The 142,693-nt window shown below is 41.7% G+C and overlaps 5 protein-coding genes across 12 annotated transcripts; 3 read left to right on the forward strand and 2 right to left on the reverse strand.

The window, feature by feature from the left end:
- Nucleotides 1-1,397: 1,397 nt before the first annotated feature.
- GGT5 (gamma-glutamyltransferase 5) lies at nt 1,398-23,310 on the reverse strand. Of its 2 annotated transcripts, XM_009820523.2 has the most exons (12): nt 23,036-23,310; nt 13,087-13,217; nt 11,337-11,426; nt 10,006-10,195; nt 9,266-9,423; nt 8,703-8,852; nt 8,161-8,294; nt 7,351-7,553; nt 6,819-6,910; nt 5,889-5,998; nt 4,879-4,986; nt 1,398-4,647 (listed from the first exon to the last, which is right to left on the reverse strand). In XM_009820523.2, exons 1-12 carry the CDS (start codon nt 23,194-23,196, stop codon nt 4,501-4,503), a joined length of 1,674 nt encoding a protein of 557 aa, XP_009818825.1. In that variant the 5' UTR covers nt 23,197-23,310; the 3' UTR covers nt 1,398-4,500. The 2 variants fall into 2 exon arrangements, with proteins under 2 accessions (XP_009818825.1, XP_059683710.1); XM_059827727.1 differs by lacking the exon at nt 13,087-13,217 and having other exon boundaries at nt 23,036-23,114.
- Nucleotides 23,311-48,198: 24,888 nt separating this feature from the next.
- SMPD4 (sphingomyelin phosphodiesterase 4) lies at nt 48,199-66,101 on the forward strand. Of its 3 annotated transcripts, XM_059827551.1 has the most exons (19): nt 48,199-48,246; nt 48,568-48,654; nt 49,165-49,307; nt 49,457-49,532; nt 50,388-50,496; nt 51,109-51,161; nt 51,743-51,894; nt 53,235-53,367; nt 53,878-53,949; nt 57,494-57,583; nt 60,124-60,269; nt 60,721-60,811; nt 61,843-61,943; nt 62,243-62,406; nt 63,124-63,329; nt 63,874-64,107; nt 64,824-64,955; nt 65,122-65,250; nt 65,707-66,101. In XM_059827551.1, exons 1-19 carry the CDS (start codon nt 48,208-48,210, stop codon nt 66,031-66,033), a joined length of 2,484 nt encoding a protein of 827 aa, XP_059683534.1. In that variant the 5' UTR covers nt 48,199-48,207; the 3' UTR covers nt 66,034-66,101. The 3 variants fall into 3 exon arrangements, with proteins under 3 accessions (XP_059683534.1, XP_059683532.1, XP_059683533.1); XM_059827549.1 differs by lacking the exon at nt 57,494-57,583 and having other exon boundaries at nt 48,208-48,246; XM_059827550.1 differs by lacking the exons at nt 49,165-49,307; nt 49,457-49,532; nt 57,494-57,583 and having other exon boundaries at nt 48,208-48,246.
- A 5,036-nt stretch (nt 66,102-71,137) lies between these two features.
- On the reverse strand, nt 71,138-101,952 carry MED15 (mediator complex subunit 15). 4 transcript variants are annotated; one of them, XM_059827467.1, is made up of 19 exons: nt 101,885-101,952; nt 95,129-95,216; nt 93,864-93,915; nt 93,371-93,400; nt 91,916-92,131; nt 91,208-91,335; nt 91,073-91,168; nt 89,889-90,266; nt 88,620-88,709; nt 83,581-83,688; nt 77,415-77,518; nt 76,965-77,092; nt 75,622-75,756; nt 75,166-75,229; nt 74,931-74,997; nt 74,315-74,475; nt 73,945-74,111; nt 72,952-73,050; nt 71,138-72,791 (listed from the first exon to the last, which is right to left on the reverse strand). In XM_059827467.1, the coding sequence occupies exons 1-19, from the start codon at nt 101,950-101,952 to the stop codon at nt 72,655-72,657; spliced, it is 2,316 nt and encodes a 771-aa protein (XP_059683450.1). In that variant the 3' UTR covers nt 71,138-72,654. The 4 variants fall into 4 exon arrangements, with proteins under 4 accessions (XP_059683450.1, XP_059683447.1, XP_059683448.1 ...); XM_059827464.1 differs by having other exon boundaries at nt 77,415-77,557; nt 83,569-83,688; nt 88,620-88,702; nt 89,879-90,266; XM_059827465.1 differs by lacking the exon at nt 83,581-83,688 and having other exon boundaries at nt 77,415-77,557; nt 88,620-88,702; nt 89,879-90,266.
- Nucleotides 101,953-102,432: 480 nt separating this feature from the next.
- Nucleotides 102,433-121,362, forward strand: KLHL22 (kelch like family member 22). The gene is made up of 7 exons (XM_059827670.1): nt 102,433-102,468; nt 113,131-113,383; nt 114,298-114,463; nt 115,445-116,163; nt 117,306-117,498; nt 118,919-119,152; nt 120,218-121,362. The coding sequence occupies exons 2-7, from the start codon at nt 113,157-113,159 to the stop codon at nt 120,593-120,595; spliced, it is 1,917 nt and encodes a 638-aa protein (XP_059683653.1). The 5' UTR covers nt 102,433-102,468; nt 113,131-113,156; the 3' UTR covers nt 120,596-121,362.
- Nucleotides 121,363-127,644: 6,282 nt separating this feature from the next.
- CRKL (CRK like proto-oncogene, adaptor protein) lies at nt 127,645-141,638 on the forward strand. 2 transcript variants are annotated; one of them, XM_009818979.2, is made up of 3 exons: nt 127,645-128,079; nt 131,620-132,082; nt 141,237-141,638. In XM_009818979.2, the coding sequence occupies exons 1-3, from the start codon at nt 127,766-127,768 to the stop codon at nt 141,369-141,371; spliced, it is 912 nt and encodes a 303-aa protein (XP_009817281.2). In that variant the 5' UTR covers nt 127,645-127,765; the 3' UTR covers nt 141,372-141,638. The 2 variants fall into 2 exon arrangements, with proteins under 2 accessions (XP_009817281.2, XP_059683515.1); XM_059827532.1 differs by having other exon boundaries at nt 131,629-132,082.
- Nucleotides 141,639-142,693: the final 1,055 nt, after the last annotated feature.

Genomic DNA, 142,693 nt, shown 5'->3' on the forward strand with positions numbered 1-142,693 from the left:
CCTGGTGCAACTTGAGGTCATTTTCTCTCGTTCTGTAGCTAGTTACGTGGGAGAAGAGACTAACACCCACGTCTCTGCAACCCCCTTTCAGGTAGTTGTAGAGAGTGATGAGGCCTCCCCTCAGCCTGAACAACCCCAGTTCCCTCAGCCGCTCCTCATCAGACTTGTGCTCCAGACCCCTCACCAGCTTTGTTGCCCTTCTCTGGACACGCTCCAGCACCTCCATGTCCTTCTTGTAGTTGAAACCTTACAGTCGCTATAGTTAGTCTGAACTACAATAGAAAAAGCCTGTGCTCTGAAACCGAAAGGTAACTGTTTCTGGGAAATGACTGTTGGACAAACATGCTTCCTGGAACAAGTTTGAGTAACTGCTGCTGGGCTGCTTCTAACAGTTTGTGGTATAGCAGTCTTATGTTCCTAGATTTCTTCTAGCTAGTCAGAAAACTCCCCTATTATTTGTAACCTATGTAACAAAACTTCCCTTCTGGAAAGCTCAGATTTTGCCATGGCTAAAAGTACTTCTGTTAAAAACTATTCTTATAAATGCATTTGAATTCTTCACTCTCTGCAGAAATGGGTGGGTTGGTTGGTTTGTTTGTTTGTTTTAGCAGTGTCACTACAAAGAACTGATTTGTTAAAACTAAACTGCGCTAAGGCTTGCACTTACATACTACATTTTTAAAAAAACCCTATGAATACTTTTGCATGCTGTAATTATCTATGTCTCATTTTGACATACCTGCACATAGGATATGCGCTTCTGCCACCTGCTTTGATACCACAGTCCACTACTCACAGTACATTGAGGCTGTCTGTGCATCAATAGACAAACGCCAGCCAATGGTTCATACTGTAACCCCCCCGATTGTACACTGCAGGCCGTTCAGCTTGTCTGAATGTTTCAGCTGCAAGAAAATACTTCTTCCCCCTCGTGTCCCACCCCTTTGAATGCAACCACCTCCCCCCTCTGCTTCTGCGCAGAGACACGATGTCTTAGTGTGAGCTGCCTCACACAATGCAGTGTATGGAGAACAAGACGTTGCCATGACCGATTCCAGCCGATTTGACAGGGAGCTGTACTTTTAAAAGGCAATCCAGATCATGAACTCAGGGGTTCACCTCTTTCCCCTGTTCTTCAGGGTAATGTTACCACAATTTTCTTTTGGCAACCATCCAGCCTCTGGAAGGGCTACAGGGAAGTGCCAAAACCAAGCTGTAAGAGGCAAGTGGCACACACAGTCTTCTGCACAGTTCTTTGGTTTCTCCAGCGGCATATTGTCTCCAGAATGAAGACCTGTTACTGCTGGAAAAGCCTGCGTGGAAGTCCTGTCTCAAATGACTGCTTGTGTGTTAGGCTAGGCAACAGTTTTAGAGAGGAAATTCACAGACATGTTTAAAAACACTTTATTAAAAATATAATTTAAAGACTTCATTAGAAAATAGAGTAGCCTCTGTACAGGGATGCTTTAAAAGTCCGTGTAAGTTGACTAGGTACAAAAAAATAATGCTCTCCTGTTGGCGTGAGCATGAATGGGGAGAGACCAAACTGGGAGGCTCTTGACCCAAGCAAATTTCAGCAGCGGTGAGGAAGTGGCAGGGCAAGAGCAGAGGTGCTAAGGGGGTACAATCCCCCAGCTTCACCAGATGTTTTGCTAGCAAGGACTACAGGACTCGAAGTCTCTGCCGAAGTGAGAGATCATCGGCGCTCTCATTCCTTTTTGTCTTGCAAATCAAAGCTGTGATGGGTTTTAAAACTGCTTAATTGGCTCAGTTTCAATGTTAGTAGCAAAGCAGTTAAATTGCAGTGAGTACTGGACTACAGATAATATTCCCATGTCTTCTCGGTGGGAAGTAGCTGTGATACTACTGCACTGGAAAGGTGATAATAGGCTGGATTACTGAGGTGTGTTTTACCCTAAGATATGTCAGAAGTGAAGGTAATTGGAGGCTTAATAACTTGGTGAGTCTGTCTTTCTGCTAGCAAAACATGATGGAGCGTGGCCCGGGGCACTGCTGAAGGCTGCCCTGAAGCCTAATAGGGAAGCAAGAGCTGCTCCCCTGTCTCCAGCCAGTGCCATTCTTGGTTGCTTTTTGTGGAATCTCAGCTCAGTCAGGCTAGCTAGAAATAACTACAGATCTTGCTAAAGCCAGCATCCAGTCTAGTTAGTCTGTCTGGTCCTGAAATGTGAGCTGCAGATGGTGTCTGGTGCCCGTAAGCGCTTCCCCAGTGACAACTCTGCAGTTGGGGTGTTATTTCTGACACTAGAACCAATGCACCCAGGAACTGGTAGCTGAGGTAAGGGAGTTAATGTTAATGAAAGTAGAAAACTTCAGCAATTTATGTAGATTGAATATGACTACCAAAAAAACCCAATGTAACCCCTTCCAAATGGACATAAATACTGTGCCCCCTCCCCCCAAACTTTAGGCCTACTCCCTTTCTCCATTCACATTCAGCAGTACTGTAACGCTGCCTACACGGTGCTGTGCCACTTCTGTGGCTTGAGTAAGCAGCTCTGATGAGAAACTGGTAGTCGTTCCTGAACTAGGGGATTTAACATAAATTCCGCTTGGAGGAGGAAGGGGGGGGAGCAGGGCACGGAGCTGGCTCTATACATAAGTAACTTGTCTTCCAGATGCATGATTAAGTGCTTGCGGTTATGATCTGGTAACTTTGGAATACTTTTTTCATTAAGCTCTGATACAGCTGTGGTCCTTAGTGTACAATTTCTGAAGGAAAACACATGTCTGGCTCTAGTCAGCTTCCTCAGACCATCATTAAAATGCAAGTGAAGGCTGAGATTACAACAAGTCGATGGCTTTATTGGACAGATTAGTGGGTAAGAACGTAGACTTAAAACCTATCTGGCCTTGTTTGAAAGGGTGTGTGTGGATGGCCTTGTTTTCATTTGTTTTTTTAATAGCTTGTGCTCAAATACTTGTTATGGTGTTTACAGAGGGATTTTATTTGTTTGTGTACTAGGAATACTATGGGCTGTGTGCGAGGTAAAAACTAATGTGCAAAGGGGAGGACCCTGCTAGTGCCTTGCTCTGGTTTGGCTTCACTTTCAGAAACACACGCAATACTGTCTGTGCCCATAGGCTCATAAGCTTTCAGAAAATGGAGTTGTTGAGGATCATGGGAACTTGCCCCTTTGTATTTGAGAAGAGCTTTGGGGGTTTTGAGGTTGGTTTTTTTTTTTCTTAACTGTTTGATTCTCTTGGCCATTTTGAGCAGGGCAAGGTTATGGTAACTGCAAAAGACCATTTGCATCCAGGTGCATGAGTTCAGGTCTCTCCTCCAGAAGTTTTCTCTCTGTGATAGTTCTTAAGTAGTCCTACAGTTTCCTCCTTGTGATCTTAAGGGAACACTAGAGACCAGTTGTGGTAAATAGGGAGTTGGAGCATGTCCTTAGGCTATGGGAGAAAAGTATTCTGCTAATGTCTGATAGAGCTGCATCACTTCTCAGCAGTCCTGTTGTTCGCCTGGCCAGGCTGAGCTCATGGCTACAAGTGAAGTCTTCTGATGATGTATTCTTTGCATTTGGAAGAAAGTTATAAAGCTTCCAAAAACAACAGCTCTTCCACTGCAATCCCCACCTGCCTTCCCAAACGACTTACCTTCTGCAGGCATTGAGGAGGGAGAATTGGCACAGATTGGGACTCCTGCTGCCACAGGGAAAGGTGCCCCCAGGGAGCTAAGCTGAAGCATGTCCATCCCAGGAGCAGGGAATTCACATCGCCCCATGGGAGGCTTATTCTCAAAGTCACCAGTTTGCAGGGTTGAAGGAAGCTTTGGCGCAGTTACTCTGAGCTTGTGGGGTCCTTTGCATCCCCAAGGCAGAGAGTACCAGGGCAGCAGACTTGTGCTATGATGCGCTGATTTCATCTGCCACCTTTGGGAAAAGTAGGGCTTTTTTGGTTGGGAAAACCAGGAGGGGGAGTGTGGAGTTTTGCTCTCTTCCCTTTCCAAATCCACCCTTTAGGCCTGGATGCTTAGGATTTTAAAATCCTGACCCTATAGACACTTATTGTAGACCTCATAACCCAAATAGTTACTTATTTCACATTGCTGAGCCCCAGTAATAATAAGCGTATTGTGGCAACAGCCTGACAGAAACCAATTCTACTCTTAACTGAGACTCTCCAGCAGGAATGGAAGATACAGCTGGGTCATTTCACAGTATTCCCAGTAGTTTTGGACCAATTTTCCTTTCCCACTTTGTATTGTCTTGTTCTGAATAGCTGATGTGCTCAAGAAATGTTTTCCCATCTATCACATAAGTAATGGAGGGTGTAGCTCTACACAAGGCTGGCTGACCTGTCCTTGTATTGCCTGAAGGTTACTTGCAGTCTATTGGAATCAGGTGTAATCACAAGTTTTGCCCGTACTCTAGCAGGCATCCTGATGGGAACAGGCAATATTGGCATGTCCAAGCCAAAGCACGTTCTGAACTTAGTTATCTCCTGTAGTTTTGTGAGTTGTGATGGCATTTCATGCTAATAACCAGCTGACTTCCCTAGCTTCCTTTTATCAGAGTAAGCAGCGATGCATCTTCCTTCCTTGGAAATCCCCTGCACAACATTCAATGCAAATTGAACTTTCTTTTCTTTATGTCCTCTTCCCAGCAGGCCGCTCCTGACCTCCTATAGGGGGGAGAGAAGAGGAAATGGAGTGAATGGGGCAGAGGCCTGAGGTCTTGGCATTGCCAGTTGTGAAAATGTAGGATGTGTATGTGGGGTCAGGTTGAGAAAGTGAGATTTAAGCAAGAAGGAGGTTAGCTAGAAGCAAAATACAGGTTATTCCAGGAGAGCTACAGAAGCAATCTCCTTCTCACCAAAAGGAGAAGACAAAAAGATCCAAGCGAGGCCACTCACCTCACTGAAATGTTCCTCAAACAGGATACTGTCACCTTCAGTATGCATGATGGGAGCTGAAATGGCATGTTCCAAGTCATAGCCAAACCACAGCTTGTTTATAATTGCCTGCAATGAAACAAATCCCACACTGACTGACTGGAGATACTGAATAAGAACCTGGGTGGGTCACATGCTGCCATCCTCTGCACTGGTGTTAAGCTAGACCAGCTTACCGTACATCTTGCCTGCAGGATGGTGCAAACCTGGATGGTAAGAGAGGCTGCACTGAGTCAGACTAGAAGTCCTAGTAGCCTAGTCTCCTCTCCTCATGGTGACCAATACCAGATGCTCAGGGCAAGTATAAGAACAGGGTGAGCACATAATGATACTTCCCAGAATGCTTTCCCTGAGCCAAAGTGTTGTCCTTGAGTTCAGTAGCTACTGCTGGATCTTATACCTTTCTATTGACAGTTGTTCTTTCTGTTTTCAGGTCAGGTCCTAGCATGGACTCCTTCCCATGCTTCTCTCCAGTTGAAGAAAGATGAAGAAAAAGAAGTCCTCTTTTTCCTCTTGTGGCCTTATCTGTTTTTATTTCTTGATTGCTGAACAAGATATTTGTTACGACTTCATGCTTCAGCAAGCTCTTTTTCGTTAAGATTTGTTACTCTGTGTATATGTGTGGTGGTGGTTTTCTGGTTTTCTTATTCTTTCCATCATGTAACTTATCAGTTTATTTTTGGGGCCCCAAGGTTTTGGGCAATACCTCTCTTCCTAATAACTTCCTTAACTTGCTATTTGATTATTCTATCTTCTTCCCTTTCAGAAAAGAATTGAGAGAGGCAGCTGGCACTTGCCACAGAAATGCTAGAGGTAAGAAGGTGAGGATAGACTGAGTCTGCAGCAGGCCCTCTTCACTGCTGCCTCCACATAGCAGTACTAGCAGCAGCAATGTCATTCCTTTTGTTCAGGACAGTGTGTGCTCCCCTCGCTCAACGGAAGGCGTTACTGTGCGGTACCTGTTCACTCACCATAGCAGTAGCACTGATAATCCAGGCCCCGCCCGCTCCTCCGATCACCAACATGTCTCCTGTCTTGGAGATGAGAATGGAAGGCACCATTCCTGAAGGAGGCTTCTCTCCTAGAGCAGAGGCAGAGAGTATTATTCCTCCCATGTGGCTGTTAAGGGGGTTGGAGGGGCACACAAGTTTATCTACCTCACCCTTCTTGCATTCCCCATGGAAAACCAAGCTGCTGCTGATTCCTCAAGAAGCTCAAGTCTTCCAGAAAACTAGCTTCTTTGTGCTGAGACCCCGTCTCGCAAGAAACTGGACCTTTATGGCACAGGCTAAATAGGAAGCATCTCTTGGTGCAGGGCATCCTACAAGCGTTCAGGACTTGCTGCAGCTCATTCAACCCAGCCGAGGAACCATTAGCAGCAATCCTGCCATCGCAGTACGGATGTCCTCTCTCATGTTGCCCAAGGGAGATCGCATCAGGGATAGCTTATTTCACAAAGCAATGTCTCTGCATCAACACTGCTGTGTTACAGAACTCAGTGTAAGCCTATAGCTTTACTGATTTGATTGTGCATGCAAGTATGTACTTTTTCACAGATGAGCCTAAAAAGTCAGCAAGCTTGTCTTAGCAGTAGTTTCTTCACTTCTCCCTTCCCCATTCCTGATCAATCAATGATCAGCTTCAGCTTTTTTTTTTTTTTGAATTTTCTGATTTCCCTGGCCAGAAACCAAAACTCCCATGTTTCCATGCAAGGGCATATGTGAGTAGACATGACACACTACAGAGCTTTATCCTCTCTTAGTCTGAAACAAACTTGCTCTCATCCAGACCTAGGACAGGAAAGAGTACCTGCAGTTTACATATAGTCCCTGCCCAGTTGTACATGGCCTGCATATCCATCTTCTGGCCTTGTGTCTTATTTTGAGGGTGAGAATGCTCACCTGGTTTAATGCTTCTATTTGCTATGCAGAAATCAGCGAGTTCGTTATTTAAGATGATCCCGGTTTGGTTAGAATACACAAAGGAGCCAAACCTGCAGGGGGAAAAGAAGTAGCCTTTCAGTGACCAGTGCTCTCCTGTTGTGGATGACATTAACTGAACATGGCACCCTGTGGGTTACCTCTGTCTTCTCCCAGCCTGCAACTGCCCCAGCCAGGGTGTCCAAAAGGTGTTTGTGCTGCTGTGCTGGAGCCAGAGATAAGTTCCCTGTTAGTAGTGGGAGTGGGGATTTGCCCAACTTGCGGGAACTCAGCAGAGCTCAGCAAGTTGTTACATCTTCGTGAATTGTGATGTTCCTGTGGGCTGATGCTCAAAAACCTTTGCTGTCACATGAAAAAGGCATTCACAAGTAAAAGACTGCCTAAAACTGCGAAGCCCAAGGGTTTTGCATTTCTCATAAACAGCCCTTGCATATACCCTGTGAACCTGATACATGGCCTGTGTGACTCAATTACCAACCCCTTGGCTACTCACGGGTAGTTGATGGTGCTGGTGGCGGACACGGCACTGCCATCTGCAGCGAGCACAGAGATGTGGCTTGTGCCCTTACTTTTGTATTTGTGGTTGTAGATGGACTCCAGCAAGTTGTAATGGTTGAGTGGATGGTTACCATGGTCATCTATTCGGCTTCTGGCAAGCTCAGCAATCTTGTCAGACAGCATGATCCCCACAGTCACCTGCAATCACAACAAGAACACTAAGCTTGTGTCACTAAAGCACAGGCATGTCTGTCTTTGGGCACAAGGAAGGCTGGGGGGATTCACCCCAATAGTCAGAGGTTGGGAGCCTGCACTCGCAGCATTAAAACCCAGCCTGAATCCCCAGGCCACTCTCATCACAGAAGATGAAACAAGCTCAGTACTGAGGCGCATTGGCATGAGCACGTGCACATCCTTTATCAGGCAAGTGACTGCCAGCCTGCAGTTGAACAGAAACTGCAGACAAAGTAAATGGCCTAATCCTGCCTTTGTCTTGGCCAACTGAGCAGCATTGCTCTTGACTAAGTTCTAAGTATTTTCTTTCCTTCCGTGGCTGCAAAGCAGGAGGGTGTCAGAGCATCGCTTGGTACTGTAGCATTGTGCTGTCAGGCAGGATAGTCTGAGCAATAGGTAGCCTGCTCGAGGGCTTAGCACATAGGCTAAAATGAGTTGGTGACAATGCAGGTTTCTTCAAAAAAAAGCAGGAAATGGACTTCCCTGCTCCCTCTCTGTCAAGCAGCAGTGTAGAAGAAGCTGCCAGTACTGTCGATGTCTGTGGCTGCCCTTATGCACCATGCCAGCTCACCTGAGCATCGGAGAAGGCTGGGTCACTCATATGGGGTTTTAGCATATTGCCAAACTTCAGGGCCTCTGCAATGCGATGGTAGGTGTCCACCTTCTCCTTGGGTGTTGCCAGTGACGCTTCATGGAGTTTATACTCTACAGAGCAGGATGAAATAATTTTGTTAATAGACCCAAGGCAATGTTTTTTCAAGAATTTAAAAAAAAAGTTGACCCTTCTTTTCCCATCTCAGTTCTTATCAAGTTTCCCTCATGCTTTAGCAGGATGTGGGCACAGAAACAATCAAGTACTAATTTCCTCTGGGACTTCAATTCCTCTTGAAGCCTTGGGAAAATCGTGTATCCTTTAGCCTTTGCAGCAGCTATGGTGATGCTGACACAGTGTAAGAATGAGCCAGATCATCGTCCTGCTGCATAGCGTGGTCACACTGCTGCTTTGGGGCCCATTTTGGCTCGCCAACTCCATTTCTCCCCATTACTTTTCTACTGCTCTAGGGCAACATTCTTTGCAAACTTCTTGCTGCCCCTTTTCCCTTAGGAATTTACCTTCCAATATCTTGAGGATGAACATGAGCACAGCACCTCCCATGGGCGGTCCAGGAGAAAACACTGTGGTATGATTGTTCAGGGTAATGTTCAGAGCTGAGGACACCTCTGCTTTGTATGCCTGAAGGTCCTCCAGTGAGATATTGGACCCTTCAACAGAAAACCAGATGGGTAGCTGGCATTAGCACATTAACATCTATTAGGTGGTTAAGTATAATACTATATTAGTATACAGGCCATCCCTGTATACTCCAAATTTCTTCCACCAAGCACAGCAATGTGCCCTCATCTACCACCAAACCCCAGGACATCACAAAGCCTGAAGGAGTTGGAGAGGCCAGTGCTTGAGCGCTATGGGTGAATGCCAGAGCAGTCGGTGGCTCTCAGCCCTGCTTCTGGGCCTGAGTTATAAGAACGGGGGAAAGGTGGCCCCTTCCCGTGCCAGGTACCACCCCAAGTGGCAAGCAAATGGCATGTATTGGCTTTCCCCTGGTATCGACACACTGTTGGACAATTGCTAGGAAAAGGCCTGTCTATTAGTATTAACTATAGCTGTTACCTACCAGCCTTCCTAATGTCCTCCACCAGGGCCTTTCCGATGTGTCCCTCATAAAATGCTGCAGCTCCATTTTCCGCTACAGCTCTCAGTGTTTGCTGCAGCGCTGGCCACCTGAAGGTCTCTCCACGCTTCAGAAACCTTTGACCGTCACATATCAGTGGGCTGTTAAAGAAGAACATCCATCAGTTTACAGCATGTGCTGTGTTCCCAGGGCCAGTCTCGTTTTCCTTCCCAAAGCTGATTTGGTTTATGCATGTTGTATACTTTCCAAGCCAGTGCTACACTGCAGTCTATATGGAGAAAAGTTCTTCTCAGCCGATTGCTACCCATAGCACCAGGCACTCTTTCCCTAGACAAAGTTTCCTCCACGGGACCTAACGCTGTGACCCTGGCTCAGGTCAGTGGGGCTTCTCCAAATGAGTGTTTGCTGTAGGGCCCTGCTCTCAGAAGATGATTTCCACACAGATGGAGGCAGGCCACGTACAGCCAGCTCCTCCTCATGAGCAGATGTGCTTCGCAGACAGTTTTTCTGTGCCAAGTCACTCAAGATTACAAAAAAAAAAAAGTTGTTGACAGAAAAGTTTTTTAAAAAACCACTTCTGTTATTCCTTCCCTCTCCATAGCAAGTATTGCCTGAGCAGAAGCTGCAGCAGCAGCCTGCACTCCATGTCAGCATGTCAGAGGAAGGGTCTGAAGCTGAGGGAACAGTGGTCCTCACACTGCAATTTAATTCATGGCTCTTACCACAGGCTTTTTCCTGGACTGGAGAAGGCTGAGTGATGGATGATTTTGTCCATAACTGAGGAAATGACAAGTGGCTCTGAAAGGAGCTTGATGGTTGGTTCAAACAGGGCTTTCCATGGTAAGCGGCCATATCGCTTATGGGCTTCTTCATACCCACGAAGTTCTCCTGGTACAGCAATCCAGCGGGAACCTGAAGAGCAGAACAGCAGTGTCACACCCAGTAAGTCATTGGCCTGGGGGTTTTACCTCTCTGAAAGTACCCAAACAGAAGTGTGGATTTGTACAGGCAGGACTAAGGCTTCTAAAAGCAGGCTTGTGCGTTTGTTTCCTTTTTCTGTTCATATATTTCTTCCACCACCTAATAGAAGGGGTGTAGAGAAGCTGGAACCTGACTCAGAGGTGCACAGTGAAAGCACAAGAGGCAACAGGCACATGTTGCAGCAAGGGAGGTGGCAGCTGGACATAAGAGAAAAAGCAGTCATGCGGAGCCTGGTCAAACACTAGAACAAGTGAAGCTGTGAAACTCTTCATCCTTGGAGAAGTTAAAAAATGTGACAGAACAAGGCCCTGAGCAGCCTGAGCATCACTCTGACATCACTCTGCTTTGAGCAGGAGTTGGAGCAGAGACCTCTAACTGTCCCTTCCAATCATAGTTGTTCCTGATTCCTTTTCAGGCTCTTCTTCCAAGGATAAGAACATCTCCTCCAGGAACTAGGACATGCCCCAAAAGAAAATGTGCTAGGGAAGGAAAATGAATGCAGCAAGAAGTGTGGCGAGATCCAAGATATGCTGCTAAAGCAAGAGTGCCTGTTGCCAAACCAGTAACAGCAAATGGACGTGGAGCCTCCTTGGATGGGAGCGAGGTGGTAGTTGAGCTAAGCTGGAGCCCAGCAACTCAACCCCTGATGCTGCCACGTTGCTTCCCCAGTGTAAGGACATGGGCAAGTGCATGACATTGATTTCTTTCATTTCCAGAAAGTCTGAGCAGCTATTGACCTTATTGTTCTCTGTAAGAACAGCTGGGAAATGAATGCTTTGGGAAATGTGGTCTTGAAATGCAGACTTCCTATGAAGAGAAATTAGGCAGTGATTTCTCCTCATGCTCTGCTCCCCACCCCCTCGCTGGTCAGGTTGCCAGTGTTACTATGAAAGAGGAATTTTATGGGCCTAGTATTTTTTCTTACTTTTGCAAAAATCAATCCAGGAAGAGTGCAAGCAATTAAACAGAACTTCAGATAAAGTCAGCAAGGTCCTCAGTTCCCCCACCCTGAGCTTTGTGTGCTGCACGCCAGGAGGGCACACAGCCTTCATGGCCCCATCTATGTCCTTACCAATGCGGAAAACATCAGTACAGCCAGACAACAAATTGTGCGGAAACGCTCGTGGGACTGTCTCGCGGGCATTGATCACCTCGACTGTTCCTGGAAAGGAGAAGGGGGAAATGCATAACATTGTCTTCCTGAAGCAGGTGAACATCACACTTCAGCCAGCTGTGAGCACCACACAGGCTGCTAGCCCAGAGCCCACGGCACCATGCTGAACTGCCCTGAAGCCTTTTGCCAGATGTGTCAAGCACATGTGCAGGATCAGGCTGCAGTTAGCACACAGTCATTTGCTCCCACCCTTTTATTTAAGAGCAAACCGAGCAGTGTCTACCTAGAGGCAACAAAGGTACAGAGACAAGGCCAGGGCCTGTCTCCAGTCAGTTAAGGTCCCCCCCAGGGCTCCTGGGCCTGGGACGTGGGCTGGGACATGCTGCTTCACATCTGATTTGCAGGTTCCTGCACTTCCTCTACAGGTGGGACATGTCAGAGACATAACACGAGCCGCCTGCTCCTTCGTGGGCCATTTTCCAAGTGATGGTGAGGCATGTCCATCATGTTTGTAAGCAGGACAATGATACTGAAAGACCCTCTATGTATCAGAAAGCTTGAAAGGGAAAAAAAAAAATCCCACAACAAAAAACCAAAAACCACTTGTATACATTCGTATTTCAAGTCTAGCCTATTATTTCACCTCCTTCTCTGGCTATCTTTTCCTGTCACAGTCCACAAAGCCAGCTGTGTTGCAGGAGCCCATAGTGCAACCTAGTGTACCAAGCACCTGAGCCGTGCACGGCCATGCGTGGCTCTGTGCAGCAGGATAATTCAGGTAGCAAAAGAGGGTTGTTGATAGGAGACAAAGTTACATGGCTCTGCCAAAAGAGAAAAAAGAAAAATATAGGTGTTTTGCCAAATTATGCTATTGCATAAAATACACCCAAGCATTTCCAGACTTGTGACTCTGTGAGACTACTTGGCAGGGTTTTTAAAACTACAATATTGTTATTGTGTTCATTGTTGATTTTACTATTTAGATCTGTAAGCTCAAGGGGCTTTTGGGAGCCAAGGCAATTAAAAAAAAAACTTTAAAACATAAAAGCAAGAACACAACACTAGGGGTTAAGCCAAACACAGAAGGGCTTCCCAGGAGGCCTTGAGCATCGCTAGATTTAGCTTTCTGAAGGGAAGATGTATCTACTGGGACAGGAAGTCTCACGCCCACTTTGGGGAGTCCTACCCACGCCAGTGAGGGCAGCGTGAGATGCAGCCCCATGTCGGCAGGCACTGCCTGAGCTGCTGGTGCAGGATGAGCCCCTGAAGTCCCAGCCCAAGGGCTCAGCTGAGCCAGTGACAGCCACATGTTGCTGCACTCACTGCCAGCACACGCACCTCACCCCGCTCCCATCTGCCTCCATGGCAGCCCAGCGGCAGCTCAGCGAGCACCACTCACACCTTGCTGCACTGTCAGCTATGTGACTTAGAAATATAATTTGGGATTGCTTTGGAGGGGGAAGGAAAGGCAAAGTCAGTTCATTTTCAATCCAAAGCTCCTTCCCCCAACAAGTTCTTGCTGTGAAAAGATGCGCTCCCTGTAACAGATGCTTTGGGTTAAGAACAAAAACATGGTTTGTGATCAGAGGATGCAGCATTATATTCAAAAAACTGCTCTGGGAGAACATGAAGGATTCTGACTTCTCCATGGCAGCTGGGTGTCTGCAGGGAGACAGGGCACCATGGGGAAGCCAGGGCTGGCCCATACCTGTGCTGGCATTATAGATGGTAAATATGACCCCACCGCCCAGGCCCGAACTCTGAGGGTTCATCACTGAGGTGCAGATCAAGCCAGCAATGGCAGCATCTACAGCTGTGCCTCCACTTTTCAGGATGTCCCTGTAGTGGAAATGAAGGAAAAAAGGCAATGTTAAAATCCAGGGATCACGGAATGGAGGAGTTACATGAAAATGTCTCCCTGGCGCACTTGCAAGGCAGCCCCAGCTTGACGAGAGCAGCTAGCAGTTGGAGAAAGCTATTGGCAGCAGTGTGGGGTGTGAGAGCGCAGAAAGGTGCCTTCCTTTGTGAGAGTGAGAAAGAAAAATTAGTGTGAAAGAAGGGAGAATCTTCAGGATGAAAGAGCAGCCAGCGGCCAGACCTGTGTGAGGCTGCTCTTCCTCTGGGACAGAAAGAACTGCAGCCACTCACAAATGCTGTTGACAAAACTGGACAGTGAGGAGCTCCCAGACATGGAAGAGGATGCTCTCGGTGGAGGAGAGAGCCTTCCACATGCTAGGAACCAAGCAACTGATTTCTAGCTCCCCACCTACCATTCCCAATAAAAAGGCATATGTTGGTCAACAGGACAGGGGCACTGAAGCAGGCACGATGGGTCCATGTGAAGCAAACTTCTAAGACTTAATATGTCAATTAGCACAAAATTCAGGTCTTGCTTCATTGATCCTACAATGTGCCTTCCTGGGCTTATGTGATATTAGTGCAAAAATCCCACCCCCTCCCTGTATCCCCAAAGGCAAAACGAACAAACAAACAGGAAAAAACGCATCAACTCTTTTTACCTGGGCATAGCCACACCAAAGAACACACAGGCATTAAGGCAGCCTCATGCCGTTGACAGCAATGAGTTTCTGCTAGAGAAACGTGTCTCAACAAATGTTTCCTTCAAGCACAGCTGTAAAAAAAACCAACCTTCCCTGGAAATGCGGTGGGGTGGGGTTTCCTTGCACAGCCTGCCAGTAGCCAGCACTGGTATTTGCTAGGAAGGTTTCTGACTGACTGGGTATTGCTTAGATAAGGAAAGCCAGAGGGGAAAGTGGAATAGTTCATGACTTGGAGTACAATTGCTCCCAGAGGCTGCAACAGGAACACAGAGCACGTACAGGGACCACTGTTTATTTTACATCCATTGATGTGGCTGGGACCTGCTGGGGCTGGGAACAGGATGCAGCCAGCAGGCACTCTGATTGTGGCTTTCCTTTGTTTCTGTAAGTACCTTTGGAACCACTGCCTGTAAAGAATGGCATGTGGACAAGTGGGGAGAAAAGAAATCTTGGGGAACCACCAGGCTTTCTGTTTGGGGTCTGCACGGCTTGTAGCCTCCTAGCAGCAAGCTGCTCCCCGGCTGTAGCTCTGAAAATGGAGACTGAGACTCCTTCAGCAGGGTAAGACTCTCACCACACAAATGTCCCTAGGTGGTGTTTTTCTGAAACTGAAGCTTTTGAATTGCTAACAATAGAAGGGAAGGACATGGGGGCTTCATGAGAAACTGAGTTACCCCTGCAGAAGGCCCAGGAAGCATGTTAGAAAGCTGGAGAAGCACCACTACACTGGGCTAGGACAGTGCTCCTCAGAGCCCCTGAATTATGGGCTATGAGGCAGCACATGTACAAAGCCTGGTGCCAGGGAAAACCATGGTTCTGAGATAATTTGCAGTGAAAAACAGCTTTAAAAAGAAACTTTGAGATTGTATGATATTCATTTCAATGCAATGCATTAAGAAATCAGACACATTTCTGTCATTTTCCCAAAACCTGAAAAGCATGAGATCCTCACGCAACTTCCCAGCCACAATCACAGTTGTGTAAGTGGTTGCACATCTTGCACTACTTCTTGTCCAGGGACCCTCCCGCCACTCTCCTTCTGAAGCCAGTGCCGTACACCCCTCACGATGTCCCCAGAAACACTTGTGCCTGGAGGAGCACTCCCTGATGAAGATGCTCATGCTTTCTTGTGTCATATGGTGATGGTCCCCTACCTGCTCCAAAAGGTGAGCTGTTCCCCCTCACCGCTGATCTGCACCAAGCCAGCATGCTGCGCACTGGAACGGCATTAACTTAGCATGCTCTAAAGGGAGACCACAGTAAATCAATTTATTACATTAGTATTTGTACACCTAGATGGCCTGTTTCTGGATGATGCTAAGATCTTTTGGTGTTCCCAAGTACTTGTTTATAAAAGCAACGTTGTGGGCTAAATACCCTTTAACTACTGCAAATGTAGCACCATATGCACAAAGCATACAAACCTGGGAGTTTCTTAGCATGACCTTATCCACGCTCCCTCCCTCCAACACTACCAGTTAGCCATAGAGCCAGGATAACACAAACCATGTAAACTCCAGTTTGTAGCTGTGCCCTTGGCTCCCACTGAGGTCAGGGAGGACAAATGAGGTCTCAGTCTCAGCAGAAAAGGTGTATCTGCCTGCTAAAGAGAGCAGCAAACTTCTCCAGGGAGCTGAGACCTGGACTGTTACTGCTATTGGCAAAAGGGACACAGATTTCCTGAGAGCATCAAGGAACAAGTGGGAGGAAGACATTCACTGGCCAGTGGAGAGGACTTCAGCAGTGCTGCCAGGATGGACATATCCTGCCTGACATGGCTGAGGCAAATCAAGTGCTTATTTATGGGCACTGATTACTCCAGCCTGCCAGTCCACCCAATAGTTTTCAGATGGGTCATGCCCAAGACACTGACATTGTGCATGCCTCAGGAAGGCAGGAAAACCAGAGATAGTCTTTATTGTTCCTGTTCTGTGCCTAGCACAGTGACACCCTGATTCTTGGCTGCCAATCCTTGCTGTTAACACAATATAGAGCAAAAATAACACCAGGAGCCAACACAGGGACACCATTTCACAGAAAAGCAAAGCATGTTTTACTTTGTCCTTGGTCACTACCCTCGTTAATCACATTTTGCAATATAAAAAAGATGACAAGAAAAACAGAATTTCCAGATAATCCAAAAGTGCTTTCCATTCCTGTCTACTGTGTCTATATTGGTGGCAACTGTCACTGTCACCTCTGGTGGCAAATACCACATCTAACAACACGTAGTCAAACCTGTTTCTTGCTCAAGGGAAGGAGGGCTTTCCAGTTGCCTGCTGCCTCTCAGGGGGACAGGGGTTAGGGGGAAAGGGAGCTGAGATTTCACCCCAAGAGTAGGCATTATCTTGGCTCTTCCCAGCCTGGCAGGAAGCACTCCCAGCTCCAAGTCTCACAAACACATCTTGGAGGGCTCGCACAGCACACTGATGTTCTTTCCCTGGCTCTGTGGGGGTGCATGTGCCTGCCAAGTTTTTCACTTGAACCGCAGCACAAGGGGAGTCCCATGACACTGGATAGGCACGGTGGTAGCTAAGGAGAAGCAAGCCTTACAGTCAGGCTTTTAGCTCAAGCTCAGAAACAACTGAACTTAGCAAGGGTAAAACCAAATCCTGATCAGGGTTATTAATGAGATTTCTTTTGAGCTGCTTTGCTTTTTTACCCCCGAGACCTGATACGTGTCCCCCATCATCAGTGCAGGGTCCAGGGCTCACAGCCATTCTGTGCTACCTGCAGACTGGCCCCCAGTCTTAACGGCTTTCCCTCCAGCCTCTCTGGAGACTGCAACACAACAAAAAACACTCTCTGAGCTAGCTCTTGGTGTACCACTCTCAGCTCCCCATGCCTGGCTCACCCGCTTTCAGCCAGAGCCCTGCCACTTCCTTGGAAGTTATGCCTGGGGAAATTAGGGTCATTACATCTTTCTCGTCTAGCTAGACTGGCAAAGTACACCCTGTTCCATTAGGTTGCTCCCTTTATAATTATAATGCAAAATCCTGGAGAGACACCTGACCCCTCAATCAAAGTGTGGTACCTTACCAGGTCTCTCTAGAGATATTGTAGTGCTACAGCTGACAAGATCTGATAACAACATGTTTTGTTCTATATCCTTCCTGCCACTTAGTTTCAGCTTTAGGGTTTGGCCACTAATGGAGTTTCCTTAAAGTCAGGAGGAGAAGAGGATGTTAACAACCAAGTCCGGCTCCAACAGCAGCAAAACAGGGATTCACCCTCCCAGGAAGGGTGAATGATGGCACTTTGCTCACACAATCCTCACAGCAAAGGTGGGATGTTCTGGGCTGCAGACCAAGTCTGCTGTTCTGCCCTGGGCTAGAAGGAGCCCTGAGGCCATTTTAAATACACTGGAAATGCTAAGGTATTAAATTATATTGATTTTTTTTTTTTCTGCTAAAGAAAGCTGGTGGCTGGGAGGAGACACCCATTATATAGGAGCTGCCTGCTTAAGATTTATGAAGAGCAAAAGCAACAGCTGTTTCTGTAAAAAAAGAGTCAGTTGCCAAATTTAAGACTGTTAAAATCCAAGAAGGGAAGGCAAATCCTTTGGGATATAAACATTCTTCAGAAATGCTGCTGGACCATCACTGAAAAGGATTTTTGCAGCAGATTCTCTGCCTAGAACTGAGCTTCCCAGGACTGCAGACATTTTCTGACCATGAAATTCTCACCCTCCCCACCACCCTGTCCCCGACACGGGTGATCGTTTCAGAAAAAGCCAGTTCCCAGGGTTTATGCTAGGCTACACTGGAGAAATGGGATCAGAGATGGCTGCTGGGCCAGGTCAGGTCAGCTCACATTGCTGCAGCGAATCCCATCACTGGGAATGAGCACTCTTCCTAAATCTCTCCCTGGCCTTATGCTGGCTCTTGCTTCTGCCATTTGGGAAACAAATGGATGCAGAGCAGTGGATGGCAGAGCTCAAACAGCACATTGGTAGGGAATATAAAGCTTTTTGCATGGCTGATGGAAAAAGCCTCTTCCATTGCCAGGAGGGAACAAGTGGCTCAGAGCTGGAGGTGAAGGTGGGTTTGGGTACCACTCACTGCCAGGGCAATCACCTCCTGTCTCCTCATGGCTTCCTGACATGAGGACAAATTACTGAGGTGGACCTTGGTACCAAATCCACATCCTTGGGTTAAAAACTGCTCTGACTCTCCTTTTAGCCACCCATCCCTCTTCATCAAAGTGTTGCACTTCATTCAGGGACAAGTTTTCTCCCAGCACAGGGCCCCTGTCTGGACCTGACAGCTGCACAATATTGCTTTCCATCCCCGATCTCCAGCAGTAAAACCATTTGGAGCAAAAGACCCGACCTCATTCACCACTGAGAATTGGGCACTGATGGCTAAGAGCAAGTCTAGCACAGGACCTGCCAACAAGGATGATGACATGCTGGAGGCTTGCTGAGATTGGTCACTTTCTGCAGGGAGCCAAAGTCTTGCATAAAGATTTCAGAAGGTCCAACCTTACACAGCCCCAGAATATACAAACACCGTCTCCAGAGTTGGAAAACCCAAGCCTGAAGATAACAGCTGAGCACAACTGAAGAGCAGCAAACAGGGGCTGTGAGTCTGTCCCCCATCTCCTGCTTGTACTAATGAGTTACAGAGCTACACAGTTCCTTCACTGACCCTTCCTTCACAGCTGAAATATCAGTGAGGGAAGCAAAAGGGCCCTGAGGTGTTTTCCCCAACCCCCTTGTTAAATGCCAAGATTGCTTTTCAGGCAAGAGGTTCGGTTCAGTTATTCTCAATAAGTTCAACTAAAAGTTCTATCAGGAGCACACAAAGACTCTGTCTTAAACAGCAGCATCTTAAACCAACACAGTATCATGTAATGCCCCAGGAATTTCATTACTGCTAGTGACAACTCACAGAGCATGTGGTTTCTTTTTTTTTTTAAAGGAAACAAGATTTTTTAATTAAAGAATAAAATTTATAAGTAGGTCAGAGATTAGGTGGTGCTTTTAGCTTCCAAGACTTTAGGCGCAGGACCAGTGCGAGTTGTTTCATGCCCATCCTGCACTGGAGGTTCTCTGAGCATCCCCCGCATGGGTTCCCGGGAGCCGGGGGAGTGGATTTGCAGGATGAAAGGGATGGCTGCGGGGGCCAGGCCAGGGTCCCAGCAGAGAGAGGGTCTGCAGGGTTAGTGGGGGAGAGCAGGGACAAACAGGCACTGTTGAATGTCTCTGTGGCGTGCCTTTAGGGACTGGTTGCAATGATTCCTGCTCTTACCAGTGGGGCAGGCAGGCAAGCTGACAGGTTCAATTACAACATGTGGTTTTCATTTGACTGTAGCTTTGCCATACCCAAGCCACCAAGCCTAATTTTTTTTTCCCCGTGGTGCTGTGGAGGTCACTCTTTTCCTTTTTGTCTGTTTCCACTAGAAGCATTCCGCAATTACCAAAAAATTAGAGTGAGGAAATTTGTTGTTTTTGCCTTATTTTACTCATTTTAAACTCCTCTAGAAAATTTCTTAGGACGCTCTGCAGTGTGCAAGCACAAAGCCAGAGCTGTAGTCTGCCTCCAGTTCAAAAAATTCACTCTAATTTGGCCAAGTTGTTTGCTTTGGGGAAAAAAAAAAAACACAATACTGATCATTAAAATTTTTGATCATACTGATTATATGACACTTGTTTATTTTTATATATATAAAAATACATATGTGTGTGGTCATCAGTGAACTAACCAGTTTTGGTAGATTAATTCTCCTGTGATTTCTATGCAGTGATAGCAGAAATGAGCCTGTTCCAACCCTGAGCTGCAGAGGCTAAGCACAGCTTCATCGAAAAAACTGCATCTGGTAACAGCCATGGCTTTGGGGCATGGAAAAAACAAGGAAATTATTATCGTTAGTACTCAGTGCTCCCCAGGCTGGACCACAAGCAAGAAGAGTGGCCACGTCCTGCCTCAAACACAGAGGAGATGGTAGAGGAGTGAGGTGGCTGAGCTGTGAAGGCAGGATCAGAGCAGAAGAAAGCCCATAAGGTTGACCAATTTGGGAGCAGGGGGATGGTGGTGGTGTGTTGGTAGGATGAGAAGACCAGAAGTAGTGACTGCACAGGCTCAAACTCCAGCTCAGGGAGATTGGTACATGTGGGAAGGAACAGTCACAGAGCTGGGGGTGAGGCAGCGATTAGGCAGAAGAGAGAAAGCAGCAGCATGGGTAGCAAAGGGCCCAGCAGGGACTCGGGAGGAGCAGCACAGCCCCCAGCTCTTGTGCTATTGGGAATCTCGCCATTCATGATTGCTCACCTAACTCCTCAACTCTACAATAGTCCAAGTCCAAATAGCCGGTGTAAAAATATGCAAATGTTTGCGTAAGTGCAGAAAAAGAGGGAAGCTCTAAATACAGTACTTAGTAAGAAAAAGAAAAAACGAAGATTAATTATTTCTTCTTGTTTCCTCTCTCCTAAGTCTATTGATTTTGGGAGTTTAATTATTTTTGAACAGCAGAAGTCAACAGCATTGCTATAATCTCAGCCAGTTGACTGGCTGGGCAGTGTCTGGGAAGGAGTTAGGGTTGTACATCAAGGGATGCTTGGCTTTGCCCAACTCTCTCTTTGTTGTTGAAGTTAAGTAGCAAATGAAGTGTCAGCTCATCAGGCTCTACTGGCTTCGACTACTCTGAGAAATAGGGTTTTATTGCTACTGCTGTGACAAAATTTCTATGTGATGCTAAAATTTTGTTCAGCAAAGATTAGGCAGGAGGCTGCTGTGTGCTCCTCAGCTCCTGGTGCTCCCATCAAGACCTCTGGGTCAGGCTCGAGGAAGCCCTCACCCTGCACAGTCACACAGGAGGTCAGCGCAAGATGTACCCCGAGCAGCGCAGGTTGCTCTGAAAGGCAGAGACCCTGGTCAAAGTGACTCTGATGCGGCGTCCACACAGTATAATTGCCAAGCTAGACTTCCTTATTTATACCGGTGAGATAACATCATTTTCTCACTTCCCAGACTGCTATGAGAATTAATTTAGTGGTGACTATCATGTGCTAACAGCCAAGAGCTAAAATGTGACATACAGGTATAACAGCACAAAAATGTCTGGGAGAAAATGAACAAGATCACAGGCAGTACAGAGCATGCAGTAAGCTTCCCCCAAAGAAAAAGTGTTCCTTCCTTGCAAGCTACCACTGTGGGCCAATGGGGACAAAGAGAGAAATAGAACAATGACAGAGAAAAGGGCAAACATTATACAAAGCTTCTGATCACAAGCTCTGTTGCAGATGAACATTTTTATAAACAGTTTTATTATCTATTGCAAGAACATGAGCAGATAGCTCAAGCTGGGAGAACAACAGAGGAGTTTGGTTCATTCAAAGTATAAGGACAGCACGGAATGAGCACAAAGGTTTCCAAGAATGGCTGGAGGCAAAGGATACCAGGAAAAGCAGCAGACAGCATGCAGCAATAGGGGAGTAGAGCTAACCACCAGGCAGAGAGTGAATGGTGTAGAGCCAAGGTGAAGGAGGAGAATAGTCTTGGCTGGGGAGATCCAGGGGGCTTGGCAGGGCTGGAGGAGAGAGCTGATACATTTGGAACAGCAGGACCTGATGTGCAGATGCCCCAGGCTGGGGAAAAGGGGGAAAAATGTGTGATGGGAAGTTGGAGCAAGGGTAGAATTTTGTGGGGATCATTGGCAAACTATTTGTAGGAAATCTAAGGTGGTCTGTCAGACTGGAGGGACATCACAGACCTTGTCAGCCAGTGCACTGGAGTCACAGCTACAGCAGTGGTTGAGGCTATGGAAGCAGGTGGAGCTTTTGCCAAGAGATGGGAAGGAAACAGATGACAGCCCAGCAGCAGTAGCCAGCTAGCCAAAGCTTCTCAGTTGTCAACCTGATCACAGATTTCTGTGGCTCTCTCTTCAGTGCCTTCCAGCTGATTCTACATGACTTCAAGTTAAAAATTACAATAGCCACAAAACAAGTGCTGTGGTTTTCCCAGCAGATTGTTTGGGTAATCCAATAATGTATTTTCCTCTATTTCCATTAATACTGATTTAAAAGATAGTTTTTCTACCCTCTGAAGAACTAACCTGTGGCTTAGTGTAAATAAAAAAACCCATCTCATTCCTTGACATATGTGCAGCCACAGTACATTTTCTCCAACTACTCACAAATGCTCTGTCAGCACATCATTGCAAGAACCACATGTGCGACACAGCAAGCATAGTGTAATGGCACCATGTCTTATCTCACTCCTCCAGCACACAGGTAGAGCACATTGCTCCAGCATCCATTGCTGGAGCATCCAGCATCCCATGTAGCTTGTGAAGGTCCATCCTTCTACTTCCATGTATACAAGCATTTAAGAATTAAAGTAACAGTAGTAGTAAAATAATAACATGAGTCAAAATGTTTGAGAGAGAAATTGTTACCCAAACTGAAGTGTTACAACCTGGGCAGCTAGAGAATTTTTTAAACCTACAGCTTTCCTTCCAAGTGATGTAAGTATGTCTTTTGTACTTACACTGTCTTGACTGAATTTCAATTAAATCTGCTCTTTGCTTTACAATACAGAGTGTCTTTCTTGATAGCAGACGTACCTGCTGCAGGCTTCAGTCCAGAAACACACACCCTAAAGGCTGGGATGCCCAGTCCCCATTACCCTCTCAGCCTGCCTGCCTTCCTTGCCTCTGCTGAAGCCCAGCTGCAGCTCTCTGCTAGCTCCTCTCACTTCTTCTTTAATTTATTCCTAAGTCACTTATCTGACAGACTTACCACCATAAAGTAAGCAGTTAATGTTCCTACTTCCCCACTTAAAAACGACCTTGCATTTCTATACTATAAATATTTGTACCTTCCAAAAGGCCAAGGATTTGCAGAGCTGCAAATTTTTGTGACATTGGATAATGAAAATAAGCATCAATCGCAGAGGCAGGGCTCCATCTGCTCTCCGAGCTGCTCCACTGCCAATGGAGGGCACCCAGAGAGCAGCATTGCTGCTCAGCCCCAGAAGTGGGGACGGGGCAGAAACCCAGCTCACTCCCATAGTTAGTACATGTACCTGTCTGTCAGTCGGCGTCCACGACATACATGACATATAACCTGAAAAACCGAGAGGTCCATACACATACCGGCCGATGACAGAGCAGGTCTCCGTGTCAGCAGCCACGGCACCATGCAGGTAGCGCTGAGGACCGCACTTGGGTTGAGTCAGGATGATCACGAGTGCAACAACCACCGCCAGCACTCCTAGGGTCAGCAGCACCAGACAACAGATCTTCCCCGTAGACATGTCTATTCCTATGCTGCCGGAGGCAGCCGGGAGGCTTTTACTCCTTTTGTGAAGGCGCCTGCTTTGCTCAGGGTGGAAGTAGAGGATCCCAGCAGTTTTGGGAGGGAGGTCTCACTGAACCGGGCTCTGCTCCCTGCGACTGAGAATTACATTCTTTTTAAGATTAAAAGCTGCTAAAAAAGAAACGATGTACTCTTTCTTTCCTGCTCTCTTACGTGTGAGAGGCTTTTCACTCTCTTTTATAAAGTAAACTTTTTCTGGCATATCCACCATATGCCTTTTTTTTTTTTTTTTTCCCTAAAGTCTCTGATGAAAACATTTAACGCATTCACTGCTGGAGCACTTCAAAATGAAACCTCTACACTGCTTATTGGCTTCACACAGCCTCCCTGGCTTCACATTCTTACCACATAGTGCAAATTACCAAACAAAGGCAGCCTACATGATGAATCACTGGGAAAATTACAACATCAATCCCACATTGCAAACTTGGGGTATTTTCTTTCCATAAGACTCAAAGAAGTAAAAAGCTAAATACAAACTACAAAGCTGGAACCTTCATATTTACTCTTACTTTACCTTATAGCTTATTATAATCTTGCTTATTTACTTTTTTCATCATTAAATCTTGCCAATGTCCACACCACACATCTTCTGTAAAAGAGCATAACAGAATACCTTGAATAAAACAGCACACCTCTGCACTTTTGCAAAACATTAGAGCTAAAAGCTCTGGGGTCCAGCCTGTACCAGTCAGCAACCACACCACCCAGGAAGACGGCTGCTAAATACGACCAGACCTAATTCCTAACACAGCAGCGATCAGCAGCATGAATTACTACACAGTGCAACTGGCCCCAGCTAGCTCTTTAAGAGCCTCTTAATTATACAGTTCTCCTTGCACTTAAAAAGTTAAAGATAGGGCTCCACATCTGCCTGTTGTCTTTCTAAAAGATGTTATCTGTGATCCTTTTCCAGCTAGATTTGGGAGAAGGGGAATTCACCTGCGCAGATTTACACCTGTATTTTAGTACAGAGTTTGAACTTGTACCCACTAAACTTTATCTCATAGCTAAGTAATACTATTTCATGTATCATAACTCAAAAAATGGATTTGATAGACCAGACTGTCTTTTTTGTAGTTGTATCTTCCCGTAAGGTTATCTTGGGGAAGTGAGAATAGTCCAAGAAAAATGTATGATTTTGTCCAAGATAAAACCATGGTCCCTGGGGAATAATTTCTTGGTCTCCACATCTCTCCCTGACTTGGAGAATATACTTGGCATGTGTAACAAGCCTCCACAGCTCTAACGTGATTCTTCATTTCACTCCATTGCAAAACATTGCTGATCTTGTAAAATGTCTCAATCCCTACCTGACTTCCAAGTTTCATTTTTGACAAATTATTCTATAACAATTAGACAATCATCATTCTGGTGTCTTTGGGAAAGCTCTTCCCTGTAAATTCATAGCAGGGCTAGAAACCCTGACAACTCAGTACCAATAGACTCAAGGCTCAAGTGGATTTTGCCCATTTGCTTTCATCAAATGCCATGGAGAATTCAACTGCAGTCTCCAAATTTCCATCAAATTTGGTTTTCAACACAGCACATCAAACATCTGGAAAATTACCCTTGTGCTGCCAAGAAGACCTGGAAAAGGCAAGAAAGGTAAGAGAGAGTGTAATCTCCCAGACCATGTCTGGGAAGGCCAAGACATGGTTATGATCTATTCCAACTAACAGATGCCTCCTACAGGCAAACCCATTTGTCTTTTAGATACATAAATGAAGTCTAAGCCTCCTTCTCTCCTTCAATGTGTAAACTTTACAACCTGGTTGGTTAACACTCAACTTTGACCATATTATGCTACAAAGTCAGCATTGACCCTCCCATGTGAGAGGTTGCTTAGCTGTTCACATGCTGGGGCTCAGGACTGTGACCTCTATTTGTCTGTTTATTTGTTTCTCAAAACTTTCACATTTACCATCGTTGTCTGAGAGTGCAGTTTGCCTTGGCATAAATCCCCACACATAGTACTTCCCTGCAAGGACTCTCAGGTCTTCCGCTGCCAGCATGAATGGCTTTGCATGCTGCATGAAAAGGAGCTCAGGTATTTAAAGACACTTAAAGGCCAAGATATACTCAAGGAGATTTTAATTAGAATTGTAATTATTAACAGAATCACCATTTGTTAACTAATAAACAGGCACAGTTTCTTTAAATTGTCCTTTATATTGTTGGGGTCCTGTTACATCTTTTTTCCTAAATCTTCAACCAAGACACCAAATTCGAAAATTATTTAACATCTGAAGTACAGGCATTGAGAAGGTTGACGTAAACACCACAGCTCCGTTATGGAGGGTAAGAAATCATCAAGGGATAGAAATCGTCAAATTTTAAGAGCAGAGCCTAAATACTAAGTGAAGGAGTTGGGAAGAAATTGCCCTTGTAGGTAGGTTGTTGCAGAGGTTTGAAGGGTCTTGGCCATTGGGCTGAGCTGCGAGACTACACGGGGCAGTTAGTTTAATCCCATGATCTAGTGACCAAAGGGACCAGGGCGGGCTCTGTAGGCACCAAGAGTTTCTCCTTCAGCCTTGCTGGGGACAGCATGCACGTTTGCTTGTTTTGGCAACAGTGTACTGCACTATGCCAATGTAATTTTACCTCAAGCTCCAACATGTTCTTGACACACTGAGCTACCATCTGTAGAGCCTGCTTCTCTGACAGTGAAGCTGTTTTCAGATGGTAACTGGTATCAGACATGTTTGAGGAAAAGAAAGCTGGTTGCTGGTTGAAAGCCAGCCCTCATAACCAGCCTCGGGATCCTGGAGGTGAAGAGACAATCCCAAAGAGCACCAGCATCTACATGCACTGTATGCATGCTTTTAGTTCAGCAGAATAAAGTTGGAGATGCAAATCAAGAAGCCATCTTCTGAGAAGATGGAGAGCTCTATGCTGAAGCAGGATTCATGACAGTCCAGGGCCAGACTAAAGAAATCAAGGTTGCTGCCTTGTCTGCAGCAAAACAGTAGGTTTGTGGCATGAACAGCATGTCAAGCATTGGGTTTTCTCCATGCCTCCTTTTCTTAAGTGCTGCTTTCCATTGACCGAGGGGAAGAAAATAACATCATTGGACAGAAAGCCAGACATTTCTACTCAGCAAAGAAAAGTTGACTAAGATATTGACTCTCAATTTATCACTCTTCATCTCATCTTTTAAAAATATAAACTAAAAAACCCTAAATACACACCAAACTCATAAGGCATTCTCATGCTAGTGAGAATCCAGAACAGCCTCCTTTGCCTTTGTCTTTACACTGTCCAAATTACATTGCAACATACTCAAGATGATGCCTCTTTCTGCTGGTGTTTTCTTGCAGAGCACTGTCTACAGTCACCAAGCTCTTATTGTAATAAATAAGAAGTGCATTTTGCATTTCCCAACTCTAAATTAAGTTTAAACTGTAGGACAAGAGTCTAGGAAAGTTTCCAAGAGCAGGCAACCAAAAGCAAAACTGGATGCATTTCATGCACCATTTGTCTCCTCCTCCAGTCTTGTTTGTTTATAACCCAGGAATATCACTTGTCTCCGTACGATAATCAAATTAAAAAAATATAGGCAACATGCTGGGAATTTATTGTTCAAATCTTCTAAGAGACATGGCTGTGAGTTCCACAGATGTTGGTGCTCATGATCCATTTGTCTCAGTACAAGTTTTCAGAAACTGAGAAACACTAACCTTTGCACATTGTTTTCCTTTGCAGACAAACAAGTTTTCTTTATTGAGGGCCATGGGTTTGCTCCCACAAAAATCAAGTTTGTATAGTTTTCAGACATCTGGAAAAACAGATACTCAGAAGCCGGAAATTCTGGTATTGAAGAGCTTCTCATTTATGTCTCTCTTTCCTCTGTTATTTCTCAGAATTTATGATGACACAGCAGAATCTCAGGGACTCCTTTTTCTTTGTTGCATTTTCCTAGGTTAAAGGCAGAGCTGCTGCCTCCTTCTTCCTTTCCTGCTGGTTACAAAGTAATGCCTGAAAGAAATGCTCTGTCGAACCCAAACCTAAACATTCCCTATTCTACAGTTCAATCAACATATTGACAGTCAATTATTTGCACGGCTCTACTTAGTGGGACACATGGCACAGACCACTGCCCAAGGGAAACTCTTCTCCATTAACTTTATTCGATGAATATATCCAGGCACAGTTTACTGCACAGCATCAGCATTTCATTCTTTCTATATCAGTGCAGCTGTGCTCAAGACTAGATTAACAGTGAAACCTTCTGATTCAGTCTTTAACTCAAGTGCTCTTCTGAAACAAATCCAGCAGTTTTCTTAAATACAAAACCTCATTAGTACAATTACTATAGCAGCTGAAAGTATTGACACTAGAAAACAAAAGAAAGCCTTGTGTGCATCCAAAGACACCGACAGTAAACTCTGTCTGAACTCTGTATTGACTAAATTAGGTCAAAATATTATGGTAGTGACCCCGAAGGATATCTGTGGAGGGTTTTAACTCACATGAAAGTACTAAACTCACTGAAAGTACTAAATATAACGTATTTATAGTTAAATGCACATGTACCTATATGTAACAACCTATATAGCTGCCATCATATGCTTTATGAGATCTCAGTGAGCCACAATCAATGGAATAATGATTCACTGCCATGCTCAGTTCGAGAGCTGCCCTGCGTGGAGTTTGCTCACCGGGTCCTGTGCAGCCTGGAGGTCCCTTGGTCTGCACAGAGCACAGCACAAGGCAGCACGAGCCACTCTGAATGTACAAGGGAAGCAGATCAGCTGAGGAAGCTGATGCGTGACTTTGCCAGGGATCTTTACAGAGTGACGAAAGCAACATGCCTAAATCCTGAACTCTTTAATGCCAAAAGCCCTAGAAGGACGTTCAGAAAAAGGTGTACTGGTTGAAATACAGTTGGTAAGTCAAAAAGGAAAACTATGAGGACAAAAATGCACTCTCAGCAAATCTCTGGCTAAGAATAAATTAAGGGGAGGGGCTGACAGGACAAGCAGCAGAGCATCATCCACAGGGACCTTGATGAACCTGAACAGAAACCTCATGAAGTTTGGTAAAGGGCAGGGCAACAGTCTGCACCCGGGCAGAATAACACCATGCTCAGCACAGGCTCTCCTGTGAAGGGCCTGGGCTTGCAGCAGAAGCCAGGCTGACCACACGCCAGAACACGCTCACACTGCAAACCTGGCCAGCAAATACTGGACTCCTTCAGGAGCACGGTCAGCAGATCAAGAGCAGTTATTCTCCTCTTTTTCAGGGAGCATCTGAAATACTGTGATCTGCCATGAAAGCTGCCCTGGGAGCTCAGGGGGAGTTGAACAAAAGGAGCCTGTTAAAAGTCAAATTCTTGCTGAGAGGAGGTGCAACAAGCACAGAGGGGAAATACAGAGGGACCTCCCTGCCTGGGCAGTGGTGAATCCTTAGGTCAGCTTGAGCTGTCCTCTTTAACCTCAGGCTAAGGCTTTGGAAACTCCTCTGGTTTCAATACACCCATGCCAGGGGAGGGTGAAAGACCTGCGCTTGGATCTGGGCTGGGCTGTTCTTTGGGGCGGAGAGGGATACATGTAAATTACTATTTAAGTGCTAGGAAAACCCACAAGCTTGCCTGTGTGTCCTCTCCCAAGACCTCTACCTGCTTCTCCAGCCCCTGTCACCCTGGTTCCTAACTCCACCTCCACAAAGCAGGGACTCTCCCCCATGAAACATCCCCCCATCTCCCACCCCCTGCCATCCCCACACACTCCGGGTCCCTGGCCTATGCTCCTGCCTGACACAGTCAGACTATATATGCTAACACCATGCAGGAGATAAAGGGCAAACACTCCACAAGCTGCATATACTAAGCCCCAAGCAACTGTGGTGCTATGTCTGCATTAGGGTGTTTGTGCAGCTCGTACAACTTTTTCTTTTTTTTTTCCTTTTTTTTTTCAAGTTCTGGTATATAGAAACAATAGGGACTTTTGTCCTAAGAGGCCATCTGAAAACAACTTCATCCTCTTAGAAAGAGAAGCAAGGAGGGGAAATACTTTTTAAAAATCCCCTAAATGAGACTGAAAAGAAAATGAGACCAGGTTTTTCTGGGATTCCCAGGTAAATGATGGAGCTGTACTGCTGTGCACAGCGAGCCTTTCCAAAGTGCTTAATCACATTGAAATCTTTGTGTCAGGAATCAAGACCAAGACTAGCATGTGGATTTCATCTCCTCTCCAAAATGAGCAGGAATGCTCAATCAGAGAACAAACGGAGCCAAACAGATCCCACTTTCCCCTGGAGACAGCAGGCCCCTTCTCTGCCTATCCCTGCAGCTCTTTCTGAGGAATAAGAGCATACACACAGCATCTCCACTGGAGTTTTGCAGTTTCCTACAATCTCATTGGAATCCAGTGACATCCAGCAGCATCAGAGATGGTGTAGAAAGGGAGAGGGAGGGAGAACATGTGCAGCTGGTGCAGGTGGGAATCACAGAATCACAGAATGACAGGGGCTGGAAGGGACCTCTGGAGATCATCTAGTCCAACTCCCCCGCCAGAGCAGGGTGACCTAGAGCAGATTGCCCAGGAATGTGTCCAGGCAAGTTTTGAATATCTCCAGAGAAGGAAACACCACAGCCTCTCTGAGCAGCTTGTTCCAGTGGTCAACCACCCTCAAAGTAAAGAAGCTCCTCCTCATGTTTAGGTGGAACTTCCTATGACCAAGTTTGTGCCCGTTACCTCTTGTCCTGTCACTGGGCACCACTGAAAAAAGACTGGCCCCATCCTCCTGGCACCCACCCCTTAGGTATTTATAAGCATTAATAAGATTCCCCCTCAGTCTTCTCTTCTCCAGACTAAAAAGACCCAAGTCCCTCAGCTTTCCTCATAAGAAAGATGTTCCAGTCCCCTAATCATCTTTGTAGCCCTTTGCTGTACCCTCTCCAGCAGTTCCCTGTCCTTCTTGAACTGGGGAGCCCAGAACTGGACAGAGTACTCCAGATGCGGCCTCATCAGGGCAGAGTAGAGGGGGAGGATAACCTCCCTCGCCCTGCTAGCCACACTCTTCTTGATGCACCCCAGGATGCCATTGGCCGTCTTGGCCACAAGGACACATTGCTGGCTCCTGGTCATCCTGTTGCCCACCAGTTCTCCCAGGTCCCTTTCCACAGAGCTGCTCTCCAGCAGGTCAGCCCCTAACCTGTACTGATGCATGGGGTTATTCCGCCCCAGGTGCAGCACCCTACGCTTGCCTTTGTTGAATGTCATAAGGTTCCTCTCTGCCCAACTCTCCAGCCTGTCCAGGTCACGCTGAACGGCAGCGCAGCCTTCCGGTGTGTCCGCCACTCCTCCCAGTTTTGTGTCATCAGCAAACTTGCTGAAGGCACACTTTATCCTTTCATCCAGGTCATGGATGAATATATTGAACAGGACTGGACCCAGTAGTGAGCCCTGGGGAACACCGCTTGTTACAGACCAGGACATGCCCCCGGGAAGCCACAAGCTGCTGGAGAGACTCACTCACACTTGCCTTAGACTGCCCCCTCCTGAGTCCCAGCTTAAACACTGCCTAAGCACTCAGCACCGCTGCCCTCTCTCCCTGCTGCACTTCCAGCTCTTCGGGAAAGATAAGTCCTGGAAATACAAGCCAGATGTGTGAGTGCTGCAAGTCAGTAAGGATCTCATGAGAATCAGCACATAAGCAAACACAGTGCAAGCTGAGTTTCTCTGCAAGGAAAGGGGGGGAAGAGCAGGTTCTTAACTTCCCTTATGATCCTCACGTACTTCACAAGCAAAGCAATGAAGAGGCTGACAGAAGGAGAAAAAGCAGCTCCACGAACAGCCCTTGGCATGTCCTGTTGCAAAAAAAAGACAGTTATTGCTGATTGTGCAACTACAGATGTAGGCTCCTAGCTCTGTCTTGGACCCAGGGATAACAGCATTGCTTCATAATGACTGCCCTTCCTTCTGAATGGCCCCGGGAGTTCGTGTGAAACAACCCTTTTCTTGTGCAAGAATACAAGAAAGTGTTTGCTTTCTTCACCAGGAAGTGGAGGAGCAGCATGCAGGAGGGGAGAAATTCAGTCTTCTGGAGTTTGTTTTCTGTCCTTTTCTTTTTCCCTGCACATCTTTCACTGCTGTTTTACTTTGGAAATTCCCCAGTGTTCAAATCCTTTCAAGAAATGGTGTTTCCAGGCTCTTGCACAATTCCCTTTGGAGCTGTTGTATTATTTATCCTTAACCACTTTCCCACACAGTGAACACTGTAAATGGCTCCTTTCTTCCTTAATTTTACACTCTTTTCTCTAGGGACATGCTGATAGTGTAGTCCCAAAATTTACTCAGCTGGAACATGGGGTAGAAATTGCAAAAATTCAACTGTTGCTCATTCATGAGAATGAGCAATGGGAATGGAAAAAAACGCTGCTTCCCCGCATTCAGAATTGGAATACTAATCTTTGTCATTGTTAAATATGTAGTGTAAGAATATCTGAGCTGAGCTGGATGAGTGCTACATATTTTTATTTCAATAGAGAATAAGCTGTTTTCAGAATTTCATGCACATCTTTCCCTTCTTTCCTACATTGTATATGTAATTTTAAGACCTTTCTTTGCACAACAGCTGGTTAGGTTTCTTGCCATAGTGGAGTAAGACATTTTCAGCTTATCAAATTAGAAAATGCAAGTAAGTTATTGTCAGCAATAAACTCTAGACATTTACAACTTTCACAAGCAAGTCTCTTTTTATATCCAAAATCTGGACATAAAAAAATCTGGATATTTTTATATCCTCCCTTTTTTTATATCTAAAATCTGGATTGGTTACTCAGACCAGCACTTAGGCTGGTGAATGCTGTATGGGATGCTATGCATAGTAGTACAGGATTGCCAAGACAATGTTGGAACATGCCCAAAAATATCTGAGCTGACAAATATGTGTTGAGTATTCTTTCGGAGACACCAAGAACCTATACATCTGTTAACCACCTATAGTAGAAATGGAAAAAGCAAGAGATGTGGAAAACAGAAATACTTAGAGCCATTAAATAATACAGCTCAGTATTGTATACCTCCTGCAAATCGTGTGAGAGAGCTCTTGGGAGGTGGGACAGTGCAACAACAAGCTTCAGAAAACACAGTCCTGGGCAAGGGCTGTGGTAAAGAAATCAAAGTTCTCAACAATGACATAGTCCCTTTCCAAATCATGTGGCAGTAGCTGTACCAGCACAGTACATTTCATCTCTTTGTTTTAATTTACTTCTGCTTTATTCAGCACAAGCCTTCTCTGGATTCAAACCCTAAGCTACTAATGCATAGACTTCCACAGAAGTTGTCAGAAGAAAGGTAGTGGTATGAGGAAAAAAGTTGACTCAAGAAAACCTTGAGATGTTCCTTTTTTTTGCATAAAAAGCAGAGCTACTGGCATCCATGTCAAAGGGCAGATGGAAGCAGCAGCAGTTAACAAAAATAAACAGACCAGTTTCTACATGGTGCACCAGGGTCAGCACAGAAAGGACATAAAGTAAATAATGCACACAGAAACATCTGGGGTTTGTCTGCTACAGATTAAAAGACTTCCAGCAGTGACTGGTCAGAGTGTCCTATTTTAATGAAAATTAAATTAATTTGAAAAGCTTTTGGAGCACAGAAAGAGAATCTCAGCGTGCCTCTCTAGAGCTTCATGCTAGCAGCCAGAATAGCACTGAAACAAAAAGGAAATGGACTGGGTCCTTCAGCCTCACACATCCTCCTCTCTGGAAATCAAGAAACCAAAACACAATTCCAGGTGCTACAGCCACGGGGCTAATTGCATCTTGGTTTCCTTTCTGGCCCTCTTCTCCTTCCCTGTCTGTACCAGCAGCTTTCGCAATACTTCCACTTTCAGTACTTAGTTCAGGCAGAGTGTTTTGGATGCTGTACACCAGTAGTGACCAACCTTTCTGTCACTTCAGGCCCTAGGATGAATTACAGAGGGTTGAGGTCCACAGCTCTCCCATCAGGTGACTGCAGGTGTTCCCATCACATAGACAGCATCTATCGTCCTCTGTGCTGCTTTCTTCCCTGAGATCCACATCATGTACACACATCCTTCCCAGCTGGCAAGCCCTGGTGCAGCTTCTTCAGTGCTGCATAGTCATAAACCATTCAGTCCCCAAACCATGTGGAATCCATAATGGGTTGCAGAGATCCTCTGGGTTGCCCAAAAGCATGGGCAGTGCCTTATTATTAAAACTTCATCTCTCTTCTTTCTTGGCCAGTTGGTGGCTGGGGCCAGTCTCTCCCTGGTAACTCCCTCCTGACACGGCAGATCCTGGCCATGCCTCTGCCACAGGGGCATCTCTTTTCCTTCAGCAGCTCTGCCCAGCATCTATCACCTCCTGGAGTGAGGAAACTTAGTTCTTCAAACCCAGGTAGCCATCACCAAGGGGTACCCTGAGTCCAAAAGAAACACTTCTTCTGGACTGAATCCTCAGCAGGCCCTTTGCTCCTGCCAAAAGGCAATCAGCACTTTTCTTTCCTTCCTTTGCCTGTTCCCACTCCCCACAACTGGGAGTGACTAAGAAGAGACAAGTGAGACTCAGTTCCTGGATGTCAGTGTCTATTTTCATGTCAAGTGCTAAAAAGGTGCCACTTAATCAGTCTTGGAGCCAAGTTGGACTTCCCCTCTTCTGCTTCCTCCTCAGGGTCTGACACTTGCTGCAGAGTCAAGGGCCGATCTGTGCTGGACTCCAGAAGCCTGCCAAGCCCAGACTCTCAGCCGACTGTACACGTTTTGTATTTCCTTGCCTGACACTGAAATTCAGTGGGTCTGAACAGGGCTGAACACACACATAAACACATACATCAGACAGACATTAGTGGCCAAGATTGCCCAACACAGGCTTGTTTATTCAAGGCCAAACAAACAGTTTATATTTTGAAAATATAAACTCAGTAAAAGCAAAAGTATTTATATTTGGAAAACTTCTCTGTTCTCCAGACATTGCTTAGAAAGAGAAAAAAAAATGTTTTTTTTTTTAAATTAAATAGTTCAACGTTCACATGTAAAGACATTTAGTGTGGCCCTGTCCTGGTTTCATGGTCATATATACTGTTCCATCTGAAGACCATTTGTCTCATTTGCTTCCATTCAGTTTCCACCCCTTCTATACAATAGGCTTAGATGTTGACTGTATTTACATAAGAACAAAAAGACAGATGGGTCAAACTGAGAGCCCCATAGCTCAGTACCCTGTCTCTGACAGCAGCAGGCAGTGGATGCCCAGGGAAGACTATAGCAGGAAGAGTATAGAATAAATGTGTAGTGATTTTTCCCTTAAATGCTCTCCCAGTCTCCAAATACTTGAAATGCTGAAACTTCCTGAGCCACAAGTGCGGTCTTTGTATGTGGTAGCTCTTGATAATTTAGTTTCATTAATTTCTCTGATTTTGACCAGCTTCTGATTTACTGGATGCTAAAGGTTTTCAGAGCAAAACACTGAATACATACAAACTTATTGTTTATTTGAAAATTAAGGAAACTGCCTGTTTTTATCTGCTTTTTAATGCTGTTACAATTCCAAAAGCAACAGCACCACAATAAAGCGGGTTAAGTATTACACAACAATGAACTATCCCTAACTATTAACTATTGCCTTAGTATCTGCAAAGTTTTATTTCAAATGCTTCTTTTTGCAAGCCTCAAAGGCAATCTTCTGATTCCTCTAGGCCCTATTAGAAGATCAGCTTATAGATCTGGAGTTGAGGAAAGAGTGGGAGTGACCCACTTAAAAGACCCAACGACTATCACTCCATCAGCATCAAGCCCTGCTTGAACATGCACTGAGACTGGGTTTGTTATGGGCTCTATGACAACATCTATAGTAGAACATTAACTGGGCAAATGGAGGTCAGCTGGTAAGGAGCAGCCATGTCCAGGCTAGTAAATTGGTTAGCCTAAAACTGGATGGCTGCAGCGATCTGACTTTTGAGAATAGTTCCTTGACTTCCAACTGCCAACCCACACCCAGGAGCTGTCTGAGGAAATTGCTGGTTGGAACAGACGAAACTCACTATTAGGAATGTGCTGGCGAGTTTGCCAGCACCAACGGTCATGTTCCAGTGCCTGTGAACACTCCCGGATATGCCTGAATTTATAGAGAAGCAGTCCACATCTTCACTGTGCTGCATCCCTTTAGGCTCTTCACCCTAGTGTCCCTAGACTGCTGTTATTCCAGCAGTGGAATAACAGTGGTGAGTCTCCACTTTAGAAAAACAGGACTTGTCAAAGTAGCTGTATTTGACCTGAACGAAACACTGTCTCTTCACCATTTGAGAGGACGCTGCTGTCAGGCCTGTCACCTACTGCTGCACCTCCTGTGAGTCCAGGGCAATAAGGGTACTGAGAAAGAGCCAGTCTCAAAGCAGGCAGCAATAGTACTTCTACTGAAACCCACTGCTAATCGTCTCCCCTTTAAAACCCTCCTGTCCGTAGCATCTTGACCCCTGAATTACCAGGGAGGAGCCCACGCAAGGATCTGAAAGAAAGGCTTTGGGAACGTTACTCTAAATGAACAATCAGAGAGAAAGAAACCCTCCGAAACTGAAAGAGGTGCCTGCCCTTTAGGCAACTGAGCCAACTTTTAGAGGCTTTTCTGAAAAACAAGTTGAAGTACAGTCACAGCCCGGCAGGAGTCCTGGAATATGAACTAAAAAGGGATTTATAACAAGAAAGAAAAAGCGAGATTTGAGTAACCGCTTACTCTAACCCAAAAACACAGGCTTTATCTGTTCAACTGTAACCCTGCGCCTACAGCCAATGTTTAGCTCATGCCTCATGGATGTGTTGCCCAGTTAAATGGGATCTCCTGATAAATGCAAATATGCCGTGACAGAAGAGTTCAACACAAACACTGAACCATCTCAAATCACAGCTTAAGAATTATAAACTTCATTTCCCATGACCCACTAGAAACACAAAAGCAAATTCCTATCCCAGTTATATTTATGTTGACACATGAAGTCAACTGAGATTAAAGGTGTTAACTGCTGAACTGACAATCACAACAGAAGCAGTGACAACGTATCTGTCTCACTGAAAACACGTGATGGACTGGAAATAATTTCCAACAGAGAACATGACAGAGAATAATATTTAGGTCAGACTATAGTCAAGAGCTACTATCCATAGTAGCCAGCTTCCACATGAAATTAAAGATGAAACTTGCTTTTCAGTCCAAGCAGTTCCATTTGTGGTTCTTCAGTGATTCAGCAAAGTGAGGATTAACGGTGACTACTTGCTGCAGAGGACAGGTGTCTACATTTTTAAAGGTACTGTCACAGTAGTATCCTCAATAACAAGGCGAAAAGTTGGAACTAGCCCTCAGTCTCCTCCTTGGTCCAAGCTGATGCCTATTCATTTGCGACAGCACAGCATGATTTCTCATCCTGCAAATACTGTTCTTGTAAGAGAACAGAAGTTTCTTGGGGTTGCAATTTGGCATCTCTGATCAGCCATGAAGTGTCAGCAATAGTAAAGTGATTTAAAAGAAACAGAAGTATTTAAAAGATAACTAGTGAACTTTGGATTTTCTTCAGGGCTTACTTAACTCTGCTCTAGCCAAAATGTAGCCAAAGCAAAGAGATTCTTATCAAGGGACTGGTTTTTCAAGACACAGCCAGGAAATCCCTAACAAGGAGAAATGCATATGACCACAGCTTTACTTATGCTGAAGAACTAGCACTCCAGCAGCTCTGCACTCTCCATCAATACACAGCAACAGTCATGCAATCTGACATCAAACGAAGAGTCACCTCTTCTGTGTTCCTTGGTGTTTAGTCACTTCCTTTTACTAGAAGTAACAGGAATGTCAACTCCAAATACTCTGAGAACAGCAGAGAACAATATGAAATGGCTAGCAATAGGCAAGGAATCACAAAACTACAGCTTGAGGATGGTGGTGAAGCAATGTGAATGCCTAGAGGTTAAACTATCAAGGACAGGAAGTAAAGAAGCATGAGCTGGAATCTCTCAGCATGCTAGATATATGAGGCATGAATACTAAAGGCTGAAAAGCAGAACACATTTCTGGGAAACAGAGAGGAGTTAAAAAAAAAAAAAAAGATACAGGCTTGAAAGCAAATTTCCTTAGTGAAACCAGGAACCCTGCTCTCTCCCTGGACCTCTGTGCAATTCTAAACGCAATTTGATAGCAGGGTCCTTTATAAGGATGCAACGAACTTAATCTCTGTTTACACAGGAGAGTAGCTCTGTTCCAAGAAAAATGAGTGGGTGGTGAGGTTGTATTTTGTTACCCCTGGTTATGCTAGGGGAAAATAGTCATGGCATCTTCTTTTTCTCTCTAGCAGTGACAGCCCTAATCCTTTTAGCTTGGGTGGATCCCCCCCGCCGAGCATTGAGGGCTACTGTGCAAGCACAGTATACCTCTGGTTCTGGTTACACTTCTAGAGTACAGTGGTGCTGGGCTTGGTGCTGGCATGTGCACCACCCACACTTAGCACAGGAAATACCACTCAGAAGGAGCCAGAGGTGTATAAAGCTCTGGTTGAGAAGGATCCCACTGTCCCAGCCTAAGAGCCACTTGGGCCTATCCCTCACCTGTCCCTAGGCTGGCACCTATCCATGGGGCACTCCAGTCCCCCAGGCAAAGGACCACGCAGGGGAGAACCTTAGTAGAAGGCCTCACTTTACTTTGGCGTCTCCTTTGAACTCCACTCTTACTATATGGCTTGAGTTTCTCTTTCTCAGAGCCCTAATCTTGACTCTAAACCTAGACTGGGCTCTAAGTCAGGATCTCAGCCACATCCCCAGGTCACACAGTGTTGAGGGAACCCTACCAACAGCCTTCCAACTATTTTGGCAACCCCTTTTGAGTGCCCCTCTCTCACTGTACATCTAGGATTTCTCTTTCTTAGATTCCTATCCCTAACTCTGTGTCTGCACCAAGTCTTATGCAATGGGAAACACCACGAAACGTGGTAAAGTTAAGGTGGGGAGGGACCCAACAGTACCCAATGGCAGAGATACTGCTGTTCTCTAGTAATGCTTTGATGAGTACTCTGCCTTATCAAGTGGGCTGTATAATAAGAAACATCTATGCATGATCCATCAGTGCCTCAGTGCATTTAGAAACTAATATTCAATTCAGTTAACAGATAGGGAGATGAGGACACCTACAGGAAGAGGGCTAAGGGATCTTCCCCAGCCTATTACTTAAGCATTGCTTCAAATAACATGGTTGACATTACCTCATCCTGTGCCTGTGCTGCACAGAACAGCTGGTGGATCTCGAGAAGATGACTGATCCTGCGCTAGGTCCAGCCATAGCTCTTCTGGCATTGATGCTGTGGATCTTTTCAACCCCTGCAGCTTGGGGTCCAATCAGAAAACTGTGGCTTGTTCCGGTTATGCCTTTTTGTGTACACAGAATTGCACAAAGCAAGTTATCCTGCACACTGCATCCATCAAGCAGGACCTAACAATTTCCTTGATCGCAATCCTAACGTTCTTCTACTCAATTCTAGCCCCAAAACCAACCTAAGTACCTGGACTGAATCAGGCCATCAGACTTCCTCATCTGCGTGTCTCTACTTGCCTCTTAAATCAGCCTGTTTCTCTTATCTCTGTGTCTCATGCACAACAGCACTAAGCAAACTCTCTCCTACCCAAGCACAATAAATGTTGTCCTCTGTTCTTCAAATATATACAAAGCTACAGCAGTGTCTGGCGCTCAGATGACTACCTCAAGTGAAGGTAGCAGAATGCAGCAACTCAGTAGCAGAAGCCCAGTTTGCCTCAATGTACACAGGACGGTCACATAAACCTTGCTATCCTTACTAGCAAAGCAGACGCTGAGAGAGATAGAAGTGACTTACCCACAGAAAGATACTAGTTATTCACTTATGGCTACAGAGCAAGTCAGTGGCAGAATTAAGAATAAAACCAAGGAGGAAATCTTCCTCACTCCACCTGTAAGACAACACTTACACAGCTCTCTTTCCACAGTCAAAAAGCTAGCACAACTAAGAGTTCGAAGATTAAAATGCAGTGTGCATATCGAAAAGGCACTGCATTCCTCTCTGTAGAGGCCTTAGAAATACATACGCAGTTTCACAGCCAGACAGGCAACAAAATTCAAATACACTTTTAAAGTCAGACAATCAAAAAAAGTTTTGTCTTTACCTACACAGAAGTCTTGTTTTCTATATGTGTGAAATTTTAACTCTTCCTTTTATGATTCGTTTCAAAACTAAAACAGAGCAAAGGTATCATGCATCAAGCATGTCCTTTTACCTAAGAAAATGAGCAAGTTCATAAATAACACTGATTTTGGGATCATTTATTGACTGACCTTAATTTTGATTCCTCAAATCATACTGTATGGCTTGCTGTTTAATCAGCTGCAGAAGAATTTATGTAAATAAGATTTAGAGGTTGATGGAAATTGTCTGTTTAGAAAAAAAGAAGTCTAGAAGAGCTCTTTTGAAGGTGTTTATGATACACAGTCACCTGAATGCCAGAGCAATCTTGCAGTGTTTAATCTTTCTCCTCACTACACTCCAGTGAAGTAGGAAAGCCCTCATTACAGATGGGAAATTAAGGCTCTAAAAAGCTACATGACTAGTGGCAATCCAGCAAAGCATTTAAACACATGCTTACTGCCTTCTGTGAGATTCCTTACATACTTAATTTAGACACATGCTTAAACACTCTGTGAATCCCTTGTTCACAGAAAGCTGACATGCCCTTGGGAGATGTTCAGATAAGATGCAAAGTGTAAGGCAGTCAGAGGAAGCAGATTTGGTTCAGCTGCTTTTCCATGCAAACTAGAGAGCATAAATATTGGCAGGATGAAATTGAGCTGACCATTTTGTCAACAAGGTCTCTTATAGCTTTGGGGAACAGCATTTCAATAACTTTAAGCTAACATCACCTTAGATACCTAAGGTTGCCAACATCTTTTTCTCCTCTATTATGGCTTGTTCAGCAATTCCTAAACTTCTGAATATGAAGGATACGAGAACAGGCTATGAAGACACAAGGTACCTGCCCACACAACCTGAACTATATTCTCCTTGAATGATAGCCCAGTCCAGACACAATTCCTGCTCTCACTCTTTGTCTCTGAGCTTCCTAGAACAGGAGCTGTTGATAGCTAGCAGCCATATATTCATACTGCACAACAGAAATAACACTGCACACAGCACTCATCTGAATCCCTTTATGCATTAAACTACATTTTATTTTAACCAACAGCAATCCTACAAATCACATTCATTTCCCACCAAAGTGGGAATAAAAATTTATGTTTCCCCTCAGGCAAACATTTTACTCATTCTCCAAAATTGAGTGATTTTAAAGGCACCTTTTGTGACATTCACTATTCAATATTTCATATTCAGATGCAAGATTATAAAGTTTTAGTATTTTGGAGAACAGAACAATTTGATGTTCCATTTTTATAATATTCCTGTAAGCCTTTAGATACCATCCTGCACCTGATACGATCCCACTGACCTCCCTACATCTAGTACAAGCTGACACTGAATGAAGAACTGCAGGGTTTATTTTAAATCCAATATCATGGTACAAAATAAACTTCAACCTGGGAAATCTGGCAATTGAGAACTTCACATGCATAAGATGAACTGTTGGTTGGTAATTTATCCACTCCAGCTAGCTCTGTAAGCCTGATGCCCCTGGCAGACAGTTTGCTTTAGGTTGGCTCTAACACCAAAGGGAGCAAAGCAATAGAAGAACAGGTCATGTCCTACTGGGTCCCAAATTTTTCTTCTGGGTCTCATTTTGCAGTTATGTTCAGTACTTCTGGAAATACACCGAGAAATTCGGTTCAGGATAAGAACAGCCTGTTCCAAGACAGTTTCTCTCATCTCAACATTTCAAATGTTCTTGAATGCTTGGCTCTGCATCCAAAGCAGAAACTCTTAATTCCATTCTAACATTATGGAAGTAACAGTCTCATATGACTATGAAATTTTATTTTTGACAATTTTGCTTACAGACATGGGCAGTTGAAATAAAAACAAACAAACAAATTAAAAAAGCAAATCATGGATAATGGGAAATCTGATGCATTCAATATAGTGTTATATGACCACCATTAGAAAAGCAGCTTCAAAACGTAATTTCTCTTGTACTGCAAGGAAACACATCCATTTTTCATTTTCAGGGAACAAGAAAGTGTCAGCTTCTGAAAAGAAATTAAAGACCATATCAATACAAACTATCTTTAAAAATGTGTTTGACTGAATACAAATGTCCGGGCCATTTCTGTAAACAACTTCATGCAAATCTGTGGTCTCCCACACAGATAGTTAGGTCAAATAAATAAAAGAGAGTGGAGAATAAACCTGTGTAAAGCTTTGCAAGGTGAATCAACATCAGAAGTAGTTCTGAAATGCAGTGCTGAATTTTCTAGAGGAGCAGCTGAGGGGAGACAGAGTCAAATCAACATCATTCATCTCAAACTCAAAGGGATTCAGAGTCCAAGCTCAAAGACAATATTCAAACTTACATCAAGCAATTATCTATGACAGATGTTATTTTCTAGGTCAAATATACATATACTCCCAATATTTCACTGGAAGTCTTGTAGTAACTGAATCTACATTTTTCTCGTAGAAAAATGTCTCAGGGTGCAGAGAATCTGTTCATAGTCCTTTCCATGCATCCTTTCAACTGACGAGCAGTAATGCCAACTTCCATGATTTTATTGCAAAATGTGCGATAGATAACATTTCTCTTAGGGATGCTGCACATGATTTCAAAGAAATCTAGAATCAACACCTTCTTAAAAAGACCTCATAAACGCTCACCTGTCTTAGAGCACTCAGATCTGGTAGTACCAAATCAGAGTCAAATTCTTCAGATATCAGGGAGCCTAGTCCCAAATCACAGCGGTGTAGATCAGTGTAAGCAAACAAATTCCAGGAGCCATTTCAAGGCCCCCCTTTCTAAAGCTGCTTAATAGTAGATGCTTTTATTTAAGGAAGCTTCTGTCAGAGAATACTTCACTTCCTTAGTCCTTATCTTAAAAGGTCCACAGGCAAGCAGTTTTGAAGACAATGATCTCCCAGTATTGAGGTCAACCCAGGTTCTTCCACTGATTTCTGCAGACCCAGAGCTCTGTCCAGTATTCACAGAAGCTTCTTACATGAGTCTCAAGAAATAACTCATTTCTACCTCAGGGGATCTTTATTTGCTCTTTTTTATGTTCTTTTCTGAGGTCCTGTAACTGATGCTCCTTCGTGACCTCTATGCAGTTTCCCATTCACACATACTTCATCTTGCTTGTCAGGCTGAAGCACCCAATATCCAAGGCTTTCGACTGTCACCTCCTGGTCACTCACCCCAGCAATTTACACTGATTTCTCTCATATTGACTGCCAGGAGCTAAAAACTGCATGTCCTAAGAGCAAATGCTTCACATGGGTAAATGACTGCAGAATCAGAAAGGATAAAGATGAAAGCCAGTTGGCAGACAGCCGTTAGTGGGAGAGACATTCTGCTTCCCAAATACTGCTTTCAAAAGGAAAGAGGAGATTATTAAAGGTATCATTAAATAGAGTCACTGCTCTTTAAGAACGGCAGTATTGGGTTTTAACTGGGAGGATAAAAATAACATGAAATACTGTATCAGTCACAAAACCAACCAGCTACAGCTTACTCCATCCATATTACGGCTCAAAGCTACCTCCCTTCCCAAGGCTATTATTTATACTTTATTGTATCTCATTTTATTAAGCAGCTTAGAACTGCATTTACTTGTTTAGGGTTTTTTGGAGTATTGGGGTTATAAAAGGAACTGGATGCTAAACTAATCCAAGGACATCTTGCCATGGTGATGGCTATTTAGGATCCTTGGGAAAATTCACCTATAACAAATCCTGTACACAGAGAAGCTGCCTTTCAGGCACACAGAAAGGGCAATCACATTTGTAGGTACCCAGCACAGCCTAGCAAGGAATGTCACTGTCTCCTCTGTTGAGGGACAGATGCTTCTCCACCACATTGTTGAATATCATGCAGTTATGGAAGACACTAGGAAATGTGTGGGAACACAGAGAGACACTTGTTCTAAGTGAGAACAATGATTACCTGACATACGTCAGATTCTCTCTGTAAGGCCCAGACTCTACAGCTGGAAATACACAGAATTTAGAGGCCAATTAGGGGCTCTGTAACAAAGCAATCTGTGTTTGCAGAAGCTAGGCAAAGATGTAACAAATTTGCAGAAATCATTAGGAGAAATTAATACATATACCCCAAAAGAAATTAACTGATACGTAAAAAAACTGTGTCTTTTTTCTCTCCCTCTTATATACGATGCAAGACTTCAAAGGACACTTCCCTGACGAGCTGTCCTGTTGCTTTCCATCAATGCCTGGAGATCACAAGTTTCAGCAGGTACTCATTCCAATGCACCACTATCTTCTGGGTCTTTTCAAACCAAGAGTTACTACAATTTTTACTTTATATGAAAAGACAAAGCAAATGCTCTCTGATCGAATAAAAGAGCTGCAACATAAGAGATAAGCTAGAGCAACATTTCTATGAAGCCTTCTATTTCTGCCCGAGAGTGTCCTGGCATCAGTACTGCGCAAGTGCAATAGTCTTGTATTTCTTAAGGATGAATTTTTATAATCTGAAGAGGAATCTATAGAAAGTCCTATCCTTTGAGAATCTATAGTTTTCTGTAAGATCCTGCTACTAGATATGCATTTATTTACCCCGAGAAGGAAGTTTGATATTTAAAATTTTTGTCCTGAATAAATAAATTCAATATACAATAGACTGGTCGAAGAGCTAAAAGTAGGCAGACATGTGGATACATTGCCCTGCAACGGTTAAACATATCCTGAGAGCCTGCTGACTGTCATTCAGAAGAGAAGCCCTTACATACAATGAGCATGTTAATGTTTTCCCGGACTACAAAGGAAGTCTCATCTTTATCCATGTGAAACTTGACTTACAGCCTTAGCAGGTCTGTGCATGTTAGGGACAGTATAATGTTGATGTCTGCATGAGCTGAACAGCTTTGGAAAGAGAAGTTGCCTCAATTGGACCAGAAACATTATCACAGTTCTGAAAATTCCCCTTTTCTCCTCACATATATGACTCCAGGCTCTGTTCCAGCTGAATTCTCATTAACTGGTAGTCTGGTTTTGCTCCCATCACAGCTGAATAGACTATATGTTTTCTAATCATTTAATCCACCCCTGACATATCAACACCCAAACAACTCTCCAGCCAAAAGAACACATTTGACAGAGTTCTTCGCTGTTATGACACTCTAACCTGTCCTTACAGGAAGAGATTAATTTAATTCTGCACAAGCAACAAAAGTTTGTCTAATTTATCAGAAACCTATGCTGTTTCTTTAAATTAGATTATTTCTAATTTATCTTTTTCCTCTCAGATTCATTGATTAACATAATCAGGTTAAAGTTACAGTAACTTGTTCCCAGCTTGGGCGTGTTGTTTGCTGCTTCTGAGTCAGACTTCAAGAGAAGGTAGAGTGCCCAAAACCTTGTTTGTTTCTCCCTCTGATATACATCGGCTTTATAAAAGATGGCAACTTTAAAGAGGGTAAGCCACTTACTTGCTAAAGCGTTGATGTAACACTCCTTCTGTACTCAAAGTTGCCATTGAAGTCTGTAAAATGCAGTGGAGGCCCCATACGATTTAATTTGAAGTTTTTTAGTACTGCTTTCAGAAAAGAAGTCTGTATGAGCCCCAGAGACAGTATCGCGAGCACCAGAACCACACAAGTCTGGTTTCTAACATATCCCAGATGTTTAACCTGAACATGATTAACGGTGCAAGCTACCATCAGAGGATTTAGAGTCTCTTTTCCTAGCGGATTTTCTGGTACTGAGTGTTGTATTAGCTCACTCTACTACGCACAAATTGTTTGTGCTCTATTGAGTCATTCATCTTTATGGCAACTGTATGAACTTAATTACCTCTGTAGAGTTTGACTGAAACTGTAATGCTGTAGTGATTACACCGAGGTGATAAAATGCTGCCTTACCTTTGAAGCTACCTAGAAGAAGTGTTAGTATGGCTGAAGTTACTCACTTCAGCTGTGTAGTTCTTTGCCTAGCAGAAACCTCTAGCACAATGAATGATAAAAACACAGAGCAAGCGCCAAAGCAGATTACTGAATGGAATTCATACTTTCAGAAAACAGCTCAACCTCCACCTATCTTAGGAATATTCCTCTCAGGAAAAGCACACCAACAAAACAAAATAACGCTCCTTGTTGTCGTGGCTTAAAGACAGCTGTAGTTTGGGAGAAAGGGAAAAGGGAAACCTAGGTAAGTGGCTTTATCAGCAGGTGACATAACTTTTCTGGGCCTCTGTCTCTCCATCTGCAGAGTGGGAAAAAGTACATATACAATCCTGATATATAAATTTGAAAATGCTATATGTAAGAGTGATAATGGACCTATATCATTGATTTCAGTAGGCTCCAGAACAGACCTATAAATATAAAGAGACTGTCATTCCACAGTTCTCCTCGACAGTTCCCCTAGTTATTAAAATAATTTGATAAATTTCTCCCATGCAGCTATTTTATTAACTTGCCCAAGTGTTACTGAGCCATCCCTACCAAGCACCTCCATTGTTCTGTTTCCACTTACTCACCCAATCATTTATTTCTTGTTGTTTTCTTTCTCCAATTCTATCACCCACTGAAAATACAACTACTGTTTCCTTAACTTCTGGCAATCATACCCATAACTTCTACAGCTGAACAAACACATTGCAGAAGCTTTGCCATCAAGTCCCAATAGCTTTTTTCTGGAGCTAAAATAGCTCTTTATCCCCACCTGGAGGAGGCGGGACCCTTCAAAGAAAAGTGTTCCCTCGCAGCCAGAGACAGTCTCCATCTGCAAATGCACTTTTAAAACATGGCCAGGATTCCACTCAGGACACGCGTTTCAAATACATATATGCATCACAGCAAATACAGCTCAAACAGTTCTATTCCATCACACTTTTGTACGTGTCAAAGAACTCTTCTGTCAACTGTTACCAGCTTGCTACATTCAAACTACTGGACATTTGTTTAAAAAAAGAATGTAATATAAAAAAGGAAAGGAATAAGCAAATTAGTTGCCTGGCAGAATTCCCAATGGGGCTGTCTGAAAAGTTGTTAATTTGTCTTTTTATTAGTCAGGAACTGGATTGCTCTACTGCCGCTGGAGCTGCTGCTTTCCCCCCTCTTACTCACCACCGAGATCAAAAAGCAGTTTTGAGATCCAGTTTGGGAAAAGCAGATTGGAGTGGAAGCACATGTCAATACCAAGAAATAACGTACCATTTTTCATTCTGATCCTGTAAACATTTATATAAATATTGACTCATTTTACACTGGTAAACAATCCTATTAAACTGGATGAATAAAGTCACCTTGCAGGGTCAGAGCTGACATTACAAAGGAATTCCTCTGTTGTTCTCTCTAACACAGTTTTTATGCTTTGTTTCAATGTTAATGACAGCAGTGGATTATGAGCCCACATAATTTTGTTTGACCTCCTACAACAACTTAAAGCAGTCCATTTCACTCAATTATTCCTGCACTTCCTCACATAACCCAATCAAAACGATCAAGAAAATCTACATTTTACCCACGCTGATCTTTTCTGACAAAACCTGTAAATCTTATCACAAACAAAACCAAACTTGTCTGAGCAGGGTTATTTTCTGTAATCATGTTTACTGGTGTTAATTACATGGCTGTCTTTGGTATTTTATAAAATTAATTATTCTTTTCTAGACCTCTGACTGGAATTCTCTCTCTGAATATTGGCACAACATGAGCATTCCTCTGGTTTTATGGAATTTCCCCAAAATTCCCAATTTTTAAGAAAATGAGCAGCAGATAGCTTTTCTGTCCATCTATTTTTCTTGCATACAAATTACTGGGGCTTTGCAATTAAACCTATCATCTTGCTTCCTTCTAAATATGACTCATAAGCATGTATTGAACACTCTTCTACATTATTAGGAATTTTAATTTTACTTTGTCTATCTACCAGTGGGATATTACCATCACAAGGATTTCTTTCGCTCTCCTTATACACTGAGAAGTGATTATCCGTACCTCTGTAACCATGTATTTTTCCTGGTGACTTCAGCTTATCAATTCTCTTTACTGGAAATGTGGAATTACTGTTTCCTATAGCTCAACTGATGTATGCAGCTCTCATTTCTAAGAGTCCCGTGTCATAGCTGCCTTGTTTTCTGGCCATTTAATACACTTCTGTTTAAACACTCCTACTTTTCCTCCACAGTATTGTGATGTTTTTCTACTACGCCACTTTCACATTCCCCCATAGTCTGGACGAAGACCATCCTTTTGAACAGTCAGGAAGTGTGTATTAGCAATGAGGTCTGTCTTGGTTCACGCTGCTTTTAACTTGCTCACAAGATGCTCTCTCCGAACAGCAATATCTGAGCAAATGATGGCTTCGGCTTCAACACCACCAAAGCCCACGCTGCGGTGGGCTTATCTGACCGCGGTCCCTTTTGTCTTGCGACACCCTTCATTTTTAACAGCTCTCCAGGTGCGTCCGCAAAAGAAACCCCCAGAGCCCCCCACAAAGCACATGGATCCTCGGGAAGGGGCTGAAGCCACTCGGGCCGCGGCCACCCCGCCCGCCGGGGCAGGGCCCTCCCTCAGCGCGGCCATGTCGGAGGGGGAACAGCGCTGGGCCCATCACCATGGCAACAGCGGCACTCTCCCCTCCGCCCAGCGGGTGGCCGCCGGGGTGGCGTCACCGGGGCGCGCCGGGCGAGACTGGTGACGCAGAAGGGCCGCGCCAGCGCCGAGCGCGGGAGGCGGCGGCCGGGAGGGAGCCGGCGCTGCGGTCCTGCCGGGGAGCGTTAACGGCCGTTTCCGCTCCTCTTCCTGCAGCGCGGACCGGAAACACGCGGCGCGCCGGTCGCGGGGAGAGGCGGCATGGCCGGCCCGCACCTGCAGCAGCCCAGCTTCCTGCTGGTGGGTGGGAGCGGCGGCGGTCCCCGGGGAGGCGCCACACCGCGCCCGCCGGGCCGGGCCGGGCCGGGCCGAGCGGAGCGGGCGGGGAGCAGCGCGGGTCGTCCCGTTTCGGTTGGACTTGCGGTTTCTGGTTAACTGTCAGCTTTGTTGTGTGCCTGTGAAGTCACAAGGTCTGTCAGTGTAGCTTCAGCCGTATCAATAGAAATGCTGTACCGGAGGAGCGGCGTAATCGGCGTAAAAATGGGGATTTTTACGTCATGGCCGTGATAAATATTGTCCTTTCTGGCACGGTGATCTGATTTCCCTTATGATTTGCAACAGGCCACTTTGAAGGCAGATTGCATAAACAAACCGTTTGTTCAGAGGTGCCACGATCTGGAGACGGTCATTGAGGAGTTTCCCGCCAAGGTGAGCAGTCGCTGCCTTTTCGGAAAGTCACGGCCCGGACTATTTCAGGGGAATTTGCTTTTTTTTTTTTTTCATATTACTATTTTCTTTGTTGCTATTTTTGTCTTATTGAGAGTTTTGAGGACCCCAGGTGAAACAGTGGGAATGCAGTGTTTCCCGAGAGTTAAAAACCTTTTCTAGTCATTAAAAGATTGTTTCAGTCGATTGCACTTCATTAATACCGTTCAGCCTCAGTTTACAAGGAAAACTAGTTTTTCAAATGTGACAAATAATTGCACACCATGCTGATGAGTATTGTTGGAAATACAGTAGGATCAGAAATCAGGACCGATTTTCTCTAATTGCCATATTATAATGCATTCTTTTGAATGGAAGCTCTGCCCAGTGATAATCTGGAAACAGTCATAAATAGCTGGCAGACAGTATCTTTGTGCATTCTAGTACATGCAACAGAGATTGTTCAAATGAGGAATTGTACACATCAACTATTTGTGTCTGTTTTCCCTAAAGGAACTACATGGCATCTTCCCATGGCTGGTGGAGAGCATTTTTGGTAGCCTGGATGGCATCATCGTAGGCTGGAATCTTCGCTGTTTGCAGGGAAGAACAAATCCTACTGAATATTCTGTGGCTTTGGATTTCCTGGATCCCAGGTAAACTCATCATTTCAGCATAGATTAAAAAATGTATGGTGAACAAATAACCAGTGTTTGACCGTTTTCCGTTGTGCGAACATAAGCTCACAAAAGTGAGACAGGAGAGGGTACTTCACATGGATTTTCTTTCTGATGCTTGTTTGCAGTGGCCCAATGATGAAGCTGGTTTACAAACTCCAAGCAGAAGAGTACAGATATGATTTCCCAGTCTCATATCTTCCAGTGAGTAACTGAAAAATTTGTAAGAAGAGAATATAGTTGTTGTTGCAGCTATTGGAACTTTGCACGCACTTTATATGTATTGTTCAACATAGGCCAAGGTATAGCCTCAGTGCTCCAGGTTTAGAGCAAATCCATTTCTTAAACGGCTGCTAGAAGAGGAGAGTTCCCAGCCATAAACTTTGTAAGAGATGGTGGTTGTCAGCAGCTAGATGTTTGTGCTGTTCAGCCAAGAAACCTGCATTGTCATTCTTAGCCTGTCCTCAGAGAAAGTTGTATGCTTTATCTTGGTTACCAGTAGTTGCAGGATTTAAAGTAGTTTTCCAAGCTCATCACAGAGCAGTGCCTTCCCTAGCTGCGCTTTGTGCCCACGTGTTTGAAGACTGGATATGCAGTATGGCATTTCAAACAAAAATGTTTATCTGCAGAGTTGTTTCACTATGTTTCTTCCATTGCTACCAGCTACCTGCTGTCTAGAAATTGATTTGGATAGTTCTACAGTCTTTAACAAAAGGAAACATCATTTAAACGTATAGTAATTGCTGGTCCACAGCTCAGTTACCCTAACAAAACAATCAGGCAAACACCAGTCTTCTGCTGCTCCCACTGCAACTGGAAAAGTCTTGGTGAAGGCTCGTTTTTTTTCTTATACTGAGTACTCATTTTCAGTGAGAATGTTGGCAGTTATCTAAAGAGTATGCACTTGCACAAGGAAATACTGCAATGCAGTAAAATCCCAGTGACCTGAATGTAGGTATCATCCCAGAATGCTGAATGCAGCAGAACTTCACTATCTGAAAACATACTCTGCAAGTATGCTGAGTAGCCAGATTAATATTTCATTACTCTGTCTTTCAGGGCCCTGTGAAGGCTTCAATACAAGAGCAAGTCCTACCAGAATGCTCTTTATACCACAACAAAGTCCAGTTTCCTTCATCTGGTGGTTTAGGTTTGAATTTGGCTCTTAGTATCCTTTGAACAGTTGCATATTTAATTCCTTTTAAATATCTAAAACAGATATGATGAGCATTTCTGTTGTATATTTATTATGTATCTATGGTAAATCACGGTCGTGCTGAAGAGTTTGAGCTGATTAGAAATATTTAGATTCCAATGAAAAATAAATTTGTCCTCTTCTTATAAACCCTTATGGGGGAATTTCTGGCTTTATTCAAGTCAACAACAAAACTCCCAGTGATTTCAGCAGAGCCTCTATTTCACAATTTTTGTTTTCGTAACTACTCATAGTTTATGTAATATGATAGAAAAAGGTCATGTTAACTTTGCAGTTAGTGTACTTGTGGGAAGCAATCTAGCTGCAGCTGTACTGGTTTCTGTTTGAGATAGTCAAATGTGCTAAGAAGAGTAATGCAAACACACCTTGCCACATAGAGAAAACCTCAATTACCAATGTTTGAGTCAGTTGGAAAGCAAGAAGGCAAAGCTGAATTTGCTGTTAAGCTCTAGCAAGTTAATTTAGCATGGACAAAATAAAAATTGTAACATCTAGTCAGCATCCCCAGATATCTAACAGCTGTACTTGTTTTTTATTGTCTGATCCTTGACTCTGTTCTTCCAGATCCATTTGAATATTACATGTTTTACTTTGCAATTAGTTTGATTACACAGAAGGTAAGTACCTTTTGCAATTTTCCCCTTAAAATAGTGTCAGCCTTTCTTCATAATGCTTTAGGAACCTGCTGAGATGCTGTGCAGCTAAATTAACAGCAGTTTTATCTGTACTTTTAGAATTTGTTACTGCTTTGATTCAGTTGATGATGTAAGACTAGATAATAAACAAAATACCCACCTTAGATATACCAGTAAGCAGTCTGTCCAACGTGCCAACATGGAGCAGGCAATGGATTCCAAATGGGTTTCCTACCCCTCTATCCAATCACACCATTTATAAAGTCATAACCACAGCTCTGTACTAGTGTCTGCTTATTTGGTTCCTCTTCCTGTTGTTACCTGTGCTATGTAACACTGCACTCTTCTCATACTTGGTTACGTTCACTACTGCAGCAACAGTTCTCTTACACTTAGGTACTTTACCTTTGCTCCAAAGTGTCTTTGTTGTCAATTCACCCTTTTTAACTACTGGGCTTCTGCTTATTTATACTAAATGGGCCTGGCTGTGTAGCAGACACTCCCTAGCAGTGGCTTAAAGTAACAGTATATAACTCCAGGTATATCCTGTGTGTCTGTTTCAGAACTCGCCTGTCACCCATCATGTCAGCCCTTCCAACAGTGCTTATTTCATCTTGGTGGACACATACCTGAAGTGTTTCCTACCCACAGAAGGAAGTGTCCTTCCTCCACCACCTCCAAATCCTGGGGGAGCCATCCCTTCCCCGACTCCCAGGTAATGACTACACTGCTAGAGGCAAATTGTGGGAACGGTGCTTACAAAATAGGACTTGTTGGAACGAAATCTCTAACAGGTAGAAAACGCCTCTGCTCTTTACGATCTGTATGTACTTATTATATAATTACAAAAATCAAATAGATTTATGTTAATTTAATTTTACCATAAAGGTTTCATGTGAAAGTCTGAAAGGTAGCTATTATTGGAGCAGAAAAGGCATGTACAAGCAACAAAAACTCATCAGTTCAGCAGCTCCAGTTGTCTTTTGTGCCCTGCAACTGGAGTAGGAGAGATCTGACTGTATTTGAGAGTAGTTTTTAATATCTTCAGATACATATGGTATGTGGTAAAGATGGTGGCACTGGTGGTAACCACCGTTACAAGGAAACTTGCGTCTTTCATTAATGTTGCTATAAAGCCAGACAACTTGGCAATTGGTCATTTTGTTCTTAGTTCTGAGGTTGCCATCCTTAATTGTTTAATGCTCTCATTACCTGTTTTGCAGTTCTTTGAAACTGCTGTGTCCGGACCATGTCTGTGGCTTTGTTGCAGACTGATAGTGCTCATAGGTTTCTTAATTCATAATTTCCTGATATAAAAAGCCAAGACACATATTAGTAATGAAATCATATAATGAGTGACTGCATTTCAGTTAACTTTTTGCATGTTAATAGATCAAGCTATTGATCTGGAAGGAAGAGGATGAAAGATTTTTGACCACTTACTGAAGTTCTATATGTCTACATGATAATGGCATAAAAACAAACTTACAAAGTTGAAGTGAAAATTCTCCAATATAAGCACATGGTCTTTTGTTCTTTGTAATGGCTAAGTGTGTGAAAGTCCACATTTTCAAAATTGGTTTTGCTACTCAAATTTATAAAATATTATCAATATTAAGTTTTATACAAATGTAAAAATAAATAGCCATTATATTTTATATAACTGCATTTTCAATGTATTTCAAATATCAGTTTCCATGGTCTGTTGAGCCTTAGCATATACCTAGGAAAATACAGATCGGGTGAATTATGAATATGGAAGGCAGAGTGAAAGAAAACAAACTGAATAGGAGAAAGTAAAAAACCATGTATTATTGAACATGACATCAGGTCTGTGTAAAGCTGGTTCAATGCAGTATGAATAGTGATGTACTGTTTGTTTACAGTTGAAGTGACTAGTAATTATAACACATTGCAGAATTTTGAAATGTGTAATCAGCTACGCAGTTTTACTTCTTAAAGACTGTTTTCCAGTTTATACTGGTGATTAAAAGCAATGATATATTTCCCTGTACTGAGGCTTACTGACTCCAGTATTTCCATTTGTCTTTAAAGGTCTCCAGCAGTGCCTTTCACTTCCTACGGCATGCATCACACCAGCTTGCTGAAACGGCACATTGCCCATCAGCCTTCTGTGAATGCTGACCCAGCTTCCCAGGAGATCTGGAGATCAGAAACACTGCTTCAGGTCAGTGTGATTTAAGGAAGAAAACACCCTACAACTTTTCTTGCTGTTAACTGAGGAATCTCTTCTTTTTAAAACAGATTCAGTTATGCCATTTTGCTTTAGCTTGTTTTTGGAATTGAGTAGTGCCGCTGTTGTTTTCTGTTAGTGAAACAAAGAATCACTGTGAAATTCTTAAGTTGTAATTTAGAAAGGCACTTAATGTTTTTTTTTTTTTTTAGACTGCATATCTAACAACTGATCTCAAGCATTTGAGTAATTTTTTTTAAATTTTTTTTTAATCTTACGTCAATTCTATGCTCTAAGCAAAGGTTGAGCACAGAGAAGTTGGTTCTGTTCACCATCGAGGATGGGAAAGGAGAATCTGGACTTAACAGTTGTTCTGAAGCAAGTTCCTACCATGTTGCTGAACTGAATTATTGATGCTTAGCAGGTGCTAACAGTATGCCAACTCAGACTGAGAAGTCCTGGATTATTTCTCTTTCCCTAGCTGAGAAAATATTTGTTTTGCAGATCTTTGTTGAAATGTGGCTTCATCATTATTCACTGGAAATGTATCAGAAAATGCAGTCCCCTCATGTCAAGGTAATAGTTTGTACTTCATTCATGAATGTCATCTGATGGTTGACCTCTTATCTTGTGGTAAATCTCCTATTCTGTGGGTACTTTTTTGGTATATTGGTCCAAAGGAAAGAAATAACTTATCAGAGTATCTACATGAGTGTATCAAAATTGCTAATCCAGTATGGAGAATGTTGTGAATAAGTGTGTCATCCAGATTTGCCTTCATTGTAGAAGTCGTTTTGTTTTTGTTTTGTTTTTTTGTAATGGACAAAGTTGTGGGATGGTCACAACAATCTGAACACCAATAATCAAACTACTAATGATGGGGAAAATGCCACTATAAAACCATAGTGTTTAAATCCCACTGGGGCAACATGGCTGCTAAAAATAGCTAAAATTGATTTCCAGCAGCGATAGCAACTGTTACTGAAATACCTATTAGTAATTTCTAAGATCCATAACCATTTTCTAGCATAAATCCAAATTAAGAAAGGAAATCTTACTAAACTGTACTTCAGTGTTAAGTGAATAAGCCATTTTTGTTGTTTCCTATTCCAAAATATGGTGTCAGAAGCAGTTATGTAGCTACAGAATTCAGAATATCTTATAAGCTCTTGCTCAGATAATACACTTTTTTAAGCAGTTTACAGTGGCCTGTTCAGTAACAAACTACTGCATGTAAAAACTAAGTAAGTGTTGGAGAAGCTAAGATCAAAGGCATTAAAAATGTAAAGGGAATTTGAAGGAGAAAATGTTGATCCTCTGAATTCCCTCTCGGTGACCTCAGGGTCACAGTGGGACTTTCATAGAAGGGGAGAGAAAGCTACTCAGGATTTATTCCTGTGTGAAAAAGCAGTATGAGAGTTGACTGACTGAGAAATTCTGATCCTTCACTGCACAGGCTATAAAATGACAAACGTATTTATATTTTGCTAGGGAAAAACATTGGAGAGCTGAAGTATGATGGGGTTTGTCTTTTATTCTTAAAGTTGAGGTCAAAATGCAAACTCACTGATGTTGCAAAGTCTCCACTTGGGACTCCCAGCAGCATGGCTGTGCACCTGTGATGGAAAGGCTTTGCTTGAAGTACTTTTGGTCTGTCTGTCTGTCCAGTTTCTGTGCATCAAGCACTGTGCTTAGGCCAGAAATGATTGCTTTAAACTTCTCTCCTCTGTTCACCCTCTGTATTTCAGATGCTCTTTTCTAACACTAGGGAGCAGCAGATGTAGACAATGACTATCAAAGTTATGGTGGGATAGGGCCTAGGTTGAGTTTAAAGTTCTCTGAAATCATCACTTCAGAATCCTCAACAAGGTGTGTTGAGCCACAACTTGAGGCCGTAACTCCCTGATGGTATTTTAGTTTCATCTTTAATGGGAAAATAATCATGGGCATATAAAAAAGGAAGTCTTCACACTTTGGGCGTTAGAACACCTGAATAGGGACTGGAATTGCCCATGACATCCATAAATGGACAAAGGATCCCTCCTGCAGGACTGAGGAAAGGTTCCAGATCAGCTGGGGACAGGACTGTTCATAAGCCTGTGGTGCTTAAACTGAGCTTTGTAGACTGATCTCGGGGTGGGCTGAAGGAGAATAGTCTGCTGCTTAGTTCCTCAAATGAGGAAGTAGAATATGGAGAAAAGTTTTGTTTTAACATGAGGGTTAAAGGGCTTGACTGGAAACCCAAGATCACCCTAAACATTATTTTTAAAATTATTAATAATTATGCAGGTTCACTTGATTCCATTCAGCCTTCTGTGCGTTTGAAAGGAGGGATAGTTAGTGACTAGTCATCCCTGGATCTAGGCCTGTTTGACCATCAGGGACTTGAAATGGCTACATACCTGTATTGGAAGGTGGGATGAGGTTCCACAGAACTTTCTCTTTCTTTGTCCAGCAGCCAGGCTTGTTTGGTTTGATGGGCCAAGCCAGATCCCAGATATGTAACTTCCCTGTGAAGTACCTCAAGGAATGATAGATTTTCCATAAACCTTGTTAATATCATCACAGATTTCTTTTACAAGTAGAAGGCAGCAGAATGAGAATGAGTAGTAAATAATTTCTTTTGAGAAGAAGTACTTGTCTTCTACTTTACTGCTTTGAATTCTTTCTGGGTCTGGTGTGAACCTGAGGTTGACACTATTTGCTGTGCTGAGTTTCGCTGTTTTCCGCATTAATTCAACTATTTTCCCATTTGTTTACATTGTCTATTTTCTTTTTCTTTCTTGGATGATCCAGAGCCCAAGTGTGCAGCATCTCTTTTCCTATTCCCTTCTGCTGTAATCACAATGAACCCTTAAAAAGAAATTTTTTGATTAAAATTTTATGTAATGCTTCCTGACCTTCCAGTGCCAGGTGCCACAGACCCCAGCACTGTATGTGGAACACCCATTAGACTACAGGCTCTTGCCGATTCCTGTGGCAGGGGAGTCGATTATGAAGTAGATGATGTGCTTGAGCTGTTGGGGAGCTTGCAGTAACAATCCTACTCCTCTAAGAGTGTAAAACCAAAAGATACCAAACTGGCTCTAGAGGAGATTGAGTAGGGGCTGTTCAAAGACAATAGAGGTGTGACCTGGAGAGTTTAGTTTAGATGCCTCACAATAGTCATTGGGAACTGTGTAGTGTACATTTTTTGTTTTATGTTTTTTCATTAATTTCATACATGTGTGTCACTGTCGCCACAGTATCCTCTTCACCATCACATTGTCAAAAAATACTCTTTACCTTATTTGTCCAAGAAGGGATCTGGCTGAGGCTCGCAGAGATTTCAGTGTTAAGGCAAGATGCCTTTTGCATCAGCATATAACGCTGTACATTAGGTATGTCTTTTGCCTTTTTATACATGTGATGTTTCCCTAATTGTAAAAGTCAATTTCCTCAAAAGAGGAATTACAAGACCTGCAGCCTTCCCAAATGGCCTTTAAGTAGAAAGAGCAGACAGAGGATTTTTCCAAACTGGAAACTTACTGGACAGGCTCACAGTGATTATAAAGAGCCAAACTTTTTTTCTTCCTGTTCCTTGGGAAGAAGAAAGTATCAATTTGAATTTCTTTCCTGCTTCTCCAGCAGCACAGGAAGAAATGAAAAAGTTTTCAAAATAGTATTAAAAAAGCTTGCAGAATATTGAATGCTTTTATTCCATTATTTAATAAAACACTATAACAGTGTGTAAATCCTTGTTGCCGCAGTTCCGTTAACTTCTGACATGGTGAGTTTATTTGGCAAAAGCTCCATATCCCGTACCAGTACTTGCTCTTAGGGTAGCAAAGAGAACAGCCAAAGCCCCTTACAGCTACACTTTTTTGACACCTGCTCCCAGTTTTATTTCCAAGTTGATAAAGGGTATGAAATACTGTGGAATCAATCTACTGAACATCAGAAAGAAGAGGATACTGTGGCTGCAGTTGTTATTGTGATATCTTGTCCCTGACTGTATTTGTGATGTTCATTTTTTCCCCCCACCGTTCTTCCTTGGGCTCATTCTCACTTTTTTTTTCTCTTGCTCTCTTCTCTCCTTTTTTTCCCTACCCCCCCTTCCTTTTTGTTTCTGTTGTCTCAGCTGGAGGTTCTCCACTACCGACTCAGTATCTCCAGTAAACACCACGGTAGTCCTGCCCAATCCAGCTACCAGGCCCTCCACGCATACCAAGTATTATCATCTTTTCATTTTGTTTCCTTTTTAAAAATCTCGTTCCATCATATAATCTGCAAAGTGTATCGGTGCTAGCTGTACAGCAGCTTTTTCTGCTAAGGTGTGGTTTCACAACTTGATTAAGAACACTGTGTTGAGATTTACTAAATTTTCAGTGAAAACAGATACTGAGAAGTATTAGCAAAGATCATGGAGAAAATAGTTAAAATCTAGCATATTATGAGGACTAATTGGGAACTCCATTTTTAGAGATGCATTCTTGTAATGCATTGTAGAAAGAGGCTTATCAGCTATGCTGACATTTTTTGACACCAAAACTGGCCTCACTGATGGCAGATTTCTGCCCCTCACACACTATAGTCATTCAAGCATGGAAGAGAAGATCAGAATTTGCATGGCTGTCACCTAAAATTAAGGTACGTAACATCTAGGTTGTTTGAGCCAGTGAAATATCATTGGATAGTACTAAATTTGTAGTGGCAATGTGAACTTGACTGTCCAGTTTTGCAGAGGCACACAAGAGGTACATTTGCAGATTGTTCAGGAAATGTGCATGCAGAAACATTCCTGTTGGAACAGATTGCCGATTCCTCTTTCCCTACTTCAGCCCTTTATTCATTGGGTCTTCATTTTGGGAAAGGGGAGGGCTGAGCATATGTATTACAAAGCTTTTACTATACTATAAAGCTCTTTAGCACTACATGGAATTTTCCTGCTGTTTAATCCTTTATTTTTTTTATAAAGTGCTATGATATCTCAAGGTACTGCTTAGAAAGGAAACAGGAACTACTACTTGTCTTTTTAAACCTTTTTTTACTATTACGTTTATCTAATTACTGCATTAAGAAAAGAATGGCACACATCCATTCTATAAGCTAAGGTTTGACAACAAAAACACTTGTGAGGAAAAATACTTTTTAAAATCAGTAATGTTCATAATGGTGCTGATCCAGGCTAAGAGGAAATTGTAAGAATTGCTAAGTAGAAAAACTACTAGCATCACCTGAAATGATGTATTGAAATAGTGGTACTTGTGGTTTTTTAAGTTCAAAGCCTCCCTTCAAGGGGAAGCTAGAATTTTTTTTAAATTGCACCCTTTCAAGGCATATAGCAGAGTACTGAACTTCTCTAATTGCTTTTGGAGATCCTGATCTAAACTCCTAGGACAAAGTAACTTCTCAGAGTTCTACCCTCTTATATAAACTCTCAGGACTGTAGAAAACATGCTGACTTACCAGGAGCTGTCAAGAACACAAGACCAGCCTTCATTAGAACTGGTAACAGGTTATCCACTCTCTTAGAGACTCAGATTTGGCTGAACTAAGTGACTATATTCATCATCAAAAGCCTTGACTCTTTTCCTGGAGTGATCTTTACAGTGTATTAAAAATCTTAAGAGATTGTAAAAACACATCTGCTTTGCCTCAGGCATTGCAGAGAAAGGACACACAAAGACATCCCCCGCTCCCTGCCCCCAGCACTGGAAATACTGTTGAATGGATTTAAGAAGTGGAAGCTTTTTTTATGAAAAAGCCTGCCAGTCCCCTAGAGTCATGTTCAGCATCTTACCTCAGCATGGCTGCATTTGGCATCCTGGAAACAGCTTGCAGCTATTGTCTAATACACTCTTCCAGCATCTTCCATTATACTTGCAGCTGTAACTTTTGTTTCATGTACATTCTTCTCAACTTGCGAGAAGCATGAGAGATGTGAAACTTAGACTACAAATGATATCTTAAAATCTGCCTTCAGTAGTGGACTGATATTACTTCACTACTCTTAAAGCAGATTACAGTAGCAAAGGAATTACTGCTTTGTCTCCAGATTCCGCAGCAGACCAACTCTGGTGCTGGGCATCCAGGAGAACTAGCTCTTTTTTACCTCATTCATCTCCCTGCTATATCATACACTCACTCATTTATTAGTAACATGACTGTGGCTCACCATCACTCCTTTTGCTACTCCCACCCAGGCTACATCTACCCATAATGATGCTAGAAGCAACAGGATCATGCAGCACTTGAAGCAGTTCTCATTCTTACCGTAACTCTTTCTAGGATTATTCTTTCTTATAAGGCAGATGAGTACCAGCATAGGAAGGAGAACTCAGTAAAGCCAGCCAGGAGCATAAACAAAGGATCTGTTGTGCTGTCCACAGCAATGAACTTATAACCATAATGAAAAGGTCCATATTCTTTTTTCAGGAAGGGGTAAGTCAAAATCTACAAGTTACTCCGTTCTTTAATGCTAGCCTGAAATTCAGTGCGTTAGAGTACTGTAGATACTTTTTCTTACAATCACATTATCAAAAATACGCTACTGTTTCTTAGTAAACTGATGGCAGAAGATTGATGCAGCTTGTCCTGGGGAGCAAGTCTGTCTAAAATCAGGTGGTACCAAACTACAGTGAAGAACCTAGAAGGAAGAGAGAATTTCTTGTATTTCGATTTCTGATCTGAGAATATAATTTTCCTGAATTATCTCCTGGACATTTAGCATGATACTCATTATCTTCCTGTCTTTCGCTTTGAATCTAGGAGTCATTTAAGCCCACTGAAGAGCATGTGCTAGTGGTAAGACTGCTTGTGAAACATCTGCATGCTTTCAGCAACAGCCTTAAACCAGAGCCTCTCTCCCCTTCAGCCCACTCCCACACAGCCAGCCCACTAGAGGAGTTCAAAAGGTAGGTACATGAGCAGCCTGTCTCTGAAACATATAGAGCTTCTCCCTGAAAAGCTCTGCTTTCACTGAGAGGTTGAATTACGTTGTTTTGATGGCTAAATACAGAAGTACATTATTAAAAGTATATGAGAGCTAATGGTTTATGTTTCTCACATCCACTAGATAGGGGGGCAGCTTCAGGAGGGGACATGTCTTGGTATTACACTAGCCTATATCTTGGCATGAGTCAGAGAAAAGAAAATGCTACTAGAGGATTCTGGCCAAGGTTAGTGGAGAATTTTATATTTATGTATTTGAGTTGAAATTCAATGGCCAGAAGTAGCTTCAGTTAAGAAAGAACAAGTTTGGGTCAGTCCTTTCTGTATTTGCATTTGTAGAATTGGGTTGGGTTGTTGGTTGTTTTAAATTTGCTGCTGGTTTATACATGTGACTGTCTTTGAATCTGTTTGCAGGGTTGTAATTCCTCGGTTTGTCCAGGAGAAACTTTATATTTTTCTGCAACACTGTTTTGGCCACTGGCCTCTGGATGCCTCTTTCAGAGCAGTACGTACCTGCTTCTCTTTCTAAGTCTGTACTCAACAGAACTAGTAATTAGTTATTGCTGTTTAGCAGCTACTTCTTGGTCTTTAAATCTTTTTTTTCCTATTTTTCCTAGAGCAGTGAAATTCTTTATATAACATGTATATTTAATGTTAGAGTGCCAATTAGACATAAGAAGGAAGTTGAATAGATCTTGGTGAGAATTACTACAGGTTATTGGCTGATTTTCCTGACACTGAAAATGGCTGTTAATTGAAAAGAAGTAGGTGTTACTCTTAAAACAGATACATTCTTATAGGTCATTATTTCTTAATATTTTACCTAGTATGATAGGTCATAAACAAAAGAAATAAAATATTAATTTATGATAGCAAGATACTGCAAATATTATGTCTTGCAAGCAGGAAAAGAAATACATAGACCATGACTCTTGGTAATTAATGTAGGAGTTTAAAAATGCAGAATGTAACAGGGCTAGTCTTGCTCACTAGGCCTATAGTTAGCTATATCGCAGTGTTTGAGTAGTGCACATAAGACAGAATGTCAGGAGAAATGTTTACAGGGGCCACGGCAAACCTATTCTTGGCTTCAGTCCAATCAGGACTCCACGGTGTTTCCTCAGGGTGGTGGGTATGTCTATGCAGAAGACAAGAGCTCAAATGATATTAATGTAGCATCTTGTTTACTTACTTCCATAGGGATTAAGTGAACACTATCAGAGCTTATATCAGTGAACACTATCATGCACCTTAAATGTAGCCACCAACTAAGTTTTCTTTTTTTGTAGTAGATGTTTGAGTGCCATCTCATTAGGGTATTACAGAAAATCCAGATTGGTTTTAACAAACATGCACTTAGTTTTTTCAGTTCTTTTTCAAAGATACTCAGATTACTAGAGAGCACTTTATTCCTAAAAACTTTTAGATGTCATTAAGATAATATTCACTAGGTTTAAAAGAAACAAACAAAACACATCTGTCTTCCTTTCCAAAAAGTATTGATACTCACGTGTTTTTATGTGTGATTTTGCTTAGGTTCTTGAGATGTGGTTAAGTTACTTGCAGCCTTGGAGGTATGCTCCAGAAAAGCCACCACAAAGTGCAGAGCCCTTGCCTCGCAGCGTGTCGGAGAAATGGTAAGGAGGAAAGCAACTGTGAGTAATCTGAACAAAACCTCAATTTTATGTAGATTCTGAGTAAAACAGCAGAATTTCTGGAGGCATCCACCAACCTGAATTAGCTTCTCCTACAAGATCAGAGATTATTTGTTACAACACAAGCTTTTGTTTTGGGAGGAGTATTCTTTTGTCTCAGTGCAAATAGACCATCTTTCCAGAGACAGTATAAAACATTCCCTTAATGACTCGTTTGGCAGAAGACAAAATAACAATTATTTAAATAGCTATACTCACAAATCCTGTACTCACTTTGACAGGGCTACCTTCATTCAAGAAAACCTACTCATGTATACTAAGCTGTTTGTAGGATTTCTGAACAGAGCTCTTCGAACCGACTTGGTCAGTCCAAAAAATGCTCTCATGGTGTTCCGAGTAGCCAAGGTCTTTGCTCAGCCCAATCTAGCTGAAATGATCCTGAAAGGTAAATGGATATTTTGACATCTTATGCTGTCCTGTCTCAGTCTTTATTCACAATGGCTACATCTTGCCTCAGAAGCACTGAGGTGAATAGACTTACTCTCCCATTTTGCATGCTATTTTGCCATTCAAAAGTCTGTGTGTCTTCACTAATGTTTGTTGTATTGGTTTAATGTGTCTGTAATTATTTTCTAAGCACCATCATTTAGATTTCACTCCCAATTTTTCTTTAAAGAATAAAGAACACAATATTGGGTGTTTACAATAAAGTCAGTTTTTCTTACACTTGTCTTAATTGACTATTTATCTCAGGATTAAAACTTCTTATATCTCTGAAGGTATCTATACTTAGCAAAATAGCTAGTCAGTTAGTCATGCATGCATTTCAGTATAATGAGGATACAGTAAATTTGGGACAGGCAAAATTTGACAAGTATCACTGTCTCAAGTGTCATGATTTTTCCCCTGCCTTTGTTGAAAAAAAGTTGCAGGCTTAAAATGCTGTCTGTATGGTAACATTTAAATGCACTCTGACATTTTCTGCTGTGGGCAGAGAGAATTAAATGAAAATCAGGTAATTAAGACCTCTTTCCCCCTACAACTACCTGCCTATCTAAAAGCAAGTTGCCCAGCAGCCTTAAGATGCTTTGTAGCTAGACCTTCCCCAGGCAAAACCAAGAAGTATTATGTAACCACCTTCACTACTTTTCTCATATTCTAGGAGAACAGTTATTCCTGGAGCCAGAACTTGTTATTCCCCATCGTCAACACCGACTTTTTATGACTCCCACGCTTGGTGGGAGCTTCTTCTCATCGTGGCCTCCAGCTATTACAGATGCCTCATTTAAGGTCAAGAGTCATGTTTACAGCCTGGAAGGACAGGACTTCCAGTATAAACAGATGTTTGGCACAGAAGTCAGGAATTTGGTAAGCAACAAGTTTCTCGTCACCTTTCTTTCTCCTTTGACAGGTGTTTTCTCAGTGCAGAGCATCCATATTATAAGAAGAGTGGAAAATTTCACACCCTGCACTACTGCATAATTAAGTTTGCTGATTGTGACTTCTGGAACCAGAGAGGTCTCAATCCAACATAGCTGTAAAAATCTGCTTGTGCTTTCCTAAATAAGAAGTTAATGTAACAGTGTGCTGCCTTGGAGTAGTATATTGCGAGTATTTCCTCTCAAACGTGCTTACTGTGAACTTCTGATTCACTGTATTGATTAGTACCCATCAGCAAGTCAGATAAAAATAGCAGGAGGGGAAGAAAAAGCAGCTGAAAAACCTAAGCAGCACACAAATTTCTTAAGTGCTTCAACAGCAAAGAACTACCTTAGCACAAGTCCATATGAGCCAAGAGAGTGAGTTTGCTGGGTTTGCTCTCACTGCCAGGTATCAAGGCAGAGTTTTATCCACATATTGATTCTTAGTGGTCCTTTATGTTTATCCCACACAATTATTTTTTTTGTTTCAGGTGTTAAAGCTGGCTCAGTTAATTTATCAGGCGCAGCAGACAGCAAAGTCCATATCAGACCATTCTGCAGAGACAATGGCCAGCCAGTCCTTCTTTTCATGGTTTAGATTTACACCATCTGAGATGAATGGTTCCTACACAGGCAATGACCTTGATGAAATTGGGCAAGACAGCATCAAAAAAACAGATGAATATTTAGAGAAGGCACTGGAATACTTGTGCCAAATCTTTAAGGTATGTAACATCTCTCTAAGAACTTCCCTTATGTGGCAGTGTGAACAAGAGTCAGGATTCCTCAAATGTACTTCTGACCCTGCTAGAAAATTTTGTTGTAAATGTCTTCTAGGCTTGACTTTACCTAACCACTTCAAAACCCCTTTCAATATAGATGGAACTAGATGCTCTGAATTTCTAAATATCAAGCCTACTTTGTTTCAGGTGACCACTCTTCTGGACTGTATAGTTTATACCAAACCTGTCCCTTTACTTGTGCCTGTTCTCATGTTTACGAACATGAAAGGCACGGCTTAAATTTTAAAAACAGTCCAGTATCTTCTGAATGTAAAGAGCTATAAAAATACACCTGCAGCTGTAGATGAATGGTTGAACTAAAAGTAATGTTCTTTGGCGAAACTGAAAAGAACAGATTAGTTTCTCTGACAGCCACATGCCCTCATACAGAATTGACCTAGGAGAAGACAGCTATTTGATAGCTCTGAAGGAGTAAGGGATGTATAAAACAGAACACCTCTCTTTGATTTGACGAGTACAGATAAGAAATCTGGAGACTTCTCTCTCCTTTTAAATGTCTAACCGAGGTGCTATTAAGCAGTTCTTGGTATCTGTGCTGGCTGTCAAAGGCTTCCAGTGCTAAGGAGTTTGTGAAGGGAGAAAGAAATAGAAGGGGGTAGATCAAACATGTGCTTTAAAACTGTGTTATTCTTGAGTAGCTGAATGAAGCCCAACTGACCCAGATGATGATGAAGTGTGGGACAGCTCAAGATGAGAATGGAAAAAAACAGCTTCCAGACTGCATTGAAAGCGAGGATGGCCTCATTCTTACACCCCTTGGCAGGTACCAGGTGAGAGAAGAGATTCCATATCGCTACCCTAGATTGTTCTTGAAAAAACAAGCTGTCCCTTCTCCATCAAGAGAAATGCTACTTGTTTGGGGCTAGGAGAGGTGCCTGTATAAAAGGTGTTTCAGATGGGAGCTACAAGATCAGGGGTTTGTGTTCCTGTTTCTAGATCATAAATGGCTTACGTAGATTTGATGTGCAGTACCAAGGAGATACTGAGCTTCAGCCCATCCGAAGCTACGAAAATGCCACTCTTGTCCGCCTCCTATTTCGTTTAGCCTCGGTGCTTAATGAAAGGGTGAGTACAGCACTGCCTCCTTTTATTTTCCATTGCAAATTTCTGTTCTTCACTGCATTTGCACATATATGACACTCTATTTGTTCTCACTCTGTCTGCTTTATTGTGGTCTAGATGGGTATTTCCTAATAGTATCAGGCCTGCTTCTCTGTGTAGGAAAAGCAGACTACAGGTAAACATCAATAAATAACATTTTAAATGTGTTCTTTATGCTTGATAAAGTATCATTCAGAATGAATGTTTCCAAAACAGGAAAAGCAAATGCTATTCTTCCTACAGGTATGATAGATGCAGGGAAGTCTGCACTACACTGTTTAAAAGTGCATTTTGATTTTTGTTCTCCTCTATTTCCTATAATCCTAATCCTATAAATGAAAAAAAATGTAAAATAAGTTACAGTTACTTTATGACAGTAGTTGCAGTATAATAAAAATGTTTAAACTTTTCTTACCTCAGTTTGCTGATCAGATGGATGTGCTTTGCTCCAGGGAAGATTTTGTTGGCAGACTTTGTCGCTATCATCTTACCAACCCTCACCTCATACAGAAAATCAGGTATAGTCCCGTGGTGAAGGACAGAACAAGCCAGAACTGGGGACCAAGAATCAGTTTGAGGTTTCTGGCTAGCTACAGGACTCTGATTTCTTTGCTGATGATCTACTTCATTGCATCCTGGTTTTACATTGGGCCAGTGGGCTGCACGTTCATTATCCTGATTGGATATTTTCTTTATGCCGTAATAATGACTTTTTTCTCTGAAGGATGGAAACCACATGAACACTAATTTCCTTCTCTGGGCTTACACTTGTAAAAATTAAATGTTTTAAGGATGAGCCTGGGATTCAATGTCTAACATATCATATCAGATGTTCCTAAAGTATTTTTAATATTAAAGTTAATTGAGTTTTATAAACAATGATGTGGTCTTGTCACGTGGAGATAATGTGAATTTTATTTTTATAAAAGCATTCCTATGGAATCTAGTGAATGGCTTTTTTTTTTTAAGGGGTGAAGAATGAGCCATCAGTATTTATAATACTGAAATGAACCCTGTCACATGTAGAAACATTTTGATTCAGCAGTAACTGCAGTCAAGCCTCTTGCATCATTCTAAAGCAAGAATTAGCTGTAGGACTTAGACATCATGCTTACACGCAGGGCAGTTACAAAGGCAACAGAAATAGCAGCGCACCAAGAAATTTAAAGGAAATTGCACTGATAGAAGAAAAAAAAAAACCCCAGAAGATGCGACAAGGCAGCAAGAGTGGCATCTCATAGCCCAGTGTTGGGTTTAAACCTCTTCTTCCCTGCCTGAGGCCTCCCCAACCCAGGCAGGTTTATGCCTTCTACCTCAGTAAACCACTTCTTAAGCCACTGTGTTCAATGGGTTGTTAACATGTACTTACTTGCTTGTAAAAACAGAAGTTGCTGCTCTTTCCCCTGTAACCTTATTGTAAATCTAACCTGGCAGTTTTGGCAGCAGATAGGAACATTCCTCTCTTGGAGTTCAACAAGTACTCTTTGCCCTCTTTAGGGCAACATACCAAGAGACACCACAAAGAGGAATCCTGATCAGATCAGCTTCCAAAGGCAACTCAGTCAGAAAAATAACAACCATTATTTTGTGCTCACTAAAAATATGCCACAGTAGTGCACATGGGAGAGAGAACTAATCAAAGTGAAATGAGATTCAGTTAAAACACAGCTATAAGCTAAATGTAAATAAACATCCAAAACTATGCTGTAGGAATGAAAGCATTCAGTATCATAGAAGTAAGCCTGCAATAACCAGTTTTTGCTAACAAATCCACCAATTTGCTTAAGCCTCAGAGCTGCACGAGGCTTGCATCTCATCATGTTCCACACAAGTCTAAGAGAAGGTATTTCCTACTTATTAGCCATTGTCCTGCTGTACATCATAATTGTCCTACTGCAAGTTTGATTTGCAAAGCCAAGGCCCTCAAGTATCACATTGTTCAAACTTGTTTGCTTAAACTGCCACTCCAGGCTACTCCCACAATCAGCTCTGCAGTCATAGGACTTAGTTCATCGTTTCTCTTTTTTCTGCAGGTAACAAAATTTCTACCTCATCTTCTGCAATGACCAGTTCAAATCACAGTTGAGCATGTAGAACGGCTAAAAAAGGCACAACTTACCTTTGAGGTAGCAGAAATACAGAAATCTCTCATCAGACAAGACATTTTACCATTTTGTTATGTGGCCTTATTACCATTTCTATTAGTTATATCCTGTACTTTTTACTAATCATACTGCCATCAAAGTGAACCATTTAGAAACACATACAAAGCTAGATTTGAACTGCTACTAATTCATGGAGCCTACAAAACCCACATTGTTTATGGCGAATAATAAGTTTTCCAGAAAAACACCAGAAAGGTAAGTTCTCTCTCTTCCTCAGCGCGTCTGAAATAATGTTTGGAAGACATCCACAAGAACAAAAATGTTCCAGGAGACTACTAACCAGTCAGATCAGGTAAGGAAATGCCTCTAGAAATCTAATATTCTTGAACCAACTTAGAATAGCTTATGTGGTACACTACTCTGAAAATCTTCCTTGGTCTGGGTATCCTGTCATTCACACTTCCCAGCAAGCAACAGTATTACTGCCATTTCAGGTTTCAAGGATTTTTGTACCTTCATTTTATGTATATTATATACCTGTGCACACACAGAGCAAGTTTTAAATACAAACCATTCTTCTGTGGTTCAAGACTGTTCCTTATATTTTTTAATAGCCCTAAACCAATGAAGAATGGATACTTGTCTTCAGAAGAAGATTAATATACCAGTTATCACTTGTCCTGTTAGATAATTTTTTAAGATTACTCCAGTTAGAAAACAATGCATTTAGGAAGATAAGTCTAAAAGATTGATCAGGTTCAAGTTGGAGGTCAGTCCCCTCAACTGGAAAGCATTTCCCAGAGAATCAGAAGGTTGTTTATTTTAGTACATTCTTTAGTATGACAGGGCCCATATCCAAGCACCCATTGATACAATCTGCAAGATAAGCGATTGCTGTCTAAACAGACATGACAGTAAATAATATAGAACAAAAGAAAACGGCCAAGAACAGTTAGTTAGAGCTCTTTACTCATTACCTCTCTCCTCCAGCCAAAAAGGACTTGCTCATCTTACACAACCAGTTTTAGCAATAGATCTGCAGTTCTCTTAAAGATGTGATTAAAGAATGTGTTTTACCGTTTCTTTAAGCAGGTTTTTCCAAAGATTGCATGGCGCTGTGAAGACACAGGCTATTTAGAGTTTGACTGACTCTTTCTCCAATATTTATACAGAAGACTCAAATGACAGAAACTGCACTGCTTCCTATAGCCCCTCTCAAATACTTGGTACTTTAAGGTGCTGTCCATATGAGATGATACTCTCAAAAAAACCTCACAGTTCTCACACAGGTGAGAAACAGGGAGAGGAGATATGGTAACACAAGTCTCTTTAGAAGGCAGCACTTACCAGAATGGAATCAAAGAATTCTTTTAATTTAGTCCACTGATAGCAAATCGGTTCTATTAGCTCACATTGTCAGTATTCACTGTATTGGCTCTCTAGTACATTTCATGCCTTTTCTGGTCAAGTTTGGCCCACAAAAAATTAGCTACAAGTGAAAATCCCTTTTCCTTTGTGCAGAATGAACCAGGTCAGAGCAGTTTTAACATTATATTCTAGTGGGAGTCAATAGTTTTGGAAGATGGAGAAAAATACACTTTTCTAAATTTAAGCATCACCATATCCTGTAAGATAACTATAGTACATGAATACTAAGTACATTAATATTTTCAGTAGTATACTGGGAAAAGGATGAGTCCAGAAAACAAAGGCATAGCGCTTCAAAACATGAAGATGTATTTCTTAGTACAATAATTCCCAAAAGGGGTGCCTGCAAGAACACTTTCCCCAAGTTCTGCCCTGAAGCATCCAGTCACAAGAGCCTAGCAAGAGCGAGCAGCCCTGGGGACCCAAAAGGCAGGATGTGTTGTGCTAGGCTTGGCAGTTACTGATGCACTTGCTGCCTGGCCATGCTACACAATGTCAGGGTAGCTCATATAGCAAAGATACAAAGCTAGACTTTAACACAGAAAAGCTATGCCTCAGATAACAAGTTTGGAAAAACAGAAGAACAGCCAATCACACAATATCCTTGTTCCATGAAGAAAACCAGTAATTGGTCCAAAATACCAACACTTTGGGGAAAAAAGTTCTCACTGAAGTTTGAAGTCTCACCAGCGAGACAGGACAGTCCATCCCACAATCACTGAGCACACAAGCAGGGCAGTAATCCTAACCCAATACCTTTCTTAATTGAAAAAGAAATGGTTTCAGGTAATCACAGTAACATCAATTTGCTGCATTCTTCTCTGCAGTCTGACTGCCACACCAGTGCCTGTTATAAAAAAAGGCAGTTTTGCCCCCACTGAAACAAACATTAGTGAACAGCTTTGTTGAGAGACAGAGGAGAAGCCAGGCTACTCAAAGTAGCCATCTTCATCGAACTGCACTTCAATTTAACACTCCTCATTCTCGTTTCCTTATTACTGCTTTGAACATTTATATTGAAGTTTCACAATAGATTCTCCAATTGCTATTGTCACCTCATTGCAAGTAAAAGCTGATTATGAATTAATTTTGTAAGCCATTCATTCAAGAAAGGAAAGGATCAGACTTGCGCATTTCTGATTTCATAAGATTTGTGCATTTCTGAAAGACATGAAGCCTTGAATTTTTCATAACACGGACATTTTCTGAATTCACTTTTAATGCTCCAACAGCTGGTAAAGTACACAAACATTAATACTAACTTACTCCCACTTCAGTGCATCTTTCCAAGGATTTGGGAATAAGCTTGTGTTTTTTATTTTAGCAGGATCTATAAGCAGCTTATGACAGTTTGTCCATCAACCGAAAAGGAAGGCAGCTGTATCGATACACAGCCATTAATCTGGTATCACAGAATCACAAAGGTTGGAAAAGACCTGTAAGGATCATCAAGTCCAACCATTAACAAAAACAAAAAAAACCAAAAACAAACAAAAAAACCCACCAAAAAAAAAAACACAAACAAAAAACCACACCATACACCACCATTCCCATCAAGCCACATCCCACAATGCCACGCCCACACGTTCCTTGAATACCTCCAGGGAGGGTGACTCCACCACCTCCCTGGGCAGTCTATTCCAGTGTGTTACCACTCTCTCAGTAAAGAACTTTTTCCTAATATCCAGTCTGAATCTCCCCTGGCGCAACTTGAGGCCATTTCCTCTTGTCCTGTCAAGACATTGTATGTTGTGGGTACATGACCCACTTGCCGTTTTCATGATTTATTTCCCAACTGAGAAGTTGCTGTATGTCAGGATGCCTACCCCACCCTCTTAGTCTAACATCTCATTACATCTTGTTTGAAGAAAAACTAAAAGGTGCTGCACTGACAGCTCTGAAAACTGCACTAGGAAAGTTACTGTAAACCTGAGGGGCATGCATGGTTTTGCATAATTTCCAGATATATTTTAACCAAGTGGTTAAGAAATAAATGCTATAAATGTCTCAGTGTTAGACCCTGGCAGTATCTTTAAAACCCCACCTGTTTCAATCCTCATTTCTTGGGTTATGACTTACTTATGTATTACAAACTGTATTGGTGCCACTGATTCTTTTTCCCTAAGGAAAGAGTCAGCCATGTAACAGTACTGGTTAAAAAACTACATCTTTCATTTGTAAATACCATTACTAATCTTTTGATCAGGTTCTTCCAATTCACTACGAGGACAGTAAAGATAGCATTGCATGGGATGAAAAGCCATTTATGATTTCCTCCTCTAACCTTCAAAGCATATGAGTTTTCACTTACCACAGAACAAAGTAGTCATCATACAATGGACCCAACAGAACTGGTTTTAAGGATCAACATGGGAAGAGCAGTATAATGTTAGCATCCAACACAGAAATAATAATAAATTTATTACAATAGAAACAAACAGATAATGCATTAGTTCATGTACAAAATACTGATAGCATTCTGCTGCCTCAGTCAGTGCTCACTAAATACCCACATTTAAAAACACCCTAAAACTGATGTCACCACACAGATTTACGAAGGTCATAGCAATTTCTTGACACTACTGTAAGAGAGCCCAGCTACTCTTTAAGGTTTGCTGCACAATACAGGGAGATGAAGCAGCATATAATGGGAACATCTGAAATTTGAAATTCTTTTGCACCAGGAAATTAAGAGTGAGCAACTGATAAGCATGGGGAAAATAAGACAATCACACTATGCATGAAATTAGAGTTAATCATGGCAAATGTTTTCATTAGAAGTGCCCAACAATAAGGCAGCTGATGACTGACTTGAGTGCCCATCATTGCTCAAGGCACAAAGTATTAGTTGTCAGTTCTGCTCCTGAGCTATGTTGTTTTTTTCCTTTTCTTTTTAAACAAACTGATGTGGCATAGAAGCATTTTCACTGAACTGCATCCACTCCCAAAGGAAGCCAGACGCCTCAGAGAGACTCTTATTAAAAGAAGAAATGTAGCTACGAGCCTGCTGAATTGGTTTGTGTCACTAGGGCTTTATACTGTTGGGCTTTCCCCCCCCACACCTTTATGTACACATTTACTGAGTTTATTGAGGAAGTCAGTGTGTACATTAATATCTCTTCTTTCTCATCATCTCACTCTTTTGGAGCGAGAAACATGTGGTCCATGCTAGCAAAAAACCACTTATACAAAGTAGTGTTTAAAATAAGCTATAAAATACTTTTTTTTTTTGCCCTATTTGGTTCCCCACCCCCATGTATAATTATCCAGATTTATCTCACATATTTGAAGGATGCCTTAAAAAGCTGTAATTTATCCCATCTCTGGGTAAAGCTAACAGGCAAAAAAACTCCTGCAACCACTAAGAAGTTTGCAAGCACATTCTAGTTGCAGCTAATTTATTTCTGGGGCAGTATCAGGTCACAAAACATACAGTGTGAAGGGAATACTGGCACTGAGCAAACTTTGAAGCAAATTAGGACATTCTCTCCCTACTCCCTCTTTCTTATACCAGACTCCCTGATGGAAGTCCACAAATAATTTCTTCTCTAAGAAGACAATAAAACCTCATCCTAATACAGTCTCGAGAACCATACATACACATTCTGTATATTTGAAAATGCTGGCAAAAGTCCACAGAGGCAGAAGACAAAAAGCATGAAAGCTAAGTCTAACATCAGGTTCTCTACTGAACCTGACACCTAGAAACAGAACAACATAAGGCTTCTTTCTTCTGAAGTACCCTCCCCAAAATGCCTGTGATTTTCCAGTGGCATGTGGAAGAGGCCAGCAGTCGAGACCTTATTTCTTGCTTCACAATTTAGAAAGTGAGATGTTATGCAGCAGAGAGGCAGGCCTGACGAATACTTTGTGCCCAGGTGTTTAAGAGTGCCGTGACTGAATGCTTGTCTGGAAGTTGCAATAGTTTCGAAGTCATGTACCGATACACTGACTGCAAAAAGGGATTGGCTGCTGGAAAAAAAGGTAACAGATAAATGGAGTTATAATAAAAATAAAATAAATAAAATTTGAAAACATAATTTTTTTAAAAAAGATTAATATTAGGTGTTCACATTTCCCCACTATTACCACATACACATGCCCAACAAATGTCATGTTAGCGTTCTCATACCATACTGTCTAGGGTTTTTTATCCACAGAGGGCTCTGATCTGGATAGTCCGCTGGAACGCTGAGCTGTAGTGGTGGGACATTTGGAAGATTCTTGTCATCTAGAATGCAAACACACCTCCCATCAGAACAAAGCATTCCTTGCTGGACAGACGGGGTTTTTTGTGCGCAATTCAGCTTGGTTTCTAGCCTCTGAATCCCAAGGAGGAACCAGGCTGTACATCTCCATTTTTGCTGGAAGGCAATCTCATTGCTCACTTTAACAATACCTTAAATTCTTGGAAGAGAAGCCTGGCAAACATAGCTCCATCTCTTACATATTTCTGCACCTTGCCAATCTCACCATTTCATCAGCTGAACTTCACTAAGTTAGACACCTCGTTTTTGAAAATTAAGTGCCTTATGTACTAATATTCAGGACAAAAACAGTTCAGATTTCTCAAACAAAGGGGAGGAAGAAAGAATCTATTTTCCCCATTGGAATCCAAGAGCAAAACAAGTTAATAGACTATAACACTTCATGATTATTCAGCTGAGATGAAAAAAAGATGCAATCTGAATTTCTTTCTTGAACATACACCATTGTCAGTGATCATCAGTACAAATTGAAACAGACCCTCCCAAAAATTAACTCAACATTTCCCTAGTTCTGCCTCCAACAACTAGGACAGAGCAACTCTCATGTACCAGTACGGGTCAAATCAGGAATCAAGATTGTTGCTAGCAACAAGTAATTTTCTAGACACTAAATAAGATTACCAATTGCAACTTCAGTGCAAAGAAAGGATCAGTGTGAATGAAATCTCCAGGTGTACCCTGAAGCAGGCTGTGTAGAATGTCATGATTAAGCAATGCTATGAATCTGGTAAGTACAGACTTCGTGCAGAAGTCACAGGTTGGCAAGATTCAAGACTGTTAGCAAAAAACTATTCAAAGTTCTACAATCAAGCTGAGCACTTCTTTCTGAATTCAGCGTTTAGTTTCTTCTTGCTTACCTAGCTTGCATATCAGATGAACTGTGCCATTATTACTGCAGTGGGAAGGGTCCAGGTTCACCAGGAATTTAGGATTTAATCTTGCAACTTCCCCTTGTAAGACATTTGGTATGGTCTGTCTTTCATCCTCTTCATATTTCCGTTTTCGAGGGGAAGCAACTGGGGCCCTATGTAAAATACAGTCCACAAAAGGATTAGGTGAAAATGTTATGCCAAGACCGCATTAGTCAAATATTTTACAGGTGTAAAAAGGAAAGATATAACTCACATCCATCCATAAACCTATCTGTTCTTTTAATAGTTTCTAAAAATAAATATTTTTCCTTAAATAATGAATATTTAAGACAGACAGTAGGTCAATGATACATACGTGATCGGTGGTCCGTGAATTGCAGTCATAGCTGGCATAAATGTACGGTAAAGGGAATGGTTGAAGACTGGTGAACGGATGTTGGCTAAAACAGCATCCAAAAGCGGCTGACACAAGTACTGCTGTTTGGTAGGGGGCACTGGGGGCGGTGGTGGAGTAGGCTAAAACACAAGAGAAGCCCCTTTTGTTTTAGTCATCACCAAAAAAGAAATCTCTACTATTGATTCTGCAAAATTTTATAGCAGTAAACTTCGAATGCATGAAATGCAAAGGATTCTCAAAACTGCATACAGTAACATTAAGGGGGAAAAAAAAAGCAGCCGTCTACAGCTTTCATTTCAGAAGTCTGTCCTAAAATCAGCTGCAAAAGTTCATAAAAAGAATTACTCTAGTCTTTGCACAAAGCGTAAGAATTTGAAAGTTCAGTTAAAAGATACGTACAGGTGACTTACATGAAGTAAATGCTTGCCCATTTATTTCCTGTTTCTTATTTTGTCCAACCTTACTTGAAGTCTTAACAGCATGAGCAACAAGAAATGCAAAAAATTATCTTGCTAAATCATAAGATGTTTTGGAATTAATTGCTTATCTCTTGCTAGCACAAAGCATTACATACCACAGCCATATCGTTTTTCAGCTTCTCCAGAGCAATTTCACATTTCTGCAGTGTCTTCAGAGGGCACCTGCAGAAAAGGAGAAATTTCATCACCACAAAACGGTCACCTCAGCTGAAGTGTTTCTGCTATCTGAGCCCCACAGACAGCTTTAATGCCAACATGGCTGGATGCTAAACAACAAATTTCTGGAACAGCTGGGAAACCTGATGTCCAGCCAAAAGGAAAAAGACTTACCGTTTTGAAGGGTCAGTCAGGATATCTAAAAGACTCTTCATTTTACTCAGGTCCTTCTTCCTATCTGAAATAATATCAGAGACACAAACACTGACTACAAGAACAGCTTCCATACTTGCAGACAGAAATACAGTATACTGTTGAACTGAAAACATGAGCCAACGCTGAAGTAGTGAGGATCAAAGATCTTTCATTTAATCATAAGTATAGCCATTGCATAAGCTCTATGTTTCTCAAAACCATCAGAAGTAAAGGAAAACTGATGGGAAATTAAGGATAAGAATTTTACCCACTCTTCACAGTAAAATCCTTACAGTCACAGGCAAGAAAGAGCAACTTTCACGGTCATTTTTAATCCCTGGAATACAAACCATCACAAAAGGCAAGGTACTGCTTCCTTCGTCAGAAGAGATAGTTGACAGACAGAAATGCATGACTAAATATAGGGAACCTCACCTTCATTTTTATCTATTTTATTGATCATCCTCCGGAGCGGCTCAATGTATTTTGATAGTTGTTTGAGTTTCTCCAGATACTGTTGCTCCTCTGACTGGCTAGAACTGGCTGGACTCATGACAGAATTTGGATTTCCTGGCAAGAAGTAAAGACTGCATGTCACAGGGATGATAAAAGACACTGCAGAACAGCATTCTCACATTTCAGAATCTAGATCTGAAATGTGGCACCCTCAAAGTGTAGCTCACATCAAATATCCAAATCCACAACTGGATGTCCTCCACAGTTTAAGTGCTTGTCCAACCCTCTAATCTTTCTGTAGAAATAATGTGTTCTGTGGACAGAACAGCAATTCCCATTTATTACAATTTTTTTTCTGAAAAGGTCCAAAGTTTCATATACCCATTTTCTAGGTTCTCATTTTGCCTTTGCTGTGGTGCTGTGGTGTTAAACACTAAATCAACACACTGAATTTGCTGCAGTTTTCCTTAAGTCAGTGCTTTCCAAACTGCAGAGCACACAACATTGGTATGAAAAGGAGGCAGTATGTTACTTCTGTTCACAGTATCAGAAACTACTTATTACATCTGGGAGAGAGAAGAGCACAAGCATCAGAGTACACCAAGGAAGGTGTTTTAGAGCAAAACAGCCTGCCACCTGTGATTAATTGGTTACATCTTCTACAACTGCATGCTGTTGCTACAGGTTCCTTCCTGCATGGAACCAGCGAATCATTATGCCTCCATAAACTTGCTCCATTAAGTAAACTATCATTCTTTTTTCAGAAGATTGGGGAAGTTAGAAAAACCCATTACATAGTTCAGTAATGAGGAAAGAGGTTTCATTTGATTTTGATTTGAGACATCCACGTTGTTGTGTTATGTGGTGCATGTGACATGTTCACTACTTGCAATGCTGCCTGCTTTGTAGAGCTCTTTAAAGTTTCATAGAATCATTTAGGTTGGAAAAGACCTTTAAAATCATCAAGTCCAACCGTAAACCTAACACTGCCAAGTCCACCACTAAACCATGTCCCTAAGTGCCTCATCCACACATCTAAAAACCTCCAGGGATGGTGACTCAACCACTTCCCTGGGCAGCCTGTTCCAATGTCTGACAACCCTTTCAGTGAAGAAGTTTTTCCTAATATCCAATCTAAAGCTCCCCTGACACAACTTGAGGCCATTTCCTCTTGTCCTATAGCTTGTCACTTGGGAGAAGAGACCAGCACCCACCTCTCTGCATTACATTGTGTCAAACAGTAACAGGTTTCCTGGGAACTGTTACAGTTACCAAAACATTCCCCAACTCACAGTCTGCAGTAAAGTTCTCAGATCGTTTACCTGGAGTGTTTAAAGGACCTGGGGATGGTACACTAAAGTTCTGAGGTGTTCGTGCAGCTGCTGGGCTCTGGGATGGTTGTGGAGATGGACTGGGGAGAAAGCTGCTGGGTGATGGAGCTGGGCCAGAGCTGAAAAATAAGCATAAAAATCAAACCTGCCAGAATCTGACAAGGAAGCATGATCAGACTGTGAGCAGATACACTTTTAGTAAGCATTGCTATGGCACTCTGTAGCTCTGCCAGCAGGCTCGGTGAGCATTTTGTACACAGCTTCTTTATTTAAAGCAGGGGTTTTCAGAGTGTATTCTGCACAATCCACCTGTGCTCTCACTGACGTTCATGTTAAAATTCATTCACTTCAATGGAAACAGAGTAAGATATATTGAATGCTTCTGAAAACCTAACCCTTACAGCACTGACAAAGGTCCTCAAAAGCTGCAGTCTAGCTCACCTGACATTTGAATTTGGCTGAGAAGTTGGCTGGCCTGGCTGAGGAGATGGCTGCGGCTGTGGTGGCGGAGGCATTGATTGGGGTGTTTGAGCTTGTTGGACAGGAGAGGGGGATGACATCATGGTAATATTGTTCTGGCTGACCTGAAATGTGGAAAAAGGTAAGATCAATAATAACAAAAGGGAGTACAGGATGGGAACCTAACTAAAAGGCTTTACCTATGGAGAGAAGCGTATCCTCAGGCCTACAAGAAACAAAAGTGTTAAGTTTCCTGTTCTCCCCCATAATGACAGTCCCACCTGTATCACTATTGAGGCTGTCACGGCAGTACTTCATATCAACTTTACTAGAAATAACCATTAAAACAGCACATAATTTGAATAACCATATAATAATTATTTTCATTTCCCAAACCATCATGTTGCAATTAAAATGTCAGAAGTGCCATCTAAAAAACCTGTACCTTATTAGAACTAAAGAAGAACAGAAGAAAAGACAGTTCTAACTTGAGAATTAACAGCCATAAAAACCCCTCCTTATTTTGACATTTTAATTACAGTCTTCAAAGCTCTGTCAGACTTGACTGTAGCTTCCCAACTGATTTTCTTTAGGAGGAAGGAAGAAAAAAAAAAATTAAGTAAGCCAAACCACCATCATCTTGTTTAAATATTCAGCTTTGAAAATCTGGGCGGAGGTAGAAACACTCCAAACTGAATGGCTGGGTGGAAAAAAAATGAAATAGCTTTCTGACCTTTGGAGAATGATGAAGTGTGCCTGAAGGACAAAAAGACGAATAAGAGCATTTCTAGAATAGCACCAAACTCTGGGTATCAACTAAGTTTATTCTGTACACTATAAAGTACCAGAGCCAGATGACACTCAAATTAGAGCAACTTCTCACATTTGTTCTAATGGACATTTTTCCCCCTCAATCACTTAAAACCAAACAAAAAAAACTGTATCATGGCCAGGAGCATGGTATAGTAATGCAGATATTAAGTGATCATGTTTAAGGCACACGCGGAGTTCTTATGACCTGAGGCTGTAAGAAAGCACATACAAAGATAAATTGAATTAGCCTGCAGAGGCCACATATTGCGACTCATGCATCCATTCTGTAAGTCATTGATTAGCACCTTTATAAATTAACAACTCTGTTTCGCTCAGTCTAAACCATTTTTAAACAAAGGTCCCAGGAAATCCACAAGTCCCATACACTTCATGGGCACTGCAATTTTGTGTTGTCCTTCACTCACTCATTAAATATCCATCTAAATCATCCAACTGTTTCCAGAGGACATTATATTTAGCACATTAAAAAGTAAGTATTGCATGGTCTACTTTTGCATGTATGCGCTGAATACGACAGGAAGTGCTTTGCTTGGAATATCATGTTACAGCTACGCAAGAGGCCACACTCCACTAAAAAAAAAAATAAATGGGCCCAAACAATCCCCAGCTGGGTGCAAATGTAAAGCTACTGAACTTGAAGATACTAATTTATCATCCATTAAAGCATAGTTTAAAATCAAATGCAGCCTGACATACTAGGATGGGGTTTTTTTAATCTTCAATAACTCCATTACCTTCACAACCTCTCCTACAAAGATTGTGTCTAGAACAAGTGAGGCTGAAATTACATTTTAAATCAGCTATTGTATCTTCCTTTTCTCCACAATCAACACATACTGAGACTGTGCTTACTGTTTTTCATAGGAGGTGGATTCTTTAACAGCATGTGTCTCCTCAACATTTGGAAAAGCATTTCTGAGATTGAAAAGCATAGTCTGCCTCCCACAGAAACCAAGCATCTCACCACTGTTTGCAAGGAAGCTGGGATGAACACTGCAAAAAGCACTATCTGATTTTTTTTACAATTCTATTTAATATTCTGTTAAACAGCAAGTGATTTAGAACTTACCCATACAGATGCTGCACCCATTTTTCATCAAGTCAAACTAAGACCACTTTTGAGTGGTTCATCACTTCCTGAAAATCAGGCCCCTTTTAAGTGCCTTAAGTCGGTTACATAAAATTACTTCTGAAAACTTAAATCCTTGTGTTTTGGGAAGGAAGGAGAAATATTTCATTAAGTTTTTTTGCCAGATTTAAGCTTCTGTATCTACTTCAACACCAAAGTCCCTTCACATTAATTTACAAATATTGCAGAACAGCAAAGAACAGAACATGCAGCATCTACTGTGCACATAAGCACAGAATGAGTTAGTTCTGGGGTTTTTTTTTGCATTACCCCTTCTCATTTAAGTACATGCATAGGCAAACAGCTTTCCTTCTTGCAACAGGTTTGCTCTCTGCCAGCTTCATTTCAGAATACCAAAGGCTAATGTCTAATATTAAGCAAAATTGCAACATTTTCAAAAACATGCATTCAGAAGTATGCAATTCTGAACTTACTGCCTTACTTTTCTTTGAAAGCAGTTAATTTGCTACATAATAATCTCAAATGTTTTTCTATAGAACAGATCTAAAGACACTTTCGGCTTTAGATTTCTACATTGTTCGCAGGATATGGGTTAAGATTACAATTTAATGAAATTTCAACTTCTAGGGCATGCTCTTTTCAACTGACTCCCACTAAAAAGAAGGCTTAAAAAAACCCCAAAACCCAAAAATACCCAATAAACCCAAAAGACAAAAAAACTCTCCTTCTGGAGCTTCAACTCCATTAAACTCATTTAGCTCCTCATTTAACTCCAAAGTTAAGCCATGGTTTCTGACCATTTGTATATCCTTCATCTTCAATATATGTAAGGAAATGCAGCTACATATTTTTTTCACTGCAGGATGAGATTTTCTGCATGTACAAGCATATTCATGGACAGTTATTACAGCCCACTTAATGTGAATTTACTCCATGACTCTACAGTGGTCTGATCATGACAGCAAGCACTAATTTTCTGAAGTCTTGCCCAAAAGATACTTAGGCTTGCATGACAAAAGTTTGCACTTAATATCCACTAAATCAAAGCTATTCTTAGTGTTTAAAGGACACCATCCTAGAAGACAAACTTAGGTAGGACGCCTGCCTCCAGAGTTTGCTGAGTCTCAGGCAGGGAACAGCACTCAGCAGATAAGGCTAGCAAGAGTTTTTCAGCAGCTCCCAGTAGCAAGAGTGTACAATATGCAGAAGCTAAGGGCAAGGAAAAGGAGACTGCAACAAGGAAGTGATGGGTAATAATGAGGAACAGTAGAAACACTTCTAGTCTAAAGGAAAACTCTAGAAAGCATTTATACTACTGTACTTACAGTTTCAATGTTAAGCCAGTAAGCACAGTCTTGCCTACTCTGTTGCAAACTGGGTTTAAACTTCACCATTATGCTGCTTTGCGTGACAAAATGGGAACTCTGCAAAGCTTCAAGTAAGTTAAGATGCATGTTTCCATATTCTCAGTCATGCCAGTATGCCTTGCTTTATTTTAATATTAACTCAGTTTTACTTTTTTTTCCCCTATGTTTTCAGTTTGCTGAAGATTTCTGTGCCAACAATAAATTGGAAGTTCATACTATTGCAGACTGCAATAAATTTGTAGACAGAACTTGAAGGTTTTGACACTAGAAATACAGGAGAATGGTTGGTATTAGCATATTAGTTATCTAACTGGTAAAGCAAGAGCTAAGTATTAGATTAGTTTAATCTTTCAAAATTTCAAGATCAGCAGGTTTCTTGAGACAATCCAAATATGGTATATGAAACTTCTCTTAGCTGCTCAAACAGCACCACTAACACTGATTGTAGTTCATGTCTGGTAACTATTCAGGCACAAACTTCAGCTAAGAAAAAAAAAGTCAGTTCTAATTGTCCCACAGTTCAAAAGACCAGGAGATTGTGGAATACAATGCCATTAACATTAAATATATTCTTCTGATTGAAAAGACCGTAATAGCAAAAAAACCCCAAACAAACAAACAAACAAACCCCACCATTGCAGAATCAGCTGAGCCTTGTGATAAAAAAGGGCAGACTGACATTTGTGTCATATGGGATAAAAATAGCCACACAGTACTGATATCACATGTGGTCCTTTTGCTGAAAGAGATTCTTCAGTGCAATACCAAGATTCTTTTCTAAAGAGAGAGGACACTCTGAACCATCTATCACCAAGTTTGAAAGACTTTTGATGCTGTAGTCAAGGAGATGACAGACTCTTAAATGAGTAATTAATAACCAGATATATGCCACAGCCCTCTACTCCTATTGTGAACAGCTGCAAGGGCTCTGATGACAAGAAAGTTATAACATATCCAACAAACACTACTATTTAAGCATTTTACAAAATTAAGAGGCATAAATGACAACATTTCCAATTTCTAATCCACCTACAACCTGAACAAAGTGTTTTGGCAGACAGCACTAGAGATTCACGCTGATCCAGAGCTGTCAAGTACATGGCAGGTCACACTGGCTTTAAAAACACACTTCCTACCACCATAAAACCATGACTCACTCACTCATCCTACCACCTGCTTAGGAGCTATTTTCACTCCAATCATTGTTCATAAAGAAATTTCCTTTCTTCATCTGCCTTCTCTAGTTGTTCAGTCTTCTACATAATTTTCACAATCCATGGCATGCTACTGAGAGCACTCCTTGATGACCAATTCACTTCATGTCAGAAATCAAAGCTCTTCAATAACCACAGACATGACAGCACTAAAAGATCGGCCTATGGCACTGAATGCTTAAACTAGAGGTCTTTTGTTATTACTCAAATATTAAATATAAGCCAATGTAATACTTAAATATCTATCAGAAGGCCTCATCGTCAAACCAAATATTGTGAACACTTCATACGGGAGATGATAGTCTCAGTCTATATAGACTGCTACAGCAAATAAAGCTCAAAGTAAGCCCTCCTTTGACTCAACAGCTATGTCTCAATTTTATTTCAGTTAACATATAAACGATGACCTGGACTGAAATGACCATCCATCTTAAACCAGAAACAACAACAGATGTGTTTGCCTAGATCTCCAGAATCTTTCTGGTCACTGTATCTACCTTAGCAAATTCCTGAGAAGAAAAGGCTGTGCCTACTAAACTTGATACAGCAGCACTAAGAAGCAGAGTTTCAGACATTCCACAGCCCCCAGACAAGCTTGCAAAGGAAACAAAAATGCAAAGAGTGAAGAAACTTTCATTAACCCTATGAACAAAATGCAGCAACATTAAGAACTAAAACTGCACCTGGTATTAAATTTGAAAATTAGTATCTGGAAGAACAAGACATGAGGTTCATGAATAACAGACAGAAGAATACAGTTGAATGCTATTCCACTATCATAATATGATACATATTTAAACCAACACCAATCACGTAGGGGTCAGCAAACTTCTGCAGAGCACCGCCTCATTTTGTGACTTACTGGTAAGAACTCAGTTCTATTTCATTCTAGTTCTCCGCATTCCTGCTCCCCCAAAATGACACATTTTGCTTGCAAAACATGACTGTGAGGTCTTTAGCAGATCCAGACCCGCACCAAGCAGATGCAGTACTCTGACCTCATGCATCTTCCAGCAACAGCTGGACAGGTGCTGCCAGCCTGCCTACACAGGTTCTTCTCTGATGCAGGTACAAGGGGAATCCTTCTGGCAGTTCCTCCTACACAACCGTGAAAAGAAGAGAACAGCTCCATTTTTTTTGGTCCCTGATACCATGCCAAGAAGCTACTCAAACTGAAACAACCCAAGTTTACTATTAATGGAAGAAGCACCTGTACAGAGCATGAACACATAAGTAAGGTCCTAGACACAACTCAGTCAGTACACTGCAGTACTGGCTTGCAACACTCCCATAAATGCAAATTCATGGAGTATGGACAAAGACTAAAGAGAAACCACAAAGTTCTAATTTGAGACTTGAATCAATTATGAACATGGAAACATTTTAAATGTTAAAATCTATGCCACTTTAAAAATGCTTTATTTGATATCCCAAGCTCTCAGAAAACCTATTATTTAAAATGAAAAAGGATCCATAAGAAACCTGAACAGCCCACTACCCCAAGTAACACCAGCAAGTTAGTTGTTTGACGAAAAAGTGAACTTCCCCTTGCTTGAAAGCAAGTGCTATACAATCATGTATTGAACGCTTTGCACAATTCCTGACACAATGTGCTTTGACTCAGTAAATACCTGTGGCATTTGCTGTCCGCCCAAAGGAATGGAGCTTGGCGGCGTAGCAGACACAGCGGTGGTAGGCGGGAACCGTGGTCTTATTTGCATCCCACCTCGGGCCATAGGTGCGGTGATCATCTTTGAGGACAGAGGGACAACAGACAAAAGTAATCGCAAAACAAGAAATGCAGTGCACTGGCAGGATGAGAAGCACATGCAACCTCCAGGAATTAGGGGGAGGGGGAGCATGAAGGGTAGGTTAGTGAGCTTTTCTCTAAAGGTTAACCTAACAAGCTAGCTTATAAATCAAACTCCTTTTTATACCCTTTCTATCCGTTTTTATAAAGCATCTAATGAATTCTAGGTATCTTGAGAGCTGATATGTAGATTCAGATTCATGGGTCTAGGGCGAATTATGCTATCATTTGCATGAAGGGCTTTTCCCAAATTTTGCCAACATCTTGAATTTCTAGAATTCTTGGAAATAAGTACTTTAAGATTGTTGTCAAGAATGTTCCATATAAGAAGCTATATAATACCATAGGTTTCTGATTTGCTTTCCCCCACTGTGGACTCAAAGGATGTAGCAGTATTTGTATATGCCACCCCTCACTGTAAAAGAATTTGGCAGACAGTTCAACAGCAACTGTCAGTAGGAATGCTCCACAGTGAGCAAAATTTCAGACCAACCTAACCTATGACAGTATAACAATGCCAAAGACAACAAAAAGGACTTACAGGTTTGAAAAAACTATTTCCTTCCTTTTATAACCCACAGAATAAGTCAAATATATCCTTGTAATTTCCATCATTTTCACAAATACCCATTCCTCTATTACTAAGCTGTGCTAAAATATTCTGTTATGAGTCTACAATCTGCCTCAAGCTTATTCATGCACTATTTGATTCTCCAGATTTATAAACTGAGCACACCCTGAAGTACAATAATTTAGGACAAATGATGAAGGTTAGCATTAGAGTTTGTGTTTTAAAATAGTCTTAGGACTATGCTGCTCTGCAGTGTCTAGAAGTGCCTTTCAGAACCATCAGCCTGCATGAGCCAGACAGATTTACTATCTGTACAGCCCTCTGTTACTTAAAATTCGATATTACACTACATATGCTGAGAACTTACAGCAAATACAGCATATTTTTGAGGTAGTATTCAAGTAACTTTGGCAGATTCACTTATCAGTAAAAGAGCTTCTGTTTGGTACTTCAAAGATCCACAGTAAAGTTCTCTGGGCTACTTTTTTTTTTGCAGCATACATATTACCAAGGAACCTACACAGGCCCTAACTAACCTACAAGTTAATGAAGTCTCCTTTCAGTAAAGGGTTTGGGGCATTCTTGCTTAGTGTATATGTAAATGGACTGAAGCAGCCAGCAACATGTCTCTAGAGGGTCAGAGAATGCATGTGCTTACAATTGTTAAAAATAAATAAAATTAAATACAACATAGCAAGACTGAAAAAGGAAAGCAATAACTGATAAAGAAAATAGTGTCAAATTCAGCACAGCTGTTAGTTCACAACATCAGAGCAATGCAGTCCCTTTCCATCCAGGCAAGGAGGGATGGTCAGAGACAGGATTTCAAAACGGAAACAAACGAGCGCGCTTCAGACATCACACACACATGCACATGTACACACACAGCATGCAACAGCCACCACAAGCAAACACAACAACCCAGCACTGGCACAAAGCACAGGCAGATGCTACAAAGTGCAGTGAAGAGCTACGGTATCAACATGAGAGCTGGTGAAGCAACACAACCCTAACAAAACAAAACAACCAAAAAAAAGGGGGAAATTGCTAGGGGGGGAAAAAAAACCAAACATATCCTTCCAGGCACAATCACCCCATCTTAGACCCTCGTGAATGCACATGGATCTCTGGAGCGTGTGAAATCCCAGGGATGTTACGGTAACCCACATGTCCCATCTTGGTCCTGTTTCTCATGCCACACCACCAAAGTATGAAGATTTAGATTACTTCCTCCGAGGTCAAGGAAATCAGAAGTATATTCACAGTTGAAGTGTCTGGCAAACCACTGAACACCACCATGACAAACTCCAATTCAAAGGCTTTCAGCTATTTGTTGTATTGTGGTTGGTCAAACATTTATGCACATACACACAATTTTGGTTTTGATTTTTTTGTGTTTTTTGAAATGCGTGCTTTGGAAAGGAAGCGTATATATAAAATGACACCAATTCCACTCTCTTAATAAAAGTAATCTATTTTTCCCATTCTCCATCTGATTTACATTTATGAAACCTGTGACCCTTTGACAAAGGAGTGGGAAAGGGGGTTCCAAAGATTACATCTGTTTTATGCAAAGCAATATATCCATGAAGGAGCTGTTCTTGTCAGTCTAAAAACAGAAGACTACCAGAAGTGTTCAAGTACATTTGAAAAAAGATTTAAACTGAAGGCAAATCCTCCTTCACAAGTGAAATTGATTTATCTCAATTTACAGAATCAAGAGTTTTACCCCATAGAAACAGAGAGCAAGCAGAGGAAGAGTCTCCCTCCACTGTAAGATACAAACCCCATTATTTGAGAAAAATTAAGTGGAATATAACAATTAGAATCCTGAACCTGTAATTTTCTTTCATCTAAAATCCAAAGATTCAGAATTCCATAAATATACAGCTTCTGGTGAGCATATGCAAGTACTGTGCCACTGTCACTCCACTAAAGGCAGCTCTGATTTTCAAAGAGCAACAGTCAATCTGCATTCTAAGCACCTGAAGGAGTTGCACCAGAATTATTAATACTTAACTCCTGTTAATTACAGATTTTCTCTTGGTGCTGCAAGCACTTGCGTAGCACTCTGTGGTCACTAGGACACTACTTTGTTTATTTATCAGCTTCACCTGTGAGTTACATGCTCACAAGGACTAGACACCCAAGCAGGGTAACATTGACCTGCACGGTGTCTTTACAACTTCAGAGAAGAACTTCAAAACTCACATGGATCCATGTTTAAACCTGGGATTGCTTTTACTTTTACGTAGGAAGGATGAACAGAAACTTTACAGTAAAGGAACAACACAGCCATATCAACCAAAATTCCCAGTTTGAAAGGCCCTAGAGACTAAGTTCAAATGTAACAAGCAAAGATTAGGATAGGGTTTGTTTATAAGCAAAAGCTTCCCTGAACCAAATGAAGAAATCAAGGCAGATTTATTAAAAATGTTGGTGCTAGTGAAAAAATGTACTAAATACAAGCAAAATCTACTCTTAAAAGAAACTTCTTATAAATTAAAGAAAATCTGTATACACTCTCAACACCGAAGCTGTACTGTAATATTGTACACAGCCACAATCTTAAAACTATATATTATATACAGAAAATATTTACACAAGTACAAGAAACCCGTTTAATTATCGGACTTCACAGCATTAAGTGAATTTTAGTCGACTCATATTGCAATGGCATGAACATAAATGGAGTAAAGCCTGTATGTGGAATTTTCTAAACTCCATCCATGATAGATAATGAGCAATCCCTGAGTTCACTACACATGCCTGAGTAAAGCTGCAATACAGAACCTGCTGTCAACCATCTTCTCACACGAAAGTTTTCAAATGCACCGTGCTGTTAAGCCACTGGCATATGAATTCACTAAATGGGGCAAGAATTAAGTTGACTCTACATAAGCACAATCCATCTGCTTAGGAGTTGAAAAGAGCTCTGTTAAGTTAGTAAAAAGAAAAAAAGTCAGTCTCCTTCCAGTCAGCCTAAGTCCCTGCAGCTCCCACCTGGATTTAAGAAACAAACAGAAGTTTTAATTCACATTTCAGTGGTAGAAAGATAATTCTGCTTTGCTGCCAGTACCGTACCAACTGTACTTACCACTGCTCAGCTTTTACATCCTGTGTTATGTTGACACAAGCAAAAGGACCAATACAGAAACAGAACTTAGCCACCAACAAGGACATTGGCCACATGAGAGTTATGATGGTACGAGACATTATTCCTGATTCAAGTCTGGGCGATATGTGTTGAAGAACCAATTGTTATCACAGTCCATGTATAAAGCTTCCAAATGTCTTATTGAATCTATAATATTGCTTGTGCGCTGAAGGGAAAATGGCACATGCAGACACGGAATGTCTGGGTATACGAAAACAACTCTGCCATTATTCCTAGTCAACCTTATTTCATCTGTCTGCCTCAGTCTCTTCATCTACAAAGGGGTAATAATTGTACTTACCCACATCTGTAAAATGCCTCAATATGAAAGACTACAGAGGTAAGCCACGAAAGACTATTTCATATTCTTGTGGAAAATGGGATGAGAGGTTCAGCTCAAGCCATTCCCAATTTTTTTTCCCCATGTCTCCTTCATACCAGACACACATCAAGGAACAATCACTGGGGCTACAAGTGTATTGCAGGATAAGAAAACTGTGTTAGACAATAAGCTTTCACCCAGCACTTTTTTTTTTAAAATGTAACTCTGCACTTGTGTCACATGCCATTTTTTCTTCACAATTCACATCCAGAACAAAAGCAATCTGTATCTACTGCCCATTTCACTCAGAAAAAGAATGAAAGATGAAAGGAATGAAAGGGGAGTGCAGAGAGATTGCATTGTCTATACTACTTTTTATGGTCAATACATGGAAATGGAAGGTAAATCACATGTGAGTAAAGATAGCAGGCAAATATTCACAGTACAGAAATCAGTTTACACAACAAAGCAGTCACCTAAGAAGGTTTAACGAAAGAAGAGGTGATACACTCCAGGTACCAACAGTCAGACTTGTAGCGTGACCACAGCAGGCCGTCTTATAGATGTGCATTCCTGTGTCAGTACAGGCAACAATCTTACCTACTTGGGACAGAGAGCATGCACAGAGAGGTTGTCAACGAAATCCTGCCTCTGATTCCAGGCAAATGAGAAACAGCATAGAAGCCCATATCCCCTTTATAAAGGGGATGACCAATATCAGACCCCTCATCAGAAAGCCACCAGAAACCCATCTCCATGCTCATCTCTAGCATGCACTTGCTACAGGCCTATAACTAGTGATACTGGCTCTGGGGCCCTTACCTGCCCTGAAGCTCCCATCTGAGCAGCTTGGGCCTGAGCTGCTTGCACTGCTGCCGCTGCCTGCTGCTGCTGGACCAGTTGAGCTCTTACCTTGAGTATGAAAAGAAAGAAAGAAGTAAACATATGTATCTGATTAGAGTATGACACTTCTGTTTCAACTATATTGCCTATACTCATAAAAAAGGGTGTGGAGACAAGATCAGCCTCACATACATACTCTTCCTAGAGTTTCTGAGCTTTCTTTATGAAAACAAGTTCCCATGTTTTTAACATTTAGAACAGTCTTTCCATAGGCTGTGCACCCAAGATTCGATTTCTTCTTGTGACTTCCTCCCAGTCCTATCAGGTCTTCCTATGACAATATTAGGTATTGCAACTTTCTGGCAAACATAGTTAACCACATATGTATTGATTTCCCTCAAGCACACCGTATTAAGCACCTACCAATGACCGGCATTTCAAATGTTTATACATTCATTATGACTGTCAGTGTGATATACATGACATCTAACTACTCCTAGCTTAGCTGGCAGGAGCACCAAGTGGATGTATCAACTCATCCACGTGGGGTCAATAATTTCTCAAGTGTGGCTGACACTCTAACTCCACCCCAGCAAGGCCCAAAGAAAAGCAGGTCTTGGGATTACATCTGAGCTTTTGCTCAACAGCACATATGAAGCCCAGAAAAAAATTACTGTAATGCAACAGTTCAAAAAGCTGCACCATTAAGAGGATGACCCAGCAAGTTCAACAGCATAAAACTATTGTCTTGTCCACATTCTCTTCAAGGCAGGAACTAGTGGTATCTTAAACTTTGACCAAAACGTCTAAACGTGGCAGCAGAAGCAAAGCCAGCATGCTAGAGAGCTAACACTGGCTCCAGTCACATGCACTAGGCACTTCAAAGCACTTGCTCATGTTCTAGAACAGCAAACATCATGGAGGTGATTTTTCTTAACCACTGTTTGTTTCTTTTTCTTTTTTTTTTACTTGTCCATTCAAGAATAAGACAAGAAATTATTTTTAAATATTAGCTGTATAAATGGTTTTTACAGATTTCCAAAAGTCCTACTCTTGGACACAAAACTGTTCTCTACTGGCAGGCCCAGACACAAACCTTTAAACTCTTGGTACTCGTAACATACTAACTACAGATCTCTTAATAAGCTGTGGTTTTTCCTACTTCATTATTAGCAAAAGTCAAAGAATTTTTTTTATTTCTCTAGACGATCATAATGAACCAACAATCAGCTGGTCACTAGCCCTTACCTGCATTGCTTTTAATTGCTGTGGCGTAAGAGTAACAGGCATAACCTGACTAGGAATTTGTCCTGAGATTGCCTGTGGCTGAGATACCATGGGCTGGGGTTGAGGCTGGGATTGCGGTGGAAGCTGAGACTGTTGTGCCTGAGCAACCTGTTGTTGTTGCTGTTGTTGCTGCTGCTGTTGCTGCTGTTGTTGCTGCTGCATCTGTTGCATCTGCTGTTGCATTACTTGTTGAGGTGGCTGCTGCTGTATCTGTTGTTGTGGTATTTGTTGCTGTTGCTGCTGCTGCTGTTGCTGCTGCTGTTGTGCCTGCATAGCCTGTGCTGCCTGCAGCTGCTGCATTTGGGCAATTCGCTGTAGTTGTTGCTGCTGCTGTTGCTGCTGCATCTGAAAAGCAGGAAAAGCCAGGATGCTAAAGCTTCCAGCAATGCAATAGCAGCCTTATTTTTATAAACCAAGAGCAAACAGAATCCTCATATATCAGGCTGAGGTTTTAAGTCCGAAGGGAAAGCCCAGCCTTTTTATCCACTCACTCTTCATATATCTCAACTCCACGTAGCGTACATCCCGTGGTTTCAATATTACAAGCTTGTCTCCCTACCAAAACAGTTTTCAAAAGTAAAGATGAAGCCCATCAGCTTCTCCTGTACAAATGGGCTCAGAAGCACTTCTTCAAATGTAACCAGCTTGCATCAGCACCACTATTTACCAGAAACTGCACAAGAGCATGACAGCTGAAGTTTCCTCTTCTGCTTTTGTGCCTAAGGATGATACATATATATGATATGCTTGGAACACATTTTTTAAAGTGGCAATGTGTAATTCACACAATGACAAAACAGCCACTATTTCTAGAGTAATACAAGTGCTTTTAGTTCTTTCCCACATCCCTGTTCTTGTCAGAATGAAAGACTATCCTGATGTTTTTAAAGAGAAAGAGACAAAGGTTTTAATTCTCTATTGCTATGACAGAAGAAAGCAACCAAACGACTGTTAAGCCTTTCCTCTGGGATGTAATATATTGTTGCCAATTAACTTACAAGTCTAAAGTGAAGTCCTAGCCCAAAGTGGAAACGCGTTAATAACAGGCAGAGCTGATACTCGGTATTTCCATGCAAGCCAAGCCTCACTTGACAAGTAACTGAACACAGATCACCTCAATTGCTATTGCAATTGTTTGTCATCACCTGCTGTTGGTTTTGCTGCTGTTGCATCTGCAGTTTCAGCATGTGCTGTTGCTGCTGCTGGACGGCTTGCAACTGCTGTTGTTGTTGCTGCTGCTGCTGAGCTGCTGCAGCAGCTGCTGCCTGCTGCTGCTGGACCTGAAACTGTTGTTGCATGGCTGACTGCTGGGCCTGGAACTGCTGCTGCTGCAAAGCCACCTGCTGCTGCTGGAATTGTTGCTGCTGCTGCTGTTGCTGCTGAGCTATCTGCTGAAGCTGAAGCTGGGCTAAAAAGAACGTAGACTGTACTTAAAACATGAGACCCAAACAGTGCTAGAGACAGTTACCCAGTATAACTCATAATAATTGAAGACAATCCCTAAAGTACATTAATGTTCTTCGTTAGCAGCATATACTTTTGCTTCCTCAAATGGATGAGGCACATTAACAGCACAATTAATGACACTTCCTACTACCAAACTCTAATTCTCACTGCCTGTATTGAGTCAGCAATGTAAGTAAAGAATGTAAAAATGTGCAAGAGGAAATATGCACAGTGGTCACCACCAGAAAGCACCGTACCCATAGAAAACACAGGTGAGCTCTACAAAAGCAAAGTTCTGAAGTTGACATCTTGTAGGATGAAAGAACTGTTTGCTCATCCAACAGCTAGACTGTTCCTCACTATACTAGGGAAGATGTTTATCCCATTATGTAGCAGTATTTGAAATCAGTTCTTCCTGCAGTTCAGTTGGCTGATTTAGCCAGAAGTATGAAATCTACTCAGCACCCTTTCCTTGTGAAGAGAGTTACGTACTGAAAAGCTGATCTGACAATTTCAGTGGTTGAAGCAAATTGAACACTTACTCTGCTGAGTAGCTGTAGAGACACCAGGCATACCATGAGGGGCCATTCCCGAGGTTCCAGGAGGCTGCTGCTGCCCTGGGAGGCTTATCTGTTGTCCCATTGGGCCAAGGCCACTCATCCCACTCATCGGTGCTCCTTGAGCTCGTGAAGCCATGCCCATTCCAGGTGCCCCTGCTGGGGGACCCCCAGTTAGATTCTGCAGGGCATTCATCGGATCTACAAAGAAAATAGTTACCAATATGCAGCCAGCCATGCAATTGCCTTCCCCAAATTCTCTGTTCTCCATCATTCACACTGTGATCTGTTGGCTTCAGACCATGACTAGATCCAATACCCTGAGAATCTAACATTCACTGCTCTGCCTGCGAGGCCACAAGAGGCTTCTGGCACATCTTTGCCTCTCTGTAAATAGAGTGGAAATTATTTGAAATGCTTCAGATTTGCAAAGTTCCAAACAGATTCTAAATACATTAGAGAAAAGGAACTTATTAGCCATGTCTGAATTTATATGCAAGTCAAAACAAGCTGCCAACAAAACTCCATGAGGATATCCAGCTTGTAACCTCAAAAACCAAGAAGAGAGTCCCACTGTGGATCCAAGTAGCCTCCTTCTCCTGAGGTCAACACAGAGAAGCAGCGCTCAGACCAGAGGAAGTACTTTGCTATACAGTTCCCCCCATAACGTCACATTTATTATGCAGTGGATAAATTCAGTGCCTTTTAAGACAATTGTCATAATCTGAATCCTGGGCACACTGAAAAGTGAAGTCAAAGAGGGAATGGCAATTCAAGAGGGCAAAACACAACATGGGGTGCAAAAGCAGTATTAATCAGGTACAGAACGCAACACCCCCTCTTTCTTAATAATACTTATAAATTAATTTCCAACTGTCTAGGCTGGATGTTAATCAATCACAGACACTGCATATTTAGCCTATGGGGGACAAAAATAGAGGATCATACTACGTTCCTAACATATACTGCTGTAAGAATTAGCGCAGAGGACATGATCAGATCTAACCTCAGTCAAATGACAGAGTGCATACACCCCACAAACACAACATTTGCCTCTGATACAACACACTGAGGCACCCAAAGCTGGTAACAGGGAGAAACCTGGACTGCTTAGCAGGAGATTATTTTCAGTTGCTCTTGTTCTTTCAAGAATCTTAGTGTTGTGAACTAACAAAAGTACAAACAGGGAAACAAGTCTCCTGTGTTGCATCCAAAACACTGTCCAAGCCTGTCATCCTCATCACTGAACAACTCCAAGACTATAATGCTATCTTTCCTTTCCTCCTTCCTTTCCTCCAGCACCATTTAATATTCCAGCTAGGGAATCCACAGCCTTCTTATTCTTAGTATACCACAGCCCTGAATTCTAAGCTGTTCTAAATAGAAAGGGGAGGGGAGAGGGGAGCCAGGAGAAAAAAAGAAAAAAAAAGGAGCTCTTACCACTGACTGAGGCTTGAGATTTCTTATTGTCTGCAAAGGAAGAACAATTAATTGCCTTTGTTAATCTTGTCACACATAAGTTTGGCCCTTCAGATATACTCTCTACAAGAAATATATTCACATAACAATTTTAAAAATAAAAAAACAATCACTGTCTACTGTAGTTTTAACAATATACATTAACCTAAGTCAATTTGGTAAAAGGAATGCTACAAAAACAATGGAAAGAAAGCAAAAATACAGGATAAAATTAGGAAGGCGGAAAAAGTAGTAAGTTTAAATAATTTCTCAAGGACTTTTCAATTATATATGGATGTGTAAAAGTATTTAGAAATTAAGCATGTATATTACAGGAAAATTTTTAAAGCAACTTGTGAAGAGTCACATGCACAACCACACATACACACCCTAAAATTTACTTTTTTGGGGAGGATGGGATGAGCAATCCCATTACTGAGGGGAAAAAAACCCACAAAACCAAACAATTACTTACGAATATCTCGAAAATGGATAATAAGTCTGGCCACAAGAGAAAGATATTCCTCCTAAAGGTGAAAAATTAGTATTTTAGCATATGAAATTAAAACATTGCAACCAGGACTTTCTGGTTCTCAAGTATTCTTCCTCAACGTAACAGATTTTACTTTACTATGTCTGTGGGCTTTTCACAGCAGTTCACTTGTAAGGAACAGTCTGTTCATTAGCTAAGTGCAAATATTTTTACTAATAGGTCATTGTGGTTGATGGTACAAGAAGGCCAAGAAACCACAAAATTCACTGGAAAGAACCTCCGTGACAGTCACACTAATAGGATCACAGTATGTGACCATAATTATAAACCAATACATCCATTTTCCACTTCTTATCCATTCTAATTCCTTCTTCTTAAGGATTGAACCTGCTTACTTGGTACACTGACTTACTTCAGCCCTTGAACTATGTCACATTCATACTGCAAGAACTTTTTTTAAGCTAAGTTAGTATTACAAATACAAGTTAACAACTTTAAAGACTAACATACGATAGAAGTGTCAGAAGTAAAAAGACAAATATTCTTTGCAGCATTTTATTAGTGTGGTTCATAATGCATAAGAGAAACAGCACAGGGATGAGACAGCCTTCCTGCCCATGAAACTACCAACTCATCAGTAAGGATACCAACAGCAGGAATAAATTTGTGGCATCAGCATTATAAAATTTTCACCAAGACAAGTTCTATCTCAAACGTGGCTTGTTTGGAGACAGCAACTGTATCCAATTTCTCATAACACAGCTCCAGGAAAGAAGTTTACATTTTGGTAGAGTCTAGAATTGTACATGATAACCAGACTTTCACAGAGACCACAGCACTTCCCCTGGTCTTAGTCTTGACACAGCCTTTTCATTGATATCTTAGTCTCTCCTGACCACCAAACTGGTCATACGGAATGGTGCTACACTGTAGATAAAGGAAATTCTATGCAATTCACTACACCGAAGCCTTCGGGTAAGAATTAAATGCGGTCCCATATAGGTACTAAATGCTGCAGCATCAGCAAAGTCGTCTTGGACTGAAGTCCAGTTGATGCATATATTGGATGCAAAACACCTCACTTCCCCTCAGGGTAAAAGCAGCACATACAAATCAAAAAATTTGCATAACTATGTACTCTAAGCAGAGACAGTTAACTAAGTGCATTGGGTTTGCTATTTCTGTGGGTTGTTCCAAACTTCTTTTGACACCCCAGTAACTTCTGGAAACAAAGAGAGATGCTTTACCCTTGTTTTGGCCTTCATAAACACATGACTCTCCATATCTTTGCTGGATTTATTATGGGCAACACCGGCCTTCCTCATAGCATCATCACTGAAAAAAGAGGAAAAAACAAGGCTGGGTATTAATTGAGGACACCAGAAAATGTAGTTAGGAAGGTCTGTAAAACAGCCTTTTACCCCTCTCTCATTTATAGATTCAAATAAAAAACAGAAACAAACCAACCACCACCACATACATTACTTAAAATTGCCACACTTTGAAATTTTTTCAAATAATGGAGAAAAAAGCCAACTAATTTCTAAAAGGCAACACAAATATTCTTGGTAGAAATTCAAGAACAACTGCTAAGCAAGTCATTACTTTACCACCCGATGTATTATTTTGACAAAATACCAGCACCTGTTCATTTGAGGTGAAGCTGAATGACAGGATTAATGTAATCCATGTTTGGTGAACAATGGGCTTGAGCCTGCCTAGGTCAGGCATTTCCAAAAGAATCCTCTAAACATAAGGCGGAAGAAAAAAAAGAAAAAAAAAGATTGCCTAAAGGCATAGAGCTTTGACCAATGAGTGAGAATAATGAGTGGGAGCATTGATCAGGGGCAGAGAAGAGCAGAGGTACAGCAATGTGCAGGGCAGGAAGGGGACAATAAACATGAAAGCAGCAGGTGAAGCAGTAAGATGAAAAGAAGGCCCTGTTGACGGGAAGTTGAGGGGAAGAAAAATAACAGGTTTGGTAATAAAAAGCTTTCAATTCCCTTACTCTTCTTTCTCATTTACCAGCCAGAACCATAGGGACTTGCTGTCCTTTCTCCATCACACCTCTAGTAAACTGGATCTAGATCTGCCCTCTGGATGGGGTATCAAACATGCAAGATGAAAAGGGAAAAAAAAAACCAAAACCACAAAAACACACATTGCTAAAGATATGGGTGGAAAAGAAGGGGCATTCTCAGTATATCAAAAAGTAGAAAGCAATTCAACTGTGAAACATGCAACAAGATAAAGACATCGTAAAACAAGGAGTTCAGTTAGGTGAACAGCCCTATTCAAACCCTTTGGGCATTCTCATTCTTGGAAACATTTCACTTCTCTGCAAAACCTGTTCTGTTTTAGGGCACGCTAGCAGCTACAGTCTGAATTCCACAAACAAGTTACCAGGAAATACTTTCACCTTGTAATTAACATCTCAGCAACTTATTTCTCAGTAACTGCTGTTGCATGAGCAGCTACCCTACACTAAATGTATGTCAGGGTAGTGATCCCTGAAAGTTTCAACCAGTCTGAAGAGGGACTACTGTTTTCTTCCCCCTGAACTTCTACCACCTCCCACACAGCAGGAATGGTGCTTGCATGAGCAGTACGCTGGTTCTGCTTCCTGAATTAACTCAATAACACAGTCACAGACGTGAGAAGAGCAGATGCTATAGCCTTAAAATGCAGGAGCTTAGGCTACCACAACTCACACCCTTACCTTGCAAACTAGTAGCATACAGCTAACCTGCTGTAGCCTGCAAAGTGGAAGACAATAGAACACAGCTACCTGCTGTAAGCCTCTCATGGTAACTTGTTTGCGTGGTCTGGCATACACTAAAAAAAACGCTCTTTACGCATGAAGGTTACTTAAACTGAAGCAGAATTCAGACATAATGCAGAGTAACTATTCCCCCGTGTGTAAACAAGCCTTAAAGTGAGCTGCCCATAAAGGAGCTCTGCTGCAGAGGAAGAAGCTATATCCAGTTCTTTATTGACAGCTCCCTTTTTTAATGCTTTCCCTTTCAGAAAGGCTGCCTCTAAATCCACACTACTCTCTGAATCCCCCTTAACTTCCCAGTCCCACAGTACAATGACAATGCCTCTCATTTTGAGAGCACCAAGAACTGAGCAGGCAGAAAGACAAGAAAAAGATCATGCAGAGGCCAAGTAAAGGAAGTAACATGTAGGTAGTACTAAGTCCCTGTGATACTGACAGTGATCAATGTGGTATCAGGAACTTGGAAAAAAATCCACTGCGAAGAAGTTATCTCCTTTTATATGCATCTACCATTTCCTTTTGATGTTATAGAACAGGAAAGACATTTTATAATGTCTACATCTGCATTACCAATAATGCCGCTCCATGTCATATCTGTTAGCATTCCAATAAAGGTTTAGACTAGGAGGAACAAAACAGACACAACTTGTTCTTTGTTCACATATTCATCTGCAATCAATGTAAAAATATTTATGTTAAAAGACTGGGAAAGTCACTAAAAAAAAACAAAACATAGCTTTAGCACAGAGTTAAAGATACCAAATAATGTATCATATCCTTGCAGAACACCAAACTCAACAATACTCTGAAAACTAGATGGTACCAGCTAATTCAGCCTTCATCTGCCTCATAAGCACTTACTAAACGCATCATAAGATGCACGTTAAAACTCTGCCTTTTTCATTTCACACAGAACACTCAAAGATGTGGTTTCACAAGATGAAGCATTCAACACCAGCTTCAGGAATTCCCCCTCCATTCCCAAGAAGCTTGTTTCCAGCCCAACAATGTGCAACCTCTCACTCAGGCCAGCTGGTCTAGTTGAAAAATCCTGCAAAACACGTTCTCCTTCAAAACTATACCAGCTCCCCTATCCAGTTCACACCATGACTGCATGAATCAGTTTTTCCAATTAAACAAAAGGGCAATGAGTTCCAGGGCCAAGACCACATTAAGCCCTGTAACATGACCAAATGCTGCTTCATGAAATAGACTATCTGATCACTACCACACTCAGTTCAACAAACCTTTCTTGCTTAAAACAAAGAAAAAAAAAAAAGTGTGCTGCTAAGCCATTAGCCACACCTACAAGGTTTAAAAATCTCCAAGTAAACACCAACAAATACAACAAACTTTAATCACTTCATCTTGTGCACATGACGCTGTCCCACACAACGTTTCTGTTAGTTACAAATCAGACATAAAAAAATCTCATCAATAGCAGCCCTCACTGCAGGAATACACACATAACAACACAGACCAGCAGAAGACCCAAACCAGGAATCACCCATATTACTTTATTCACATTTGCTTGACAGAACATGTAAAGGCCTGAAGGGCCTTGGTCCCCAGAACACTGCCTTCAGCTACAGAGGTGAAAGCAAAGGACCATCCAGCCTCCCTAACACCTTGTTCTAGCATTACCTTTCTTTTCAATTCTGCAGTGATGAAAACACCTTTCCCACCACACACAGAATCACCCCTTCATAGCTTCACAAGCATATCCTCCCGCAGAAGTGGTACTCTCCAGCAGAGGTGACTAGGTAAGAAGCCGCCCCTTCCAAGTTATGCCAGTACAACTGTCTGTGTGGCTGTGCCATCAGCAGTACTGAAGAACAACCAAGGTTAAAAATAACCACTTTTCCTGAGTTTTTTTTAACTTTGAGAAATTTCTCTATCAGGTTCACTGCATGGCAACCCAAACACTTGCAATGAAGAGGTATTGCAGAGGCAGTAGCTTCTTCAGTTCACAGCTGTGTCAAAATAAGCATTTATAAAACACATCCCTCACTTTCTACAGCCCCAGGAAGGGAGAAACATCTGCCTTATTGGGCTTTTTTGCCTGACTTCTCATCAGACAACCTAGGCTGGAATATAAAATTCAGACTGCTTTACGAACTGGTTTTGTGAAGTGTTTTACAGAGAGAACCAATGCAGATGATCTTCCTTTCTTTTTCCCCTCCCTCACTCAAAAAACTTTAGCTGATCCACTAACCTCCTGCCTGCTTGTTCCTCATTCTCCCCCTCTACCTCCTTTCACATGCTCTCTACATTCTCATCCTTATGTCTGTTCATGCATGTTCTTTCTTCTCATCTAGATGAATCATTACCTAAATCTTAAGTGAGAACATACATATCAAAAGTTCAAGCAAAAAACTGAATACAAAATTAATAGACCATCACACAACTTAAGTTACATCCCTTTTCTACGCTCATACTATTTCCTTCTACCATAGCCTAGAAGTAGCTCAGGGCAGGAACTGTACACAACTGCATACTAAGTTTACCACCACAAAACCCAGTTCAGATTTGTCCTTCAGGCAATATCAACATTTAAAAACATATTAACGAAAGACCTTTAGAAAGGAGACTCCCAAGGCACCAGTATGTGTCTGCTCCCTGTAAGGGCCAGAATAAAGATGTACCCTGCAAGCACAAGTACATATTCACACTCCTACATCATCACTGTCTCCTGGAACAACCTGGGAGAAGCCAAAGCTGATCCTTGGCCTCAGTCATCTGAGCTCAGGCATCCCTGGACCTAGCAACAGTATGAAAGTCCTGCTTGGGCCTGCAGTCACACAAGAACCTAACACTGAAGGGGTGAACAGGGCTTCTTAGGTTATCAAATGCAGTATTCTCTCAAATGATGACAACCAAATCATACATATTGACCACTGACACATTCACTAGGATACCTATTCCACACAGCATCCCTGAAATGTTCGTCCACATAATGTCACTCTTTCACAAAACAAACAAACAAACAAAAACAATAAAACCCACCCAAAACCTAAATTCAGTGTTGTAAGAGAAACCCAAGCGTGAAACAGCAACAAATTAAAGACTTCTGTATCCAGAAGCTACAACAAGACACTCAAAATGAGTTATGTGAATGGTTCCATATATTTAAGTTAACTTTTAAAACCAAGTATTAATATTCGTCTTGACAAATAAGTATCTCTTGTTATTTGCAGGATCAACTGGAAGATAGACATACATATAAGACACTGTATTTTCATAACTGTTAAGAACAAGCTTCCCACAAATTAAGAAAACTTTCAGATGATTCACCAGATACTTATTTTAATTACCTCCCTCTTCCACCTACTACATAAGCCTCACTAATGACAAAACTGGAAGCTTATGGAAAGAAATAGGAACTTGTTGCATGCAGAACTCAAGTCTTTTTAGCCAATATATTGCTTCTATTTCTCATTCAACAAACCTATCTATTATAAACTCTACTTCTGGCTAGCTTCATTTTATTCCGAGTACCAACGTGAAACCAAGCCAAGTTGTTTTCAGATATCTAGCACATATTAAACATGTAAAAAAAAAGATCCACTGCAGTCATTGTATGCTTATCCCAGTAACAAGTTTGTTTGCTTTTTAAACAAGATAGTGAATACAAACATATGATGTATACTATAAAACTGGATGGAGAGCAAGGAAGAAACACCACTTACAGACACAATCTTTTTTTTAAAAAAAAAAGACTTTGTCAATACATCTATAACAAAAAGCACACAGATCATATACAGACATCTGCGCACATATGTAAAAGTCAATAAACTGAGGACATTTTATTTCTACCTTTTTCACAACAAGAATTAAAAATTTAAGATTACTGTCATCTCTTCATATGGCATTAACCTTGAAGATTTTATTGGTCAGTAGTAGTAATTTTTTTTGTCTCCTGCTGTATGCTTCCATAGAAACATTTATCACCATTGTTTACTGCTCAGAGAAAAAACAGTTACAATTTGCAGGGCAAACACAAAACCAAAGGTTTATTGCATTAAGGTCTGTATCTGACTACTCATATTTATTTCCTCAAAGTTACACAGCATTCGAGGGCACTTCGTTTGCTTGTTTTGATGAAGGAGTAGAAGAGGAGAAGACAAAGCAAGGGATTAATCTAACAAGATTAATAACTTTGCAGAAAGTTTAGAAAGTAAAACATCAGTTCTGAGCATGAAGAAAGTTTGCACGGCTTTGACAGACACACGTTATCGTATTTCTTTAATGAATACCATAACAGTTTAATTCTGAAACAGCACCTTAAGTAAAGCCCACAGCTAGGCAATAAAACCACATGCAGTCAAACAGTATACTGTTTACATATCATAAAAAAAGACAGTCTGTTTTTAAATATTGATTCTCATAAGCAACAAGGCAAGATCAAGCCTTTCAAGCATACATAAATAAGGATTTCAACATTACTTTAGAAGCATTGAACAGTGCTTTCACTTCTGTAATAACGACCTTTCGTAGGGTAAAAGAGCCTTCCATAAAATAGAAAAAGCATGCAGAGTAGCAAAGTAATTCAAGTAAAGCAATTGTTTCACAAAGGACAACTGAAAAGGCAACAAGCTGAATTTTTTTTTTTTAAGATTTTTTAAGATGCCTTTTAAGCATCAGACAGATACCAATTATGATGATGCTTGCTCTAGAAGCGAGAAAGCAAATCCCTATCTAACCAAAACATTAAGTCACCAACATTTTTATTTCATTTTTGCCCTACAAAGTCAGATGCAAGATAACAACAGTGGTTTTCATAGGACAGAATACGTCAAACTTGGCAATGCTACGGACACTGCCAAAATCGAAGCCCTAAAGCAGCTGCTGTCAAGCGGGACAGGAAGCCGGTATTCCCGGGGAAGAGGAAAGTGAAAGGGACGGAGGATCGGAGAAATGAAGTCAAAGAACAGGCCCGGTTACACACACATCCCCACCCCAGGCTATGACAAATCCTGGTAACGAGGCCCCCTCACAGGGGGACGGCGAAAGGGCCCGGGGGAGAGGAAACACCGGGGACCACGGACGAAGCCAGGCAGCAAGGGGAGGACAGGGAGAGACTCGCAGGGGAGCGGAAACGTGTGGGACACAGCCACCCGGGCGCGGGCGGCCCCGGGGACGGCGGGAGCCGCTGAAGCCCCTCTGGCAGCGGCCGAGGCCCGCCTGCGGCCTACTCAGCAGTGAGACCGCGGCGCGCACTCACATCTGGCTGACGAGCTTCTGCCGGAAGTTGGTGCTGCGCCAGTCGGTCTCAGGCCCGGTCACGTCCATCCCTGCCGCCCGCCGCTGCGCTCCCCGCCGTCGCTCCGCCACACGCCACCGCGGAAGTGTCGCGCACCCACTTCCGGCGCGCTGAGGGCTTGAGGGAAATGAAGTCCCGGCGCGACCTCGGCCAACTCTCGCGAGAGCTTCCTGCTCTGCGCGGGGCTCGCTGGGAAATGTAGTCCCGCCCCAGGCACACTACCTGCTATAGCGACCCGGGCACGGGCACCGGCACCGAGGGGGCGCGGCCGCCCGCAGACCCTGGCCCCGCTGCGGGGGTGACAGGCCCGGCGCTCCACCGAGCACACCCGCGCCCAGGAACACCGCAGCGCCGCCGGCAGCTGGGGCCCCTCGAGCTGGCGGGTGCCCCGGTGACGCTGGTGGCTCCTGCCCCCGCCGCCCGCCCCGGTTCCGGCCGCGGCCGCCCCTCCCTCGCCGGGCGGGCGCGTCACGGGCGGGCGCCGTGGTTTCCGGGTCGCACATGAAGGCGGAAGCCGCTGGCGGAGGCCGCCGCCGCCGCTCTCGGTAGGTAGCTGGGGTGGCGGCGGAGGGGGGGGACAGGGAGCGCAGGCCCCTGGTTGCCCCGCCCGGTGCTCCCGGGGAGGCGGCGCCCCCCAGCCGGCCCCGGCAGCGGCCTTACCCGGGCCCCCAGGGGGGCCGAGCGAGCCGCGTGCGGGAGCTTGTCCCGGCTCGGCCCCCCGGGACGAGGCCCGAGCGGGTGAGGCGGTGTCCCGCTTCCCCCTGCTAGCCGCAGGGGTGCCCAGGGGCGGGGGGCGGCACGGGCGGGGGGCCACCGGGTGCGGCGGCCAGGGCGGGTCTGGGGGGGCAGCGCGGCAGGCACCGGAGCAGGGTCCGCCAGCCCCACTGCCGGCTGCACGGCCACCCTCGTCCCCGCGGGGCCAAGGCAGCCCCTTACCAAGGCCCTGCCGCCTACACGAAGCCGCCGAGGCTGCCCTAGCCAGGCCAGGGCTGAAGCCAAGGCCCTGCTGCCTGCAGGAAGCCCCTGTGAGGATGCCCTGGTGAGGTCGAGGCCAAGACCCGTGTCCCCGTGCAAAGCTGCCTGCGCCACCTCACTTGGGCTGCCCACATGGGAGGTGGGATGAGCAAGTGGGAGGATATTAGGTCTCAGGACCTGCAAAGGCATTTTCAAGAGGGGAAGAGAAAGTAAAACCGTAAGTGTGATTGAACTGGCTTTCACCTCTTCATCACAGGGTTAGTCTAGAGTCAGGCTGTTTCTTTTGATGACGTGCAACTCCAGGTAGCCTTCCCCTGTAGAGAAAACTGCTCATTCTGTCTTCCTGATAGGACAGAGTATATTCTACAGGGAGGAAAAAAACAAACCCACAGATCCTTGTAGGAACAAATTAATGTGGTGAATAATATGAATTAATTAATATTTGATACAGAAATCAGAGCTCAAATGTGCTGGAAGAGCCCTTTGCTCTCTTCCAGGTCACTTAATTGTTGTATTTGGCACAGAATTAATTACTTTCTAATTTTTTTTTTCCTCCTTGTATATAAGACATAAAAATTCATTATGTAGTTTAAGCAGTTCAACAAAGCAGGTTCAAGTCTTGCCAACTATCTGAGACTCTCAGGATTCATAGAACATATACTATTGGCTAATTTATAAACTGTCAATTTTGGCATAATTATTACTTCAAGAGCTTGATCCTGTAGAAGCTTCATTAAAAAAAGTGTTGTTCTTATTACAGAAAAGTCTTCAGGATTTTTGAGGGGCTTTCTAAGAGTTCTTGGGATAATTAAAACAATTCTGTCAAAAGAACGTATTCCTTGCAGATTTACCAGCTCTATCTAGACATAGAACTAAACACTACCTCCTGATTCTGGAAAAAGCTGGAGTCTTAATGGTAGGCCACTTGTTTTTAGGTTAGGCAGGTACACCCTGCCTGAATATAGTTGGTTAACACTCCTTTCTTCAAACACAAGCAGCCACTCCATCAAACCAGAACGTGACTATTGAAAGACTCAGATGAAAAACAAATCTTGTTTCTAGATTAGGAACAAGAGGAAAAAATAAAGTAGTAAGAGATAATCAAACTCTTTAAATATTATGAAGCTGTAAGAGAAAGCATTTTAGCACTGTATTGAATTTTTGTTTTCCTTATTACAATTTCATGGTAGCATTTGGGCCACAGGCTGCCTCCCAAAAATGCACCACAGAAAACTTTACAATTCTATGAATTTGTGTAAGTTGCAAATTACTCATGGATAAGGCAAAATATTCAAGTTAGAAAGCTCATACTCCTTTAGGTTATCCTCCTGTTCATGGGGAAAAGTCTTTTTAAATATTTATATATTTAAATATAAATACATTTCATGGGAGTTTTGCCATATACATATTAAATGGCATGTTTTATTCTCAATATGTCTAGAAAGAACTTGTAATAGGCTTGGGGGAAAAAAAAAAAACAACAGGTATTTGCTTCTGAAAGGAAGGAATGCCAAAATTTGTGAGACAGCATAGTTCGCAAAAGCTGTTTCCCAAATGATGCCTTTTGGCTTCCTCCCACACTTCGAGTATACTACTAATGCTAGAAACTGAAGATGGCTCAGAAATTCAGCCCAGAGTGATGTGCGTGCATATTTCCATTAGTGACTTAAAGAAAGATGATGTGTATAGACCTAGCAAAAGCATCTCATCATTTGATGAGTGTTCAAAACTAATGTTGAGATATTATCAGATATCTTTGTTTCTTTCTTTTTGTGGGGACCTCAGCCAAAAGGAGTTGTTTGGGTTGTTTCCTGTATTTGTAGAAGATTCTTCAAGTGAAGTGGTATTTCAGAAAGAAGATTTTTTTTTTTTTGCACAGTTGTGAATGCATAGAGGGATAATTCTGAAAGAAGCACTGCTGAGCAAAGCTTCTGTTTTTCCTTCACGCCTCTTCTCTTCCCTTTTTCTTCAAAAAGCATGAAACTGGCTTAAGTCTTGTCTACACATAATTGTCTTCTATGTAGCAAACAATCTTACAAGTGCCCATTACAAGTTATTATATAGTTGGTGAATTATTCCACTATTGGCACTCCAGTTAGAATGAACAATAGTTTTGCTTTTCAGTTTACATTGTTTGTGGCAATCACATCTGTTTTCTGAACTATTTTGGCAGGCACCCAGCTGCATCCCCATTCTGCACACTCCCTGACTAGTTGATCTATTTGTTTGTGTGCCCTCTGCCCTGTTAAAATTCTGGTACATAGCCAGGTTCTGCCTATTTGCATTTGCAGCCCCTAAGAGTCAGCATAACCAGCATTTTGCTCTAGCCTTGTATATTGTCGCCTTGTCCGGCTTTCAGCTGAAGCCTGGCTTAGATCCGAACTCGTGTTACTCCCTAGGGAGAGATGAAGGTGTGGGAAGCCTTAGGGCACAGATTCTAAATTTCCTTCAATGCACTAAGGCTTTTAAGGGTCTAATCTATTTGGATCACAATCAGCATGCCATACTGGTTGCTCTGTATTTGAAGAAAGTTATGAAGAAGATGGCCTGCAAGAAAGCAGACAGAGCTGCAACTGAGGGGCATCAGCAAGCTTTAAGAATGGACCAAGATGAACCACATACATTTCAATAGCAAAAGTGAAGTCATGCACCTGGGTCACAGTAACTCCATATATCAGAGGAGGTTGGAGACAAGCCTGGCTAGAAGTCAGCTTTCCAAGAAGAAAGCCTGGGGGTCCTGATGAGCAGCAAGTTGAATAGGATTCCTCCAATAGGGGCCAGCTTTATACTGGACTGTGTTAGCAAGAACATCGCCAGTAGGTCATGGGAAATTATTATTTCCAGCTCTATTCAGCACTTATAAGCCCTCAAAACCTGAATACCATGCCCAACTTTGAGCTCCATGCTGAAAGAAAAAACTGTGAGTTCAGTGGAGGACCACCACACAGGGCAGGAGCATGTACAAAGAGATACAAGTGCACACAAGGCAAGAAGGCTGGGTTTGTTCAATACAGAAAAGAAAAGGCTAAGGCGAGAGCCAGTTGCTATCTAATGGGTACAGGAAAATGTAGAGCCAAACTCTTTGTGGTGCACAGCACCAAGAACAAGAGGCAAGTGTCACAAATTGCAGGAAAAGACATTCAGACAGGATAAGGAAGAAAACAAATTTGATCGTTAAGCACTCAGTTTTCCAATTATTGACGAGGATGGAGATTCTGCACTTGACTAGGCAAGGCTCTCAGCATCCTGACCCAATTTTGAAGTTTTTCCTGCTTCAAGCAGGAGGTTGGACTAGAGACCTCCCAAGTTTCTTTCCAGCCTAAATTATTCCACAATTCTAAGAAAGCATGGGACCCCTACCGCACTTGGAACCATCTGTCCATATGGCAGTAAGCTAAACAGATTTGGATACCTGACACCAGCCAGCTCTAGTTTATTTTGGGCACAGCTGATGCACAAGAAAATATCACTATCTCCATAAAACACCTCTTTGTAGAGATGTAACTGACAGCCACAAGCTCTTCAATGCAAAAATGTCTGAGTTTCCATAGAAACTAACTTGGATAATCCTTCCTCTATCCAGCCATTTCTCTACAGTAGAGAATCAAGGCTGTCAGCACAACCGTACAAAAAAAAAAACCCAAACCCACCCACACACCACATACTAGTAAGCATCACTGTATGACATGGATGCTAGTCACAGAAGGGGTGAATACTTGTCTAGGTGTATATCATACCATGCAATACCAGACTTCAGCACTGTAAATTATCTACACTATTTTTAAAGCATAAGATCAGTGCACAGCATATTTCACCAGAAAATAAAGACTGAATAGATCTATAATGGCAGCAGGATGCATCCAGGACATATGCCCTGACCCAGCTGCTGGGAAGTGCTCCTGGGTACGACACAGATACATTCTTAGGGAAGCAGGACTCTGTTCTCCATCTCAGGAAGCCCATGCTGTAAGCTGTATGAATTCCCACTCCCTAGAATGTTCTTTACTGGAGCAACATGCAAACACCTTGGTGTAACAATTGCTCTGCACTTAAAAATCCAGGTAGGACAGACACCGCGTTCTCTTCTACCACATCTATTTTACCATGCCTTTAACTTTTCCTTTCCCCATTCTAGTTGAGCTACTCCATTCCTATACCTTGTGTTCTTAAAAGGATGAGGATTTTCAGTGAGCACAAGAGCAACCCAGCATACCAGTCTCTCACCATTTTGCCATTTGAATGATCAAGCCACAATCCATTCCCTCAATTCCTCCTGCCCCAGTGCCAACCTCTTTTAGTCATAAACCACATATCTTCGCTGTGAGAGCAAGTATTCTGTCATTGATCAAAGAGGGGACTTTGTTAAAAAAAACCTGAACCACAACTCTTTATTCAACTGAAATAATTGTTCATCTGTACATAATCAGAAGCCTCACTAAGACTTGTACTTTTTCATACAAGTAATCTGCAGAAGCATGTTGTGGTAATGGAATTTGAATACAAGACAATCACACAGAGCTATCAGCAACCCACTGAGACACTGTAGCTTTCACTGTGGCCAAAGCTTATTACAAGAGACCACTAGTGATACAGTGGACTTTGAATCTAGTACAGGAAATAGAAGGAAGTACTAGATTTCCTTCATGCTCCCTCCATGTCTACTGTTGTAAGGCATGGCTGCTTTCTTCTGGTTCCTAAATGGAATCCAGGCACAGAAAATAGAAAATTTCAGTCTATTGAAAAAGAGCAGTCATGTCCTTCTAGGTACTTCTGAGGGTTTTGCCATTTAGGGGAGATTTTTTTGCTTGGTTGTTTTGTTTTGGTTTTTTTTTTTAACTCCTTGATTTGAAGTGACCAAACAGTGCCTGTCTTCCTACATTAGCTATAGAAATACACATACAATTACTGACCTCGTACGCCTCCTTCCTCTTTATCTACTGGACATTCAACTGTAATACCCTAAAATTAATCACTACCTTAACCCATGTCCTCTAAAAGACAAATGCAAACCAACATAACCGTGGTCTCAAATACCTTGTGCAGCCAGCTAAGAAAATCTCTAGTGTGATTTTCTCTGCAGTTTCAGAGTGGTTGGAAAAAGGATTTGCCTTCCCTTGTTTCTGGAAACAGCATCCCACAGCATGAAACAATACTTTTTATCTTTGCTACTGTTAAAGAAGCACAGTGAACAGAAATAGTTTCTCACCTTAGGATAAGTCCTGCAATACTCAGTCACTGAATCCCATTGTTAACAGCTGACCAGCACTGAGGAACTTGCACAAGAGGAGAAGGGGGAAAAGAAAAAGTATTACTCTGATTTCTAGGAACTTGGCTCAGTTGTAGAGCAAGTTTCTCAATAACAGAAGAGAGCAGAGAGACCTCAAGAACATCCTCCAAGCCACCTTCTGGTAGAGAGGCTCAGGATAGAGGGAACTGAGCTGCATGGTTCAAGGCACTGTGCATTTATGTTAGCTAGCAAAGGCCTCCCTGCAGCTCCTTCATTTACGGGGACAGATATGCCAGCCTGTGAAAATAGTGTTTCAAGCCCTAAAAGCCAGCAAAGTTTGTGAGTGGCCAGGAAGGAAAAGCAGTAAATAGAAGGTTTTATGTAGCATGCAATAAGCTGAACAAACCTGTTCTGTCTCTCCATTCAGAGCTATACTGCTTGTACTACACTTAGATTTTTTTTTTAAAGGACAATAAAGATTAAGCAAAATACAAGTTGAGGAGATGGGATTAAATTATTTTCAGCTAAAAATATACAGAGGTTATTCAGTAAAGTTCCTTGCTGTTTTTAAGATTGATGGACACTTACAAAGCATAACAATTCCTAGATACATTAACAGTCATTCCCCCCCACCCAGCTGGTACACCACACATAAAATAGCACACTTCCACTGTTTGCAGTACCAGATTTTTAGACAATAACAAAGGCAGAAAGCACACAGGAGAAAGGTTAGACCACACAGCCTGAGAAGCAAGGTGCTGTGCCAACACCAATACCCCACCCCAGCAAATTTGTAGTCAGCATTTAGAACAATATTCAGAGAAATACACTAAACTATCAGCTCACCCAGTATACTGCAATTAATCCAGAAATCTTGAATGCCAAAACCACCCCACTTTTCTTTCAAAGAAGCCCACAACACAACTCCACTAACCCTGCTTCAACAATCACTCTGTAACTTTCTACCCACCCAACCCCAGCTGCTCCTTGTTCAGCTATTACAAAGCTGAGGGCACTCAGTAAGCAGCTAAGTGAATCTTGCTGGCCATCCCCCACAAGCCTTCCTTGTCTTAAAGGTCTTGTCTACCAGCTCCTAAGGCTACCTAGGTATGAGTTAAGAGGCTTTCCTTAGCTTTTAGCTCAAAGAAGAGGACTTACCCACCTATGTCAGTCAGATGTCATGGATTAATACCATAAATGCTCACCTTTAATAAGTAGGCAACAATTCATAAAAATCATAGCCATGAGAATTTTTCTAGAGTAGTGTGTTACCACTGGTTAAAACTATAATAGGCATTCATACTTATTTATGAGCCTTGAAGCCTGATTTAGGACGGTAGGGAGATAGATGACAAGATACAGGTTCTCTGAGTAGCCACAGTGTAATTAAGAAACTTCATGCATCCGTGTACAAAAAGAGCTTATGAGTGCCAGCAAGTTTTAGACCACATACACTGTACCTGCTCAGTAGTATTCCACCCTTTTTCCACAGCAGCATCAGTATTCAACCTACACACCCAAAATTGATCAGCAGCAAATAACTGCGGGTGGCAAAATACTCACAGGTAGCTATAGGGAGTGGTGAATTTCCATACCATAGTGGCTCTGTGCTCCATATGCACAAGGCAGCTCTTGTGTTGATGTACATGCATGAGTGACCACTGTGAGAACAGTCCAGCTCACCAGTGACAGCCAAGATACAATCCAGGGGCAGAAGTTGAGAACAAGAATTAGAGACCGCCAAAATTCAGAAGATAGAGTGCAGCAAAATATCTGTTGTCTCAGCTGTTGACTAGCCAAAAATCAGCTGTGGAGGATGGTTCCGCTGCACTCCCAGCATCTATGTTTGACCACACTGGGCTTACCACAGGTCTGCTAGAAGTGCTGGTTTGTTCAGCTATTGCTAACAGTTGTGGGATAATTCAAGTCCATATCTAGTAGAACTAGCAGCGAGATAAACTCCCTGCAGTCTCCAAGACATCTCCATTTGTCACTGAAAGCTCTGCAGAAACTAATGTTCATACAGGCTTCAGAATCCCTGAATTATTTCTTTTTTTTTATTTATTTACTCTCTTTTATAATACTGTTTGATCTTCCTCGTTCCAGTTATCATATTTGTAAGACAGGATCCCTTCTGGGGCTTTACTTGCTGAAAGGTTCACCCCCTTTCTGTTCCTTTTTAAGATTATTTGGATACAGAATTGTCATGGTTTAAGCCCAGCTGGCAACTAAGCACCACACAGCCGCTCGCTCACTCCCCCCCTGCCCCACTGGGATGGGGGAGAGAATAGGAAAAGTAAAAGCGAGAAAGCTCGTGGGTGGAGATAAAAACAGTTTAATAAATGAAGTAAACTAATAATAATAATGGTAATAAAAATTGTAATGAAAACAACAACAAACAAGAAAGGCAAGTGATGCAAATGAAAACAATTGCTCACCACCCTCTGACCGATGCCCAGCCCAAGCAGCGGTCCCCCAGCCAGCTTTTCCCCTAGTTTATATACTGAGCATGACATCATGTGGTATGGAATATCCCTTTGGCCAGTTGTGGTCAGCTGTCCCGGCTGTGTCCCCTCCCAACTTCTTGTGCACCCCCAGCCTACTCGCTGGTGGGGCGGGGTGAGGAGCAGAAAAGGCCTTGACTCTGTGTAAGCACTGCTCAGCAGTAACTAAAACATCCCTGTGTATCAATACTGGTTTTAGTACAAATCCAGAACAAAGCCCTATACTAGCTACTATGAGCAAAATTAACTCTATCCCAGCCAAAACCAGCACAAGAATGTATTCTGAATAGTAACTGCCTACAGTTATATTAATTAAAGGTAGATTTAAATAAAGGCTTGGCATGATTATACAGGTTTGCCACTCTACCCTGCATGTTTATCTCTCTCTCACTTCTATAATACATTTCTTTGTTAACACTTGTTACATGGGTTCAATGGCCTCTGTAGTTTAATATATCTCATTTATTTCTCCCTAGCCTCTCTTCCACCAATGGCTACACTATATGACACACTATAAGACTGTAATAAAGGTCATGCTGTTTCCCCTATCCAACAAAAGTCTTTGAATTCAGAAAATAGTTCATTTGTTACATTTACTTCTGCTTTTTGATGCAATGTTTTTACTCTCATGGAGACTTCTTTTGATATAGGCTCTCTAAGTAGCTGAAAAGATGCAACCTTTTTTGGAGCATTAACCACATTAAACCACATTAACAAAGTTAATGTGGTTCATCTGAATCTGTTCCTCATTTGGACCATATCTCACCCTACTTTGGTTTTGCTGCATTTATTCCCTTCTAGTGAAAAGGAAATTTCTGATCAACATCTAGTAACACTCATTCCTTCACTTGCCTTTCTTACTATTTTATCTCCCTTGCATCAATCCATCACTTTCAGTGTTCCCCAGGAGCAAATCAAATGATACATTAATGTTTTGTCGGCTTCAAAAGCAGTCATCTTATTTCTAGGAAAAGCATCTACTTGTCATGAAAAATAATCCATTACTCATCTCTTCAGCTGATGATGGATAGTTTCCCCCATATAATTGACCTGAATGTGCTCCCTAGAAGGCTGTCTCACCAGAGCTCCTCTTGTGAGCTGGGTGTCTTGGTTTTGCTGGCAAAGACAACCATTAATATGCTTTTTCAGGTTTTTTTTCTGTCCCATTTACCATGCAATGCTACCTAGCTTCCTTTTGTTTTGGACACTATAGGGTAACTTCCCTCAGGCAGAGCAATAAACACTTTCATATTTCTTGGTGTCATTCAGATAGCTCCTTCCTCACTGACCACACACAGAATACCTTGCAATACTTTGAGAGATTTCCAATGCTGCATTCACTGTCTATGGCTGGCACAATTAAACAATGGTTCCATTTCTTCATTGTTTGTTTGGATTTGCTGGGTTTGTTCTGCTTTTGCTTCTCTGACTGCTGATAACCCCTTGTGACTATCCCTTGTGCCACTAAGCTATTTCCCAGGCCACTGGAGGAGAGGCTATTATAACTGTGTTTTAAGCAGCCATATCAGCTAAGTTACTTCCTTTTGCTAACGTGGCTTTTTTTAATGTGCTCTGACAACTGCATAGAGTCTATGAGCTCTAACTGCTACAACTTCTGACATTCTTCAAAGACAATGGAAAGCGTAGATTACAGGATGGTAGAAGAGGACTCATGAGATTTTGAGAGCTTAACCGTAGATGTGAAACACAGTCACTTCCAGCTAGCTTTTTAGAGGTGCTTCCCCATGTGCCATAGGGGACCTTCCTACAGTGTCAATGGCAGCCCTAGAAAAAGGTAGAGGATAGCCCTCTACACTGCCTACGCTGGAGGAAATACCCTCTTTCTGCAGGGAATCACGGTGAAGTAAAAAGCAGTTGTGCAGACTAGCTTGAAGTTGTCACAATAAAGAAACTCACTTTCAAGGCTACAGTTTCATACAGTATTTTATAGAATGATAGGTGGAAATGTGCTCAGCTAAGCAAAATTAAAAAGCAAAGACAGGAAGAGAGGAGAGCTTTCAGATTCTGGGGTAAAATGTCAAAAGAATGAGTGAAAGTGCAACTTATATTGCAGCAAAGTTATCTGAGGATACTAGGCAACTTGGAATTTGGCAAAAATTATGTCCGTTTTGTTCTTTGTTATAAATTATGCAGAAATGCAAAGGAAACAAGGGGTTCTGGTAGTGGGTTGGGAAGTGAAACTCTTGCTAAGAAAAAAAAAATATCCCCACATGCTACGTACTCTGACTCTTGGACTGAAAACCCAAGAGTCAGAATACTTGTTTGAAAAACCATGTTCTGCCAGTTTGGTCTGCTGATATACACCTATTTCCAGTATCATCATTCAGAATAATTTCTTCAGGGTAGAACTGTCTCTCTATTGACTGAAGAGTTGGTTTGATTTATTTACTGTGACAGACGGGGGTCAGAGGACCATTCGTACAGCAAAAGGCACAAACCTTTGCTGATTCTGTTGTCTCACAGATTTCATTCTGCTACAGCTGGTGGCTGAGCATTTCTGCCTGGGATGGCGGAGGATCAGGAGCTGACTCAGCCACACAAAGCTCAACTGGAGCCCTCCCTTCAGCAGCGCACCAGCAACACATACCGCAGTGCAGAGCACTCTCAGGCCTTGCTCAGTGGCTTGGTATCTCTCCGAGACAGCAGCATCCTCTTCGATGTAGTTCTGGTAGTGGAAGAAAAACCTATTGAGGCTCATCGCATACTTCTAGCTGCATCCTGTGACTATTTCAGGTACACTTCAGTATGGCTGTAACAAGCATGTGTCTGAATGTTACTCAAATCTGCAGCATCCAAATCTTGGCACACTGCTTCTGGATGTAAAATTAGACCCATAAGATGGAACTGAACGTATTTAAAATACTAAGTATGGCTTTATTCATCTCTCTGTTATGTCTCTACAGAAATAAAGCTCTCGTTACTGCACACTGAGCTTACCTCCACTAAATTCACTGCCTGTGGTACTTGGAGGTGTATAAAGAGGAGAGACTATCTTAACGGGTGTCTTCTGCAGAAATGCTCTCTGGGTGGCTTTTAACATATCCTTAGCATTTTAAGAGTTTGCCCATTATGTTGATCATTTCATAACACACAAAAAGTCATTGGAAGTGGGTTACTCCTCTGTTACGTCCCTGTAGTGTGCCTCACTGCCCATTAAATCAGGCACGCCCCTAGTCAATTTGACTAGCAGTTTCTTGAACTGACTTTATTTTCACAGAGCAAACAAACAAATCCCATGGCAATACAGACAAACTTCTAACTGGAGGAAGAACTGCTCTAGCTTAGAAAAAATGCCTACGGTCCCAAGTTCCTCTGTTGTTCCTCTTCCCCCACACCCACAGTATCTGCCTCTCCCCATTGACTATCCATATGTTCTGGGTCTGTATTTAAGGCCTTCAGCTGTGAATCATACCTTTCCAATGGCCCCTACTGTTTTCCTGCAGAATGAAGAGTATTACTTTCTTAGGTCCTAAAAGGCCTGTACTCTTTGTATCATTGGCTTAGAGAAGAGGTAATCCCATAACAGTGTCTGGCTAGGTTTTTATCTTTCTGAGTATTTTTTATGTTCCCAGGACAACAGAAGATAAGCAAACTGAAAATAGCTTCAATGCAAATCTGCCACAGCATGTGCCTTGTCTTTTTTGCAGAGGAATGTTTGCAGGAGGACTGAGAGAGATGGAACAAGAAGAAGTTCATATTCACGGCATCTCCTACAATGCAATGTGTAAAATCTTGAACTTCATTTACACTTCTGAGCTGGAACTCAGTGTGAACAGTGTACAGGAAACCTTAGCTGCAGCCTGTCAGCTTCAGGTGAGGTACTGGGAGATGTGACAAAAAAGAAGCAAGAAACAAAAGCAACAATGAAACAAAAAGAAAACACGGATATCTGGTTAGATGAAGGGCTAGGGGGTGAAAAAGAGCATGGGTCTGATGAGAAGAATTTCTTTGGGATGCTGTATCCACTGGAACTAACTATGGAAGGCTAGGAACAATGAATGAGTGCATGCACGTCTCATTTTTGCCAATGGTTTTATTACTTATAAAAATTTACCATTTCATCTGGAGGACTATTTTATACACGACTCACTTCCACTGATCTGCTTATGAAAGCTTCCCTAGAATAGAATACCTCTGGCCTATGGTAAAGGACAGGGCTTGCTGCTTAGAAATTGTTGTGCTGCTCAAGCCTGCCAAGATCTTCCCCAGATTGAGTCCGCAGGCACATAACCTCCCCTGACCCCATCACTACAGGAAATCCTACCACTGTGGTTTCTGCACTAAGTGCAGAGTTCATGTGCCTTTAAGACAAGGTTTTTTTCTCTAATTTCCCCTGCAGCTAACCACTGCACAGGGCTTTTGTACTAAACCTTAAACTTTCTTGGTGCTTGCTTTTGTTGGTTTCTACACACTTAGCACCACTTTCTTAGCAGAGGGGCTCTTGGACAGCATTTAGTTCTTTATTTGCCGGTAGTCCCTCCTGCCAGATACAACTTCAAATTGTATTCAGAAGACAACACTAAATATTAATTTTCCTTTCAAATGGCTTCCTGTGCTCTTGAGTGATGCAAATATATTTGTTACAGATACAGTATTATATTCATCTACATACCCATGTTGAGTTCTTTTTCTCTGGAGAAAGGTGAATCAGGCACAAGTGAACATGGTGATCAGACTGTGAGGAGAGCAGTTGTCTTGTGGACAACTTTCTTACGGTCATCCCAGGCTTCTGTCACTTGTCTCTTGAGTGTGGGGCAAGTGGTGTCTGAAATGAAAAATACCTCTCTCTTGCAGATTCCAGAAGTCATTAAGTTCTGTTGTGATTTTCTCATGTCCTGGGTAGACGAAGAGAACATCCTCGACATATACAGACTAGCTGACCATTATGACTTGAGACATTTAAGTGATCAGCTGGACTCCTACATTTTGAAGAACTTTGCAGCTTTCTCAAGGACACAAGTGTACCGACAGCTACCCTTGCAGAAGGTCTACTCCCTTCTCAGCAGCAACCGTTTGGAGGTTAACTATGAGTTTGAAGTTTATGATGGGGCACTTTTTTATCATTATTCTCCAGAGCAACTGGAGACAGATCAGGTCTCCCTGATGGAGCCCCTTAAGCTACTTGAGACAGTTCGTTTTCCTCTGATGGAACCCCAGATCCTGCAAAGGCTTCATGACAAATTAAGTCCATGTCCTTTAAAAGATACAGTCGCAGATGCATTAATGTACCACAAGAATGAATGTCTTCAGCCAATGCTTCAGAGCTCCCAGACACAGCTGAGATCAGAGTTCCAGTGTGTAGTGGGATTTGGAGGGATGCATTCTACTCCATCCATTGTTCTCAGTGATCAAGCCAAGTATCTGAATCCCTTGTTGGGAGAGTGGAGGCACTTTACAGCTGCACTAGCCCCCAGAATGTCCAACCAAGGGATTGCTGTTCTCAATAATTTTGTATATTTAATTGGCGGAGACAACAATGTAAGTGGTTTTCGAGCAGAGTCAAGGTGTTGGAGGTAAGATAAGGATAATCCTGCTATTATTTTTATTACCACCCTGTTGCCGATCTCTGAGTCAGTAAGCCAGTAGCACAGTCTATACACTTGCTAGCCAAAAGATTTGGAACTGAGCAGAGGCCTCACTGAAAGAAAACACAAGAAATAAAGAAATGAGCCTCATAGTAACAGGAAGCTTCCAGCAGTGCTTATGGGACAAAGTCAAGCCTGATAGGGTAGAAACAGCTACTCATTCAAGAGTACTACGTGTGCTACTTTCTGCCTTGTTGGAGGGGGGAAGTATTAAAGATGTGGGAAGCAGTAAGGAACCTAGAATGCTAGATTGTCTAGATGCTCTTGAACTAGGATTTTCTAGAAGTCCTCTGCATGTAGTTTTGGTCCGTATTGGGGATTTAGCTACCAAAAAGGGTTTTTAAATAAAATGCTATTACTAGTTGATTTTCAAGAATTTGTGTGCACATTAGCAGCATTTCAGGGTCCTCTTATATTCTTCTGTGCCAGGGAAAAGAGCAGGAGGAAGGATCAGGTTTAGACCTTACTGCCCATTACATTGCAAAAACAGATATAAACCCTTTTGTCTTTATATTGTGGTCATTTTTACTAGTTTTAGCGGAGTTGCCCTTATTTTATGGCATGCATAGTTTCACTTCACAACCAGTTTTCTCTGTAACTAAAATTTCCAGACCAGATAGATATTTTGATCATGAGTGAATCATGAGGTTCACTTTAAGCAGCAGATACTTGGGGAAAAGAATCAAAGAACCCACCACATATTTATGCCCTTCTTGGACTCTTGAAGATCCAGATTCAGTCTTTGTGCTATTTGTAGACTGTTTTACCTTGTAGAATGGCTTTGTGCAAGCAGAGATTTTGATATATAACCTGACAGCAGTGTATAAGATAATGGAAAACCTAGGCTTTTATAGCATGATTATGTCAGCTAAAATACATCTTCTAAAAATAGAATAAAACAACTTTACTAATAATAAAATGCTGACAAGGCCAAATTTCACTCCACTTACATCTGAGCTCAATTTCAGCCAAAGACAGTACAGTAACCCACATCTGTCGTGCTGTCTGCTATTCCAGCAATGATTCTGTGGCTGTATGAATAACTTTCTTTGATCCCGTTCTTTTACAAGGTATGATCCGCGACACAACAAATGGTTCCAGATCCAGTCCCTACAGCAAGAGCATGCTGACCTTAGTGTTTGTGTCGTGGACAACTATATATATGCCGTCGCAGGCCGAGATTACCATGAAGACCTGAGGGAAGTAGAGAGATATGACCCTAAAAGCAACACCTGGGAATATGTGACACCTCTGAAGAAGGAGGTAAGGAGTGCATTAGCCACACACTCTATTACTGTTTCCCAATTCCTGATTTAATCTTTTTAGATGCTTTTCTCATGTGTAGCTTTAAATCTGCTGATATTCAGATGGGAAACAGTAGCCTCTGTATATGGGGTAAATTAATATCAAGAAAGGAGAATATATAAAAATTACATTTTGAGGTTAAATGCTTATTTTTCTCGTTTTCTTGTTGTTTTCCTCTGCACCTTTATTGCGTTAATCCTTAAAACCATTTAAAACTGAACACATAACCTCTGGGAACAGGAAGCTGCCATTCCTCCTAGGCAGGTAAACTATGAGCCACAGTAGTACAAGCTTCTCGCTTACAGTCCTGACAACATGCTTTAGTCCTGATCAGAAAAGATAATGCCCCAATAAGAAGGTACATCAGTTTCTATAAACTAATTAGTTCCTGGACACAGAACTGAGATTTGGTAACAAGTTGTGGTGACAATAGCTTATGTGATGCAGAAGCACACCTCAGTCAGCTAACATAAGACCATTACTCAGTTGAAATATGTGAGTGAATAGCTATCTTTTGTCATCAGTACCATTTATCCTTCTAGAACAGCAATTGCCAAACTAGCAGTCATGACCTCAGGAACCAGAAGATGGTGTAGTGACATGGGAATTGGGGCTATGAGTGGAAAAGTTTGTTTCAATTTCTAATATAGCTAAAAAAGGCAAGAATTTCCATTTTCAGGTTAGAAGTGTTGCAAAGGAAGAAGATAAATACAAACAACTGCTTGTGAATCTTGGTTGGGGAAGAAAACTAAAATCCTAAGTAATCTTTCAGGAAACTATGCTGATTTCTACTACACCTTTTAAAAGCTTTGGGTCTAGTGACCAGCACAAAATCATATTTGTGATTTCATAATGCCTCTCAATAGAGAATCTCAGGACACCTGAGAAACATAAATATTACTGCAATTTTGCGAAAGGGATGCAAAGGCAGAAGAGGATAAACAGTTTGTATGAGGTTGCAGATAACAAACGTGTGTCAATGCTGGGAATATAAAAAGCCTTAAGATCCAACTGAGTACTGCTAAGTAGGATATCTTGCATTCTTGGTAACATTGCTTGTGTAAGAAAAATATCCAACAGAAAGACTTCCAAGTAGACTAGGGAGAAAAGTAATAGTATGAATGATCTTCTAACAGTAAAGAATGAGAAGCACTGCAGTTCTGGAAGCTTTAGAAATTCTAGTGTATTTCGTTCAGAAATTCACACTTATGGCATAATCACCTAGAAAGGAATTGTCTATACGAAAATCCTTCCAGATGTTGATATCTGCATAACTCATAAAGAATGTCACTCCCTTAATGTCTATTCCATACTTTGAAACTGGGAGAAATACCTCAATCCAGACCTCAACCTCTTGCTTTCCCATGTGGTGATACAGGTATATGCACATGCTGGAGCAGCACTGGATGGGAAGATGTATATTACTTGTGGGAGGAGAGGAGAAGACTATTTGAAGGAGCTACAATGTTATGACCCAAAGACTGACCGCTGGGACGTTTTAGCAGATGGTCCAGTGAGACGTGCTTGGCATGGGATGGCTGCACTGCTAGGAAAGCTCTACGTAATTGGAGGAAGCAACAATGATTCTGGCTACAGAAGGGATGTTCACCAGGTGAAAGCATGTCATACCTGTGTCTCTCTTGGAAGAGTCTGTTTCGTATGGATGCTTGCACTCTGACGTAATGTCTTTCTCCTACTAAGTATGCAAATAAAACTGTCTGCCCAGCAACAGCTACTGCACCAGCTCTCCCCCACTCAGTTGCAGAACTTGCAATGATTTATTTACTGCTGCCTGCCTTGAAGGCATTATCTAACCCACAAAGCACTAAAGCTCTAGCACTTGGAATTCTTACCAATTTTAAAACATTTTTGATGGATAACATTCATCATTGGGTATGTGGACATGCACATACCCAATAAGTAGCACATCAACTAAATTTACTTTACATTGTCTTCTCAGGTACATTTTTTCCTAAGTCGAGGACTTTTGAATTACCCATGTATAATTGCAGGACAGATTTGTTAAGGATATATTGGATGGCAATTGTATAATGCAATTAAATGTACAATACCTGATGATAAGTGATGGCTGGAGAGAATTCTCTTGAGTCTTATTCCAGCTTCTAGAACTGCTAGAGACATGAAAAGAAGACACAAAAGTAACTGCTCTGATGAAGTCAGTGAAGATGGCAGAATTAAATCTAGCTGAAAAGTGTATCTGAATGTTAAAAAGGTGCTTACAAATAAAAGCAGTTAGCCAAGTAAGTACCCAATGAAATCTAAAACTTCCCAACATACGGTGCAGAGACAGCTTAGCAGGTTTTTCATATTTGTATGTTCAGCACATTTTTTCCTAATGCAAACAGATGCATTATGTCTGAGCTTATATTAGCATGTGTCCCCATCTCTTTCACTTTTGTATACATTTTTTGAATGACATACAGCTGTTACTCCAGCAGCAGGGTCAGAAGTTGTGATTCAAAGCTATATGGCAACTATGCAGAGTTTTCTGCTGAGTACTGTACTTCTACTACATAGTGATATGCTCTCTCCATTATCAACACCCTGTCAAAAGACTGATGATATTGCATGGCTTCCTAAATAGTTTGCCATATGGCCAGGCTCTGTCACTAAGATACAAGTTTGATTTTGGCTAATGTCTGTCTTTTTTTTACAGGTTGCCTGCTATAGGCCAAGCACTGATCAGTGGACAAATGTGTGTCCACTTCCCGCAGGACATGGAGAGCCAGGTATTGCAGTCTTAGACAACCGGATCTACGTCTTGGGAGGCAGATCCCACAACAGAGGAATCCGCATGGACTATGTCCACATTTACGATGCAGAGAGAGACTGTTGGGAGGAAGGACCCCAGTTGGAGGATGATATTTCTGGGATGGCTGCCTGCGTCCTCACTTTGCCCAGGGCTATTTTAATGGAAACAGAGAAATGGTTCTCAGAATGGCATGCAGACCGCGTGAAGTATCACCTTGACTTTCCATCAGAAGTTATGAGCGTATCAGACTGGGAGGAATTTGACAATTCAAGTGAAGATTAGAAAACTTTAATATTTATTTTTTGCCAGTGGATGACAAAACTAAGGCTTGGAGAAAATATTTAGAGATTTTATATGTCTTTCTTATATACATAAATCAGTATTTAAAGGTTTGAAAAATAAGTGTTCTGCACAAAATGCCATTCACAGTCAATATCTGCCCATCTGCAAGTGTTCTGCACAAAATGCCACTTACGGTCAGTATCTGCCCACCTGCCAGAAAGCAGCATTTTTGAAGTAACCACAGAACTGCCATTTCCCCCAGTTGAAGTATAGAGGTTCTTTTCCTTCGAAGCAGACTTTTCTCAACCTTCAGCATGGACAGAAAAAAGGCATAGAAAGCTCAGCTTGACTAGCTTATTTCCTTCCAGCTTTTAGCTTGAAATAGCTTTTTGAGATTTTTTTTTTCCTTTTCTTTTTGGTAATAAAACTTCCTGGCCAGCTTAACACAGGAAGGTAACACCTAGTGTCTCCCTCCTGTGCCAGGTGTCAGACAGCTTGATTAGCTTTTCAGCAAGATTGAACATACAGAAACAGGAACAGCAGCAAGAAAGTCTGAACCTTCATCTCATCTGGGCATGCAGCCATCTTTGTAACTGGGTTAGAGTCTGTGAACTGACACCCACTCCTGAACTTCTATACTGCAAGTTCTGTGAACACAGTGGAAAGAAGATTTCTAGAAAAAACTCTCTGTACAGAGTATGGCAATCTCATCGTTCAACTGTCAGACACATTTGTTCACAAGCATAAATGAATAAATCCTTGTCAGAACTTTTTTTCTTTTTAACTACTGTCTCAGTTTTATTAACCATGATGTGGAGTCTGAAAGTTAGTGAGTCTAATTAGATCCTATAGTACTACATTAGTATCAGTGAAGTTACACCAGCTTGGGAGATGGGCAATTTTTTTCATTCTTTTATTATACGCTTTAGAAGAGGATAAAGAGAGCCGAGATTGGTTTGCCACAGCGTAAGAAAAAAAGTAATAAGGAGGTAATTAGAGGTATTGAAGATTACACTGGCCCAAGACCCTGCAGTAGCTGAACTAATGCCAGGAACATAATACAGAATTACTACAGCTCAGAAAGAAAAGGCATAGTAAATCCTTCCTACATGAGCCCTTAAAATAATTGGCTTCTGACTACCATCTTGCTTAACATTAGTTTAGAAGCTGATTTAAAGTCTGAACCAGTGTGATACCTGAATAGCATGGGACCCTTCCTCTTGGGGGGGGCGGGAAGTAATCAATGCCACCAGAAAATCACGACAACTACCAAAAGCTTTTAAATCTTTTAGCAATAATGGGATTGCAGGAGAAGGGCAAAACCAAAGTGACCATCAGAATGATACAATACTAGTCAAGTATCATCACATCATGACAAATACTGTGCACATTGACCTGCTACTTTAGAGAAATGGAAGAAGTTCCTGGATATTACCATTACTTAGGGATATTTTGTTTATGGAAACAAAGATGATTTCAAAATGGACCTAGATGACTCTACATTAGCAGACTGGGCTTCTGGAAAAGATTCAAGAGTGTTTGCATACTTCTTTTAATAAGCTCAACAGCTTTTTCTTGGTAAGAGGGGCATTTGTTTGATTATTTTCTCCAGCACGGTCAGTTTTCACCTCAGTCTCTGAACCTTTGCCAATTGGCAAATAAAACGAAAGACCTGGTAACTGCAGGAAACCCTGTATATGAGCTTCTTCAGAAAATATTTTTTTGGTAATGCACTCTGAACTGCACATAAAGTCTGGAAATACAGACTTTATTACACTGCAATATTGGAGACTGACGAGTATTCCTATTTTGCCTACAGAGTTACTTTTAATGTGCAGGAATTAAATGTAGCCCTCGGATGTAAGGACAGATCTCTCTGACCTGGAACCATCACTAGAACCGTTCCTTCCAGACTGCACATGTTGAAGTGGCAATTTGTTTTGCCTGCAAACAAGAAGTGATTCAAGACTTCCAGTGGTGTAGGTCATATTCTAGACCCAGCTGTTCTAACGGAACCCAGACACTCAAGTCTAATGCTTGCAGTGCATTTTCCTTTTTAACTACCACTTCTCAACAGACCAGTGATATCCTATGTTATACAAGTGAAAATGTTATTTAGCCTCTTTCATGATAAAAAAAGAGTCATCATTCTTCGTCTGGCTCCTTTTCCTGTGTATACCACTAGAGGGTATTACTTACTACTACAAATAACCAAGCTGATAGGCTAATTCTTAGATTACATAGGAGAATATAAGACATTCATGAGTAGTTATTAAGCTGAAGAAAAATTCTGATAAAACTGATAATTGTTTTTTTTACAGCTTCTACCCTATCACTCCTCTGTGTTTGAATACTGATTTTTAGATAGTCAAGTGAACCATTTTTCCATTTATCGGTCTATGCAGTTTTGTGATTGCATTATTTATTAAACGTTGCAGTTGGATGCTGTGCAAAGCAAATCAATCTAAGGCTTAGAATGCAGTTACAAGGAAATTACTTTTCCTTAAAGTGGATCATCTACCTTAGAGAGAAGTACTGCATTATTTTTTCTATTTTTTTTTAGTTACTGGTATAATACCCCTAAGTTGCATGAATTAAACCTAAGGGCAGGTATTATGTATTTTGATTTGATAAAAACAAAAATTCTGTTGCTTTCACCCCCAAAATTTCTTTTCATCTGAGCATAAAGTTATGGTATGCACTATCTTACTTGCATGTATTTTGTTCAGGTAAAAAACTACAGAGTTTAGTTTAGCTTAGCTCAAACCATCCTAATCATTTAGCAGTAGCTCATTTTAGTCCAGCATGCACCTTTTCAAACTAACACATAGGCTAAACAATAATAAAATTGCTTTGCTGTACAATTGGCAGTTTTATCTAACTCGGCAGATATAAAGAGCTTTGTTCTTCTTGTTTACTACAGTTACCTATATAAAGAAATTGCAGGAGAGATTACAGATTGATACACAGAGCTATAATTATTATTGATCGCTTTTCCTATCAAGAATGATGCTTCAGGAACTTAGCCTTCAAGACCCCACTTAAATTTTATGTTATCTTAAAAACATGTATTCATAGGGGTTTTAGGCTGATACCATAATTTTTATTTATAAATTCTCTGATCTCCTAAATATGTCAGTCTTGTATCTTACAGTAAAAAAAGCATTCATTTTTTACAGCAACTCCTCAGAGACAGTATAGCATAAGACATTGTGGACTGATGGACAATGAACTAAGAAAGCTTTACGTTATTTCTGGTCTGTAAGAGAATAGCCAAACAACTCTTCTAGAACTGAGTGATCAAAACACCAATGCTTAAACTGCTGATACATTAGGAAGTCCAGAAGAATAGTAACTAGGTTTCTTGATGATCTATTTTCCTATTTCCTGCCAGCACAGAGGTGAAGCTGTATAGACATATTTGCTAGATTTGCAATTAATGGACTTGTATCCTGAAGGCTTCCACATTTGGAGAAGTGATTGTGATGATTGCTTCAGTTTTTGTTTCATAACTGCTTTCACTACTGTATTTCTTTTCCAGCTGTCTACCTCCAAATCCAACATATCCTTTCCCATTTCCTCACAGATTAAATTAGGGTCATTAATTTCGCATGGGAAGCATACCCAGTACTTGATTTGAAACAAATAAGGATTCTCATTCTATACCCTTGACAGAAATTTACTTTTCCTTACTTAGAGACCAGCCACATGTACAATTTATTTGGCACTCAGCCCAACTTGATGGGGTCAGAAGCTTCTGGCGAAAGGAAGAAGGAACAGCTGGGCACGGGGAAAGAGGGACGGGACCCTCTCACGGGAGTATTCTGCCATCAGCAGCTGATGCACTTTAAGAGCTCCCCACCTCCTCAGTTCTGCTACAACTGTTTGGCCATGCTCTGAGGGCAGAAGCTGCCAACAGGTAAGACAAAGAGCATAAATGTATTTATATGTAATAAAAAGGTAAAGTGATACCATACATTTCTCCATTCTTCCTAAACCAAATGCAGTTGTAGGGATGTAATACACCTGAGATGATTGTCTGTAGTCTAGGATGTTGAAGCCCAGTCTTATCAGATAATATTAATGATCTTGAACAAGTCGTCTTTTTCTCAGTAGAAAGTGGGATTTTTTACCTAGAAGATCTGGCCTAGTTCAATCACAGTTATTGAAACTGAGGAGGGAATTACTTGAAGGATGCACAAGCCTACACAAATGCAACGCAGAACAGCTAATTGTAGTTCCTTCCAAACTGAAAACCTCTCCCTGCCTTAGAATCCTCTCTGGATGGGAAGGTGGGTGTGCTGGTTCTCCAGTGTCAGCCCAGCCCCATGCAGTACTGCACAAAAACTGGTTTATAATTAAATACTATTTATTCCTGACATGTTTCAATTCTGTTGAGATTTTAGTATTCTCCATAAGAAACGGAGGCAAAATCACTATGTATTTGACCTACTACATTTGATTTTTATTACAGAAAAAAATATAATTCAATAAAATGCAGGAAAAGGAATTTTTATTTCCTTTTTATATACTACGAGTTACTAATTCTGCTGCTAACTTGTGGCTTTTGTAATTATTTTTAAACATTATTGAGCACGTCATTGCAAGTCCAAGTACTATCTTTTAATCTCTGTATTTTGGCCATGGCCAAACAGAAAATGATCCAAACTCATTCAAATGACAGAAAAAACCATAATAACCTTCATAATCTATTGTAGCCTGTCTACATGTGTTTAAAACTGACTCTCACTGGCAGATACAAGCACTTAAACCAGTAGGAATGGATCAAAGGTATAGCTACTAAGTAAGCTTCCCCAGCAATGGACGAAATATTTTTGCATAGATATGAATTTTCAGATGGTATTATTCATCTCTGAGTCTACTGTTTTGCTGGTATTGCTGTACATGACTAAACAGCTGTTGTTTTCCACCCAGGAGATGGCTATATTTCAGCAGCTGGTAAAGTGATACCTGTACATGTATTCAGGGCCTACTTTAAAAGATCCTTCCGTGTTAGCGATGAGACTTTCCCAGATGATTTTTGTCTAAAACATGACAGTGGATGAGTCTTCTATTTTAGATGGTTTGAACTCTGCTAAACATCTACAGAGACACAGCCCATGTGTTCCAATCCAGACACCTCAGTCGGCACTAGTTGCCAATGTAGGATGAAGAACAAAGAGAAAAAAGATGACCATGTTGTGACTGAGCTTTCAGAAAAGGCAGAGCATGAAAGAAAGATGGCACAGCTGGAATAAGACTGCATAACAGTCCAGTTAGGCACTTCAAGACAGTAATCTTAAACCTATTTCTCCATTTTAAATGTTTTTTGCTTTCAAGTGCAGCTTCGTTTCACATTGCCGGTCCCAAAGCAAAATGCAAAAATAAAATCAAAAGCACCAATTAAAGAAAGCCATGAGACTGAGCTAAAATCACACCATTTGCACAGGTTTCTAGCATATCTGGGAAATTAGTGCACTTATTTTGTTGCGCCCTTGCCTATTGCAGCTGGACGTGCTGATTGCCACTGCCAGCCCTGCCAAACATTGAGTCAGACCACGCAAAAGCCCACGCCGCTTGCTTGTCTGAGGTCACCCCAAGCGAGTCTCCTCTAAAAGTCATACTCATGCTGCACCACATGCCAAGTGCTTGCCCAGCCCCTGCCCGTGAGGCCTGCTGAGTCCTTTCCGGGGTTTCCTTCCTCTTCAGCAGCTGCAACACCATCTTCCCTCCCGCTTATGCCCCGAGACAGACAGAGCTTTGACCCGTTATCTGGGAACAAGGCTATAGGGAGACAGGAAACTGTCTCTTAGAGCATGTAGGAAGTTATCTCAAGATCAGATTATCACAGTGGTCCATTTTGTTCCTTAAAAAAAAATGAATAAAACAAGAAAACTTCAGGGAAGGTGATCTCTGTCTCCAAACCTGGTCAGGGTGCCGGGCTGCGGGGCATCCCACTGACTGAGGAGGTGTGGAGAGGGGAGGGAGGCCCAAGGCAGTCCGAGGCAGGGCAGGAGGGACCCTGGAAGGAAGGGAAGCGAAGTGTGCCTCAAGGCACCATGACAAAGCAGGGAAAGCTGGTGGCCGGGCAGCACTGAGGAGGGAGGATGTGCTGAGGGAAGAATGAGAAGATGGAGGAGGTACACTGGCAGGTCCCCCTCAGTCGTCTTCAGCCCAAGTACTGGGCACGTTTTTTTGGGGCAACCTGTGATAAAGCGTGCCCACAGCACGCAGGGAAGCGGTGCGTGGGGCGGACGGCCCTGCTCTCTGAGGGGATGCAGAAGGCGCGGGGGTCTCACTCCCCACCTAACTCAACACACCACCGAGGCCGTTCCCGTTCATTCACCCCCCCAAGCGGGGGTGCCCCCGTGCACCGACTGCGCTGGGGCAGGTTTGAATGACTCTAGCCCGGAGGGACTGGGGAAGGAGGGCCCTCCCTCCCCTCTGGACGCGAGGATGGGGCACCGCACCTCGGAGCACCCCCGCTGCGCCGCCTCCCTCAGCGCGGCCGCCCGGTCCCTGAGGCGGGCACGGCCCCCGACTCCCCTCGGCCTCCCCTCCCCCCGCGGCAGCCCCGCGTCATCATCCCCCCCAGCGGCGCGATCCGCAGCGCGCCTGCGCGGGGCGGTGTCTCCGGAGAACTCCCACCGCCCGGCGCCGCCGCCATTTTGGCGCTCGCCTCTGAGAGGGGAGGGAACCGATAGGAGAAAGCGGGAGCGCGGCGCTTCTGCCTCCCCCGCCCCGTCTGGCTCCGGCGCTGAGGCACCGTAGCAGGCTACCGTCGCAACCTTCCCGGGCCGTCTGTCCTTGTCAGCCGCCGCTGCTCTTCGCCACCCGCCCACCCGGGCCCGCCGCAGGCCTGCCAGAGAGGCGGGAAGGATGCCCTGCACACCCCGCCGCTGAGGGAGACTCGGGGGCCCTGACCGCCGCGTCTGGCCAGCCCCACCCCAGCCAGTCCTCGGTCCTCCGCCTCCAGAGGCACGGAGCTTCCTTCTCCCTTATCCCCCTTTCCGTGGGCTTCGTATCTGCTGGGCTGGGCGCTAGCCGCTTCCTCCTAGCCCCCAGCCCGCTCCGCCTCCCAGGCCTCCTTGCCCAGGCCCTTCTCCGGGTCTCTTCCTCCGCCTGGGCCTTCGGGCTCTTCACCTTCCTTCCCCTTCCCCACCCGGAGCCATGTCCTCCGCTGCTCGTTTCGATTCGTCGGACCGCTCCAGCTGGTACGTGGGCCCGGTGTCTCGGGCGGAGGCGCAGACGCGGTTGCAAGGGCAGCGGCATGGCATGTTCCTGGTGCGGGACTCCTCCACCTGCCCGGGGGACTACGTGCTCTCGGTGTCCGAGAACTCCCGGGTTTCCCACTACATCATTAACTCCTTGCCCAACCGCCGCTTTAAGATCGGCGACCAGGAGTTTGAGCACCTGCCCGCCCTGCTGGAGTTCTACAAGATCCACTACCTGGACACCACCACCCTCATCGAGCCTGCGCCCAGGTGAGTGCCACCCTCCCTGTGCCCCACCCACTGCCATCTTTGCTGGAGGTGGTGCAAGTCCAGCCTAGTAGCTCCAAGATCTTAACATTTGGTGTAGGGCCATGCTATGTATACTAAGGAAACATTTGTTTATGGCCCTTGTTTGAAGCTGTTTTTAACAGTGGCCCTTCTTAGCACTCCGGATCTCAGTGACTATTACAGGTTGCTTTTTCAGTCAAATCATCCATATAATGCACGGGGCCTGTCCTTACAGTGTGTGTAAGCATATGTAAAGGTACCGTGTACATCTCTACCACTGGCTATAATTGCCTTGCAAGAGGGTGTGGTCATGCTTTGTGTCAACCTTTTCTTCTGGTATTGTCCTTCTGTTCCTAGAATGGTTGAGAAGCTGGTTCACAAATCTCCTCGGTTGAAGTACAGCCTCTGAGCTTAAGTTGCTCTCTGCCCCTGCATCCACACTGATTACAATAGAACAGGCCTTCATATGATTAGACTGCTTCACCCTGTTAAGTCAGCTTTAATACATTCTAGGACAGCCTTTCCCAAACTTCTAGAGTGGCATTTCCACCCCCAAAAAATGTAAAACATTTATTTCTCACAGTTTGGTTATGGCACTGTTCATCTATATCTGCATACTGCATGCACTACACTGAGAAATGCTATTCTAGGAGGATGGGAAAATGTGACTTGGCTATGAGCTCATTCTTTGTCCTGTTCCCAACATGGGACATACCTGCAACTTGCATCAGTAAACTGCTTATCAAGAACTCTAGAATATATTCCTTATTTTTAATTAATAAAGCCTTTCCCAGTATCTTATTTCAAAGCTTTTGGGCTTCCTAGATAGAATGAAGTGAAATAAAAGCTAGAAAAGTAGTGACACATTAAAAAAAGAAATTCAAATTGGTTCGCTTCTAAATTCCACAGTTTAAAATCTTACTAGGTTTTGCAGATTAGCAAGTTCTTAGGGAGGGAAGAATAACCTTGAGGTTTATAGTCACAATTTAACCTTGGCATAGACCAGTTCTTAATGACAATCAGTAACTTGTCAAAGGTTGACAATAGCTTGTCAAGTTGGAAAGCTCAGTTGGTTGAAAAAAGTCTATCTGTAAAGGTGTCAGGTGATGGGAGGGATGTGACAGAAAGCACTAGCTTCAAGAACTCTTAAAAGTTGCTGAGAAGTCTTCTGGGTAGTGACTGTGCTGTGGCGAGACAGATGGGTAGGTAAAAAAAAAACCACTTTCACCATTGCAGGAACACTTAAATGGAGCTGCCCAGTGTTATGTACATGCTTAAACTTGTGGACAGTTGGGAGGAAAACAGTCTACACTGAAGCAATCTTTATTCTTATCTCTGTTCTCCTTAACCTGGATACTGTTGTGCCTTTCTGGATGTAAAAACTTGTTCTTAATCATTTATGGCAATGACTGACTTGGCTTTCTCAAAACACTTGGAAACTTAGCTGATTCCACTTGCTCACTTGGTATTTGTTAGGAGTCTTGTGTAAAACGTTTTATGAACATTTTAGTACCACCTTATTTTCAAGGTTTTGATTGCATATTGTTCTCCCAGCATATGGGGACAGATGGGACCCAGCCTGCTGTGAACTGACAAGCTTTTTTATAAAGCAACAAATGGGATTGACTAGGTGGTTTTCCTTGGCATGATTTTTGTTCTAAACTCTTTTAGAAAAATCGATGACATGGTTGATGGTTTGAAATTCTGTTTGAAGGAGACTTCCTGCTGCAAGAGGGAGGGTGAGAAGTAGCATTTCCGGATATTTTTTTTTTAAATTTATTTTTAGTTAACGGACTAGATTTAGAATAGGGATGGACAGGTATGTGCTTCAGAACTGTTATTGCTAATTCTTACTTCTCTGGCATTTTCAGGGGAACGTTGCACTTAAGTGCTTGTGCTTTTGAAGGCTGTTGATTCTTTTAATTTCATAAAGTACAGTGTGAAGAGGTGTGTTTTGTGGTAGGATTAAGTAGTTTGTTGTATATAGCCATACACCACTTTTAGCTCTTGGAGAGCTAAACTTGTAAACCAATTGAAAACTGGTTTTAGCTTTCTGTTTTGTGTCAATAGTGAGCCCTGACCATCATTGCAGATGTTTGTAAGCTCTTGCTTATGCAGAGTGACTGCTCTCTAAAGGGTTCCCTCTCTCCCCTGGCTTTGGCTGCAGCAGGGTGTCTTAAAGAAGCATACATCTTTCTGTTTAGGGCTTCTGGCATATCTTTCAAAAATCCTAGGGATTTGACTTCCATCCTATTTTGCAAGTATCAAAAGAGAATTGAAGTAGGCTAATGACATGCATTCTTGCTATCATAGCTTAGGTAGTAAGTATCTGGTATGGCCTATATACGTTAAGATTTCTGACAACTGCTTTGAATAAAATGTGTAAAACTTATGATGAAAATAGATTGCAGTGAAAATAATCCCATTTGATGAGCAATCATATATTACCACATACAGTGAAATGACTATTGGACAGATGATGGGCATAGTAATAAACAATGATATGAATAAACTAATGGTAATAGCATGGTTAATAAGGCAAAGGAATATTTCTAGATGGTTAGCTTTTTAATTTCTTACTCAATTCTTACCAGTGGATGCAAGTACTTCATATTGTCTTTTATGAAGATGTCAATTTTAGGTTATTAGGTATTTATATATGCAGTAAAGATAAGTGCTTTGAAACTAATAGTTTTGCTGTTACAACAACCCTTTCAGAGTTGAAGTTGTAAAAATAAGATTATGGAGCTTAATTCCATATTACTTTCCAGAAAAGAGGGGGAAAAGTGTTGTCTCCTAAAAACACAGGATCTGCCTATCTCTTTCCTTAAAGAAAGGAGTTTTCAGTATAATGTGACTGGCTGTCCTCAAAATTCTGCATGTAAGTAGTGGGATTTGGTTAGAAAGATGCTCTACTACCAATCAGAAAGACAACATTGGACTTTTAGCTTTGAGTTAGAAAATTGTGTTTATCATACCTTCCTCTTACTTTTGTTCCTTTTTTCCACTATGCTCCCTCAAGTCTAGCATTTAGAGTTACTGAATTCTTTAGAAATGGATGCTGAAATTAAAAATGTACATGTGATGGACTGAAGAAGATTATTTAGCTCTCCAAGAGCGCCCCCCCCCCCCAGTCACCCAAATAATGTAATAATTTTCATTTGGTTTTATGTATCAAGACTCTCATAACTTAAGCTATGGAATTAATTCTGTTTTCCCAAAGATCCTTACAACAATCCAAAACAGGTGGATGAAGATTTTTGCATTATTTCTCCCAATTTTCTACATCCATCATAAATTTTTATTTGGTTTTTGGGGAAGCTATTTTTGGCATTTAATTACTTGAGACCATGAGTTACTCATGAAATGCTTCACAGTGCTACCAAGCCAATATTTCTGTTACAAAGCTGAATAAGTAATTCTTCTCTAATTGGTGTTCCTACTGTAAAACTAGTACTTTACTTTGTTACTGGAAATACAAAACAATAGCTATCGCTTATACCAGATCTTTTTTAAACTTAGGTATCCAAGTCCACCAATGGGATCTGGGTCTGCCCCTGCTATGTCCACTGCAGAAGAAAATGTGGAGTATGTTCGGACTCTCTATGACTTTCCTGGCAACGATGCTGAGGATCTTCCATTTAAAAAGGGTGAGATACTGGTAATTGTAGAGAAGCCAGAAGAACAGTGGTGGAGCGCCAGAAACAAGGATGGTCGGATTGGGATGATTCCTGTTCCTTATGTAGAAAAGCTAGTCAGATCTTCTCATGGGAAGCATGGAAACAGGAATTCCAACAGTTACGGTATTCCGGAACCTGCCCATGCTTATGCTCAGCCTCAAACCGCAAGTCCCATTCCCTCAGTATCCAGTACACCCGGAGCAGTGATCAATCCTCTGCCATCAACACAGAACGGACCAGTCTATGCCAAAGCTATCCAAAAGAGAGTACCCTGTGCTTATGACAAGACTGCGCTGGCATTAGAGGTAAGTTTTTCCTCTCAAGTCTTACGGTTTTCAATTGTTTTGTAAAATAAGAAACTAAAAATTGTTAGTGGTAAAGTTGGTGTGTATGACTTCATATGGAGTCTGCTTATCTGTGTGAAGGGACTGAGAAGAAGCTAGGTTACATTCTGAAGAAAGATCTACAAAAATTGCTCCATCTATACCACTTCCTTTGAGAAAAGTGACCAAGTTACTTCAGGACCTGTATTTACCCTCTCTTCTTGCCTGTTCAACAGTGTAAATATGCTACAAGGGTAGTGGAGCATATACATCCTGCTGTGGAAGTAAGTGCTAGTAAGAGGATGACTTTGCTCCTCCACGTAATCTTGGGGCAAGAAAGAGATGTTTCATTAATCATTGCAGTATTCCAGGTTGAGAACTGGCAGTAGCATCCTTCAGTGAAAGGTAAGGATTGCTGATAAACATAGTCTTTCTGATCCTCAACTGTAGTATGAAATGCACTTGAGTATCTGGTGCTGAGAGCTGAAATCTGGGCAGAAATGTATCAGAAGTACTCTAGTCCCTTTTACTTCGGTTTTCAAAAGTGAAATTTGAGAAACCTTAAGACCTAAATTGGGAGCGAGGGGGTTAGATGAAAAGCTGTAGTATAGCCTCTAAACTTGTGTTGAACCTTTAGTAAGTTCCTGTGCTTGCCAAAGCATTTTTTATTTTATTAGGAATGTCTTTAAGACTTTAGAACTTCATTCTTTAAATGGTAAAGAATTCATGTTACATTTCTAGTTTAACTGGCGTAAATGATGGATTGGAAGAAGGTTTTAAAACTGTATCCAGAACACTGAGACTGTTACTTTTACATTTAGATTATACTGAAGGCTAGTTAACCCATAGTTCAAAAATGTCTCACCTGGAAGAAGTGCTAGTCTCAAAGATGAAATTTGAGTGTGTTACAATACTTCAAGGAGCAAACGCAAGGAAACAAGCAAAGGAACCAACAGGATTTTAGCAAGTAAAATAATAGTAGTTTTAAAAATAGTTTTGAACTTTTCCTGTTGCGTTTGCTTAATTACTTTGCAAGTTAAAGCTATTACCTATAGCTGATACTTTTGACTGAAATTTGAAAGGTTATTTTTGTGACTTCCAGTTATTCATAATAGTTGCTTTAATTGTTTTTCCTCCTGGATTTGTAAAACCTCTACAGGTGATTACTCTTATGGGGTTAAAAGTTAAATAGGTATCACTGGATTTTCCTTGAGTCTTATGAAAGCTAGCAGCTTCTTATTTGTGAACAGTGTGTGAAAATTATCATAGAGCAAAGTGTAAATTCACTGCTGACTGCACTGTATAGAAGATTCCTGCCAAAACTGCGCATGCTTCTGAAAACAAAGCAAGGCAAGCGATTGATTTTGTTACGTTACCAATGTGTCATGGAATTACTTCAGGGAACTTGCTTTGCTGCAGGGTAGCAGAACCACTTGGAAGGATGGCCCTTACAACAGATTTTTCTGACTTGGTCTTTAGTGACCTAGTTAATCCTGTCATTTCAGCTACTCTAGTATACCAGTAGGATTAATTCTCTGACCAAAACATAGGTTGGAATTGTTTTGAACCTTCCAATTGCTGAAGTTTTGTTTGAGAGATTCTTCTCTTCCACTGAATTCTAATCACTTGTGGCCTCATGTCTTTGTGTCTCCCACCACTGGCATATTTTGTCTTCCTGTGTAGTCCGTTTTCTTTGCAAATGCAGCTTAGCTACACTGTGGCTTCTCAAGAGGCTTCAGAAGGAGAATTCTGGGAACTGATCAACAGTTTCATTAAAATCAGTGATTACAGCTTCTTCGTATCTATCCATGCATAGCAAACTTTAGCAGCCTCATTATAGCAATAATTTTTGTCACATGTACTACTCTTAAAGAAAAAAATTCCAGCTTCTTTTTATGATCTTCCTTCAGATTGCTTAACACCTGCTGGGCCCTGATGATGTATTTAATACCAACCTTGTCAGGGCTCCACATGTTACTAAATAATCTGGACCATTTGAAGCTTCTGTTTTGTAAGAGCACTGAAAGTAGCTAGTGGTAGAGAAATAACAGGTTATGGGAATGTTTTGGGGAAGAAAGTTAATGGTGTTCTTTCAGAATAATAGTATTTGACAGTACTACACTTTAGTGTAGGTGTACTGTAGATCCCAGTTCAGCTTGTACAGGTAGAACACCTTGTTAATATAATTATACAGTGCCTGATTGTATAATCTCATTTAAAATGATAAAACAATATGAGAGCAAAATATGTTTGCTGGCTCTAGCACACAGACTAGTTAAAAGGAAGAGAATACCATCTGGAGTAAATAAAGCTATTGCGTAGTAATCTGCTCAACTTCCTTTGAAGTGGAGGGATGTCATTCTTCTGGGTTCAGCTTGAAAAAGGGACAGGCTGTCTGCTTACAAGTCCAGTTTTCCTACTGCACACTATTGTTTACATAAACCGTCAGAATTTTTCTTCAAGAAAAGATAAAGACTCATAGCCTGTTACAGAGGAGTTTGTTTTGTAAGGAAGGTATAATTATTTTTTTTTAATTTCTCACATGAAAAATGTAACTTGTAAAACAAGTGAATATTCTACTGAAAATCTGAAACAAGATCTGTTTGGTTGGATGACGATGGAGTGTTTAACTTTTAAATAGTATTTAAAGTGTGACAGTTTAAGGGCAACTACATAGTTGTTCCTGTAAGGATACTAGTTAATACAGCATTTATTACAATTTGGACTTCGCTGGGCTAAAATTATTTAGCATTCATATTGGTATTATTGAAGTGACTAATGTCTAGATGTTGACTTGGTCCTACTGCATTAGGTACTGTACTTTTATTCTCTAAAATAAAAAATTAAATAGTAATCTGTTTATAGGCTAAAATAAAAGTTTCAAGTATAGCTACTATCTCAAAGCGTACAGTTGGTATACATGTAACTTTGGGCATCTCCCTGCACCAGTGAAAAATTAGTAAAACCTACGATAAATTGTATGTATTTCTAAGATTTACATATACTGTTGTCAGTTGAGTTAGTTACCTTGGCAGTTCAGATTTAATGTTTTTAATGAATGATTGAAGTCTGCACTTTCTCACTACAACTAACTAACTTTACTACTGATGTGTAGTATTTTCATGGATGCTGCATTAAAAAACAAACAAAAAAACCCCAACCAACTGCCCAGATCTGTTTCTTTACTTGTGTGCTTTTAGCCAAGAAGCAATTTCCTTCCTTTCTGGAATATAAAAGACAGGGATACAGTGTCCTGTATTTATTGGAACTAGAACTCTGTATTACAGGATTATGTACTGCTGTTCTTCAATCCTGCATTTCTTTGGAAAAACTAGGAGGGCAATCTGTGTTCCAAGGTTATACAGGACAGCACTTTAAGAAGGTGATGAATTTTGTAAAAGCAGAGATTCTTTCATACTGTTACTATGATACAGAGCAGTGACGTCTACCTTAAAGTTTCTCAGCATCTCATAACCTGCAGTTCCATAGCTAGCCTGTTAGCAATAATACGCTAATGAAGCCTTCTTTTAAACTGGCATGTGCTAACCAGCATGTGATGTGTATGCAGTGCCCGGTAGACTAAGACCTGGTATGTTTTACCTTAAAGGAGTTTATCTCTTGGTAGTTGGGTACTTCTTGTTTGGATCCAAAGTAGTTCATTGATCGCTAACTCCTACACAACAAAGTTCTTTATGTCCAGCATAGTCAATAGATAAACTAGTGGTGGACAATTCCTTTAAAAATTAGTGAACTGTTTGAAGATTGATTCAGGATGTGAACAACAAATTCCAAATTCACTTATAAAAAGGAATGAAATGGCATAAGGGACCAGAAAATGGGAGACCAGCAGCAGCCACTAGACTTACGTCTGCCATGTGTTTAAAAAATGGTCCTTAAATATATTGCAAACGCTGTAGTAAGTGTCATAGACCATTTTGAAGGCGGTAGTAGTCCTAGAGTTCATGTCCAGACTTAACATGATAGTGTTACAGAATCTGAAGTGGTTTTTTTTAAATAAGAGCTTCACTATTTTTTTATAGCAAAGTTTCTATACTAGTGAGGGTGTTTTCTAGACCTGTGCCAGCATTATAGTATTAAGTGGTTTATCTGTTCATGATGTATCAAACATATACATGGATGTTTGCTAATACAGAGTTAACCGTCACTGAAATGTTTTGGTGAAATAAATATCCATTCACCATAATTACATAAGTGACTTACAGTATTTCTTTTGAGCTTGTTACAATTAGGTTACAGTTAACTTTTTTCCTCTTCAAAGGAAAGTTGAGACAAGTAGGCCAAAATGTGCTAGTAGTAGAGCTTTCTTAATTAGGAAATTAGGCTACTTCTTTCACTAGAAAATAAGCATTAGACAATAAGCACTGCACTTTTCTTAAGCCAAGGAAACTTAGTATTGCTGTGTTAAACATTAAAATGCATCTAATCCACAAGGTCTAGATTTTAAGCAAAATGTTGAGCCTATACTTGTGTAATGTGAACTGTTAATTGGGGAGCTTTAGTTCTGCTAACTATTGAATTGAAAGTGACATTGGCAGCAGGATTCCTGTGTATGTGCTGACATGCACCAACTTTTCAGTGTGCTACCTTTGAAAACACAACTGACAATTACTTTGGAGATTTTGTGTGCAATTTTGATCTTTGTAATTTCCTTTTCCAGTCAGTTATTGATGGTTCCCATCATGATAGTGGTGAGTGCCTCACAATTTAATATACCTTCACCCTCAGAACTGTTTGCAGAGTTTCTTTTCAGATGAAACTGAAAGCTACATGGATAACAGACAAGATCCTGTGCTACAGTGAGATTCAGCATGGCTCAAGAATGATGGTCTATGGAGGTTTTGAGCTCTCCAAATTCTGTGCAGTCATGACAGCTGGCTTAATCAGATGGAGACAGGCTACCATCATTTAATGAAAAGCAGCACTTTATCTGTGGTGCTGCAACCCCAAATCTGGCAATTGTCCTAGCTATACTTGAAATACAAACTTCTCTTGTTTTGGTCTGTTCCTAGATGAGGCTAGATTAATTGCATCTAGGAGGTCAACATTTCTATGCTGCCCTTTGACCTGCTTTCATGTCTCAAAAATAGTTGAAAGTCTTTCCTCTGAACTACTAGATTCTCTGTTTTGGGCATCAACTGTTATTCTTCTGGCACACAACATCAAAGGTGAAGGATAATTAAGCTGTGCTTTCAGCCTGTTGGTTTCTTGAATTTTCCAATATGTAAAGCACCAGCTACTTCAGCGTCACTTTGTCCTGTTTGCAGCGCGACTGAACTCTGCCTCTTTTGTGTAGCTCAGCTTTATACCTTTTGGGGACAACGGGCTATCAAGTAATTTCTTAGTGTTGAGCCTTGTTTATTCTTCTCCAGAACAGGCAGCTAGTCTGAAAAATTGTTTTCGTTTTGGTACTAATGCTAGTGTTACCAAAGAAGGTGAGTTGTGACACTAATTAGGATAATGACTGAGATTGAAGACCCCGTAAATTCCAGAGAGCAATATGTTTTTCTATAGCTGTTGACCCAGTGGGCTAAATTTATGATTTAGAGTTGTAATGCATTTTTATCTCCTTAAACTTATATTGCAGAACTCTGTCAGCCACAGAACTATTAATACACAATTGTTGGAATATCTGTAAAACACGTTGAATTGGTTGACTGTGTGACTAAAATGGCATGCAGGAAACCTTTTGCAGTGTATGAATCAGCTTCAAATGGAAGACAGGTATGGAAGAGTCTAGAGTGAATGAAGTAACCTTTTGACTGGCATGCTCCACAGCTTGTATTTCCCCAGGGCTTTGAATTCGTGCTGTAACAGGGACATAATGAAAGGATGCTATCTAAAATACGTTTTGATTTTTATCATTTGGGTGGAACCAAATGGCTGCATTTCAGAAGTATTACTCATTTCAGCAGTTGCTACTTCCATCCAAGCAATGCTGGCATGCTTTACAAGTGAATTAAGTTACTGAGAGATGCTGAGACTAAGGAAGCATTATCCTAATTTATAGATAAGGGCCATGAGCTGTCCAGAGTCATACAGGAAGTTTGTGGCAGAGATGAGAATAGAACCAGGTCTCCTGACTCTGTCCTGTGCCTCATCATAAGACAATCCTTCTGAGTAGCTTAAAACAGTCTCCGAAAAAAATACTGTGTTAAATAATTTTAGTGGGAGAACACACCTCAGCTGACCATATTATAGATGCTTTAAAAAGCATTTACCAAATATTGCTTTTAGTTAGTACTTTGGGGAAAAGTTACGTAGAGGGACCACTTGACCAGATTCTTCTAGACCCTGTCAAAATGGAGGTCTTTAACATAAGATCCATGAATTACTCTGTTATGATGTCAAGGGTCCTTCTCCAAAAATCTTGTTTCAACATGCTGTTTCATTTAATCTTCTCAGGGAAACTGCATTTTTTTAAATAATATAGCACAAGAGGATATTCAGAAGCTTTCATTAAAAAAAATCTCAAAAATAATATAAAGTTATTGCAAATCAAGTTACTATTCCAGTGGTTCTTGGCATATGGGAGTATTTTTTGAGTAGCTTTTCTCAGCTGGTACTCTTTAGTGGCAGGTACTGATTTTTAGGAACTTTGCCCACCCAGCAGTCTAAAGAACATTTTACATTGTTAATCTACATGGCAGTTTGTTGCAATGCAATAGACTTATTTTGTAAGTATTTTTTTTAAGCAGCTGAAGCAAAACTTCCAAACCTATTCATGTTGTAGAAATCATTCAGAGTCAAATTGAAGGATATCTTTTGCTAGAGCTTCAAAATTAATAATGGATTGATCTCAACAGCACATGAGCAGAATTAAATTGTCAGACCCTCACAAAATATAGGTCCATGTTTTTGATCCAGTGTACTACAGATTTTTTTTTTTCTTCCATGAATAAAATTAAAGTGTTTTGAGAGTGGATTGGTTTTATGGTGTGGTGCAAATGCAGTTTCTTACTAGGTTTTAACTGTTGCGATGTTGGCTGCACCTTCTTCAGTTTGGGTCTAAAACTTGGAACTTGGATCTGTCTTCAAGGGTTATTTAAATCTAGCAATGTAACACAGAGTATTTATAGATGTTATCAGCCTTTTCCTAAAGAGACATTTGTTAGGTTCCTGTTTAGGTCATCTTGTTACTATTTAAAGCTTTCTCTAGCCTTTCTGTTCAGTTAAAAATCTGATAAATTGTGCTTTTTAGCAAATACACAATTAAAGCATGCTGCAGTAGTCCGTGAAGGGATAAAAACCAGTCAAATTAATGCTATATGTATGTGCTAACTACCATGGGCAGTGTATAACTACTTAATAGTGTATGCTGGCTTCATGTTTGAGTTTAGGAACAGCATAAGATGTCCATTTAAGAAAGTAATATGGTCTCAGTTATATCCCAAGCACTTATGGGAGTTCAAAGGGTTTTCTCCTCTCAAAAACACAAGATTGCAATTTTTCCAAGTGTGACAGTCTCAAATTTGGGGGGGGGCAGACAGCACATGGACAACCCAAGTAGTGGAGAAAAAGTAGGGGGGGATGGAGCACCATATTTTGCTTAAATGTCTAATTTCATTCTAATATGCAACATAAAGCTTAAATCTCTAGAAAGAGGTTCAGAGGTTGAGAAATTCTATTTAAGAGCTACAACACTGAGTGACTGCCAAGGAGTTTATTATAGTATCTTAAACTTCACTTAAGGATTATTGCTTCTGACTGATTTTCAAAAAATATCTATTGGTTTAAACAGGCTTCAGATCATCTAGTGACATGCACACTGTTTTGTAAACTCAGGGTTTTTTTTCTTTAACAGAAAATATATGGGTCTTACCTGAAAAGTTTTAATCTAAGGCCCTTGGCCAAGGTCCTTAAACTATCTGTATCAGTTCTAAATTTTAATACTATTTAGATAAAGTAGACAAATTGTTATACATACTGTATCAGGACTAAAATCTAGTTTTTCCTTAAATAAGATCATCAAAGCTAGTTACCTTTGGATTTCACAGAAGTAGCTTGGTAACAGACTCAAAACAGCTACAGAGAGCTTGGACCTAGTTTGGGGAAGAAACTTATGAACTGTTGGCCTTTGGTCACAGGCTGTTTCTACTTCTTGTGAAATAAGTTATTAGCTGCTAATACCGCTTTTCTAATATTTACTGTAGTTACCACATAGTGTAAATTAAGTAAACAGGAAGGGAGGTGTAAAGTTAGAGAGCTGCTGTAACAGACCACATGTTCAGCTCTTCTGAAGCATTTGAGGGAGAGATGACTATTTAGCTAGCCTTACATGCTATTTGTCAAATTGGATATTTTTCTTTGTAACTTAAATACAGGCATTGAACAATGATGAGAATATAATACCATCATTTGGGCTGATGTTTCTTGCTTGATCATAGTTTAGCTTTTCTCATCTTTTACTGCCAAATAGGAAGACACAGAGTTACGGTAGGAAAGGCCTGACATGTTATCGTTCCTGTTTCAAATTCTTTGTCAGGAAGTAGAGGTGAAAACAACAAATAAAGCTAGAATCTGTACCTCTAATACTTCAAAAAAAAAGTTTGAGATTGCTTTTGCCTGCTTCAGAAGCGTACCATTATTTTAGAAACTACAGAAGCTTCTTACACTGTGATAATCAGAACTAGAACTTCAAGTAATGGTTTCTTTGCCATAGGAATCTCTCTTTGAAAAACTAAATTTCCTTTGAAATAAGCCAGCTGCTGCTAAAACCAGTATGAGTACTGTGCTCTTTTGAATGGATGTTGCATCTCATTACTGATGGTACCTTTAGTGATGTTAATTTAGATATAAATTAACAATATTGTTGCATAAAGTTGTAAGCTTTCCTATAGGAGAAGGGTATAGTTCAGCAGTTTGTCTGAATATGTAAATATACATTTAGTTAAGAGTCTGAAAAAGAGTGCAGACAACATTAACACATTTAGCAGCAAAATGTTGGTATTCTAGTTAAGTAAAAGTAACTTCTCTTTTCAATTGAACCTTATGCCAATAAGAGGGTGGGGTTTTTTTTTTCCCCCCTATGATGGGCTTATATTTGTTGTTCCTTTTCATTTGATTTGTATCAGAGGTGAGATTCTCATGCGTGATAACTTTATTTTTTATTATGCAGGTTGGAGATATTGTGAAGGTTACAAGGATGAATATAAACGGTCAGTGGGAAGGAGAAGTCAACGGTCGAAAAGGGCTCTTCCCATTCACGCATGTCAAAATATTTGACCCTCAAAACCCAGATGAGAGCGAATGATGCCCTCTGCCCGATTTACACTGCTGCTTCATTTTCTTGGCTATCATTAGCATTGTTTGAGGTGGGATGATGACTTAATGGCACATTGCTAGCATTGCCCATTTTCCAGCTTGATGCAGTTTGACGGTTCTTTTAATATACATTTGGAATACATAAAACTGAAGTCACTGCCTGACCTTCATACCATAGTTGCGTCATCCAGAATTTAGTTTCACTTTTAAAACTCTATTGGGCCTTAAGCTGGAGAAGACTGAACCAGTATATAGCAGAGAAGTATGGGAAGAAAACCTTTCTTGTTGAGACTTCCATGGACTTTTTCTGGCTTGCTCAGTAGGAAGAGCCCTAATCTTAGATCAAACATACAACTTGTGCATTACTGTCCAACAAAAAGCAACAACAAAAATGCAATTTTAGGACTGAAGAAGACTTAGTTTTAAGAGAACCTGTCCTAAGGTAGTACATTTAAAATGATGGTCTCTTTAAAGGACAATAATTGAAGCTTATGTATTCTAAGCAGTTGTATTAGAAGCTGCTCTTTTCTGTTAACTCTTAAGCTTGTTGTTGACCTTCCTGAAACAGTGTGTGTTAAATGCAAATAACCATTGATTGAGCTGCATTGAAGCTGAGGCATTTATTTATAAGGAAACTTAGGAGGGGTGGATACTTGTAACTTGTTTTTGACATACTTAATGCATTTCTGTTGATTTTTGCAAGCACTAACTGTAGAAAGTGAGCTTTAAAGGGAACACTTTGGCCTGGTCTACATACAGCTCTTCTGCAGTGTTGAAAGTGTAGTTTTACTAGTGTAGTAGTGCTCGTCACCAAGCTGTTACTTGGTAGACAGATTGATCAGATTGCCATGGCATGGAGTTAGGAATGGGACAGAAGAACTTGGTAAATACTTATAAAATCTTCTTATTTAAACATACACCTTTTATACCCATTTCTATATAGGTTCCCTTCTCTCTCCAAAGTTTCCTAGCTATGCCAGCCCCAGCTTGTTGAAAGGTTCTTTTCAAACACCGTACCTTTTTTCTCGGGTGTCTCCACCTTGGTGTGCTTTTTTCCCAGAGCTGCTTTCATCTTCTTTTTTTCCTCCCTATTTTTACTTGCTTGCTTGCATCCCAAGTCCTCTGCATGCTGCCATCTTTTCTTGCCCTTCAAATGAGTTGGCTCTGGTTTATATATGCCCCAGATCCCTCCTGCTCCCAGTGTCCTCTGGAAAATGGTTAATTGCAGTCAGCTGCCTGGGTTTCCCCATGTGATAAATTAATGCTCAGGCTGGAGGAGGCCACAGAGGTGTCTGTTATCAGTATAGCTTC

This window comes from Gavia stellata, chromosome 21, assembly GCF_030936135.1.
Source record: "Gavia stellata isolate bGavSte3 chromosome 21, bGavSte3.hap2, whole genome shotgun sequence".
Taxonomy (NCBI): domain Eukaryota; kingdom Metazoa; phylum Chordata; class Aves; order Gaviiformes; family Gaviidae; genus Gavia; species Gavia stellata.

What these genes read in the sequence shown, in the direction of transcription:
- GGT5 (XM_009820523.2), bottom strand. Translation starts at nt 23,196, where the DNA reads ATGTCTACGGGGAAGATCTGTTGTCTGGTGCTGCTGACCCTAGGAGTG. An exon ending in CATCTATAATGCCAGCACAG is followed by an intron (nt 11,427 to 13,086) that starts GTATGGGCCAGC and finishes TCTCCTTTCCAG; the next exon opens with GAACAGTCGAGGTGATCAAT. An exon ending in CAGCCTTCTCCGATGCTCAG is followed by an intron (nt 7,554 to 8,160) that starts GTGAGCTGGCAT and finishes TTGTGATTGCAG; the next exon opens with GTGACTGTGGGGATCATGCT.
- KLHL22 (XM_059827670.1), top strand. Translation starts at nt 113,157, where the DNA reads ATGGCGGAGGATCAGGAGCTGACTCAGCCACACAAAGCTCAACTGGAG. An exon ending in CTGCAGCCTGTCAGCTTCAG is followed by an intron (nt 114,464 to 115,444) that starts GTGAGGTACTGG and finishes TCTCTCTTGCAG; the next exon opens with ATTCCAGAAGTCATTAAGTT. An exon ending in GCAGAGTCAAGGTGTTGGAG is followed by an intron (nt 116,164 to 117,305) that starts GTAAGATAAGGA and finishes TTCTTTTACAAG; the next exon opens with GTATGATCCGCGACACAACA.
- MED15 (XM_059827464.1), bottom strand. Translation starts at nt 101,952, where the DNA reads ATGGACGTGACCGGGCCTGAGACCGACTGGCGCAGCACCAACTTCCGG. An exon ending in TGAAAAACGATATGGCTGTG is followed by an intron (nt 74,476 to 74,930) that starts GTATGTAATGCT and finishes CTTGTGTTTTAG; the next exon opens with CCTACTCCACCACCGCCCCC. An exon ending in ATTCACGGACCACCGATCAC is followed by an intron (nt 74,112 to 74,314) that starts GTATGTATCATT and finishes TATTTTACATAG; the next exon opens with GGCCCCAGTTGCTTCCCCTC.
- SMPD4 (XM_059827551.1), top strand. Translation starts at nt 48,208, where the DNA reads ATGGCCGGCCCGCACCTGCAGCAGCCCAGCTTCCTGCTG. An exon ending in ATCCCTTCCCCGACTCCCAG is followed by an intron (nt 51,895 to 53,234) that starts GTAATGACTACA and finishes TTGTCTTTAAAG; the next exon opens with GTCTCCAGCAGTGCCTTTCA. An exon ending in GATCAGAAACACTGCTTCAG is followed by an intron (nt 53,368 to 53,877) that starts GTCAGTGTGATT and finishes TTTGTTTTGCAG; the next exon opens with ATCTTTGTTGAAATGTGGCT.
- CRKL (XM_009818979.2), top strand. Translation starts at nt 127,766, where the DNA reads ATGTCCTCCGCTGCTCGTTTCGATTCGTCGGACCGCTCCAGCTGGTAC. An exon ending in CTCATCGAGCCTGCGCCCAG is followed by an intron (nt 128,080 to 131,619) that starts GTGAGTGCCACC and finishes TTTTAAACTTAG; the next exon opens with GTATCCAAGTCCACCAATGG. An exon ending in AGACTGCGCTGGCATTAGAG is followed by an intron (nt 132,083 to 141,236) that starts GTAAGTTTTTCC and finishes TTTATTATGCAG; the next exon opens with GTTGGAGATATTGTGAAGGT.